The sequence below is a fragment of the Schistocerca piceifrons genome, chromosome 2, assembly GCF_021461385.2.
Source record: "Schistocerca piceifrons isolate TAMUIC-IGC-003096 chromosome 2, iqSchPice1.1, whole genome shotgun sequence".
NCBI classification, from domain to species: domain Eukaryota; kingdom Metazoa; phylum Arthropoda; class Insecta; order Orthoptera; family Acrididae; genus Schistocerca; species Schistocerca piceifrons.
Genome location: NC_060139.1, coordinates 454163534 through 454307712, shown reverse-complemented (window position 1 = coordinate 454307712; position 144179 = coordinate 454163534). Strand labels below are relative to the sequence as shown.

The window sequence follows — 144179 nt, the reverse complement described above, 5'->3', positions numbered from 1 at the left end:
ATATCAGGCACATTGGTGAGACTGCTCCTCACACTAGTGCGACGAGCGTGTCACTCTTTGAGCGGTATGATTAGCCCTGTATGACGCATTCTGTGGGACGTGTTTACGCAGAGCTTGAAAACTCACTCAGGGAAGATGAATGTTGTGACTGATACATCGCCCCTCGATCTATCGCAGCTTACACTACATGGTTTCACCTGGATGTTTCTAATAAGACGCTAGTTGCACTTGCTAATTGCAATTACTAGAAAAACCGTATACTGCCGCACAGAACTAGCTAACGATTTTTTTTTTAAATGCACTCAGTGTCTTACACCAAAACATCAGAAAACGGGAGGGGGGGGGGGGGAGGATAGGGAGTCGTTTACATCTGGTAGAAAGCGTAAATATCACAACAATTTCATGGTCTGAGAGATGGAGTAGCGAGCTATGAATGTGGCCGGAAATACTGCGGCGTTGTGACGATACTGAAACGGATACAACAGAATTTCCTATGTCAATTTGTATGAGCGCAAATGAATGAATGAGCAGTGAGTCATGCAGATTCTATGGGCTGAAATTATAACACGACCAACATGAAGCATTCCGTTGTCTCGCCATCTGGTGTGTTATTTATTCCATGCAATGGTAATTCGGCCGTATCTCCTCGCGCGGTCTCTCTCGCTCACTCTCTTTCTCTCTCAGCATAGCTTTGTCCGTCTGCCGTGCTGTTGTGATTGCGGATGCGGCAGGGGAAGCTGCAGCTGCGGATGGAAGTGACCTGCGGATAGGGCCGCATTTTACAGGCGGCAGCAGGTCGGCGCTTTATTCGAGTACCAGGGACTTCTTCATCACCAGCTCTGTTAGCCTCCGTTTCCACGTTTGGATTCATTGTGATCTGTACTGGTCAGGAGATCAATCAGATTATCTGATTTAAAGTTGTGCTTGTTCATTTTGCGTTATCCAGGTTGCACCAAGATGATGCGAGCTATCTTTATAGGACAGTGCTGCCCCATTTGGCTTAACAGCTCCCATAGTAAGAAAATAGACAACGAACTAAATCACCAAGACGAATAATTTCTGGCACATTTAAGAGTACTTCCCACCTACTGGCTACTAGTCCTGAGGCATATACCTCCACTACAACTGCGAAACCAACAAGCACTTCTTACAGAACTTAGAAATTTTCAAAACAATCAACAACGTCTTTTTCGCTCGTTCTCCGATTACATAAATATTAAACGACTGCACTCTATAAAACCATTATCTGAAGATACTATATGCTTAGCAAATGCCAACGGCCTTGCTGCAGTCGTAACACCGGTTCCCGTCAGATCACCGAAGTTAAAGGCTGTCGGGCATGACTGGCACTTGGGTGGGTGGCCGTCCGCGTCTGCCGAGCGCTGCTGGCAAGTGGGGTGCGCCCAGTACATGTGAGGCCTGCTGAGGAGCTGCTTGCTGGAGAAGTATTGGTTCCGATCACGGAAACTGACAACGGTCAAGAGAGCGTTTCACTGGCGACATGTCCCTCCATATTCGCATCCAGTAACGTCTACCAGCTGAGAATGACGCGATGGTCGGTCGATACTGTTGGGCTTTCCGAGGTACAGATGGTGGTCGTATCGGGTACAAAAGGGCAGTGCATTGGTGGAGCTGTCATGTATAATCAGCTGATTCATGGGAAAAGGTTTCCAGTATGATTATGGCCGCACGACGAGAATTAACGGACTTTGAAGGCGAAATGGCACTTGGATAAAGACACATGAAAATTCCATTTCGGAAATTTTAAGGAATTCGATATTCCGAGATCCACAGCGTCAAGGGTATATCGAGAATACCAAATTTCAGGCATTAACTCATCACGCACAAAGCAGTGGCCGAATGTCTTCATTTAACGACCGAGAGCAGAGGCTTTTACGTTGTGTTGTCAGTGTTAACAGACAAGCAACACTGCGTGAAATAACCGCAGAAACTGTGGGATGTACGACGAACGCATCCGTTAAGACTATGCGGCGAAATGTGGCGTTAATGGGCTGTGGTAGCAGACTATCGACACGAGTACCTTTGCTAAAAGCACGACATCGCCTACAGTGCCCCTCCTGGGCTCGTGAGCATATCGTTTGGACCCTAGACAACTGGAAAACCGTGTCCTGGTCAGATGAGTTTCGATTTCAGTCGATAAGAGTTGACGGTAGGTTTCGAATGTAGTGCAGACCCCACGAAGCCGTGCACCCAAGTTGTCAACAAGGCAATGTGCAAGCTGGTGATGTGGGCTGTGTTGGCATGGAATGCACTGGGTCCTCTGGTCCAACTGAGTCGATGATTGACTGGAAATGGTTAGGTTCGGGTACTTGGAGACCATTTTCAGCCATTCCTGACCTTCATGTTTCCGAACAACGATGTAATTTTTATGTATGACAATGCGCCATGTAATCGGGCCACAGTTGTTCGCGCTTTTTTTGAAGAATTTTCTGGACAATTCGAACGAATGATTTGACCACCCACATCGGCCGACATGAATCCCACAGAACATTCATGGGACATAATCGAGAGGTCAATTCATGAACAAAATCTTGTACCGGCAACACCTTCGCAATTATGGGCGGCTATAGAGGCAGAATGGTTTAGTATTTCTGCAGGGACTTCCAACGTCTTGTTGAGTCCATGCCACGTCAAAATGGTGCACTACCGTGGGATAAAGGACGTTCGCACGACATTAGAAGGTATCCCATGACTTTTGTCACCTCAGTGTAAATCGATGCGAAACACGTAACTCCTCAGTAGATGAGACCAGTGATATTAACAACTGCTCTCTAACTGAACACGAACAATGAACCAAATCCTACTCTAGCGGATCTGCTGCTGACTTGTCTTCTATGTTTTCAAATTATCTGCAAATCTTTCATCGTTTTTATTTCTTTATCAGGTCTACCGAAACTAGAAGCGCCGATCGATGAATATTGGCGCCCCTTTCCTAGCTGGCGCCGGCGTTAATCTGCCCCTGCATACAGATTCTTCTGCGGTCTGTTGTCCGAGTATTGTAGGAGTGTATTTTCCGAGACGCCACACGCCGACCGCACAGTGGCGCCGTTGCCGTCGGAGACCGCCGCTGCAACAGCAATATTACGGTGAGATCGCTCCCGCTGAGGCCTGTGTTAGGAGTAACATTAAATAGTTGGATCAAGTGCACTTGCTGTTTCCACAGAGGTTTCATGATACTTTGTGGTGTAGTGGTTCTTCGTATTTTACGTTCTGTGTCGATGTCAGTCGGTCAGCCAAGTTATAAGAGATCGCGTTTTGGACCGATTTTATCACAGTTCAGTGCCAATGCCAGTTAGGAGGGTAGTTTGTAAATTGTTCATTGTGTTTTATTCAGCATTGATCTGAAGGTTATAATAAAATTATTGTGATGCAGTAGAGCCTTTACTTTCAGTAGTTCATCCAGAATTCAAACTTATGCTTATTTTTTTATTTTTGTGTATGTGTTTGATGTCTTTGAACACACTAAGTGTTCGTGATCGTTCATGTTTGGAAGTAAATATAGGTGTGATTTATCGACAACACTACCACCGCAGATTAATTAGGAGTGACAGGGTCACATTTAAATCTAGCATTATCCATTTTTGCGTACATCTTCACTCCCAATTTCTCTGTAAATTGTTTGTCAGGGGCGAACACACGCAAAATCCAGACAACCAACGGGTGGGGTGTTAAACAACAAGTCTTGCTTTCCGTTGGCCTATAACTTTCAGTAAGTCTTTCTTCTCCTCTATCCTCTCATAAGTTTTGTCAGTTCAGCAAGACTGTATAATTCTCGCCCAGAGCCACATTTTCCCAGTTTCGAGGCAGGCTTTCACCTGTTTTGCTAATGTCCAGGTTTCACGTCCTTATGTCATGACACTCCATACAAGGGACTTCACAAGTCATTTCTTAGTATAGGATCTAACGTACTTGTTCAGTGAAAGGTTCTTCTTATTCCACAAGGAACTCCTCCCCAGTTTTATTCTTATTTTGATTTCCTTGAGCATCTGTTGTTTTCCTCCACAATGCTATTGAGATAGTGAAATTCGGTTACTTCCCCGAGTTGGCCACAGTAGGGGGATAATCTATGCGCTAGCTCACGTTGCATTGTTGCCAAATTTTTCAAGATGGCGGCGATGACGTCATCCAAGATGGCGGCATCTAGACTTGGCAACATTGCATGACGTCATCCAAAGTGGCGGATTTTGGCGGGAAAATAGGTCAATTGAGCTACTTCCACTAACCTAACCTCAAGAAAAAAATGGCAGGAAGTTTGAATTTTGGCGGGAAAATAGACCAATTGTGCTACGTCCACTAACCTAAGCCTCCAGAAGAAAAAATGGCGGGAAGTTTGAATTCCAATAGGATAATGCATGCAAAGACCATACTTGTCTTTATTGTTATTGTTTATCATTTATTAACATTCATTATCATTTATTATTATTTATTATCATTTATTATTATTTATTATCATTTATTATTATTAATTATCATTGACCTGCCTCCACTAGAAAATTCCATCCAAATTCAAATTCCAACACAATAATGGCTGCAAAACCTTACTTTTGTTTATTATTATTCATTATCATTTATTAACATTCATTATCATTCACTGTCATTTATTATCATTCATTATCATTTATTAGCATTCATTATCATTTATTATTATTACTATTATTATTTATTATTATAGGCCTACCTCCACTAGAAAATTGCTCCAAATTCAAGTTCCAACACGATAAAGTCTCGAAAACTGTACTTCTATTTATTATTATCATTTATTATTTATTCTAGATAGCCAATTTTCTCGGCGAGAAAGCGATTTTCCTTACATCCATAACAAAAATCTATCACAAGCTCAAATCCCAACATCATAATTGATCACACGTACGAACTTTCTCCGTCACTTATCTTTTTTCAATGGTAGCCTATCATAATCGCGTCAAATACAAAACTGCCCTAATAGTAACGTAAGTCACATCCTTTGATTTTGCAGGGGGAAGGGACTGAAGACTATATTTCAAGCAGTATGGTCATCACTTGTTCTCAAACACAGTCCGCACACACATCTTTGATATCGCAGTGCAGTCAACACGACGTCCGCGCTCCAACTAAATTAGTTCAAATCCTCGCCGCCCCCTGGCCAGCGCGCGGAGACACTGCCGATGCCTGTCACATGAGGCGGCCGACCGCGCTGGACTGCCGGTACGCTGGGGGGAGGGGGGGGCGAGCCTAGCAATCGCTCCCACGTCGTAAACATGTTTTCGCTGGACACGCTGGAACTTGCCGAGTTTGACGTCACAGCGGCCCCTTGTCCGCTCACGACGTGTATTCGTCGCCTCCGCACGTTTCCCGCCAAAATTGTTTGCCTCGGAGCTGAATCACACAACGGCTGGCTGTTCCCAGCCACATGTTTGGCGCCAAAGTTGTTTTCCTGGGGACGTTCAACCAGTCGATGCCGACCGCTCACCGTCCGCCACGTGTCCCTGTGCGAGCGAGAACGCAGCGCTACACTTTTGGCGGCAAAGTTTGCTCGACAGTGGAATCCGCCATGACTATATAACAGCACGTTTGGACCGCACTAGAATGCTCGCTAATTGACTCTCTCTCACGCGCGCGTAGTAACTGTACAATCGCTGCGCCGCCGCCCCGCTTACGTCACACACCCTCCGTACACGCGACAGACCTAGTCTTCTGTAAATACCTAAGTACTTAATTCCATTTCGTTTTTAATCATATTAAATAATTCAATTTACAATTTCATATACGTATGCAAAGGTGTTCAACTACCTAATTTCAACTACTTTTCGAGGACCAGACAGCCACCTCTTCCTAGGAACCAGCGCCGAGTTTGAATTCTGGCAGTAAAGAAAGGTCACTTCTGCTTTCTCTACCAACTTAACAAAATTGTTGTAAATAAAGGGCACTTGTACTAACCTCAGCAACCCGACCTCCACCTCCTCCTAGGAACCAGCGCCAAGTTTGAAATCTGCCATTAAACAAGGCTCACTCACCCCTCCACCACCAACCTAAGAAAACTGTTGCAAACCAACCTCATCACTGCTGAACTAAGCTACCAGCACTCAACCTATTCATACACGTTTCGGGTAAAAGGACTCACCCTGCACTAGGCCCATGGATGGAGGAAGCAATTTACTTTATTTAGGAATGGAGTATATGTATCACACCGAAATGTTCCACACCATACAGACGTGCAAAACACTCCTACATAACTCATTTATAATGTTCTAGACACACGCTTGCTAATTGTAAACTGTTAAAAATAACTCATAGCACAGCCTACAGACATGCGAACCGCTCGTAAATAATGCAAAACATTTACCTCCAAATAGCGAAACGACTGCTAATCTTCGGAAATAATGTCAGTGCATAGGCTTATGGATGAAGGAACGAGTGTACTTTATTTATTTGCGACATATCTTTTTGAAACTTTTACTTCTCATAGGTTTCGATATGTAAGGCTGACATAAGGCAGTTTCTGAGCTCCAGTAGTGCACTACACTTGCCAACACAACCACACCCATCAAGATATTCATTCCAGTCCAGACCTGTAACTCCTCTACAGATAAATTTGTCCAGTTATTTGTCTACTCACTCACATTCTGACCAGATTGCCGTTATTGCGCATGTCCAAAGAGATATAGAAAACGGAGCAAACACTCTCCGATTGTGGAGGTGACTGGATACGCCTTGGTTTCATTTAGAGACAATTTTTGAACACAGAACGATAACTTATGTCGCGGTCGCATGGATGGATCTGACATAAAATCGAAAGAAATGCGAAAACTGATTAGCGCATAGACATAAACTAACCTAATATACACCGAAATGCGGTGAAAATGAGAATGTACTTGCTTATTTTCTGGTTCACAGGGGGGGGGAATTGTACATGGACTCAAGCATGCAGCAACAAGAGGAATGCAGGAAAACGATGACGTGGAAGCGAGCGGAATCAGGAAGGTAGTCAATTTTTTCTCGTTGAGTTCGTATTATAGTGTATGTCTACTTAGGTAGCAGTGATACAAGCGAGTTGAATACTGTATTTGATGCTTTTCTGGAGGGACAGAGAATCATTCATGTCTAAACTTACTCACATCTGTGTTAAATGATAACATAGGGTGTATGGGATGATCGATTGAGACAGAGCTGCAACTAGGTACGATTCAAACTTTGACTTATTTATTCTAGAGAAGGACAAGTTGCTGAAGGTACATTTTTTTTCCAGTATTCTATTTGGATGCTTTAGTCACGTGATATAGCCAGCGTTCTAGTCGTATGTGGCTACGTGTTCGGTATGTGGGTGAAATCGCTGTCTACTTGCGATCGTTAACGGTGAACCTGTCGGTCATCAGAGGACTTCCATCTCATGTGTGATGAAAGTTGACACATTCCTCTAAACGCACTTTGATTTACGTGATCCCCACCCTGTCGCATGCTTGGTGTAAAATCGAGACTTCAGCGTCATAACTAAGTTATCTGTGGGTATTTGTGAGGGGCTGTAATCATCGTGTACACACTTACCTGACAGATGGGTGTTTACAGAGTTGGTGACAGGATGACTTGTAATTTTCACATGTTGGACGCTGCTGTTATGCGTATCTGTTTGCTTGTAGGATGTACCGGCTGCTAATAACTATCATTTTTTATATACACCTGATGGAATAATAGTATTATTTCTGACTCATGATCTGTTGTGATCATTGGGCACTAGACGTGTCCGCAGGGCTATATTGGGCTCGTATCATAGAAATGAATAGTTTTACGATTGGGGTAGAGCTAGCTCAGCGTAGGATGACCAGGGAGAAGGATGTATGTCTGACAGGACGGAAAAGTAAGCGATCTAAGGTTATTGCCCGTTTTTAAGTGCTGAAGTTCTAGTCTTAGGAGTGTGTGTGTGTTTCTGTTCTCTCTCTCTCTCTCTCTCTCTCTCTCCTACCGGAACCTACGATGCACCGATCATGGACTCTAGAACAATACTTTACACATGATAGATTGGATGATTTGCTTAAAAATCTATCGAACTACGTTGTCTATAAATATCACTCCATTCTTGTTCTTCTTCTGAACTGTATGCTATTAAATTAAGGCACTTTGAGATCTGTTACTATATATCGATATGGTGTGCTAAGCTCCAAGACTTGGTTACATTTCGAGAAATGTTGTGCACTTGGATGGGTTAGGACTAGGAAAGCTCTATTCAGTCAAGAGAGGTGGAGTGTAGCTGTATTCATCTGCTCGGTTGAGGAATAATTGGGTAGCGACGTTGCGAGGTAGGTAGGTCAATGCGGAGGGGAGGATGGTATTTTAACGTAAGAGGACTAGATAGCTCTGTGACTGCCATACGCAGGTCTTAGAAATATGTATAGCGTTGTCTGGTATAATTTGATCGTCTTTATGTGTTTGTGAATTAAGTGAGAATGGACGTGCTGAGCAGTCATCTATGAATGGTCGCAATGATACTTGCAAAGTAGAGGATGTATGGTTTAGCTATGATACTGAAATTAAGAAAACAAGCTGTCACATGATTGGCCAGTTTGGACTTAGTGTAAAATTTTTCGCGATATCAGCTGTGATGGATAATATTACAGTAGATCGGTGGTGTCTTATCCATCGCATCTGTGGATTGGGTACGACATAATGATTGACTGACAATGCTTGCTTGAGATGGGGGACAAATTTTGGTTGATGGACTGCAACTTCCGGGGTTGCTAGCACCGAAAACGTTGATCCCGTACTTGTGTGCAAAAAGGACCAATCACTAGAAATGGAATGCAGAGTTCTAAACTATTCGGCCACTGCGATATATTAGTTTAAATGTAGAGGTGGTCAATCACTTTCGAGGGAAGTCGCTACAACGCCAGCAGGCTCTTCTATTTTCCTTGTGTTGTGGCTGTCGTTTATTTAAAATCATTCAATGTTATGCTATCGACTGTAAGAATATGATTTACAAGGTGCAAGGTATAGTTTCCTGTGAGAGGCCATGCCTGAGTTATTCGGAGGGGGGGGGGGAGTATTGTGAATTCTATTTGTTCATGCTGGAGGTGGATCGCTTTGGTGCCTTCGTGACTTTTTCGCTGTTTGATTGTAGAGGACAAAGATGATAGGGTGTTGAGGATCTGTTGTACTTGTACCTAGTTTGAGGCGTACAACATTGCACGTATTTCCAGCAAACGGTCAAAACAAGGTCCTGTTGTAGTAACTGAGATCGCTCTGTTCATAGACAGGTTGCAGAAGGTAATAGATATGTCTTTCTCTGACTTAAATTGCAGAGATCAGATGGGTGAAGATAAATGCATACTCATCTATTCTTAGAAAGGGAGAATGCTTTTTTATTATTAAGTGAGTTTTGGCAGGAGTGAATATGGTTTTATATATGCAAGTGGAAATTGTGAGCGAAGGGTGAATGATGTCGGGTTTGCTGGCTGGGGGAGATACTGTTTATATGTCCTGTTGGAGATGCAAGGGGGAGATAGAGATCTGCGCTATTCAGGAATCCATTTGTGCACTGTATGTCGTTAGACAATAGCTGGAGAGCAGGTATAGGGAGAGCCCACTTCAGCATTCTGGTCCTGGGGCTGAGTGGACGGCTGTTTAAATGGACAGCTATGTGGCTTTGACATGCCGCCGGCGGCGCTCAGACACTCGCTTTGTAAGGCGCTATGGGATTAGTTTGAGCATTTAGTACTTGTTTCGGTGGTTATTGGATTAACAACTGTAATATTGAAGGTCATGTCGTCAGTGGGACCGCTGTGTAATTTAGTAAATGTGTTTACGTATTTGAAGATATGTTTCGTGAATGGTGATGTTAAGTTGATGGCGCAGGTTAGCTACCACTGTAAAAAAAAAAAGCTGTCTGCTGCTGAAAGAAAGAAAGGGATGACCTTGCCCCCAGACCTGATGAGTTATTAGATAAGAGCAAGTGATAGTTGAATGATGCTATGTGTTCGGATATAGGAGTCTCTAAACGGCAGGACGAGATTTTTTTTATGTGGAAATTGATGCAATCTATAGATAGTGATATTCGACCGCTAGTGACAACAGTTAAGAGCGGAAAAATAGGTACAAATTGAGCGCTGGCAGAATGTTGCGGCAATGGTAATAATATTTAATTGAAGGTGGAGGTGGTAAACATGGACCAGGCTTTGAATATTGGTGAGAATGCCGTATGTGCTTGATGCTCTGTATAAAAGTTTGACTCTTTAATTGCGTTTGGTATTTCTGGGCGTGTGTAAAATTAATTTTACTATTGAAAGTGCGAGAAAGATGAGTTGATTGGTGTTTAGATAGAGGCTACACTTGTAATTCGAAAAGAGGGGATGAGAATGGTAAATTGAATGATGGACATAGTTTGTGGGGTGATATATGATTGTCAAGATAGGGTTGAGAACGTTTTCGTATGTTGATGGTGGGATGGGTGTGAGGTTAGGTGCGGTGGGAGGTGTAAATTAGATCTTATTTTTTTTTAAATATTGTAAAGTAAGAATAATATTGAGAAGGTTTTAGATGGCTGATCACGCGACAAGGTGATAGCAGGGATGTGTAGTTATGTTTAGTTAAAGGGCCGTGTAATTTCGTGTCAGGAGCAATGCGCAGTGTGCTACAGTGTCATAGGAGGTAAAGACATGTGCTGCTATGATGTGTCTAGCGTATGGAGGCCGCACTTTGGAATTATGCTACGATGATATAAAGTTGACCTTCACCCGCATTCGGTGGTCGCGGCTCAGGGCTGTGACGGATCGCGGTCCTGGACGGACGTCTGTGTGTGCTTTGACAGCTGACGAGCGCGTTGACCGCGCCAACTCACGCTTGCGGAAACCGAGCAGGGGCTGTGCGAGGTCTGAAATCAGACGGATGGGTGACTTCACGATCCTGTGGGCAGGGTGCGGAGTGGGGGTACCTGCGCACGTCTGCTGAGTTATTTTGCGAGCGGATCTGCAGGCTCTACTATGCGTTATTATAGTTCACGAGTACTGAGCGTATCTACACATCTGTGTGATGTATTATTTAGTAGCAGTTTGCTATAGTGTGTACTGAAATTATGATTGGGTGCATGTCTGTGGACTGTGCAACATGGCCCTGGGCACATCTGGGATTGGTGTTTTGTGATAGCGTGATAGATATACTGTACGGTTAAATAAGTTGTTCGAAAAAATAGAGTGTTCTCAATGATTACACGCGCCTGCTGCGCAGATCAGAGTGATTGGTTTTCCGTCACCATCTCGGTTGCAAGCGAGTAGTGAATGTTTTCCCGGCCGCGTTAATCGTGTGTGTCAACGAGCTATGAGCTATTCTGACAATAGACGTGAAGGCAGGTCCAGACCTGAGACGCCGGCGGTATACATGAGAAGAACAATGCAGCTTTCACATGAGTCGGCTGTCACGAGTGCTCAGAAGCTGAACTTGGCCGGAGACTCCGGAACCCCCGTCCCCACCGACCGCACGCGCGTGCGGCCTGCCTTGGAGCGTAATCTAAGGCGCATAGGCGATATCAATTTCTCCGGTGATAGGTGCGAATGCGACTGTGTTGAGGTCATGTTTGGGGGGAGGCCGAGCAGCGAGTTTTGGTCGGTTTGGCAACTGGGGGTGTTTGGATGTGTCTGTTGCACTATTTTGCGAGCATGTCTACACTGTGCAGTGCTTTATTTGGAGAGTTTAAGAGGACACAGCTCGTCTGCTGATATTGTGTACTGCATTATTTAAGAACTATTTGCTATTTTGTGGTGAAATTAGGAGTTGTTTACGTGTTTGTGGCCTGTGTCAGATGACCACAGTCGGATCAGTGCGGGAGTTTTGTGACAAATATACTCCATGACTACATAAAAGGGCTTCAAATAAACAGAGTGCAGCACTTCCTTACTTCCCCGAGCAGCACAGCGCAGTCTGAGCTGTTTTTGCACAATAACGGCAATCTGGTCAGAATGTGAGTGAGTAGACAAATAACTGGACAAATTTATCTGTAGAGGAGTTACAGGTCTGGACTGGAATGAATATCTTGATGGGTGTGGTTGTGTTGGCAAGTGTAGTGCACTACTGGAGCTCAGAAACTGCCTTATGTCAGCCTTACATATCGAAACCTATGAGAAGTAAAAGTTTCAAAAAGATATGTCGCAAATAAATAAAGTACACTCGTTCCTTCATCCATAAGCCTATGCACTGACATTATTTCCGAAGATTAGCAGTCGTTTCGCTATTTGGAGGTAAATGTTTTGCATTATTTACGAGCGGTTCGCATGTCTGTAGGCTGTGCTATGAGTTATTTTTAACAGTTTACAATTAGCAAGCGTGTGTCTAGAACATTATAAATGAGTTATGTAGGAGTGTTTTGCACGTCTGTATGGTGTGGAACATTTCGGTGTGATACATATACTCCATTCCTAAATAAAGTAAATTGCTTCCTCCATCCATGGGCCTAGTGCAGGGTGAGTCCTTTTACCCGAAACGTGTATGAATAGGTTGAGTGCTGGTAGCTTAGTTCAGCAGTGATGAGGTTGGTTTGCAACAGTTTTCTTAGGTTGGTGGTGGAGGGGTGAGTGAGCCTTGTTTAATGGCAGATTTCAAACTTGGCGCTGGTTCCTAGGAGGACGTGGAGGTCGGGTTGCTGAGGTTAGTACAAGTGTCCTTTATTTACAACAATTTTGTTAAGTTGGTAGAGAAAGCAGAAGTGACCTTTCTTTACTGCCAGAATTCAAACTCGGCGCTGGTTCCTAGGAAGAGGTGGCTGTCTGGTCCTCGAAAAGTAGTTGAAATTAGGTAGTTGAACACCTTTGCATACGTATATGAAATTGTAAATTGAATTATTTAATATGATTAAAAACGAAATGGAATTAAGTACTTAGGTATTTACAGAAGACTAGGTCTGTCGCGTGTACGGAGGGTGTGTGACGTAAGCGGGGCGGCGGCGCAGCGATTGTACAGTTACTACGCGCGCGTGAGAGAGAGTCAATTAGCGAGCATTCTAGTGCGGTCCAAACGTGCTGTTATATAGTCATGGCGGATTCCACTGTCGAGCAAACTTTGCCGCCAAAAGTGTAGCGCTGCGTTCTCGCTCGCACAGGGACACGTGGCGGACGGTGAGCGGTCGGCATCGACTGGTTGAACGTCCCCAGGAAAACAACTTTGGCGCCAAACATGTGGCTGGGAACAGCCAGCCGTTGTGTGATTCAGCTCCGAGGCAAACAATTTTGGCGGGAAACGTGCGGAGGCGACGAATACACGTCGTGAGCGGACAAGGGGCCGCTGTGACGTCAAACTCGGCAAGTTCCAGCGTGTCCAGCGAAAACATGTTTACGACGTGGGAGCGATTGCTAGGCTCGCCCCCCCCTCCCCCCAGCGTACCGGCAGTCCAGCGCGGTCGGCCGCCTCATGTGACAGGCATCGGCAGTGTCTCCGCGCGCTGGCCAGGGGGCGGCGAGGATTTGAACTAATTTAGTTGGAGCGCGGACGTCGTGTTGACTGCACTGCGATATCAAAGATGTGTGTGCGGACTGTGTTTGAGAACAAGTGATGACCATACTGCTTGAAATATAGTCTTCAGTCCCTTCCCCCTGCAAAATCAAAGGATGTGACTTACGTTACTATTAGGGCAGTTTTGTATTTGACGCGATTATGATAGGCTACCATTGAAAAAAGATAAGTGACGGAGAAAGTTCGTACGTGTGATCAATTATGATGTTGGGATTTGAGCTTGTGATAGATTTTTGTTATGGATGTAAGGAAAATCGCTTTCTCGCCGAGAAAATTGGCTATCTAGAATAAATAATAAATGATAATAATAAATAGAAGTACAGTTTTCGAGACTTTATCGTGTTGGAACTTGAATTTGGAGCAATTTTCTAGTGGAGGTAGGCCTATAATAATAAATAATAATAGTAATAATAATAAATGATAATGAATGCTAATAAATGATAATGAATGATAATAAATGACAGTGAATGATAATGAATGTTAATAAATGATAATGAATAATAATAAACAAAAGTAAGGTTTTGCAGCCATTATTGTGTTGGAATTTGAATTTGGATGGAATTTTCTAGTGGAGGCAGGTCAATGATAATTAATAATAATAAATGATAATAAATAATAATAAATGATAATAAATAATAATAAATGACAATGAATGTTAATAAATGATAATCAATAACAATAAAGACAAGTACAGTCTTTGCATGCATTATCCTGTTGGAATTCAAACTTCCCGCCATTTTTTCTTCTGGAGGCTTAGGTTAGTGGACGTAGCACAATTGGTCTATTTTCCCGCCAAAACTCAAACTTCCTGCCATTTTTTTCTTGGGGTTAGGTTAGTGGAAGTAGCTCAATTGACCTATTTTCCCGCCAAAATCCGCCACTTTGGATGACGGCATGCAATGTTGCCAAGTCTACATGCCGCCATCTTGGATGACGTCATCGCCGCCATCTTGAAAAATTTGGCAACAATGCAACGTGAGCTGGCGCATAGGTTGTCTTCCTACTGGCCAGCAGCTATTTTTATGTCAATCTTGGTTACACGTCCTTTCTTGTCTAGAACCATTAAACATGTCTTCTTCTTATTTATTTTTAGGTTTAGTTTTGCCAGCTCTTGATTTAAGTCCTGAATCATTATATTTATCCTTTCACTGGGTGTGCCACTATTGCAGTGTCGTTGGCAGTGAATAAGAATAACATTAATTTTGATTCTAGTAATCTTTTCTTTCATTGGTGTTACTGATGGAAGGAACAGAAAAAAAGAAAAACGCCGTTTAAAGAAAGAAAAGTGGATGTAGCATTTAGCGCCACAATCAAAATTCCTCTTCCTTAGACTTCCTTTGTTATGCTGACGTGTATGTTGTACTGACGTTGCCTACATTAAATGTACAAGTGATACACCAGTTTGGCCCACAAAGAAATAAAAATTAAACGAAAATAATTGTAATAATCTATGACGAGAAATACGATCAAAGCAGCGCACACTCCGCGATTCTGTTAAAGAATGTCTGGAAGTCTATCTGTAACTTTTGGAATTTTCTAATATTTTGTTAATAAACAAACGCATGTGTTCGAAGGTACAATGGAGTACCCAACAGCAGCACTGGACCCGTGGATGGCTTCAAGTCGTCTTTCCTGCCAAGTCCGTCTCTGTGCACAGCATCAGAGTGGACGTATCCGTGTATCGAGCTTCCGTGGAGAACAGAGTCTACCAGACTACATTTGTCATCGTCGTACAGGACCATGGCATGAGGAAGTATTTAGGCACGTAACACCATCACCGCTGGTATGCTTAGCCAGTAATATGCTTAGCAGAAGCTACATTTGTGATATGTTAAGGTAGGTGCCCGTGGACCATCTTAGAGATCTCCGTAGCGTTATCTTTCAACAAGAAAACACAAGACAGCACATTAATCTTGCTGGTCTGATCTACGTCCGTGCACACGTGAGGATATCAGAAGTTCCAACGGAATGTCGTCTACTACAAGGACCTTGTTTCGAATGAGATCCTTCAGCACTCTGTCAAATTCTTCTTGCAGTATCAAATCTCCCATCTCATCGTCATCTATGCCTTCTTTCTTTCCTGTGACACTGCCTTTGTGAGACGGCGGGTAAGAAATCTAACTATTCTTTACCTTTGTTTGACCATAATTACCAGTCTGCAAGTCGCCATTACGCATTGTGCTCACTGAAAGAAAATATTCCTATTTGCTATTTACTCAGCAAGATCAAGAACAATGACTGTAAATAGAAGTTTTGAGTTTTAACTGATTAGTATATTCAATTAAGGTTCATATGCACAACATATAATAATATTTCTGACGATAATAATAATAATGTCTCGATCTGAAACAGCACTATTAACAGTTCAGAGGCGACCTCTGTGGAAAGTTCCAGGTAAAATGGTCTATAGCTCTGACTTCTAATCACCAAAAGTTAACTGCTTGCCTTGCAAGCAGAAAATAAAGTCGCACCTTACCACATAGTTTTGTCAACATTACGAATGGCACACAAACAGTTACTTCCGTTGAAAGGGTACAGTACTGCCCGACATTGAAAATAGGTACAACGTATTTCATTATTTTTGTCAGAACAACACATTTTTTTTGTAAAATAACTCAATTTCAATTAATACAGCGATGCAGGATACCAGTGTGGGAAAGAATGACAATTTATTTATTTAATTGATCACATGTGCACTCCCACAAAGTAAATCCCTACATCCAGTTTGGTGAGATCTGTGAAATGAATGAATGTATGGTCGTCTGCTAACCGCAGATAGTGAGTGTGAATATATGATCATCTTTGAGACGATCCTTTGTCCACCTTTGCTGGGACCAAAGAGATGAAATTTACCTGAGCTTTGAGCGCCTGAAATGTGGCTGACCAATACGGTAGCAAGGTGCTCCCCCACTTCAGCAAAGGTGTGAGAGGACCTGGAGAACGGCCATATTTCAGCACTCTGCCGCTGGATCTTGTGCTGTTAAGACCTGTTTTAGTCGTGCTCCATAATGACAAAAGAGTGGAGACCTGGTATGCATGTGGGATATTTAAGAGTAGTTTGAAATAATAATTTCTCTATTTCAGGAACTATTGTGGGGAGAATTAAATGTCAGGCAGGTAATATTAATGGGATTGTAGTAATCTTCAGAAGTGACCAACGGTCACAATGAAACCACGTGTAGCAATAAGTTGAAATACTTCTGTGTGCTTAAGTTAAGCTGAATTGCTAGCGTGTGTACAATAAGTTGAAATATTTAAGAAATAGCGTGTTTACCACAAGTTGAAATAATTAAGAAATGGCGTGTGCAGGACTTGAAATTCGAAACGAGTACTTCCACGTGGTGAGTACTGTGTGAGTCTCAATCTGTGTATGAGACAAAGGATAAAGAGAAGTACTCGTCCATGGTATCAGTTGAGGACTCGCGTGTGTGATGAATATGTTCTTAATATTACTTTGCGTGATATGATTCCGTGTGACGCTAGATTCGAACTCTGAGAGAGAAGCAACGTGAGTCGGCCGTCTATCCAGCAACACTACTTGGCTTGCATTGCACGGGAAGACGTGCAAATATCTCCAGAGTTCATAGTAGGAAAGTAGAATTACAAAGTGGGGCAGTGTCGCGTGAAACTGGGATAAATACTAATTGAAGTGGGAAAGCTGAAAGTGATAGTGTTGTGACTATTTAGTGTTTTGTATTTCATATTGTAGTGTGATGTATGTCATGTAATTTGGGTATGTGAGGTTTGCATGGGAGAGTAGCAAGGTAGTTTCAAAAGATTAGTGGGTTATGCTTGTTCCTTCGGTACCGCTCGGTCTGGAGGAAAGTTTCGTGATGATGATTGTGAGTCGAAGTGTGAGGTATAACAAAAGATCCACCATCCTATCCAGAAAGTGCACTGTAGCGTTAAATAATTACGAGACCATAATATAGAGATTCACCAATGTAAAGCCATGCCCACTGGGCGGAATTTCTCATGTGTGTTTAGGTTATAGAATTTGTGTGTTTAGGTTATAGAATTTATCGGAATAAATAAGATAGTGAAAAGAAAAACATTGGTGGACTTTTCCTTCGAATTGTATGTTGTCATGATGTCCCGAATTTATAATGTGTGCGCCATTCATATTCAGTGCGGTGGCTACGTGTTGATAAAAGCCGTTAAATAAAAGACAAAAAGAAAATGTGGTATTGCCAGTGCGTAGTGAACAGTCAGAGTTCTGTAAATCACTGATAGTCAGATGTGCGTTTCCGTTGCGTATTAATCATATAGGAGGATAACTTGTAACTTAAGTGTGAGTACTAGAGTTCATGTTACTCGATAAATAAGAATGAATCCATTCGCTTGGCAGACCACTCATCTTGCAGGCCTGACTGCTTGATGCCACAGTATGAGCAAAGCATGTGGGTGCCTCTCACCGTTAAATCTAATCGATTTAGGATGGTGTAAAGTCCTCGCGAGTTCACTCCCTACTTTTACCGAAAATGCTTTTGGTAGCTGCTGGCTGTGATGTCATCCGTGGCACAGCGCACACAGACGTTTGATTGACGCAGACGGATTGATATCTCGGTGTAAAGTGTTTCTTCTTGTTGCCTCTCTGTCCGTATTTATACATGGGCCCAATGTATCACCGAACGGAACATCTATCAACCGCTCTAGGCACAGGTAGCAGCATCTAAATGGCCCCTCTCTCGAACACGTGTTAATTAATATACCTGTCATCTAATAATTTACAATCTTCTTAATTTTTTAGATAAATGGAGTTAAGTTTGCTTTAGTTACTGAAAAAGCTTTAGGTCGACTGCATTTAAACTTTGCCCTCTACAATTTTTAGCATGGAACTGACGGTAGAACATGGCTTCTGAACTGCCTCTCTAAGATTCCTTGTAATAATTGTTATGTATAATAAAGTATTGAAACAGTATAGCTTTATTCTTTAATGAACGTAGTCACGTGCTGTAATTAGAATTTTCTATCACAGCTACAAATGATGCTTAATCTACTATGAATAAGGATATTTTCGTTCCAAATTTGGTTTTTAGAAAATAATTTAGAAAGTAATAAATGCATCTTATTGGTATCACAGATATAACGTTCTTAGTTCAAACTGAGGCTACATACGAATTTTCAACTTTCTGAGTCTAATACACTACTGGCCATTAAAATTGCTACACCACGAACATGACGTGCTACAGAAGCGAAATTTAACCGACAGAAAGAAGATGCTATGAGATGCAAATGATTAGCTTTTCAGAGCATTCACACAAGGTTGGCGACGGTGGTGACGCCTACAACGTGCTGACATAAGGAAAGTTTCCAACCGATTTCTCATACACAAACAGCAGTTGACCGGCATTCCAATCAAAAAAAGCATATACTTGTGCCCAACCAATAGCAAGGAAATAAAAAACATAGTAAGGACATTAAAAAATGCAAAGTTTTCTGGCTATGATGGACTTTCTATCGACACACTTAAAAAATGCACAGATAACATATCTGATGCAATGGCCGCAGCAGTAAATGATGAAATTACATGAGAATGTTTCCCAGACAGTCTAAAGGTTGCACAGGTAACTCCGATTCACAAGGAAGGTGATGAATCTAAAACTGGAAACTATCGCTCCATCTCAATCTTAACTGCATTTTCTAAGGTAGTTGAGAAAGTTATTTATACTAGGCTAATGACATTTCTGAATCAACACACCTTAATATTTGAAAATCAAAATGGCTTTATGAAAAACAAGTCAACTTCAGTAGATGCAGCACATTTAATAAACGAATTCATAACTGGCATAGAGAACAAGGAGTATGCTACTGGAGTGTTCCTTGATGTAGAAAAATAGCTTTTGATTACGCCAACATCGCCATATTACTTGACAAGCTGTGGAACCTGGTTATTAGAGGAACCAGCTATGAGTCAATAAAATAATTATTGAGCAATAGAAAACAATTTGGCTTGCTTAAGACAAATAGTGGGTCTCTCAAATCCAAAATTACCTATTTCGTATATGGAGTGCCTCAAGGTTGTGTCTTGAGATCTCTTCTTTTCTTGATTTATGTTAGTGATATACAGTATTGTTCTCCTAACTGTAAAAAGAAGTTGTATGCAGACGATACATCAATTGTGTACAAACATGAAGCCTTTGACAGTCTGGAGGTTCTGTGCAACAGTGTAACCGATGAAGTAGTCAAGTATTTCAATGAAATCCATCTAAACGTAAGTGCTCCAAAGACTGCAATGATGGACTTTAGCACAAGGAAACAAATAGGATTTGGCATGAAATTATCCATAGGTAATAGCATTACAGAAAAGGAAAAATGGATAAAATTCTTGGGAATCACAATCGAGTACAATCTCAAATGGGATAAATTCCTTAGCCTGCAAGCTGTCAAAGAATGTATTTGCCATAAATATGATAAGCAAATACTGTAAGATTAGGTGTATACTAAAAAGTGCTTATCATGCACTATTCTCATCAAATTTGAACTATGCTGTAGAAATATGGGGTACAGCAACTCAAGCCAACCTAAGCACATTATTAACACTACAGAAAAAGTTATCAGAATTATCTGTGGTGCCAAACCTAGAGAACTATTTCGGAAACTGTTCCCAAAATTAGGTGCACTTACCGTTAGACATCTATACATATCGAAGTTATGTTGCTTGTGAAAATCATAAATCCATATTTCAACTGTGACCTGTACCAGCATGATTCAAGACAAAAATTCAGATACCATGTGAACAGCCACAGACTGGTTTCATACGAAAAAAATGCACTTCATGCTGGGCTGAAGCTAGTCAATACCCTACCAAAAAGTTTCACAGCCCTTTCTACTAACAAATTAAAAGACCAGCTAAAAAGATTCCAATTGAAAAACCGTTACGTGCGTCAAGTTCATAGTTTTAAATAACTCATAACTGATCAAATATTCTACATCTATATATCTACATATATACTCCGCTAGCCACCAAGCGGTGTGTGACGGAGGGCACTATTCGCGCCAAAGTCATATTCCCCCCCCCTCCCCCTCTGTTCCACTCGCGGATCGCGCGAGGGAAAAACGACTGTCTGAACGCCTCAGTACGAGCTCTTAATTTCCCATATCTTTGAATGGTGATGATTGCGCGATTTGAAAGCTGGTGGTAATAATATATCCTCTACATCCTCGGTGAAGGTCGGAGTGAGCAGCCCCTTCCGTTAAGCGCGTCGTCTATCTGCAAGTGAGTCTCACTTCAAACTTGCTAAGAGATTTGCAACGCTCTCGCGATGGCTAAATGTACCAGTCACGAATCTTGCCGCTCTTCTTTGGACCTTCTCAATCTCTTGAATCGGATCCGACTGGTAAGGGTCCACACAGACGAACAATACTCCAAGACTGGACGAACTAAAGTATTGTAAGCAATTTCCTTTTTTGAAGGACTGCATCGCTTTGGGATTCTACAAATAAACCGCAATCTAGAGTTCGCCTTACCCGTTACTTGTGTAATCTGATCGTTCCATTTGAAATCATTTCGAATAGTCACACCCAGATACTTGACGGATGTTACCCCTTCCAAACACTGGCCATTTATGTTGATAATAATAATGTTGGTGACATTATTATTTGTATGTTACCAAATATAAAATGCATCAATATGTGATCCTCTGCTACCTTCCTTGTTTCATTTCTCAAGCTACCCATTTTTCTCCTAATGTACACTGCTGGGGAAAAAAAGTTAGTACACCTGGGAAGACGACGTCGATTTTGATCCGATGACAGCGTATGCCACCTGGAGGATAGCAGATGACCTCTTAGCAACAAATAATCCTGAACTAATGGCGAACATGAAAACGGACACAGGAATTAGTGAACACAGTGTTGTCGTAGCGAGATTGAATATTGTAACTCCCAAATACTCCAAAAATAAATGAAAAATATACCTATTCAAAAAACGCAGATAAAAATTCACTTGACGCTTTCCTGAGAAACAATTCCACACCTTCCAAATTAAAAATGTAAGTGTGGACCAGATGTGACTTGAATTCAAAGAAATAGTATCGACAGAAATGTAGAAAATTACACTAAATAAACTAACAAACGAAGGAGCTGATCCTCAGTGGTACATAAAACACATCAGAACAGTGTTATAGAAACAACGAAAAAAGCATGTCACATTTAAACTAACGTAAAATCCCCAAGACTGGCGATCCTTTACAGAAGCTTGTTATTTAGCGCATACTTCAATCCGAGATATTTATAACAGTTTCCATAACGAAACTTTGTGTCGAAAGAGTGGAATAATAGAGAATTATAGTGAAGATGGTTCGATGAATCCTTTGCCAGGCACTTAAGTGTGATTTGTAGGGTATCCATGTAGATGTAGATGTAGATCGTCTACATATCTGAAAAAAACACGCAGGTTTCAATGCCACCGACCCCAGGGGACATTCTTCGATATCGTCCACAAACAGACTGCCAGTAACAGATGACAACGGATTCCCATTCGCAAGTCCATCTGTCTCTTCATAGAACTGGCCATTGAATAAACAATAATTGGAAGTCAACACACATCGAAGTAGGTTCATTAATTCAGCGCCAGATCTAACTTGAGTCAGTCCTCGCAAATCAGACAGAGGAATGTGAGTGAAGGAATAGACCACATCAAAAGTTACTAAAATAGAGTTATTAAAAGGCAATCCCTCTAATCGACGTAAGAAATTCGTCAAGTTCTTAATGTGATGCACACTCCGACCTACTAATTGTCTCAACAGAGTAGCAAGGCGTTTTTCACCAATTTTAATGCTCGTATGCTTAAGAGGAACCCATATAGTGTAGTGGTGACAGTCTCTTGTGAAAAGGAATTTTTCTTTAGGAGATTGTTAGTATCTATCTCAATCCTTTATTCTCAGATCAACACTAAGCCTGCGATACACTGAACCAGATGTATAACGATAAGGTGTGCACCTGTCGAAATAACGGCGGAGGTCGAAGACGTCACCCGGCTGCATTCTTGTTAAGTTGTTTAAATATTTTATACGCCGGGAGAAACTCAAGTTTCACATTGTTTATCTCTACGATGGGGTTGTATATCGCTGCTTGCGGAGGTGATAAACTTCGCAGCAACAGAGTGAGACTGCCACGTGCGCTTTCGTTTCTGTTACGGTGTCGAGACCATAATGTTGGTCCAACATTTGCCAGTGTTGTGCTTCATATTAATTCTACTGCCGCTAATCACATCAAGCAACGAGCCGGTTTAGGACTTGTACATGAAAGGATCCACTGTACTCGCCGCCAGATGGGTTTTGTTTCCATGGAATTATTTCGGCTTCATTTAATGATTGCTTCGAAAATTTCGGCCTTTTCTTGGGATTGGGTGGATGGTGCTTTTTGCACGCAGTCTGACTGAGAATTTTATTCTGTAATTGCCCGCCATTTGGTTGCGTTTGAATGTTTCCATGGTTCGGAGTGTAAAACTACATTTCGACGTTATCAGTCTCACGGAGAAAACTTTGGGTGGCACAGCTTTATCTGTGCTAGGGAAAGGCTTAAACTTTGCACTGGCGCTCAAGTGTTTACCAATTGTTGATTTTGTAAGTTCTGTCGTACACGCTGTTTCTAAATTACCTTCTAATGCTGCCGAGCTGATTAAGAGAGAAGTATGATGTGGGTTGACTGGGACACGATCGCTCAAGAGTAATAAAACAGCGACTGAGGGAGCTGTTTTGTGTTCACTCAGGATAGATCCTGATATTGTTTTACCACCCGCGGACTAGGACAGTTCTGCATTTGTGTTGAACGAGCACGATTACGCTCAAAAGAAACAGTGTTTACCATCCGACCAGCTTGTCGCAGGCTCAGTGCTGACACGACGAAAAGGATTGAAAGAAAGTCTAAGAACCTTCCTAAGGAAAGATCCCTTTCACAACATACTATCAAGAGCCTAACTTGTCATTGTAGTGTCGCTCCTAGACTATACGGCCTTCTGAAGATCCACAAGGAGGGGCATATTGTCACTAAGACTGTTCTTCGTCGTATCGTGTAGCAAAACATTTTGCTACTCCGATAATCGCATTATTAGGTCCTGCGTGCATCAAATTAAGAATCGGGGAATTTCTTACGTCGATTAGAGGAATTGCATTTGAATGACTCTCAGGTATTTTAGTAAGTCTTGATGTCTCTCTCTTCACTTGCGTTTATCTGTTTCATTGTGGCTAATGGGGTTAGCTTTGTTGCTAGATCGACGAACCTATTTCGACATGCGTTGACTTCCGCTTACTTTTTCTTCATTGACCAATTCAGTGAACAAGCAGATAGAGTTGCAACAGATAGAGTTTGTCACCTACTATAGCAAATCTGTTTATGAAATGTGCTCTGGAGACGGCAGCGTTGAAACCTGTGCGTTTTTTTCTTTTTAATTCAGATATATATGCCATACTTTTTTGTCTGGCCTCACGGAAGTGAAAATTTGAATGGTTTTTACAACATCTAAATTCAATGAAACTAAATATTTGCTTCACAACGGAGGTGGGAAAAGGATCGTTACTTTCCCTTCACTGATATGTTGGTCAGGAGGATGGCTGATGGTACTTTGGGACGTGCTAGTACATGAAGCCAATTCACACTAATTTGAATCTACAGGTGAAGAGGTACTTCATACTCTGGTTCGTAGGGTCCAAGTTATCCAAGTCGCTAGTAATTTATTAGACGAGTTAGCCCACTTCAAAGATACCTTTCGCCATAATGGTTATAGTGAAAGACAGATCAGACGTACTTCGCGCTTTACGCCAACGGTATAAAGCGTTAGTCTTGAAAATAATGGGGTGGCAGCCTTTCTACCTTACGCAGATAGCATTCCGAACAAGACTGTCCGTACGTTTTTCGAGCACCATCAAACATAAGGGCCCTTTTAGCTTCTGTAAAGGATGATCTTGGTTTGTGTGAGGCAGGTGTCTACTGTACATCTTGCAGTTTTGGCATGTCATATATTGGTCCGACCATAAGGACTAGTGTGCTCAGCGTAAGCATCACACATTCTTACAAAAACCGAGCAAATCTGCTATTGCAGAACATTGCCTTGGCACAGATAATTCTGTGGAGCATAACGACAAGGAGATTTTGGCGGCTAATGGAAGCAATTGATATTAAATTAGTAAGTGACCTTATAAACAGAGATGGGGGTATTTGCCGAAATTCTGCTTGGAATTTTGTTCTCTCCGTGATCAAACGACAGAGATAGAGTTAATGTTATCTCACCTGATGATAATTAATATTCACTGTCGATAGCTTCTAATATTGGTCATCTTCGGTTGTCTGGTAGTGCCAGAGTCTCTGTTTTCTTTCGGAATATGCTCTGCACATCGAGACTTTAAATTTCGTCGCACAATGCTGTCTCGTTGCATCCCAGTAGTTTTTTTCAGGAGGAACTGAAGTTTTTTAATGACTGTAATTTTCTCTTAGTTTCAGCGGTTCGCAATACCTACACGGCAAAGCCTTGTTGGCTAATGTTACAGGCCAGAACAGTCAATCATCCAGACTATCGCCCCTGCATCTACTGATAAGGCTGCTTCAGGAAACGCAGGTTCATCTGAGCACTCCACAGATACCCCTTCGTTGTGGTTGTGCCTATGGTACCGCTAGCTACATCGTTGAGGCCCTCACTCGAACCCATCTTGACAAGGTCCATGATTCTGCAGGGTGTTACAAAAAGGTACGGCCAAACTTTCAGGAAACATTCCTCACATACAAATAAAGAAAAGATGTTATGTGGACATGTGTCCGGAAACGCTTAATTTCCGTGTTAGAGCTCATTTTAGTTTCGTCAGTATGTACTGTACTTCCTCGATTCACCGCCAGTTGGCCCAATTGAGGGAAGGTAATGTTGACTTCGGTGCTTTTGTTAACATGCGACTCATTGCTCTGCAGTACTAGCATCAAGCACATCAGTACGTAGCATCAACAGGTTAGTGTTCATCACGAACGTGGTTTTGCAGTCAGTGCAATGTTTACAAATGCGGAGTTGGCAGATGCCCATTTGATGTATGGATTAGCACGGGGCAATAGTCGTGGCGCGGTACGTTTCTATCGAGACAGATTTCCAGAACGAAGGTGTCCCGACAGGAAGACGTTCGAAGCAATTGATCGGCGTCTTAGGGAGCAAGGAAAATTCCAGCCTATGGCTCGCGACTGGGGAAGACCTAGAACGACCAGGACACCTGCAATGGACGAGGCAATTCTTCGTGCAGTTGACGATAACCCTAATGTCAGCGTCAGAGAAGCTGCTGCTGTACAAGATAACGTTGACCACGTCACTGTATGGAGAGTGCTACGGGAGAACCAGTTGTTTCCGTACCATGTTCAGCGTGTGCAGGCACTAACAGCAGCTGATTGGCCTCCACGGGTACACTTCTGTGAATGGTTCATCCAACAATGTGTCAATCCTCATTTCAGTGCAAATGTTCTCTTTACGGATAAGGCTTCATTCCAACGTGATCAAATTGTAAATTTTCACAATCAAGAGAATCCGCACGCAATTGTGCAATCACATCATCAACACAGATTTTCTGTGAACGTTTGGGCAGGCATTGTTGGTGATGTCTTGATTGGGCCCCATGTTCTTCTACCTACGCTCAATGGAGCACGTTATCATGATTTCATACGGGATACTCTACCTGTGCTGCTAGAACATGTGCCTTTACAAGTACGACACAACATGTGGTTCATGCACGATTGAGCTCCTGCACATTTCAGTCGAAGTGTTCGTACACTTCTCAACAACAGATTCGGTGACCGATGGATTGGTAGAGGCAGACCAATTCCATGGCCTCCACGCTCTCCTGACCTCAACCCTCTTGACTTTCATTTATGGGGGCATTTGAAAGCTCTTGTCTACGCAACCCCGGTACCAAATGTAGAGACTCTTCGTGTTCGTATTGTGGACGGCTGTGATACAATACCCCATTCTCCAGGGCTGCATCAGCGCATCAGGGATTCCATGCGACGGAGGGCGGATGCATGTATCCTCGCTAACGGAGGACATTTTGAACATTTCCTGTAACAAAGTGTTTGACGTCACGCTGGTACGTTCTGTTGCCGTGTGTTTCCATTCCATGTTTAATGTGATTTGAAGAGAATTAATAAAATGAGCTCTAACATGGAAAGTAAGCGTTTCCGGACACATGTCCACATAACATATTTTCTTTCTTTGTGTGTGAGGAATGTTTCCTGAAAGTTTGGCCGTACCTTTTTGTAACTGTATACTGAATATGCATACTAAGTGAAGTTTAGTTCCTCATCCTTCTTTTTGTTCCAGTTTTAATAGTCACCAACGTTTATGCAACCGTCACTTTGTGAGCATCCCTCGTTCTTTAATGGTATACTATTTTTTTTTTAATTTTGATATTTGATCGTGTTGCCTGTACCTGTAGATGACGCATTACGGAATAAATCGTGTATTGTGCATTTGACCATTCACTAATGTTCAACCAGAGCATTATACAATTTGTATCAGTCATTCATCTTTCAACAGTACATAGACTGCAACCAATCACTTTTCACTCTACAAAACATCATATCTAAAAATGTTATCCCTCCAGTGGTCCCACACTAAAAAGAAACGTAAGAGATGACGTGGAGTACATGGGTACGCCATTTTCTCAACTAAAAAAGAGGCCATTGAATTTTTTAAAAAAAAAAGACTGAGTGTTTCATGCGTCTCCCATAGTCATGTTTATTACAAATTATTAAGAGAAAGTAAAAATATTTTCTCATCTTTCAAAACACAACAATATTTTAATAATGAATCACAATATTAACAAAAAAGGCATCATTTGTTTAGACTGAATTTAAAAAAATACATATTCTGATAAGTAATAATCTAGCAATAGTTTTCGTTGTAAGTCATGCAGGCAACCTTGGAATGGTCGGAGCAACCGGCGAAGAGGTGCCACAGCAGCCGCCCGCCGTCACAAATAAGTATGTACACTGAGGAGACAGAAATCATGGGATACCTCCTAATATCGTGTCGGACCTTCTTCCTTCCATCTTAGGGCATTAACTCGACATGGTATGGATTCGACAAGTCGTTGGTAGTCCCCTACACAAATATTGAGCCATGTTGCCTCTACAGACACCCATAATTGCGAAAGTGTTGCTGGTGCAGTATTTTGTGCACGAGTTCTACTATGCCCATAAATGCTCCGTGGGATTCATATCGGGCTACCTGGCTGGCCAAAACATTCCCCCGAATTGTCCAGAATGATCTTCAAACAGATCGCGAACAACTGTGGTCCAGTGACATGGGGCTTTGTCATCCATAAAAATACCTTCGTTGTTGAGAATATAAAGCTCATGAATGGCTGCAAATGGTCCCCAAGTAACCAAACATAACCATTTTCAGTCAATGATCTATGTAAACACAGTCCACAACCGAGCGAGGTGGCGCAGTGGTTAGACACTGGACTCGCATTCGGAAGGACGACGGTTCAATCCCGCGTCCGGCCATCCTGATTTAGGTTTTCCGTGATTTCCCTAAATCACTCCAGGCAAATGCCGGATTGGTTCCTCTGAAAGGGCACGGCCGACTTCCTTCCCCATCCTTCCCTAATCCGATGAGACCGATGACCACGCTGTCTGGTCTCCTTCCCCAAAACCAACCAACCACAGTCCACACCGTTATGGACCCACTAAAAGTTGCACAATCTCTCCTTGACAAGTTGTCAAGTCTCCATCAGCTTTTATCAGCTGAGATTGGAACTTATATGACCATGCCGCCAAATTTCGCAGCGCTGTCCTAACGGATAACTTCGTCGTACGTCCTACATTGATTTCTGCGGTTATTTCACGCAGTGCAGTTTGTCCGTTAGCACTGACAACTCTACGCAAACGCCGCTGCTCTCGGTCTTGAATCGAAGGCCGTCTGTCACTGTGTTCTCCTTCTTGAGAGATAACGCATGAAATTTACTAGCCTATTCTTGGCACACTCTTTACGCTGTGGATCTCGAAATATTGAATTCTCTAACGATTTCCGAAATGGAATGTCCCGACCGTTTAGTTCCAGCTACCATTCCGCGTTCAAAGTCTCTTAACACTCGTCGTGCGGCCATAATCACGTCGGAAACGTTTTCACACGAATCACCTGAGTACAAATGACAGCTCCGCCGATGCACTGCCCTTTTATACCTTGTGATCACGATACCACCGCCATCTGAACATGTGCATATCGCTATCCCATGACTTTTTTTATTTATTTTATTTATTTATTTATTCTTCCGTGGGACCAAATTAAGGAGAAGTCTCCATGGTCATGGAACGAGTCAATACATGAAATTATAACACGATATTAGAAACAGATAAAATGAAATATAAAAAAACATATTCAGGTGACAAGTCGTAAATTTAAATAAAGAAAATGAACAATGTAACACTGGAATTTGCTTAATTTTTTAGCTCTTCCAGGAGCTCCTCGACAGAATAGAAGGAGTGAGCCATGAGGAAACTCTTCAGTTTAGACTTAAAAGTGTTTGGGGTACTGCTAAGATTTTTGAGTTCATGTGGTAGCTTATTGAAAATGGATGCAGCAGAACACTCCACTTCTTTCTGCACAAGAGTCAAGGAAGTGCATTCCACATGCAGATTGGATTTCTGCCTAGTATTAACTGAGTGAAAGCTTCTTCTAATAATTTCCGGGTATGCAGCCGGATCCCGTCGACATTCTGCCACGATATTTCGGCCCAGAGACGTCCGGCCATCATCAGGTGAGTTAGCAGTGAAAGCTGCTAACTCTTGGGAATAGGCTAATATTGCTAACAACAAACGACATTAAAGAAAATATATACTGTGAGGGCAATGTCAGAATTCCCAGACTATTGAATAGGGGTCGACAAGAGGTTCTCGAACTTACACCACATATAGCTCGAACAGCCCGTTTTTGAGCCAAAAATACCCTTTTTGAATCAGAAGAATTACCCCAAAAAATAATACCATACGACATAAGCGTATGGAAATATGCGAAGTAGACTACTTTTCGTGTTGAAGTGTCACTTATTTCAGATACTGTTCTAATGGTAAATAAAGCAGCATTTAGTTTCTGAACAAGATCCTGAACATGGGCTTTCCACAACAGCTTACTATCTATCCGAACTCCTAGGAACTTGAACTGTTCCGTCTCGCTTTCAATATGCCCATTCTGTCTGATCAAAATATCGGTTCTTGTTGAATTGTGTGTTAGAAACTGTAAAAACTGAGTCTTACTGTGATTTAGTATCAAATTATTTTCCACAAGACACAAACTTATTTCATGAACTACGTTATTTGATACTGTTCCAATATTACACACAAGATCCTTCACTATCAAGCTGGTGTCATCAGCAAACAGAAATATTTTTGAATCACCTGTAATACTAGCAGGCATATCATTTATATAAATAAAAAACAGCAGTGGCCCCAGCACCAACCCTTGGGGAACGCCCCACTTAACAGTGCCCCATTGGGACTGAACATCACTACCACTCTCAATCTTGCGGAGAATTACCTTCTGCTTTCTGTTCTTAAAGTAACAGGCGAACCAATTGTAAGCTACTCCCCTCACTCCATAATGGTCCAACTTCTGCAGTAACATTTTGTGGTCAACACAGTCAAAAGCCTTCGTTAAATCAAAGAAAACACCTAGCGTTCGCAACCATTTATTTAATCCGTCCAAAACCTCACAGAGAAAAGAGAATATAGCATTTTCAGTTGTTAAACCATTTCTAAAACCAAACTGAACATTTGACAGCAAATTATGTGAATTTAAATGCTCCAGTAACCCTGCATATACAACCTTCTCGATAACTTTAGCAAACACCGATGGCATAGAAATAGGTCTATAATTGTCAACATTATCCCTGTCTCCCTTTTTATAAAGTGGCTTCACTACCGAGTACTTTGATCGGTGCCGGCCGCGGTGGTCTAGCGGTTCTAGGCGCTCAGTCTGGAGCCGCGCGACTGCTACGGTCGCAGGTTCGAATCCTGCCTCGGGCATGGATGTGTGTGATGTCCTTAGGTTAGTTAGGTTTAAGTAGTTCTAAGTTCTAGGGGACTGATGACCATAGATGTTAAGTCCCATAGTGCTCAGAGCCATTTGAACCATTTTGAACCTTAATCAGTCAGGAAACCGATCACTCCTAAAGGAAAAGTTACATATATGGCTAAGTACTGGGCTAACATACATAGAACAATACTTCAGTATTCTGCTAGATACCCCGTCATATCCATGAGAGTTCTTGGTCTTTAGTGATTTAATTATTAACTCAATCTTCCTCTTGTCAGTATCACGGAGGAGCATTTCAGGTAACAGTCTCGGAACACTTTTTTCTACGAGCGCTATATGATTCCCTGTTGGGACTGGGTTTCTATTTAGTTCAACTGCTATAGTCAGAAAGTGATTATTAAATACTGTACATATATGCGACTTATCAGTAACACAGACATTCCCACTACGCACTGATTCTATATCCTCGACCTGTATCTGTAGACCAGCCACTTTCTTTACGACTGACCATACGGTTTTAATTTTATCCTGTGACTTAGCTATTCTATCTGCATACCACATACTTTTTGCCTTCCTAATAACATTTTTAAGCACCTTACAATACTGTTTGTAATTGGCTGCTGCACTTAGATTTTGACTGTTTCTAACGTTTTGATATAATTGCCACTTTGTTCTACAAGATATTCTTATCCCTCTAGTCAGCCACCCAGGCTGTCTGTTTGTGCTAGTACCCAGTTTTGAACGTTCTAACGGAAGGCAACTTTCAAAGAGCACGAGAAAAGTCTTGAGAAAAGCATTATATTTATCATCTACTGTATCAGCGCTATAAACATCTTGCCACTCTTGTTCCTTAATAAGGTTTACAAACGTCTGTACAGCAACTGGATCAGCTTTCCTAAACAGCTGATGACTATATTTAACACGTGTTGCAGCACAAAAATCTTTTAGAGTTAAAATTTGTGCATCATGATCTGAAAGGCCATTCACCTTTTTGCTAACAGAATGCCCTTCTAATAATGAGGAATGAACAAAAATGTTGTCTATGGTTGTTCTACTGTTCCCTTGCACTCTCGTTAAAAAGAATACGGTGTGCATAAGGTTATATGAATTAAGGAGGTCTACCAGCATCCTCTTCCTTGCACAATCACTTATACAATTAATATTGAAGTCACCACATATAACTAACTTTTTGTATTTCCTATAAAGTGAACCAAGAACCTCCTCTAGCTTTAGCAAAAATGTTGTGAAATCGGAGTCTGGGGATCTATAAATAACAACAGTTAGAAGTTTAGCTCCGTTAAGTTTAACCACACCTGCACAACATTCAAACACCTTTTCAGTGCAGTTCTTTGAAACATCAATTGACTCAAATGGGATGCCGTTTTTCACATACATGGCTACTCCCCCACACCGCAAAGAGCTCCTCGAAAAGCTGCCAGCCAACCTGTATCCTGGTAAAGGAAGCCTCTGAATCATCTCCTTATTTAAGAAGTGTTCAGATATACCAATAATTTCAGAGTCAACATCTATAAGCAGTTCACTAACTTTATCTCTAATACCTTGTATATTTTGATGAAATATACTAATTCCCTCATTACTTGGATACCTAAGCTTTGTCAAAAGTGGTTCCTTTGTTAGAGAGACTTCCCTTAAGCAGGAATACATATCAGCTGACTTCAATCTAAAAAAGGTGCAGCTCTAACAGCCACTACTGTAGGAATTTTCCCATGAGTGATCCCACCAACCCCACCTATGTTGTCACCTATAACCTTTGCCAACCTCCCCTTCCCATACCTGTTGAGGTGCAGGCCATGTCTAGTGAAACCCGTCCTGCTGATAGACTCCACCGACACCACTGAAATGTGACCCATGCTTTCTGTCATCAGCGCACCCCCAAGTCTCATGTTATTACGCCTGACGGCTGTATTAAGATGAGGCCGATCGAGACGCTGAAACAGTTCCACAAAATGCACATTCGTGTTGCCAGCTGAGTGGCTATCTTTTCCAGGTCACCATCTATGTCATACTCCCCATCCCTATCAATACTGTTACCAGCCCCAACCACAATCACTACCTGATTCTCTTTAGTAAAATCCCTACATAACCCCCCTATGTTAACAGTCACCTGAGCCAATCCTGCATTAGGCTTCACAATGCTGGTGACCTGGTACGCACTCCCCAGCACTTCCTGCAACTGCTGGCCTACACCTCTGCCATGAGAGCTACCTAACAGCAGAACCTTCTTCTTCCTCTTCGACTTTGCAACTGTTCTAGCCACCGTAACTACTGAGGTCTGCTGCATACTTCCTACATCTACAGCTACCAGAGATTCCTCGCCACTAGACTCTGACAGTTGGTCATATCTATTGTAAACACCAATAGTAAAACTATCTGAAAATCTTCTTCTCCTAGCAGATCTCTTGCCAACAGCCAGCTCCCATTCCCCAACCCCCTTCTCCCTCCTCATCCTATCTAGCTCCTCCTGCGCGTTTTTCAACTGCACCTGAAGGGCACAGATCTTACGCTCCTGCTCTTCTATCAACTTACTCTTGCTACATAACCTGCAGTTCCAGGAGAGGATCTCACCAGAATGCCCACTGTTGTCCCCACTGCATTCCCCCCAGTGAAAATACTTCGAACAAGTCTCACACCGCAATCCACTACTCACGAACCTTCGGCAAAGCCCACACTTCTCACTCATGGTAAAATTTTACTTTTTCTAAGTTCCGCTACTACAATAAGAAGATGTTAAAAACCTGACTACAGTAAACACAAACTTACTCTACAAGGGAAGTAACTACTATTATTAACAGTATTAATAAACAACAAATGTGAATAAAACAAAAGACTAATACAGAAAGAGAATCAAACGTCTAATGAGACAGTAACGAAGCTGAAAACAGTTCCCAAAAAGTTCTTCTGAAATGATTTCACCAGAAAACACTAAAAACTCCGGTTGAAGACTACTATAGCTCCTAAATAAACCACTATACACAAACAATTAATTAGTACTTAGCTTTCGATGCGCCGCTACAGCTGTAACTCTACAGCTTTTGTCACCTCAGTGCAACTGGTCGCGGGGATTACAGTGGTAGACCGCCGACTTCGCTGAATTCCTGTGACAAACTACATGTGACTGGTACTCGCCACAAAACTAGGATGTCTGCCAACAATCCTTCTTAAAGTACACAGTGGCTCAAAGCGTTGTCACTATCCAAATTTCTGATTTTTTTAATTTCCACAAGCAGATTACATGCGTAAACAACACGAAATTGTAGAGTTAACTACGTAGGTAGAGTCCGTACAGAATATCGTGAACAATATATGCACATGTGGCAGGGCATCCACGGGGAGACCAGTAGTGGTAGGGGTTGTGAGAAGGTGCTGTAGGGGAAATATTGATCGCTGGATGGTGAGTGAATCCTACACTCACATTTTTTAGAAATATTACGTGGGACCCCTTATAACACTGCAACTGGATTTACGTAGCTTATGTAATCAAATACCAAATTTGGCTTATTACGTACTATGCCCCAAAAGAACAAATAGTACTGTCACGGAAAAGCCACGTATAACACTACCGTCTGCTACTACTATACCATAACCTTAAAGCTGAAGGCAGTTAGTATAATGAAATTATTCTTATTCAAGTAATTATGGTATAAAGCAACAGAGCGGTGTTACCCTCTGAGAGGAATTTTGTAATGTTGACCATGTTGTACCTAACGGAGGTGGCATATCGGAAGTGAAAGTCAGAATTACGTAAATATTTAAACAGTAACAAACAATATTTTTCCTATCTACCCTGTTCAAAGAATAAGGAAAACAGTCGCCAGCCCAATTAGGCAAGAGAATGATTGACATTCTTGTTCAAGAAAATAAGTATGAGTAACTTTAACGGACAAACATAACCTATACTTTGCCACACGCGAGTGCAATGAACTCTGACACCTGCATGTGTTCACGGTAATATTGGAGCTGACAGATCAGAACAAAGTATTTGCATATATATAACAGATAACAATACATTCTATTACTTTCAGGGCTTATTCAAAATGAATGGTCTTTATAACATTACTATTAATATTCATTGTAGAATCATAAACTGGACATAGGTTCAGTATTACTTTCCACACATTTTCCTAGCTGACATAAGATTGTAAATGTAGTTCACTGCAAAATTATGGACTGATCATAGGTTAAGTCTCTCTCAACTAAATACTATTCTATTTAGAATGAAAGTTAAATGGAATTCACTAACAGGTTACTTCTCACTGTCTTTTGAATAAAAAAATTATTGTTTTCATAAATAGTGGTCATTCTGTTAATTGTTATTTATCATGAGCATAAAGGATAAACTGTGGATCCTATTACACTATTAATATGCACTTTCAATACACAAAAGAAACCAGTGCTTAGCAAGCATGAGTATATAACTTTCCACAGCTTCAGTTTTCCACTTTTACTACAGTGAGACACAAAATTAACATATTTGTAAGATACTGACTCACCTTTTGCGATTTACAACAGGCAGCAATGTGATCATTTACTAAGCAAAACTTTATAAGCCTCAGTCTTAAGAACTTTTAATTTTGAAGTTGGCAACAACATATTAATAAGCAGTTTTAGTAGGAAAATTTCAGCAAGCATCATTTACTTGAGTTTACTCTCTTGCCACATTAACTTTAACTTTCTTTTTACTATGTTCAAGAGGCATTAATTAGTTAAAAAACACTAGGCTTTAACATTCTTTCAATAAGGACACTCGGTAATCACTTTAGTTCAAACGGAGAGGAATCTGAGAGGTGTTATGATAAGGAAAAAATCGAGGTAGGTACATAAATTCAGTTATAAATTACCTTATATTTTGAGCACACTAGCACATCCAATAAGCTGATCCTTCACTGTACATTACTATCCATTACAGTGATTGCGCAATGTGGTGGCGATTGCATGTTGGTAGGTGGATTTGCAGGTAGAATTGCTGGACTCTGTCATTTCTTGGTGGCGATGATAGATACGAATTTCAAAATAATTCCGGCTCTTTATCCATCCATCCGAGGCATTGGAAAGCGTCCGCAACAGCCTCTCTCGGAACCACCACAATATACAACTTTTACAGTTTGGTAGCTCGTCCCCAACTGACTCTTGGTTCCACCTTTTCTACCTAGGCCAACCACAATCTGCGCGCGCTACACAGTTCCGTTCCCGAGGGGAACCACAACACCTTTTACATACAAATAACTAAGAACCCTAAGTGAATGTCAGCAGTTTACGTAACAGAGAACAAACATTTTAAATAAAACAGAACCTTTGCACATACTGACATTTCTAAAAAAATTATTTAAACAAAATTACAATTATATACAGTAAGTTTGTCTCCCTCCAAATGAGACAAAGAATTTAAATGATAAATACACTACATTGCATAGAATCAAACCATGACATCAAAGTTTTTTACACAGAAAAGAATAAACACTCTCATGATATCGATTCAATCCAACAACATTTACAGATACTCAATGTTATAACATGAAACCAAAACAAAAGGCAAAATAAATCCGTACAGCATTAGAGCTATGGTGTTACACCCTCCACGCCTATGTTTAAATCTAAAAAGAATTCCGCTGAAAATAAAGCGATTTATTTTCGCCTGGCATGTTAACCATTTGTAGTTTTCAGGAAAGCATCATGAGTGGCGAATTTTGAGTAAAGCCTACACAGTTCTCTTGTTTCAATGTTAGAATTTTTTCTTTACACCGTCTCATCTCACTAATATGTTGTGTTGTCCAAATTGCGAGAGAATTCTGAAACAGTGTTTTAGTAAGTTTGTTAAGTGAGGAACTGAAGAACAGTAAGATCAGTAGCTCATGTAAAATACATCCTGGGTACAAAATAAATGTATAATGTCTTCACTTATGTTGTTCCAAAACCCAAAGCATATTTCGTTTCACCTAATCAGGCAGCAGTAGCCGACCACGACAGACGCAGCAACATATAAGTAAACCGCTTTTGCCACATTTACGAGTTCCTAACCAGGAGCGAATTTTATTATATCATCTGTGTGCTTTAATAGTTTAGTTTCTTGAGTTTTTGCGTGTAAATTTAAAATCTAATAGCCACAGTTCTCGCGTTTTCGTTTGCGTCAGAAAGTAAACCGATTTTGTGACATATTAAATGTTCCTTACCAGGGGAAAATTATTTGCTTCCACCTGAGTGCTTCGGTAGTTAGGTTCTAGAATATATGCATATTACTAGATACAGTTCGTGCGTTTTCGTCAGGGTCTACATTAGAGTTGCGCAGCATGTGCCGATAATCCGTTTACCTGCATAGTTTAGTTTTCCACAGTCTTTGGTATGGACAGGGACTGCAATTGTTGTGTGTGGATGCGAGCCGAGTTGGTGACACTTCACTCTCAGCTTCAGGCTGTGATGGCTTCGGTTACACAGCTTGAGGCTGCACAGGATGCGCACCACTGTTGTGGGCCAGCCGTGGGGATCCAACGGACGTCCAGCGCGTCAGAGTCCTCCGATCAGTCCTCACCGGTGGCCTACCCAGTTATTGCTCGCACTGAGGATGACCCCTCACCTTTGGCCGAGTGGGAGGTCGCCCCGGGGCGAAGCAGTAGGCGAAAGACTTACCAAGCGGCCGCACATAAGGCCTCCCCGGTTTGTCTGACAAACAGGTTCCAGGTGCACTGTGTCTGACACTGTCACTGAGCCATATGCTGTTGCCTGCCCTGTTTCAGAGGAAACCACTCAGCCTGCAAGATCCAGATCCGGAAAATCGCAGAGGGTGGGATTATTGGTAGTTTTGAGCTCCAACGTTAGGCACGTTATGAGGCCCCCTAGTGACTTGGCTGACAAAGAGGGTAAGAAAACCAATGGGCACTCCGTGTGCATACTGGGTGGAGTCATTCCAGATGTGGTTAGGGTCCTCCCAGATGCCATGAGGAGCACAGGGTGCAGCCAACTGCAGGTGGTTGCTCATGTCAGTACCAATGATGTGTGTCACTTTGGATCAGAAGAGATTCTCTCTGGTTTTGAACGGCTAACAGTAGTGGTAAAGGCTGCCGATCTTGCTCGCAAGATGAAAGCAGAGCCGAGTGGAGGGTCTGAATCAGAGGCTCAGATGGTTCTGCGACTGTGTAGGCTGCAGATTCCTCGACTTGCGCCAAAGGATGGTTGGGTTTCGAGTTCTGCTGAATAGGTCAGGTGTCCACTATACGCAGGAGGCGACTACACGGGTAGCAGGGGCTGTGTGGCGTGGACTGGGCGGTTTTTTAGGTTAGAGGGTCTCGGGAAAACACCAGATGAGCTTCAGTCACAAAGGGTGCAGGCTGAACACAGGAAGAACATAGATACAGGAACCATTGGTATAACAATTGTAAATTGTCGTAGCTGTTTTGGGAAAGTACCAGAGCTTCAATCGCTAATAGAAAGCACTGATGCTCGAATCGTTATAGGCACTGAAAGCTGGCTAAAGCCGGATATAAGCTCAGCCGAAATTTTTGCGAAGAACCTAACGGTGTTCCGAAAAGATAGGCTAAACACGGTTGGTGGTGGCGAGTTTGTTGCTGTTAGAAGTAGTTTAACTTGTTGCGAAATTGAAGTAGATACTTCATGTGAGTTAGTATGGGCAGAGGTCATTGTTGGCAACCGGAATAAAATAATAATTGGATCCTATTACCGACCTCCCAGTTCATATGATACAGTTGCTGAAAGGCTCAAAGAAAACTTGAGTTTGATTTCAAACACGTACCCGACTCATACGATAATAGTTGGTGGTGACTTTAATTTACCCTCCACATGTGGGCGAAAATACATGTTTCATTCCGGAGGTACGCATAAAATATCATCCGGAATTGTGCTAAATGCATTCTCTGAAAATTATTTCGAGAAGTTAGTTCATGAGCCCACGCGAATAGTAAACACACTTAGCAGCAAATAATCCTGAGTTAATAACGAGCATCAAAACCAATACAGGAATTAGTGAACACAGGGTTGTCGTAGAGAGATTGAATATTGTAATCCCCAAAAGTAAGCGAAAAATATACCTATTCAAAAAAGCAGATAAAAATTCACTTGACGCCTTCCTGAGAGACAATCTCCACTCATTCCAAATTAATAATATAAGTGTAGACCAGATGTGGCTTGGATTCAAAGAAATAGTATCGGCAGCAATTGAGAGATTTATGTCAAATAAACTAACAAACGACGGAGCTGATCCTCCTTGGTACAAAAAACGGGTTAATACACTGTTGCAGAAACAACGAAACAAACATGCCAAATTTAAACAGACGTAAAATCCGCAAGATTGGCGATCCTTTACAGAAGCTCGAAACAGCGCGGAGTTCAATGCGAGACGCCTATAACAGTTTCCACAACGAAACTTTGTCTCGAAACCTGGCAGAAAATCCAAAGAGATTCTGGTCGTATGTGGCAAGAAACAATCAATGCCTTATCTGCGCGATAACAATGGAGATACTATCGAAGACAGTGCTGCCAAAGCAGATTTACTAAACACAACCTTCCGAAATGCCTTCACAAGAGAAGACGAAGTAAATATTCCAGAATTCGAATCGAGAACAGCTGCCAACATGAGTAACGTAGAAGTAAATATCCTCGGAGTAGTGAAGCAACTCAAATCATTTAATAAAAGCAAGTCTTCTGGTCCAGACTGTATACCAGTTAGGTTCCTTTCGGAGTATGCTGATGAATTAGCTCCATACTTAACAATCATTTACAACCGTTCGCTCGACGAAAGATCTGCACCCAAAGACTGGAAAGTTGCACAGGTAACACCAATATTCAAGAATAATCCACTAAATTACAGGCCCATATCGTTAACGTCGATATGCAGCAGGATTTTAGAACATATATTGTGTTCAAACATTATGAATTACCTCGAAGGAAACGGTCTATTGACACACAGTCAACATGGGTTTAGAAAACATCGTTCCTATGAAACACAACTAGCTCTTTATTCACATGATGTGCTGAGTGCTATTGACAAGGGATTTCAGATCGATTCCGTATTCCTGGATTTCCGGAAGGCTTTTGACACTGTACCACACAAGCTGCGTACTTATAGAATATCGCCTCAGTTGTGTGACAGGATTTGCGGTTTCCTGTCAGAGAGGTCACAGTTCGTAGTAATTGACGGAAAGTCATCGAGCAAAACAGAAGTGATTTCTGGCGTTCCCCAAGGTAGTGTTATAGGCCATTTGATGTTCCTTATCAATATATACGATTTGGGAGACAATCTGAGCAGCCGTCTTCGGTTGTTTGCAGATGACGCTGTCGTTTATCGACTAATAAAGTCATCGGAAGATCAAAACAGACTGAAAAACGATTTTGAAAAAATATCTGAATGGTGCGAAAAGTGGCAGTTGGCCCTAAATAACGAAAAGTGTGAGGTCATCCACATGAGTGCTAAAAGGAACTCGTTAAACTTCAGTTACACGATAAATAAGTCTAATCTAAAAGCCGTAAAATCAACTAAACACCTAGTATTACAATTACGAACAAGTTAAGTTGGAAGGAACACATAGAAAATATTATGGGGAAGGCTAACCAAAGACTGCAGTTTGTTGGCAGGACACTTAGAAAATGTAATAGACCTACTAAGGAGACTGCCTACACTACGCTTGTCCGTCCTCTTTTAGGATACTACTGTGCGGTGTGGGATCCTTACCAGGTAGGACTGACGGAGTACATCGAAAAAGTTCAAAGAAAGGTAACACGTTTTGTATTATCGCGAAATATGGGAGAGAGCGTCACAGAAATGATACAGGATTTGCGCTGGAAAACATTAAAAGAAAGGCGTTTTTCGTTGCGACGGAATCTTCTCAGGAAATTCCAATCCCCAACTTTCTCCTCCGAATGCGAAAATATTTTGTTGACACCGACCTACATAGGGAGGAACGATCACCACGATAAAATAAGGGAAATCAGAGCTCGTACGGAAAGATATAGGTGTTCATTCTTTCTGCGCGCTATACGAGACTGGAATAATAGAGAAGAGTATCCATGTGAATATAGATGTAGATGACCCTTGAAAATTACATCTTTCATCGAAAAAGTCTGTAATTAAGGGAGTATCACATTAAATAATAAAGTTTTGCATAATGACCATATGGCAAAACAACCTCGTCTTCGTATGCTACCATTTACCAAAAACTTATTTTGATATCTGAAACCGTTTATAAAATATGAGGAATTGTGTGGATATTTCACTCTACCTTTACTGCTGGCACAGCGCGATAGCAAATGAGTGCTATGTCAGATCAATTTTCTCGATATCAGTGACAGATAAACACCTCCACTCAAGTCTAATGAAAAATTCAATACGTCAGCTAAATTCCGTATGCAATAACGTATTGTGTAATATGCACCAGACGCAAAATAACTGAATTTTTTTTCGAATTTCGCGCAATGTCTCACTCTCACGTAAATATCACAATAACTATGACCATTAACGAAATGATGGGCACATCATAATGAACCTGATATACAAACCTACAAGTAAAGCAAAAATGAATTATTTTTCCAAATAGTTTCTGTAAAATCGTTTGTGAAAGACTGCAGAGCGTGCGCCTCGATTCTGTCATCGCCAACAGGCCGAAAGATGGCAGACGCTGTCGTCCTCCCCTTCCGAACGAACGAATGAACTCTCCCAGCGCTTTGAACCAAAACTGGTCACTGCACATCAGCCACCGTGTCATGCGCGAACTCTAGCAAGGAGAATTGCAAGTAATATACCACAAACTTGAAATACAATTTGTATATTCTGAAAACGGTTCAGTGAAAATAGCCATTTCAATTTACATTTGATAACTGCTAATTGTCCTTATGACCCGCCAGGGTAGCCGACAGCGCTAACGCGCGGCTTCCTGGACTCGGGTAGGGGCGCTGGCCCCAGATCGAATCTGCCTGGCGGATTAACGACGACGGCTGGTATACGGGCCATCCTGGATGTGGTTTTTAGGCAGTTTTCCACATCCTACTAGGTGAACACCGGGCTGGTCCCCACGTCCCACCTCAGTTACACGACTCGCAGACGTTTGACACACATTCACACTATTTCACGATTTACACTCGACGCAGACAGCTGGGGTACACTACTTCCATCCCAGGGGGTATGGGATAACGGCACGAAGGGCATCCGGCCACCCCTTAAAATAAACCATGTCAATTCCGTATTTGACCCTGCGCACCAAGCGGGATAAACGCGGTAGCAAAAGAAAAGATAGTAAGAACCACTAATTTTCCTTATGTGGTCATAACTAATCATTGATTGTTCGTTATTGTACGAGTAAATTCAAAATATTTTTGCGACCTAGCAGTGCAATAAAGTTTAAAGGTGCTGGCGACATACTGTCAGCAAACCCGCTTATATACTGGAACCATAGTTCAGATTAGTAATCTTAATGAAGTCTGTCAGTGATTCAGTCACAAATTTCTTGATGATAATTCATGGTGACGGGTAAATGAAAACTATGATCAACAACACTTTCCAGTTTTTAGCGAATACAATGCACTTTTATAAAAATATTTTCGTCCGATTGTTCACAATGTTCAGACCACACTGCAATAAAGCGTTAGCAGGAACATAACCGCTTCCCGTATAACGTGGTTTACATTACGACGGGCATAGTGCAGTTGATCACGCAGGTGCAGACACACGTCCACCGCTGGTTGCCTGGCGTCTGTGTCGGCGACAGTGACCAGCTGCGGTGATAACTCCTCAAATCAAACAATGTACAAGCACGGGCACTTGTTTAAATTTTCAAATATTGTCTAAGGTGGGATGACACCAAGCTCAGAACTTGAGAACGATTTAAAAGCCGAAACATGTCTTGAGTCTGTAGTGAATATCATTACTGTTGGATTACGCTACTGGCGATAAACATTGCAAACATAATAATCGTAAAATAAGACGGAGTAAGCGCCCAGAGTGATGTAAGGTGGAGTCGTAGAAAAGGCGGCTGCTAGGTTGAGATTCATTAGAACGGTCCAGGGGAAATAAAAAGTGTACACGAAAGGAGTGGTCCACGAAGCACTCGTTGAACCGATTGTTAGGCACCAGTAAACCCCCAATCCTTTAAGGAATCGAAACCTCTTGTATAAAACAGCTTCAAACGTGAGATTACTAGACAAATGAGTTGATTTGTTAAACGTTTGACGTTGAGGATGTAAGTGATAAAAAGTTTGAAATTATGCTTTAAGTTTGTCCGGAGTCGCTAAGTGTTATCAGTATGAAACACTGGATAGCTTGCAATACATTTTAAGAAAAGCTAGTTCTCCACACGTCTCAATGTTAATGAGCTCATATCTCCTGAACTATGTGTCGTACAGTGATATAATTATGTAGGTACGTTCAGTGACATATAGAGTGATTCAGCCACCCCTACCTACGCGTTTTATGCAACCCGCAGCGCCTTTAAAAGCCACGCGTGAGATTTTCATATTCTCGTTGCTCGCTGTATGCATAATATTAGTCCTAAAGAAAAAAATGAATGCGATCTTTCTGTAGAAAATTCAATGTAGCTGAATTTTATACTGGAATAAGTTTTCGCTTGCGGTCAGGGTTTTTCTTGAATAATTCGAAAATTACGGCCTATAGCGAAAGCGTATCCCAGTACAATTCAACTACGTTAAATTTCCTACAAAATGGTTCTGTTCATTTTTTTCTCTAGGAATGACAGTTTGCGTATAGCGAAGTTGAGAATACGAAGTTATTGCTCGTGGTATTTGAAAGTGTTGCGTGTTACATAAAATCCATAGGTCGGGGCAGCTGAGTCACCATGTATGTGATACTGTCTGCAAAGTGATTTGCGAATTCAGTTAATAGTAAAGAAGTAATAAATTAATATGTGATACCTGATGTTGAAGTTTTACTGCACACCATTTTAAGCAGAAGCTAGTTTCCCATGTGTCAAAATGTTTGTGACGTCCTATCTTCAGAATAACGGGTCTGACAGCGATAATATATTGTAGGTACATTCAGTCGTATACGTGGCTACTGCCTGTAATCTGCGCTGCGAATGGAGTAACTAATAAAGAAGTATTAAATTGTAAAGTCATCTCTGATGCTGAAGTTTTACTGCATGGAGAGCAACAATGTAGTTCTGTGATAAACTACTTTCGATTCATCATTTCGTGAATGGGTGTCAGTGCTTTCATTCTTAAATACTGAATGAATAAAGCTCCGGTATTTGTGTGCTATCATGTACGCTGCCCCAAGACAAACAAGCAGTTTCTAACTATAATATTTGTCTTATTACGAGGGCTGCCCAGAAAGTAATGCACCGCAATTTTTTTCTTCAACAATTGTTTACTGAACATAATGAGAATTACACACACAAAAGAATGGTGTTTCATCTATACACCCTATTTTTCCACGTAATCTCCATCCCGTTCTATGGCCTTCCTCCTGCCCGAATCAAGGGAACCTATGCCCTGTCGGAAACAACCCTTGTCTTGGTGGCGGAGTCAGTGCATCATTGTGTGAATCACCTCATCATCCTCGAAATGTCTTCCACGAATGGCATCCTTTAATGGCCCAAACAAGTGGAAGTATGAGTGGACTACGTCAGGGCTGTAGGGTGGATAACACTGACCAACCCTGTTTTGCAATGTGTTCAGGCGTCCTCAGACTTGTTTGGGGCCGAGCGTTATCGTGTTGCAGCAAAACATATCCTGGGTTGCTGTGACGCCGAAGCCGCAGCAAGCGCGTCTTGAGTTTTGTTAATGTGTTGAAATTTGCTTCTGAATTAATGATACCGCCTCTTGACATCACATCAATGACGATTACACCTTCACAGTCCCAGAAAACGGTGGTCATGACCTTACCGGTGGAAGCAGTTGCTTTGAATTTTTTCTTCTGTGGGAAGTGGGAATGGCGCTATTCCATCGACTGTGGTTCGGGCTGAAAATGGTGAACCCATGTTTCATCAACTGTCACAATCCGGGAAAAGAAGGCCTCCTCATCAGCTTCAAAACGTTGCAACAAATGTTTTTTTCTGTGCGATTTGTGATCCACCGTTAGACACCGCGGGACCCATCTTGCAGACCTTTTTGAATATCCAAGACTACGGGTAACTGCATCCACACATCCTCTGCTGATTGATAGATTCAGCGCCAACTGCCGAATTATAATGCGTCTGCCCTCCCAAATGACATCAGCTCGCTGCATCACGTCAGGTGTAACCGCCTCGATGGTCTCCCCGACCGCTGCAAATCGTGGAACTCCGCCGAACCGCCATCTGATGACCTCACTCTCTGTGCACAGCGACTAACTGTACTTCTGTCGACAACAGATGCTCCACAGACTGCGCAAACGTTTGTGAATATTCCCCACAGTTTCTTTCTCTGCAGTGAGAAATTCAAAGACGGCGCGTTCCTTGTAACGTACATCACCTACAGACGCCAGTTTGAAACCGTCCTGAAGGTACGCTATCTGTCGGAATGATGGAAACTTGGTGCGCCCACTCAGGAGACTTCAAACAAAACATACGTAACGTTTCGCACTCGTAGCATTGTTTTCTGCTAAGAAAAAAAATGCGGTGCATTACTTTCTGAGCAACCCTCATATGTTACAAAATGGTTCAAATGGCTCTGAGCACTATGGGACTTAACATCTGTGGTCATCAGTCCCCTAGAACTTAGAACTACTTAAACCTAACCAACCTAAGGCCATCACACACATCCATGCCCGAGGCAGGATTCGAACCTGCGACCGTAGCGGTCACGCGGTTCCAGACTGAAGCGCCTAGACCCGCACGGCCACACCGGCCGGCTTATATGTTACACTTTTAACATAACAGTATACTTCTTAATGAGCAGATGACAGAATTTTTTTTTAAATCGGTCAATAATGGCGCGAAATATTGAAAATCAAAAGTTTGTTGCCCCGAAAACCGTTATATACGCAACCTGCAAGTTAGATAGGGAACCTCCAACCTCGTTCTGAGGTCCGAGGCAGTCGCCTAGTAATATACAGGATGCAACAAAGTTCCCTTTATAGTCCCTGAGGACAGGTTCCTTACAACAAAACAAGAAAAAAATGTCTAGAAAGCATGGGCTCTAAAATTCATACCTTAAGAGCAAAAAGAATCTGTTCAATAGAAGAGATGTGTTTCACATTAGCCAGGATGAGGAAGCGCTCATAGCTCTTAAGGTATGCATTTTGGAGCCCATGTTTACTAGGCATTCTTTTCTTGTTTTGTTGTAAGGAACCTGTCATCTAAGTCTGCTAAGGAAATTTAGTTACACCCTGTAGATTGCTCATCTATCTGCGTCCCTCAGCAGTTTAGGTTGATATAAGAGATCTGCTTCTACGTACAGACTCTCAAAACACTGTGACGTGCATGTAAGAGGGTACTCATCATTGTACGCCACGTTAGAATGGCTTCTATCCTCAAGAGACTGCCAATTCAGATTTTTCAGTATTTCGGCAATGCTCTTCTGTGAGTCGAACAAAACCGTGACCGAAACTTACTGACAGATTAAAACTGTGTGCCAGACCGGGACTCGAACATGGGAGCTTTGCATTTCGCGGGGAAGTGCTCTACCGACTGCGCTGTCCTATCTGCCCTGAGCACAGTTTTACACCTGCCGGTGCCTCCTATGTAGTCCCAGGTTCGAGTCCCGGTCCGGCACACAGTTTTAATCTGTCAGGAAGATTCAAATCACTCCACTGCAGAGTGAAAAGTCGTTCTGAAAAGCCGTGATCATCCGTGCCACCCTTTTTCGTATCTGCTCAGTATCGCCTGTCAGGCATATCTGGTGTGAATCCCACACACATCATCAGTATTGTAAGACTGGACGCACAAGCTATTTGAAAATTGGGCGAAGAGTGGTGTATAATGACAGGTTTCGTTTAGCATGATCGAAAGCATTATGGAGATGCTCATCAAACTCCACTATTATTGAAGACCGGCGGCATGGATGTGTGTGTTTGTCCTTAGGATAATTTAGTTTAAGTAGTGTGTAAGCTTAGGGACTGATGACCTTAGCAGTTAAGTCCCATAAGATTTCACACACATTTTTTTATTATTGAAGAGTCGTTTTTTATTCACAGACTGAGTGCGAACATTCCAAGAAAAATAAGGCAACATACTACGCTCTCCCAAATTCGTCTCGTGAAACGACCTGCAACGAAAAAATCAGGCCATATCGGAGGCTCACCGGTAGTGGTTATTCCGACGAATGGAAGAGGGGAGGGAGGAAACGAAACCTTTTGCCGATGCCTCTTCTTTGAGTCGTCTTCTTGTTTGTTCTTGTTTGTCCCGGCTTTTTGAGATCTCTTGATGAAGAGACACGATATAATAAGATCCGTAGTGATACAATGAAGTTACGCGACAGTTGGTGATTTGACTTTTGAAACTGCCGATTTATTGGCATTTATGGAAAGAAAAACACTCTCATACTCTCATGAAGTTACAACTTTCGTGTAATCTTTGTGTGTGAAATGGGACCTAGTGCGTCGCAAATCGTTCTGATAAATTACTTAAGCTGCATTAAAGTGTTGCTAGGCAACGTAATCAACACGGTGTTACGTGTCTCAATTAGAACTAAACCTCAATATTTTAAATAAACTTTCGGTTCATTTTTGTCAAAATCAGTACTTGTCCCAAAATTAACTTCCAACTCAGTGCATGAAGTCCAAGCGCATTTGTAACTATTGTATGTGATTTACAGGACAGCTCGATTATGCACTGGCGTGTAACGTATTTTAAATCGGGCGCGCAACTTTCAGTTTTCCCTAATGGGCTAAACGACTCTTTTGTAATAACGTGATCTCACGCAAAGTCTAACTGGAACTGGATTTGTGTCCATCCGAGTCAAAATCATAAAAAAAATAAAATTCACCTCACAGGTCAACAAACTGTACACGCGCACTTTTGCACTCTAAGTGATAACTCGTCTCAGAGTAAAACCCGCCCATAAATTCACACTTTTTTGCATAAAAATCAAAACATCTTTATATTAAACAGGTAAATTATGGCGTGTAATTTCTAACTAAACATTTTCGATTCTGAATAAACTTCAAGTACTTGTATTTCATAACCAATAAAATTTATCACCTGAGAGAAACTATTAGGTTGCTAAAACGGATTCAGATTACAGTCAAGTCGTGCCTGGACGATGATGTCACGAATCGACACTTGCTTGGAATGAACGAAATAGCTGTACTGAAAAACACTGTCTGTTGAGTAATTTACTGACTTTTACGACAAATTTGGTACCCTTGCATCGCTACAACCTGCCCTCGAAATATCGGTGGAATTTGCGTGCGACATCACGCCTGACGTGGGTGCAGCACTACAGAATCCCAAAAACACTAGGAGGCACAATATGCTTCTCTGTGTTATTGACGACTTCGTTGAAATCGAAAGGGTGTGATTCGTATTCTCGCGTTTGTTGCAACATCTGTGAAAAAACTTTAATGGATTTTGTGAAACAAATCTGAGCAGATCATTGAAGGACATCAGTTGCATGAAATGTACTGCAGTGTTTATCGTTACTCCACTTATGTTTCATTCACACTGTAGTTCAGACATCAGTGCTAACACTGTGTAATATTTTGATACACGTAAAACAAATACGTCTTTGGCATCTCAGTTTCGACCATGTCCGTACGTTACAGGTGACAAGTCCCTACGTTCGTCATGGAAATCCCTAGGGGAGCAAAAAATTCTAGAGTGACGACAAAAAAATTAATCACGTATTGGGTAGTAACATTTCTACCTTATTAACAATTTTGTACAATGAACGGTCACTGTTTTCAAACAAAATATTCAGAATGTTATTTGGGAAGCTTGCGGCTTGTAGCCTCTGCGCCATGTACATGGTTTTGTGCTTACTACTAAAGGCGCCAACAGACGCAGTGAAATGAAGTTTTTCCTTTGGAAATGACGCCCTATTTCCATTTACTCTGCGGTGGAGATGTCTGAAAAGAAATGACTGACTTTTAGCTTTAATTTTTAATGTTTCATAGAAGCACGTTACAAAGATGTTGATGCACATCTATCGTAAACTGTCTCATAATGCAAGGTAAATAAGAAAGCAACAGCCGCTTTTTGTAGACTATTTATTTTTTCATATTACTTGTTTCGAGTCCTACTGAGCTCCTTACGTACTGCACTGACGTAAATCTCGTGGTGGAAAAGCAAGCACTTGACAACCTTAAGGTACTTCCGCACCACGTATCTTTATTCGTGCGCAGTTGTTATCGCACAGCAACAAAAGGACACGCACAAAAATTAGTACAAAGGACGCACGTAGGCACGCACGGTGTCGTGTCCATACGTCGCCCCATTGTGCAAGCGGTCTGCTATGCATCTTTTACTTTGCTGGGCAATATGTGTTGCGTTTATTAAGTTGAAAAGCAACAGAAAACGTAACCGCAAGACGACTATTGGTAAAATAGTATCCACACAGCAGAGGTACTAGAAATACAAAGTGCCGCTGACGTTTTGTTCGCATATTTCTAGGAAGTTGGTCATAGCGAGATTTAAGACTTTCTGCTTAGGAAAATGTGGCAATAAGGCTTACTTCCGTGCGAAATTTGCACCGTAGGAGACAGCAGGTCATCAGCACGAGGAGCGCTTAAGCACCAAACACACCAGTATTTTTCCCCTGCTACGTACCCTCACCAGGCAGTGACTAAAACATTTCCCTTCCGCGCTTCTTTTCGTCCCTGATCTAGGCTTTGATGGGTCAACGTTCCGAACGCGGTGGTGACAGACTTACATAACGTTTAAAATTCATGCAGTTAGGCAACTTTTTCTTTCTTAATAATTATTTTGTAATTTTTCTTTCTTGAACAAGAAAGCCCCTACGTTTTACAGAGGGATCGGAAATCCTCACTAGATCCCTACATTTTGGAAAAAAGAGCGAAAAGCGTAGGGACACGTCGCTACGGTTGGCAGCTGTGCAAGCAACCCCCTTCTTAGTTTTTCGTTGCCAAACGTGGTGCGTATTTCCAAAGTCAATAGAACTTTTATATGTGGTTTTATTTATAAAAGTCACTGATAATTATTTATATGTAGTCAAAATATCAGGCACATGTTGGTAACTTTAACATCTCCACTTTTGTGTAGCGATCACAGTCTATATAAGTACAATTTAGCATTCCCGTTTTCAATAGTCTTAGTGATTCGATTAGGGTAGTTGTTGTTCACACTCCTAAATTTGTAATGTTTATTATGTGATTAATTTATTTAATGTTGTATTTTTTCTATACACTACGTTTTAGGTTTTGAATATTGTGTTAGTGTTACAAAAAACCAAAACTGAAGTTGGTACCAATATTTCTGTGAATTAAGCGTGTTTCTAAAATTCAGTTTGAGACGCAGGTTACATATTTAACACTTGAATTTTATCAACGCTCAACAGTTGTGACATAATTTAAAATGCAATATGTTTACTGTTTCCTCTAAACTTTTCACTGATGTTAGTGTAACTAACTGAGATTAGTTGTCGCAAGGTGATAGATAACATTTTGTAAATCAGTAAGTTTCGAAGCTAAGTGTCTGACCAGATTACGGTGTGTATCAGATTGTGTTCTTTATTAATTTGGTTAATTTTTCGATTTTTTGTATAGGATAACATCATTGTCGAAGTAAATCAAGCATTAGCCGCAGTTAAATTGCTTCTAGGATGTTATACATGGTGATTCAAAAAGAAAGAGCATATTTCAATTGTTTATTACAAACTATAAAAGATAGCAGCACACTGTGGATGTCACTGAATGGAGGAAGGTTCAAAGTTTTGACACAGCTACGCTGTTCTTTGTTTGTAGCAACGTGGCGACTGCACGACAAGAGAAATCATTTTGCATGTTAGAATTTGCGCTAAGTCAATCCATTGCTCCAGTGTAAGGTGCATTCCGCCGAAGAGTCAACAACAAGCCGCCTCTGTACAAGCACCTTTGTGACTGGCATACAAAATTCTTGGAAGTTGGTTGCATATGCAGAGGGAAGAGCACTGGTCGGCCACGCACGCCTGATGAAAATGTCGAGCGTATCCGAGATGCGTTCAGACGGACCTCTCGGAACTCCTCGAGGCGGGCAGGTCAGTAACTTCAACTTCCACAGACAACGATGTGTTCTCAAACCATGCCTGCATATGAAGCCGTACAAGTTGCAGTTACTGTAGCAATTGCATCCCGGCGAGCATAACAAAATGTGAGAATTTTACATTTCAGTTCTTGTGGGTGGGGCAGACGACACTTTTTCCGAACGACTCATCCTTCCTGACGAATCGACGTTTCATCCGTCGGGTAAAGTAAACCGCCATAATGTAGAAGTTGGAGGTCACAAAATCTTAGCATCTTCGGCGTACTTGAATGAGACTCACCGAAACCGAAGGTATTTTGTACCATTTCTGTTCACAAAGTTTATGGAGCTTTCTTTTCTGCGGAGGAATCTCTGATAGACGTGCCATACTTGGACACGCTTGTTTCCTCAACTTCACACAGATTCCAATGACCGAGCGAGGCGACACAATGTTTTTCACACTGGATTCGCGTTCGGGAGGGCAATGGTTCAAACCCGCTTCCGATCATCCAGATATAGGTTTTCGGTGATTTCCCTAAACCGCTCCGACCTGGATGGTTCATTTGAAAGGGCACGGCCAATTTCCTTCCCCAACCTTGGGGGAGCTTGTGCTCTATCTCTAATGATCTCGATGTTGACGGGACGTTAAACTCAATCTTCCTTCCAAGATTCCAATTATTTCATTTTTATGCATGACTGCCTCACTTTCACCTTGAGGTGCGGCGTTATCTTAACAACACCATCCCACAACGTTGGATTAGAAGAGGTGAAGAGCAAGATCTTGTTCATTGCTTTTGGCCTCCCATGTCACCGAACCTCACAGCTTGCGATTTTTATCTGTGGAGCAAAGGCTTTGTCCCAGCTATGGCAGCTACTCTTCAAAAGCTGAGAAATCGACTTCATGAAGCTCTCACTTCAATAAACAGGGGCGTGTGGAATGAAGTGGACTACCGTTTCGATGTTGCATGGTGCTCATGCTGAGTGTGTGGTACAGGGTCTTTGCGAACACAAAACATTTAACCTTTCTCTATCCAGTAACATGTGCAATGTCTTTCTATCTTTCATCGTTTGTCTGTAATAAACAGCTGAAATCTGTTCTTTCAGTTTGAATCACCCTGTCGGATAGACTGTCAGTGACAGAGCACCTCGTGTTCCTGCTGCTAAGAAGGCGAACAGTACACCATTCGTTTGTTGTACATTTTTATTTATTTACAGATACCTGTGAAGTTACTAGATTATTTTTGTAATTTCTTGCGTGTTCGAGTGCTTACCAGGCACAAGCTTTTATTTTAATAACAGTGTAGCATACCGTACCGACATTGCTATCGACCCTTATATCTACCCTCAGATCGTACAGGCTTTTATTTGTTTTGGTTAGTGTAGCTCAGTGTCGTTTAGACCATTAGTGAGAGAGCAGTTCGAAGTCCTGCTGCTGATAAGCCGAGTACATTGTTTGTGTTTTATACATTTTTACGAGCTTCAAACGGGAGCGACTACAGTAATGGATAGGAACTGTGATTGCTGTGTACAGATGCAAACTGAGTTGGCGACCCATCGCTCACAGCTCCAGGCTGCGTTGGCTTCCGTCACACAGCTTGAGGCTGCTGCCAAGGGGCATCACTGTGGGGGGTCTGATGCGGGGATGCGAGAGACGTCAAGCATGTCCCACGTGTTCCCCGTTTGGTCCGCTGATGTGGCCACCCCAAATACTGACTGAACAGAGGTTGACCCTTCACCCGTGTTCGAGTGGGAGATCATTCCAAAGTCTGGCAGGCAGTGAAAGACTTTCTGAGGGGCCGATCGTAGGGCCCCCCAGGTTCGTTTGACGAACAGATTTCGGGCGTTATCTGTGGCCGACGATGTCTTTGAGAAGGATACAGTCGTCCTCTTTGTTCCAGAGGAAGCTTCTCAGCCTGCAAGGTCTGGGCATTCACAGGGGTGGGTTTGCTGGTAGTTGGGAGCTCCAACGTTAGGTGCGTAATGGGGCCCCTTAGGAACATGGCTGCCAAGGATGGGAAGGAAGCCAGTGTGCACTCCGTGTGCATACCGAGAGGAGTCATTCTGGGTGTGGAAAGGGTGCTTCCAGATGCCGTGAAGAGTAAAGGGTGCAGCTAACTGCAGGTGGTGGCTCATGTCGGTACCAATGACGTATGTCGCTTTGGATCGGAGGAGATTCTCTCTGGTTTCGGGGGGTCTAGCGGAAATGATAAAGACTGCCAGTCTTACTTGCGAGATCAAGGTGGAGCTCACCATCTGCAGCATCGTCGATAGAACCGACTGTGGTCCTTGGGTGCAGAGTCGAGTGGAGGGTCTGAATCAGAGGCTCAGGCGGTTCCGTGACCTTGTAGGCTGCAGATTCCTTAACTTGCGCCATCGGGTGGTGGGTTTCCAGGTTCGCTTAATAGGTCAGGAGTCCACTACATACTACACACAGGAAGCGGCTACACGGGTAGCGTGGGCTGTGTGGAAGAGACTGAGCGGTTTTTTTTAGGTTAGAGAGCCTCAGGGAACCACAGAAAGGGCGTCCGTCTAAAAGAGGGCAAGCAAAACACAGTAAGTTAGTCGCAGAAACGATCGGTATTGTAGTTGTGAACTGACGTAGCTGTGTTGGGAAAGAACCAAAGCTCTAAGCCCTAATAGAAAGCACTGAAGCTCAAGTAGTTACAGGTACAGAAATCTGGCTAAAGCCGGAAATAAGTTCAGCATAAATTTTTTCTAACGATCTAACAGTGTTCAGAAAGGATAGATTAAATACAATTGATGGTGGACTATTTATTGCTGTCACAAGTAGTTTGCCTTGTAGTGAAATTGAAGTAGATAGTTCCTGCTAAATAGTATTGGTAGAGGTTATTCTTGGCAATTGGACTAAACTATTAAACGATTCAGAAGATATAGTTGCTGAACAGTTTAAAGAAAACTTTTATTTCAAATAGGTACCCCACTCATACAATTATAGTCCGTGGTGACTTTAATCTTCTGGAAAAATTATACATTTAAAGCCGGCGGCAGGCATAAAACGTCATCCGAAATTGTACTGAATGCTTTCCCAGAAAATTATTTTGAATAGTTAGTTCATGAGCCCACTCAAAGCGTAAATGGTTGCGAAAGCATACTTGACCTGTTAACAATAAATAATCCGGGACAAATAGTGAGTATCGTGACAATACAGGGATTAGCGACGACAAGGCAGTAGCTGCTAGGCTGAATACCGTAATTCCTACAACCAAAAAAAAAGAAACGCAAAGTATATCTATTTAAAAAAAGCTGACAAAAATGCTCTTAACGCCTTTTTAAGAGACAGTGTGCCTCCTTCCGATCTGATCATGTAGGCGTGAAAAAGTTGTGGAATGATTTCAAAGAGATAGTATCGACAGCAACTGAGAGATATATACCACATAAATTAATAAGTGATGGTACTGATACCCCTTGGTACACAAAACGGGCCAGATCGCTGTTGCAGAAGCAGCGAAAAAAGCATGCCAAATTTAGAAGAACGCAAAATTCCCAAGACTGGCAAAGTTTTGCAGAAGTTCGAAATATAGCACGTACTTCAATGCGAGATGCTTTCAATAATTTCCACCACGAAACTGTCTCGAAATCTGGCAGAAAACCCAAAGAGATTCTGGTCATACATAAAGCACGCCAGTGGCAAGACGCAATCAAAACCTTCACTGCGCGATAACAACGGTGAAGTCACTGATGACAGTGCCTCTAAAGCAGAGTTATTAAACACGATTTCCGACACTCCTTCATCAAAGAAGACGAAGTAAATATTCCTAAATTCCAATCAAGAACAACTGCCAAGATGAGAAACATAGAAACAGATATCCTCGATGTCGCAAAGCAGTTTAAATCACTTAATAAAAGCAAGGCTTCCGGTCCAGATTGTATGCCAGTCAGGTTCCTCTCAGAGTATGCTAATACAATAGCTCCATATTTAGCAATTATATACAACCGCTCGCTCACAGAAATATCGATACCTAAAGACTAAAAAATTGTTCAAGTCACACCAATACCCAAAACGGGAACAGGCTCATATCACTAACGTCGATTTGCCGTAGGGTTTTGGAACATTTACAGTATTCGAACATTATGAAATACCTGTAAGAAAACAATTTATTGACACATAGTCAGCACGGATTCAGAAAATATCGTTCTTGTGAAAGACAACAAGCTCTTTATACTCATGAAGTAATGAGTGCTATCGATTGATTCCATATTTTTAGATTTCCAGAAGGCTTTCGACACCGTTCCTCACAAGCGTCTTCTAACCAAATTGCGTGCCTATGGAATGTCGCCTCAGTTGTGAGACTGGATTCGTGATTTCCCGTCAGAAATGTCACAGTTCGTAGTAATAGACGGAAAGTCATCGAGTAAAACAGAACTAATATCCGGCGTTCCCCAAGGAAGTGTTATAGGCCCTCTATTGTTCCTGATCTATATTAACGACTTAGGAGACAATCTCAGTAGCCGTCATAATTTGTTTGCAGATTATGCTGTCATTTACCGTCTTGTATAGCCATCAGATGATCAAAACGGCTTGCAAAATGATTTGGATAAGCTATCTGTATGGTGCGAAAAGTGGCAATTGACCCTGAATAAAGAAAAGTGTGAAGTTATTCACATGAGTACTAAAAGAAATCAGCTAAATTTCGATTAGGCGATAAGTCACACAAATCTGAGGGCTGTAAATCCAGTTAAATACTTATGGTTTACAATTACAAATAACCTAAATTGGAACGATCACATAGATAATGTTGTGGGCAGAGACAACCAAAGACTGCGATTCATTGGCAGAAAACTTAGCAGGTGCAACAGGTGTACTAAAGAGACTACTTACATCACGTTTGCCCGCCCTATTCTGGGGTATTGCTGTGCGGTGTGGGATCCACATCAGATGAGACTGACGGATCACATCGAAAAAAGTACAAAGAAGGGCAGCTCGTTTTGTATTATCAGGAAGTAGGGGGGGGGGGGGATGTAATGTCACAGACATGATAAGTGAATTGGAGTGGCAATCATTAAAACAAAGGCGTTTTTCGTTGCGACGGGATCTTCTCATGAAATTTCAATCACCAGTTTTCTCCTCCGATTGCTAAAACATTCTGATTTTTCCCGCGCGCCGTTCGAGAGTGGAACGGTGACAGACAGCTTGAAGGTGGTTCATTGAACCCACTGCCAGGCACTTTATTGTGAATAGCAGAGTAATCACGTAGATGTAGATGTAGATTTATATATGTAGGTGGTCTCGAACGTGACTGTAATAAATTATGAAGGGACTTCAAAAGGTAATTTATACATTATTATGTCAGGTCAAGTAACTTTTACTGAATGCTGCACTGCACTTCAGATTGACTCAGATGCATGACACTGTTTTCCAAAATTGTCATCAAGTCTCTGTAAACAAAGGTCGGAACTCCCTAACAGTCGTTCAATTCCTGGACGACATAAAACCACTCCTTGGTCAAAGATGCCATTCGAGCATCGCTGTGTGAGTGTTCTCGTCATCGAAAATCTCTTCCTCCCCACAAGTTCTCTCAGCTTGCCAGAAAGACAGAAGTCGCACAGGGCAAAATGTGGGCTTCCCGATCAGCATCAATTACATTTGTGCGACCCTGGTGAAATTGTTGGCACCACTTCATTACGGATGCAGGCGACATTACATCTGGTCATATACCGCCAGAATTTCACAGTGAATCAGTGTGCAATTTAGACGTTTCGCTCAAGCGGATCGTACTTTTCCACACTCTTCAACTGTGGAGTACGTTTTCACGTGCCGCGCCATTTCAGGTGCACACTATGGTGCACCTGTTATTCCTACGGCACCAGCACTGTGTGTGCAGGAAACGTGAAAAAAGTTTTTGCGACAATGCTTCGCTGTTGTTTCACAATCCTCTTAGCGTTGGACGAATGTGTAACTTACTTTCTGAACTTTCTAGGTACTATGTGACAGAATCATTTCTTTTTTTACCAGTATGCGAGAAGATAAAGCGACTATTTTGTAATTTATGAGCTTAAATATCTGATGCATATCTATTTATCTATTGATTTCATTTACAGACATCTGAGCGTAGAAAACTGTACTGAAGTACAGCCTGTTTCATTAAAAGTGGTATGAGAAATACTCCGTGATATCCGCCGTCATGTGGCTTTCAGAGCATACGTTAGATGAATTTTTAATTTTGGCAGAAATCATGTACCAGGTGATCGAAAAGTCAGAATAAATTTGAAAACTGAATAAATCACAGAATAATGTAGATAGAGAGGTACAAATTGACACACATGCTTGGAATGACATGGGGTTTTATTAGAACCAAAATAAATACAAAAGTTCAAAAAATGTCCGACAAATGGCGCTTCATCTGATCAGAATAGCAATAATTAGCATAACAAAGTAAGACAAAGCAAAGATGATGTTCTTTACAGGAAATGCTCAATATGTCCACCATCATTCCTCAATAATAGCTGTAGTCGAGGAATAATGTGAACAGCACTGTAAAGCATGTCCGGAGTTATGGCGAAGCATTGGCGTCGGATGTTGTCTTTCAGCATCCCTAGAGATGTCGGTCGATCACGATACACTTGCGGCTTCAGGTAACCCCAAAGCCAATAATCGCACGGACTGAGGTCTGGGGACCTGGGAGGCCAAGCATGGTGAAAGTGGCGGCTGAGCACACTATCATCACCAAACGACGCGCGCAAGAGATCTGTCGGACATTTCGTGAACTTTTTTTTTTTTTTTTGTTCCAGTAAAACCCTATGTCATTCCAACCATGTGTGTCAATTTTTACCTCTCTATCTACATTATTCCGTGGTTTATTAAGTTTTCAAATTTATACTGACTTTTTGATCACCCGGTATTTAGTCTCTAAGATATTCTTAGTGGCTATACACTGTCCAGTCACATCAATATGACCTCCTGTCAAAAGCCTGAGTGACCACCTTTTGTAAGATGATCCGCTGCGAGACGTGCAGAAAGAGAGTCAGTCAGTGAGGTACTGGAAGGTACAGGCAGAAATATGGTGCCACGCAGACTCCACTGCCGAGGCCAGCTGCGCTGGGTTTCTCCGTTGAGGATCCGTGGTGCGAACAGCCCGATCGAGCGGATCCCAAAGACTCTCGATTGGGTTTAAATTCAGGGATTTTAGTGGTCAGGGGGATTACAATAGCTGATAGATGTCATTGTGCCGAGGAAAAAGAAACTGCATGTATGGGTGGACATGGTTCCCAAAGGTAGATGAATACTTGTGTTGATCCACTGTGTCTTCCAGAATGACGAGATCACCCAAGGAATGCCACAGAATCATTCCACAGGCTATGACGCTCCCTCCCCCAGCCTGGAACCTTGTCTTCCAGACGTTTCACGCAGTACACGCCAACAACTATCTGTCTGATGGAGCGTGTACAATATGATTCATTCGAAATGGCCACCTGTCGCCACTCTGTGCACGTCCAGATCCGGTACTGGCGTCCAAGTTCCAGCCTTCGTCGCCGATGAACAACAGTCAGCACGGGTGCACAAACCAGGCACCTGCTGCAGAGGCCCACACGCAGCAACGTTCATAGAACAGTTCTCGAGGGGACCCTGTTTATAGCCCGTTGGTTCATCAGGGCAGTCTCGTGCTCAGCAGTTTCAGGTCTATTCCCCCATACACATCTGTGCAGCTGTCGCTCACCCCTGTTATCTACTGCCCCTGGTGCACCCTTTCCGCATCATGACTACGACTGCACTGAAACTTCCTGGCAGATTAAAACTGTGACGACCCGAGACTCGAACTCGGAACCCTTGCCTTTCGCGGGCAAGTGCTCTACCGAGTGCGCTACCCAAGCACGACTCACGACCCGTCCTCAAAGCTTCAGTTCTGCCAGTACCTCGTCTCGCCGGCCGGAGTGGCCGAGCGGTTCTAGGTGCTACAGTCTGGACCCGTGTGACCGCTACGGTCGCAGGTTCGAATCCTGCCTCGGGCATTGATGTGTGTGATATCCTTTGGGTTTTTTTTTTTTTTTTTTTTTTTTTTGTGGCGCACAACTTCAATGGTCATTAGCGCCCTGACTACGTTAAGAATGCACCGCGAGGCACAAGTTAAAACAACAACTAAAAGGGAAAACACGATAAAAGACAGACTGACAGGCATAGGATTAAAAAACAGCATCATCAAATGCCCTTAGAGAGGTTTGTCAAATTGATAAAATGAAGAACACGAGCAGCTGCTCGTGGGTCATCCGCTAAAATGGCATCTAAAGTACATGGCAGGTTAAGATCTAGACGCAGTGTGTTAAAATCCGGACACGACATTAAAATGTGGCGGACCGTCAGCAATTGCCCACATGGGCAGAACGGCGCCGGCGCAGCCGTCAGCAGATGGCGATGGCTGAACCGGCAGTGTCCAATGCGTAACCGGGCCAAAACGACCTCCTCCCGCCGAGAAGGGCGGGAGGAGGACGTCCAAGCCGCGGGAAGAGGTTTCAAGGCCCGAAGCTTGTTGTCTGTAAGTGCAGCCCAATCGGCATGCCACAGCGATAAAATGCGCCGACAAATGACCCTGCTACAGTCTGATGAAGGGACACAACAAGAAGCTGTCTGAGGCTGGAGGACCGCAGCCTTGGCCGCGGCATCTGCAGCTTCGTTCCCAGGGATACCGACATGGCCAGGGACCCACATAAAGCTAACCGGAAACCGACGTCCACCAGCTGCTGAAGAGAGCATTGGATCCTGTGCACGAAAGGGTGAACCGGATACGGATCACTGAGGCTCTGGATGGCGCTCAGGGAATCGGAGCAGACGACATAAGCAGAATGTTGGTGGCGGCAGATGTAAAGAACAGCCTGGTAGAGGGCAAAGAGCTCAGCTGTGAAGACCGAACAATGGCCATGGAGCCGGTATTTGAAACTTTGTGCCCCGACAATAAAAGAACACCCGACCCCGTCATTGGTCTTTGAGCCATCTGTATAAATGAAGGTCATATTGATGAACTTTGAATGAAGTTCAACAAAACGGGAGTGGTAGACCGAACCGGGGGTAACCTGTTTTGGGAGCGAGCTGAGGTCAAGGTGAACGCGGACCTGAGCCTGGAGCCAAGGTGGCGTGTGGCTCTCGCCCACTCGAAAGGTTGCAGGGAGTGAAAAATTAAGGTGTTGAAGGAGGCGACGAAAGCGAACTCCAGGGGGTAGCAGGGCAGAGACATACAACCCGTATTGACAGTCGAGAGAGTCGTCAAAAAAGGAACGATAAGACGGGTGGTCGGGCATTGACAGTAGCCGACACGCATACCGACAAAGCAGTATATCGCGCCGGTAGGTGAGTGGCAATTCGCCAGCGTCAGCATGAAGACTCTCTACGGGACTAGTATAAAACGCTCCAATCGCAAGTCGCAAACCTCGATGTTGTATGGAGTTGAGGCGGCGTAAGATGGATGGCCGTGCAGAGGAGTATACGAAGCTCCCATAATCCAGCTTGGAGCGGACGATCGACCGATATAGACGAAGCAGGACGGTTCGATCCGCTCCCCACGACATACCACTGAGAACACGGAGGACATTTAAAGAACGGGTACAACGGGCAGCCAAATATGACACATGTGGAGACCAGCTAAGTTTCCTGTCAAATGTAAGACCTAAAAATTTTGTTGTCTCCACGATTGGGAGAGCAACGGGACCGAGTCGTAAGGACGGTGGGAGAAACTCTTTGTAGCGCCAGAAGTTAATACAGACCGTCTTCTCGGCAGAAAAACGGAAGCCATTGGCGACACTCCAGGAGTAAAGACGGTCAAGAGAACGCTGAAGACAGCGCTCCAGGACACGTGTACACTGCGCACTGCAATAGATGGTAAAATCGTCCACGAAAAGGGAGCCTGATACATCAGCTGGGAGGCAATCCATTATTGGATTGATCGCGATGGCGAAGAGAGCGACGCTCAAAACTGAGCCTTGTGGCACCCCATTCTCCTGGCGAAAGGTGTCTGACAGGACAGAACCCACGCGTACCCTGAACTGTCGACCCATTAAAAAAGAACGAATAAAAAGAGGGAGGCGACCGCGAAGGCCCCATGTATGCATGGTGCAGAGAATGCCCGCCCTCCAACAGGTGTCGTAAGCCTTCTCCAAATCAAAGAACACAGCCGCGGTCGGTCGCTTCCGCAAGAAGTTATTCATAATGAAGGTCGACAAGGTAACCAGATGGTCAACAGCAGAGCGGCGCCTACGAAATCCACATTGTACATTGATAAGTAGGCGTCGAGACTCGAGCAGCCAAACCAATCGAGAGTTAACCATTCGCTCCATCACTTTACAGACACAGCTGGTAAGCGAGATGGGTCGATAACTGGAAGGCAAGTGCTTGTCCTTCCCCGGCTTAGGAATCGGGACAACAATAGACTCGCGCCAGCATGCGGGAACATGTCCCTCAATCCAGATGCGGTTGTAAGTACGAAGAAGAAAACCTTTACCCGCAGGAGAAAGGTTCTTCAGTATCTGAATATGAATAGAATCAGGCCCTGGAGCGGAGGACCGTGATCGGCCAAGTGCGTTTTCGAGTTGCCGCATGGTGAATGGGGCATTATAACTTTCACGATTCGAGGAGCGGAAGTTAGGTGGCCTAGCCTCCTCTGCCTGTTTGCGGGGGAGGAAGGCAGGGTGGTAATGAGCGGAGCTCGAAACCTCGGCGAAAAAGCGGCCGAAGGCATTGGAGACATCCTCAGGTGCCACAAGGACGTCATTCGCGACCGTCAAGCCAGAAACTGGTGAGTGGACCTTAGTGCCAGATAGCCGGCGCAGGCTACCCCAGACAAGAGAAGAAGGAGTAAAACTGTTGAAGGTGCTTGTGAAAGCAGCCCAGCTGGCTTTCTTGCTTCCTTTAATAATACGACGACACTGAGCACGTAATCGTTTTTAATTGATACAATTCGCCACTGTAGGGTGGCGTTTAAAGGTGCGTAAAGCACGTCGACGAGCACGTAGAGCGTCTCTACATGCTGCAGTCCACCAGGGGACCGGTACACGACGTGGAGAAGAAGTAGGGTGAGGGATGGAATATTCAGCAGCAGCGAGAATGACTTCCGTGAGGTGTGCGACCTGACGATCGCAGCTGGTCAAGGTTTGATCCTGAAAGGTCGCCCTGGAAGAGAAGAGCCCCCAGTCTGCCTTGGAGATGGTCCAACTAGAGGAGCACGGAGAGGGGGTATGCTGCAGGAGATGGATAACACATGGGAAGTGGTCGCTCGAATATGTATCAGAAAGTGCATACCACTCAAACCGGCGTGCAAGTTGGGGAGTACATATAGAGAGGTCTAAATGGGAATAGGTGTGAGATGTGTCCGAAAGAAAAGTAGGGGCGCCAGTATTGAGGCAGACAAGATTGAGCTGGTTGAAAAGGTCTGCTAACAGGGAGCCCCTCGGGCAGGATGCTGGAGAGCCCCAAAGGGGATGGTGGGCATTGAAGTCTCCAGTTAACAGAAATGGTGCGGGTAGCTGAGCAATAAGTTGCATCATGTCTGCCCTGGTAACGGCAGATGACGATGGAGTGTAAACGGTACAAATGGAAAATGTAAAAGTGGGGAGAGTAATGCGGATGGCAACTGCTTGCAGGCCGGTGTGCAACGTGATGGGATCGTAGTAAATATCATCCCGGACCAGCAACATAACCCCTCCATGAGCCAGGATGCCTACCACAGGGGGTAGGTCAAAACGCACAGAGGTGTAGTGTGCCAAGGCAATTTGATCGCGTGGGCGTAGCTTCGTTTGCTGGAGGGCTACGACGAGCGGACGGTGCAAGCGGAGCAGCAACTTCAAGTCCTCTCGGTTGGAGCGAATGCTGCGAATATTCCAGTGAATAAGTGCCATCGTAAGAAGAAAAGGAAGATGAAAGAAGGGGTCACCTCGAAGGCCGCTGAGGGCCTGGCTTCGAGCGAGCACTGCCGCCGCTATCAGTAGGCGGACAGTCATCGTCCATTGGGTCTATAGGTTCATCGGCCATCTTGGGAAGATGGCCGGGAGGGGGAGCTTCCTCCGCCTGTGAACGGCCAGATGTTCGGCTACCAGCGGTGCGGCCAGGCGAAACGGATGACGGCCTGGGGCGGCAACCGCTGGGTGGCGCAGGAGAAGAAATGCACCGTGGCGGAGAAGGAGAACCGTGCTTCCTATGAGCCTTCTTGGAAGGACGTTTGGTGGAAGTACCGGTCGAAGGCTGGGAGGTCGAGGTACGTAGGAAGTCTGCACGGGACGGTTCCTTCTTGAAGGCCCATGCATCTGACTTCTGGGTCTTCGTCTTGGCAGAAGCTGATGAAGGTGCTTGTGTCTGAGGGGTGACGGGAGGAAGAGGAGACGTCGACCGGGAGATCTTAGCACTGGCCGAACGGACGACCGTGGTGCTGAAGGTCAGATCGCATGTCTGGGTTGCCACCCCCCTGGTAGTCCGAGGAGAGGCGAGGACAGTACTGTATTTCCCCGCTGGGAGCAGCGTGGGCTTCCTACTAGCCAATAGCTTGCGAGCAGCCGAGGTGGACACTTTCTCTTTGACCCGAATTTCTTGGATGCAGCGTTCTTCCTTATAGACAGGACAGTCGCGGGAGGATGCGGCATGGTCACCCTGACAGTTCACACAACGAGGAGACGGACGTGGACAGTCACCCTCATGGGCATCCCTGCCACAAGTGACATATTTAGCCGCATTGGAACAAGACTGTCGAGTGTGATTGAAACGCTGACACTGGTAGCAGCGCGTAGGTGTCGGGACACAGGGGCGAACAGAAATAACCTCGTAGCCCGCCTTGATGCGCGATGGCAGCTTAACACTATCAAAGGTCAAGAAAAGTGTCCGGGTCGGTACAAGGTCATTGTTGACCTTTTTCATGACCCTATGGACAGCCGTCACGCCCTGCTCAGCGAGGAATGATTGAATCTCCTCGTCAGTCAATCCGTCGAGGGAGCTAGTATAGACCACACCACGAGACGAATTCAAAGTTCGGTGAGCTTCCACCCGCACAGGGAACGTGTACAGGAGTGTGGTCCGAAGCAGTTTTTGCGCCTGAAAGGCGCTCTCAGTTTCTAGTAATAAGGTACCGTTACGCAACCTGGTACAAGATTTGACAGATCCGGCTATGGCATCTACACCCTTCTGGATAACGAAAGGGTTGACAGAGGAAAAATCCTTTCCGTCCTCAGATCGAGAAACGACGAGGAACTGTGGGGCAGGCGGTAGTACTTTTGTCACTGGTGGCTGGTCACGTTTCCGTTTTTGGGCAGAAGTCGAGACAGATGGAGTGAAATCCATTGCGGAGGAATCCCCCATGATTGCCAGCGTCTCCGATGGCGCGCTCCTTCCTTGTGGGGACCCTCTCAGAGGGCACTCCCGCCTTAGGTGAATGTTTACACCTCAGGTCACACCTCCCGAGAAACAGACGGAGGGACCAATCGGCATGGTCAGAAGGTATCAGCTCAGGCAATCACCCCTCCCCGGGCCTGGCCTTTACCAGGGGGTACGCGCGTGCCTTACATGTCTACGCAGGGCGGGGAATTACGCGTTACCCCGTCACCGGCTACGCGTGCGAACGCGTGGGTCGGCCTTCAGGCACGCACAGGGAGGAAGGAAGAAGAGGAAAAAGAAGAGAGAGAGGGAGAGAGAGGACAGACTGTCTCAAACGCCGAGGCGGAGACCAGAGAAGGCAAGGAGAAGAAGGTAATGAGAAGGCAAGGAGAAGAAGGCAAGGAGAAGAAGGCAATGAGAAGGCAAGGAGAAGAAGGCAATGAGAAGGCAAGGAGAAGGCAAGGAGAAGAAGGCAATGAGAAGGCAAGGAGAAGAAGACAAGGGAAAGAGTAAGGAAGACAGTGAGGTGGAAAAGAGCAAAGAAAGGAACCAACCAAAGGAAGGAAGAAACGAGAAGGGAAAAAGCAAAATGACCGCAAATAGAGGTCGTGGAACCGTCCGTCTCCGGATGCAGGCGCTAACTGCCCCCTTGAGGGGGAGGGACTCCTTTTAGTCGCCTCTTACGACAGGCAGGAATCCTCGGGCCTATTCTAATCCCCGGACCCGCAGGGGGGGTCCTTAGGTTCGTTAGGTCTAGGGGACTGATGACCTTAGAAGTTAAGTACCATAGTGCTCAGAGCCACTTGAACCATTTGAACCTCGTCTCCTTCCTTCCAAGCTTCACATAACCCCCCCCCCCCCCCCGCGAACCTCGCAGAACTATCACTTCTGGAAGAAAGGATATTGCGGAGATATGGCTTAGCCACAGCTCAGGGCATGTTTCCAGTATGAGATACCCTTTCTTCCAGGAACGTTAATTCTGCGAGGTTCGCGGAGGGACTTCTGTGAAGCTTGGAAGGTAGGAGACGAGATACTGGCAAAATGGAAGCTGTGATGACGGGTCGTGACTCGTGCTTGAGTGGCTCAGTTGGCAGAGCACTTGCCTACGAAAGGCAAAGGTCCTTGGTTCGATTCTCGATGCGGCACACAGTTTTAACCTGCCAGGAAGTTTCATATCAGCGCACACTCCGCTGCAAAGTGAAAATTTCATTCTACGACTGCACCGTTTTCCGCGTCCCCTGACAAGCCTTATACAGGGTGTTACAAAAAGGTACGGCCAAACTTTCAGGAAACATTCCACTCACACAAATAAAGAAAAGATGTTATGCGGACATGTGTCCGTAAACGCTTATTTTCCTTGTTAGAGCTCATTTTAGTTTCGTTCTTCCACCTTCGCTCAATGGTGCACGTTATCATGGGTTCGTACGGGATACTCTACCTGTGCTGCTAGAACATGTGCCTTTACAAGTACGACACAACATGTGGTTCATGCACGATGGAGCTCGTGCACCTTTCAGTCGAAGTGTTCGTACGCTTCTCAACAACAGATTCGGTGACCGATGGATTGGTAGAGGCGGACCAATTCCATGGCCTCCACGCTCTCCTGACCTCAACCCTCTTGACTTTCATTTATGGGGGCATTTGAAAGCTCTTGTCTACGCAACCCCGGTACCAAATGTAGAGACTCTTCGTGTTCGTATTGTGGACGGCTGTGATACAATACGCCATTCTCCAGGGCTGCATCAGCGCATCAGGGATTCCATGCGACGGAGGGTGGATGCATGTATCCTCGCTAACGGAGGACATTTTGAACATTTCCTGTAACAAAGTGTTTGACGTCACGCTGGTACGTTCTGTTGCTGTGTGTTTCCATTCCATGATTAATGTGATTTGAAGAGAAGCAATAAAATGAGCTCTAACATGGAAAATAAGCGTTTCCGGACACATGTCCACATAACATATTTTCTTTCTTTGTGTGTGAGGAATGTTTCCTGAATGTTTGGCCGTACCTTTTTGTAACACCCTGTATACCCTCCACTGCTAGTACTGCCACCTGTTGTCACTGATGGTTATTACATGTTGACGTCGAACATAGCCGGTGGTCACATTAATGTGACTGGACTGTGTAGAACCAGTGTACAGAAAATGTTTGAATGACTTACAGATACTTTAATTCTCTAGGACCCAATTGAACCGACTGCTGCAGGTACAGGGCACGCCGGCTCGAGAAGCTCTGCAAACTGCTGTTCCCTCAAAGGTTCCCACCATCGTGCGGATACATTGGTCGCGCGCGGCTAGCCTTGCCTGCAGAATCCCTGTACACGGAAATCTGACGTCAATCAGCGGAGATTGCTTAATTGGAACATATAGTGGCGCGCTGGAGATGGAAGCGATAGCGGGGCTGCGGTTGCGGCACGTGTATGTCGTGCCAGGAGGGGGCGGGGTGGAGTCACGCGACGGTGGGAAGCGCCCCGCAATATCACAGCGGCGCGGGGCGATCCCGGCACAGAGCGGCGGCTCACCATGCGGGCGACGGCAGCGGCAGCGGCGGCGGTGGCGGCGGCGGCGTGTCTGCTGACGGTGGCCCGGGCGAGCGACGAGGTAACGCGCCTGCGAGCAGGGTGCGAGACCCACGCTGTAGATTAACTACAGCAACTCGTCATTTCTGACAAGTCAATACTCACTAATTAATGTTGTTGTTGTTGTAGTCTTCAGTCCTGAGACTGGTTTGATGCAGCTCTCCATGCTACTCTAACCTGTGCAAGCTTCTTCATCTCCCGGTACCTACTGCAACCTACATCCTTTTGAATTTGCTTAGTATATTCATCTCTTGGTCTCCCTCTACGATTTTTACCCTCCACGTTGAGCTCCAATATTAAATTGGTGATCCCTTGATGCCTCAGAACATGTCCTACCAACCGGTCCCTTCTTCTACTCAAGTTGTGCCACAAACTTCTCCCCAATCCTATTCAATACCTCCTCATTAGTTATGTGATCTACCCATCTAATCTTCAGCATTCTTCTGTAGCACCACATTTCGAAACCTTCTATTCTCTTCTTGTCCAAACTGTTTATCGTCCATGTTTCACTTCCATACATGGCTACACTTTATACAAACACCTTCAGAAATGACTTCCTGACACTTAAGTCTATACTCGATGTTAACAAATTTCTCTTCTTCAGAAACGATTTCCTTGCTATTGCCAGTCAACATTTTATATCCTCTCTTCTTCGACCATCATCAGTTACTTTGCTCCCCAAGTAGCAAAACTCCTTTACTACTTTAAGTGTCTCATTTCCTAATCTAATTCCCTCAGCATCACCCGACTTAATTCGACTACATTCCACTATCCTCGTTTTGCTTTTGTTGATGTTCATCTTATATCCTCCTTTCAAGACACTGTCCATTCCGTTCAACTGCTCTTCCAAGTCCTTTGCTGTCTCTGACAGAATTACAATGTCATCGGCGAACCTCAAAGTTGTGGTTCTCCATGGATTTTAATACCTACTCCGAATTTCTCTTTTGTTTCCTTCACTGGTTGCTCAATATACAGATGGAATAACATCGGGGAGAGGCTACAACCCTGTCTGACTCCCTTCCCAACCACTGCTTCCCTTTCATGTCCCTCGGCCCTTATAACTGCCATCTGCTTTCCGTACAAGTTGTAAATAGCTTTTCGCTCCCTGTATTTTGTTGTATCCTAGCCAGTAATGCCAACCGAGCCCGCTGCCAAAAGGTTGGCAGCATCAAAGTACGGACGCCGTCCGCATAAGCATCGCCAGCGAGACAGGAAATCGCCGCAAGTCTGCGCGCGCCACCGCTGGCTTCTGGCTTCTTAAGCGCTGGAGTCGCGAGCGCTAGGACAGTTCTGTATTCGCCGCTCAGTTGTATACTCGCCACCGAATTGTGTACTTGCTAGTCAGTTGTGTGTTCATCGCAGAAGAGTTGTTGTTTGTCGTCAGCCGACGCAGACCTAGCCGCTCCGACTCGAACTAGACAGATTTCTGTAGACACCGAGTTCCCTACTGTGTTTCTGTATCTTATCAATAAAGATAAGTACCGACTTTTATTTAATCAGAGTGTTTGGGGTTTCATCTTTCTGTTTACTGTTCCAGCGGACCGGTCGGCCCGCTATTAAAAGTGTGGCGGTGACTTCGTAAGCCATTTCCACAGCCAAGTGTTTGTCGCTACGAACACCGCCACAAAATATTTTACCCCTGCCACCTCCAGAATTTGAAAGAGAGTATTCCAGTCAACATTGTCAAAAGCTTTCTCTAAGTCTACAAATGCTCGAAACGTAGGTTTTCCTTTCCTTAATCTTCTTCTAAGATAAGTCGTAGGGTCAGTATTGCCTCACGCGTTCCAACATTTCTACGGAATCCAAACTGATCTTCCCCGAGGTCGGCTTCTATTAGTTTTTCCATTCGTCTGTAAAGAATTCGCGTTAGTATTTTTCAGCTGTGGCTTATTAAACTGATTGTTCGGTAATTTTCACATCTGTCAACACCTGCTTTCTTTGGGATTGGAATTATTATATTCTTCTTGAAGTCTGAGGGTATTTCGCCTGTTTCATACATCTTGCTCACCAGATGGTAGAGTTTTGTCAGGACTGGCTCTCCCAAGGCTGTCAGTAGTTCTAATAGAATGTTGTCTAACTCCGAGGCCTTGTTTCAACTCAAGTCTTTCAGTGCTCTGTCACACTCTTCATGCAGTATCATATCTCCCATTTCATCTTCAACTACATCTTTTTCCATTTCCATAATATTGTCCTCAAGTACATCGCCGTTGTATAGACCCTCTATATGCTCCTTCCACCTTTCTGCTTTCCCTTCTTTGCTTAGAACTGGGTTTCCATCTAAGCTCTTGATATTAATTAATAATTGCCTTGAAAGCGACTGGTAAAATGTGTGTGCCGGACCTCGAACCCTGAACTGTGCTTTTCGCAGAAAAGATCTTACTGGATAAGGTATTTCTTAAAAAATTTCCATCCTTCATCGCTTTGCGAAATGGTGGAACTGGGTTACCTTCTGTGTGACTTGGAAACAAGCATCTAGAATCCGTGCAGAATAACGTGGACGGTAGATGCGCAAACTGCAGGGCGCGCACAGGGACAGCGGCAGTGGTGGGGGTTGCTGGCAGGTGCTGTAGGGGAAATGCTGAGCAGTGGAGGGGAAGTGCCTTTTAAACTAAAGCCTACCATCAATTTTTTTGTAAATATTAACTAGAAGTCCCCCACACCCCATTCCTACACTTGCATGGTAACCATTCAAAAAGGTATGTCGCCTCTGGATTTGGATTGGATTGTTTGGGGGAAGAGACCAAACTGCGAGGTCATCAGTCTCATCGGATTAGGTACGGATGGGGAGGGAAATCGGCCGTGCCCTTTCAAAGCAACCATCCCGGCATTTGCCTGGAGCGATTTAGGGAAATCACGGAAAACCCAAATCAGGATGGCCGGACGCGGGATCGAACCGTCGTCCTCCCGAATGCGAGTCCAGTGTGCTAGCCACTACGCCGTCCGCCCCCGGTAGCTGAGTGGTCAACGCGACAGACTGTCAATCCTAAGGGTCCGGGTACCATTCCCGGCTGGGTAGGAGATTTTCTCCGCTCAGGGACTGGCTATTGCGTTGTCCTAATCGTCATCATTTCATCCCCATCAACGCGAAAGTCGCCAAAGTGGCGTCAAATCGAAAGACTTGCACCAGGCGAGCGGTCTACCCAACGGGAGGCCCTCGTCACACGACACGACCAATACACCACCTCGCTCGGTATGTCACGTCTGGTTTGGTTAGTATCTACAATGAATTTTGCTGAAAATGTAGCGATTTATTTTCGCCTGGCTTATTAACCAGTTGTAACATTCAGAGAAGCATCATGAGTGGCGAGTTTTGAGTAAAACCTATACATTGCTCTCGCTGCCATGTTAAAATTTGCTTATTTTGCCAAAACATAGCGGAATTTACACAGTCTTACCTCACTTACATGTTGTGCAGATGCAATTGCAGGAGAATTCTGAAACAGTGCTTCATTAAGTTTATTAAATGAGGAGCTGAGGAAAAACAAGGTCAGTAACTTACGAAAAAGCACATCATCAGTACGAACTAAACGAGTAGCGCCTTCACTTTGGTTGTTTCAAAATCCATAGCATTTCTCGTTTCACCAGCTGTCGATGGCACTTAAAAATTACATTCTTTAATCGAAACAGTCTGTAGTTGGTGGAATAACATGGTAGATAATTAACTTTTGCATAGTAAACAAATGGCAAGGTACTCTCCTCTTTGTGTGCTATCATTTACCGAAATCTCATTTCGATGTCTCAAACCGTTTATGAAATATGAGGATCTTTGTGAACGTTTCACTCTGGCTTTATCGCTGGCGTGGTGCGATCGCAAGTGAATGTGCTACATCAGATTAATTTTCTCGAGATTAGTGACAGAAAGAGACGTCCATCCAATTTTAAAGAAAATTTCAATGTTTTAGCTGAATTTCATATTTAGCAACATGTTATGTAATATGCATCAAACGCAAAATCGTACTGAGCGCTATTTTTCATTACAAACTTTTTCGAATTTCGTGCGGTGTCTTACTTTCACATAAATATCACAGTAACTATTGCCATTAACGATATGACGGTATGGGTTGCCATTGGTTACACGTCTCGGTCACCTCTTGTTCGCATTGACGGCACTTTGAACAGTGGACGTTACATTTCAGATGTGTTGCGACCCGTGGTTCTACCCTTCAGACAATCCCTGCGAAACTCTACATTTCAGCAGGATAATGCACGACCTAATGTTGCAGGTCCTGTACGGGCCTTTCTGGATACTGAAAATGTTCGACTGCTGCCCTGGCCAGCAGATTCTCCAGATTTTTCACCAATTGTAAACGTCTGGTCAATGGTGGCCGAGCAACTGGTTCGTCACAATACGCCAGTCACTACTGTTGATGAACTGTGGTATCGTGTTGAAGGTGCATCGGCAGCTGTACCTGTACACGCCATCCAAGCTCCGTTTCACTCGATGCCCAGGCGTATCAAGGGCGTTATTACAGCCAGAGGTGGTTGTTCTGGGTACTGATTTCTCATAATCTATGCACCCAAATTGCGTCAAAATGTAATCAAATGTCAGTTCTAGTATAATATATTTGTCCAATGAATACCTGTTTATCATCTGCATTTCTTCTTGGTGTAGCAATTTTAATGGCCAGTAGTGTAACTGATGTGTAACAGTTCATTGTGTCACTGCGGTGCCAACTGCTGCTCATATTGCTGCTGCAGATGCAGTACGATGCGCCAGAGCCGTACGCCGAACACGATGGTCTACCTCTTGGTCGTGCCACTTGGCCGCCTTGCAACCGCACATTCGTGTGACCATCACTGCTAGCAGTCACATACAATGGCTACATTCCTGACGACTATTTCTGCAATATCGTAGAAGGAACATCCACGTTCTTGTGAGCCTATTACACTGCCTCGTTCAAAATCAGTGGGGTGTTGCCGACGGGGTCTTCGTCGCCTTTAAAGGCATTCTCCATTAACATCAACTCCCGCATCTCAAAGGTAGCTAACGCTCACGACCGTTGTAATGCGTATTTAAAACAAACCTGATTTACATTCTCATAGTGACGCTGTCTGAAATGAATCACTGTGGGGGTAAGAACCACCCACATGTCAAAGGGTGGGGGCTTGGGCTGTAAAAGTAGTTTAGCCCACGATGCGCGAATACCAACATTGTAGTCATCCAGTATATGAGAAAGAGAGCACTCAGAGAGTCGCAACTAACTTTACACATAATTTCAAATCTTTATCAAAATTTTTCTCGCTGACAACCCTCACAAAATGATGAAAGGAAAAAAGTTTATTGCTTACTACATTTTCGCTGTTCATGCAGTAAAACTGCCATATGAAGCATGACATTTTAATTTATTAATTCTTTACTACTAACTGTACCCATAGTTCAGGAGATATGACATCAAATACTCAGATGCGTGAAAACTGCAACATCATCCATGACGTTTTAATTTTATTACTTGTTTGCTACTAACTCTAGTCACAATACATTTCGCGGCCAGTAGTCGCTTATAACACTGAATGTACCCACAAAACTATATCATTGTGCAGCACATAGGTCAGAAGATACGACGTCGTAAACATTGAGCTGCGTGAAAATGGAACTGCAGGGCGAAATTCGCTAGACACACAGGTGAAATATATATACAAATACGCGTGAAATATGTTATGTTTGTGTGAAATGTATTTGTCACGTGTGTACGTGAGCCAAAACACGGGTAAAAAGCTCAACCTAAACCCCCGGAGCGACTCAAACAAATGTGGTACACATATTAATTACAATTTGGAAAGAAATACTGTAGGAGTAAAAATCACCATCATCCTCTTGGGGTGAGTGTGATGACAGAAGGGAGGACGAGGAGATGGACAGACAGGAAAGGGGAAGGAGGAGAAAGGGACAGACAGGTGGAGGAGTAGGAGATGGACAGTGATAGGGGGGAGGGGGAATGGACAAGAGAGAGGAGAGGAGGAGATGGATAGAGAAAGGCGCAGGAGTAGAAGCACAGAGGGTGCGGAGGGCAGGAGGTAGACAGACAGAGGGGGAAGGTGGAACTGGACTAATAGAATATCAAAATAAGTACATACCCGGGCAATGCCGAGAACTCAGCTAGTGTGTGTGTGTGTGTGTGTGTGTGTGTGTGTGTGTGTGTCCAGTGGGTCGTTAGGCGCATTTTCTCTGGTGTTTCAATTCGGTATTTGCAATGTGAAACAAATCCTGCTCATCACGTCTTTCACACGACGCCTAGCGTCAACGGAAAGCGTCGGTTTGTTTCCCATTACAAACAAAGCGGTTTTTAAAGTGAAATTTTGTGTGCTCATTCGATACAACAGTACCAAATTAGTCTACTGCGTTACTCGTTTCATCGCTACGTATTAACAGGAGCGATAAAACATGAAGAATAGGTAGTATAGCAGCAGTGACTGATTGTGAGCAGTGCTCGTGCAGGGATGTTGCAGTGAGCGCGGTCGAGGCGGTGCTGTCGCTGCTGCAGTACTGACTGTGCTTCGTGTTTCACTGGCCCTGTTAACACACGTCGATAAAAGGAATATCACACTAGACTAAATAGGGACCACTTTGTAGAATGGGCATGGAAAATTCGATTTAAAAAATCCTATTATTTGCAAAGGGAAACAAACCGACGTTACCATCGATACTGGGTGTCGAATGAAAGGCGTCATGACCAGTATTCGTTCGCACTGACTCCAGCTGCAGAGACACATCATAAGGAAAGAAAAGAAATAAAAGAGGTTCCACAGTACTGCAACCTTCTGGTGGGGGGGGGGGGCGTGCTTTTTTAATTTTTTTTAAATTGAGGATAAGCAGGTTTAATCAGCGATTCCTACTGAACATTGTGCAACAGAAATTAACGAAGGACTATTGATGAAAAAACGATTACACCTTCTGTGAAGTTATGAGCTACTCAACGATTCCTTGTTATTGGCGAATCCAGTTACCCGTATATTAGACATGCTTCTCCTATCTGTCACGAAGTGTCCAGAAAACTAAATCTGTTAAAAAAAACATACTTTTAGTACGTTCACATTAATGCAAATCAAATTGCGAAGGGAGTGAAATAGGATGATGTTACACTATATGTACGTTAAACAAGCAGTAAAGGAAACTATGGAGAAATTTGGGAAAGGATTTAACGTTCACTGAGAAGAAATGAAAACTTCGAGGTTTGCCAGTGACACTGTAATTCTATAAGAGATAGCAAAGGAATTGAAAGAGCAGAGGTTATTAGATGGAAGTCAGTTGTAGTAAAACAAGCGTAATGAAATGTAGTCCACTTAAATCAGATGACGGAGAGGAAATTAGTTTAGGAATTGAAGCACTAAAAGTAATACAAGAGTTTTGCTTTTTGGGCTACAAAATAACTGATGATGGCGGAAGTAGAGAGACTGTCTATAGCAAGAACAGCATTTCTAAAAAGAGGAATTTCCTAACAACGAATATAAATTTCAATGTTAGCAACTCTTTTCTGAATATATTTGTATGGAGTGTAGTGTTCTACAGAAGTGAAACGTGGATGATACGCGGTTCAAACTGAATGCGGGTTGCAGTAGTTACTCAGAGATGAAGTGACTTGAGTAGGAAAAGACTATCGCGGCCAGATGGAGCATACCAGTCTTCGAAGCAAAGACCACCACCACAACAACAACGACGACGACGACGACGACAACAACAACAACAACGGTCGTTAAAATGTCATGGATAATTGATTTTGGAATCGCCTTATGTATCCTTAGACTCATTAAACAGTGTTGTCCACTGTCTAAAGTTGATAACAAGCGGAAAGGAGATTTCAGTCCACAGCTACTCCCATCAGTGACCTCACTGTCAGCTTAGGATGTGCATGTACATTCTGTACGATAAGACGGAGCTTTTTCTTAGGGTGAGCATATTTTCTGTTATACTCAGATGACATTCTATGCGAAAAAGTAGATCTTATTTTATCGAAATTATTATCTGGAGTCCACTTATACTTGTTGAAAATGATTAACGAATACATGGAACAGTTTTGTAGCCAGGTCAGAGCCTGGGATGAGACCTACGCCAGAGCACTTCGTGGCTCTCAATAACCAAAATTAGTGGTATCAAATGCATAAAAAGCAACTGATCATGCTCTTAAAAAAGCGAAAAATATCTAGAGAACTGCAGGAAACATTTTTCAACAAGTTTTAAATGAGAGACTTTTCTGAAATACTAGAATACATGTTGAAAGTAATGATAATTGAGTGAGGCTACTAAGTTGTGCAAGTGCAGCCAACCCAGTGGTACGCTATTCGTTTCTTTCCTCGATCGACTCGACTGAATCGAGTTACCGAGCAGTTGTACTTTCCTATGTAGCACGTGCGTCCGTATCATCGTACTTTATACGTTTCTGTCTGACACATAGATAGCTAACACATACCTACGAGAAAAATCGCGGCCATTCTAGTGATCTCGATACGTTATTTTGTCTGACATTTGTTCGAGAAAAGTCGCGAATGTTCTACTGTTTTCTTGTACAGAGAACCTTCGATACGTAGCGTTATAAATACGGACCATTTGCCGAATAGGAAGCTAGTTTACATTCAGAAGCAGAAATATTAAGACTGAAGAATTAATAAGTAACAAGTCCTAGTTGCAGCAAGTGCAAGTGTGAAGGTAAATCAAGAGTAAGAGAGATCAGTTGATAGTGAAGTATCAATAATAGTAATTCATAGTAATTTCCCAGTAAAAATATTGTTACGAGACTCGTAACAATATTTTTACTAATAACGTTGTCGCGTACAAAGACATGGCTGAGGTCGACAATGAAGGATCGACTTAATGGCCTTGCTCTGCTGAACACTCACCCTGACATTGATTGTCCTATTGACGATGTAATTAACCAATTTGCCAGGAAGAATAGGCGCATAGAATTCATCATTTAATCAGTATAAATAAAACTTTCTTAAACTTTGCATGTGACTTGATTTTTTTTTGTTACAGTAAAAGTAAAGGTAACTAAAGATATGCTTAGCGCCCCTTCCTTGGGGTTTTTCTGTATCCGCCACTGAGCCAACCTAACGGTTATGAACACACACTTTCCTCGAAAGGACATTCACAACGTAACTAGGGTATCACCAGATGGAAGAACAAAAAAGCAAATAGACCATGACCTGGTAGATCAAAGACATAAAAACAGTATAACGAATGTGAAAACCATAAGAAGAGATAAGGCAGGCACAGACCATTATCTAGTCGTAGCAGTGGTACGCCAAAGAATAGCCATTTAAAAGCGAAGGTGGGGAGGTGGGGGCGGGGAGGAAATCGGCATAAAAGATTATAACATTGTCGTAGACGATTGAAGGATAACAGCAAAGCACAGGAGTTTGTCATCAAGCTGCAAAACAAATTTGATGTTCTAACAATGGAAGATAACCTTGACATTGAAGACCACTGGGGAATGATAAAAACAAATGTGGAAGAAGCGGCACTAGAAGTGTGAAGAAAAAGAAAAAGAAGGAAGAAAAATCAATGGTTTTCAGAAGAATGTGAGCATAAAATGAAAGGTAGAAGAACAGCGAATGAAAAACACCTTCAACAAGATTCCAACGGAAGCAAAAAAGCGTATGAAAATGTTAATAGAGAAACTAAAAATCTTCTCAGAAGGAAAAAAAGAGAGAACGTATGGATAGTTTAATCAAAGGAGTAGAGGATGATAAAAGTGCAGGGAATGCAAGAGATTTTTACAGATCAGTCAGATTTTTCAGCAAAAGATATATACCACGGATGTACGGCATTAAAGATAAAAGTGGCAATACGGTTCTGGAAAGATCCAAAGGCGTGGAAATTTGGAGGGAATATTTTGAGGAGCTTCTAAATGTTGAAGACAGAAGGGCAGAAATGATTATCAGGGTGTAGATCCCTTCGTGGAACCGCCAACAATGAAAGAGGCAGTAGACTCAATGAAAATACTGAAAAACAAGAAAGCTCCAGGGAGAGATGGCTTAACATTTGGACTGTTTAAGAAGGGAGGAATACGAACCTCTGGAATGAAGAAAGAATTCCAGAGCAGTGGACAGAAGCCATAATAATACCAATTCATAAAAAGGGCGACAAACAACGCAGAAACTGCAGAGGAGGCATCTCATTAATTAGCACCGCCTATAAAGTGTTCTTCGAGATCCACCACAAAAAATTAAAACCATATTTAAAAGAGATAATAAATGAGGAACAAGCTGATTTATGAAGGATCGTTCAACTACTGACTAGATGTCCATACTGAAAGAAGCCATATCCAAATATTGGGAGTATAACAAAACAATGGCAATAAATGTTGTGAAAGTGACACTGAAAGACTCGAAAGGGGTAGTGAAAATGGATGGAGAATATTCCAATGCGTTTAACATAAAAACAGGAGTCACGCAAGGAGAAGGAATATCATCCCTCTTTTTCAACATCGTAATACAGTAAGCGATGGACGCAGCAAGTGAAGCAGAAGAGGGAATTAAAATAGGAACAAAAATACATGTACTGGCCTTTGCAGATGACGTAGTACTAATCGCTGAAAATCTGGAGGATCTTAAAATGCTGGCAAAAAGACTCTTTCAAAAATCAAAGGAAGCTGGATTAGAAGTAAATGATGTGAAAACAAGATTCATGAGGGTAGAAAGAAATTACAGAACAAAAAGACGGGTAACTCTGCGGATCGATAATCACAAGTTTGAAGAGGCAGATGAGTTTAAATATTTGGGGGTAGTAGTAAACAACAAAAACGATTGGAAGCAAGAAACAGAGGCGAGGATCAAAGCTGCATCCAGAGCATCATACTCACTCAACAAACTACTGTCATCTAAAACTTTTTCAAGAGGAACCAAAGTAAGAATATATAAAACCATAATCAGACCGCCGGCCGGAGTGGCCGTGCGGTTCTAGGCGCTACAGTCTGGAGCCGCATAACCGCTACGGTCGCAGATCCGAATCCTGCCTCGGGCATGGATGTGTGTGATGTCCTTAGGTTAGTTAGGTTTAAGTAGTTCTAAGTTCTAGGGGACTGATGACTTCAGAAGTTAAGTCCCATAGTGCTCAGAGCCATTTGAACCACAATCAGACCAGTATTACTATGTGGGGCAGAAATATGGAGACTAGATGAATACAGGGATAGAAAGATAAAAGTTTTTGAAAATAAAACCTTCCAAAAATATTTGGACCAATCTGTGAGGGAGGAAAATGGCGCCAGCCGTTGTGACCGAGCGGTTCTAGGCGCTTCAGTCTGGAACCGCGCGACTGCTACGGTCGCAGGTTCGAATCCTGCCTCGGGCATGGATGTGTGTGATGTCCTTAGGTTAGTTAGGTTTAAGTAGTTCTAAGTTCTAGGGGACTGATGACCTCAGATGTTAATTCCGATAGTGCTCAGAACTATTTGAACCATTTTTGAGGAAAATGGCGAAGAAGAATGAACAGGGAGCTCAGGGAGCTATACAATGAACCAGATGTAGTTGTAGAAGCCAAAACAAGAAGACTAATATGGGCAGGCCACGTCTGTAGAAGAGAGCAGGGATATTTACTGAGAAAAGTCCCAGAGAATGAACCGGAAGGACGAAGACCTCTAGGCAGGCCGAAAATGAGATGGAGAGACCACGTTACCAAGGATTTCCAGGTACTGGGAGCAATGAAAGAATATGCCGAAGACAGAATACTGTGGAAGAGGCTACTTGATGAGGCCAAAAACCGACTGCGGTTTGTGGGGCCGAGAGAGGAAGTAAGAGTATGTACTAGAATATTACAGATTTCGTACAAAATCGACTGTGTCGCGCATACTAAGGAATATATCCTAGATAAAAACGTGTGTGCTGATGTTCCCAAAATCATCTCTTGCTTTTCAGACGAATGAATATTTTCGCAAAGGTTTTGCTGCGACTGAGACAAGCGCACCCATATACTGTATAACACGACGGCATTTTTCTGCGTTCTCCTGTGTATAACCTTACCACAAGTACAATTATCAGCCTCCACGCGCCTGATCTGTACTCAGCACTAGCGGGCATGGGGAGCAATCAGAAAAAGATGGGGACTCTTGCTTCAGCGCAGTTCTACAAAGGTTCATATATGCCTTGAGTTTAGTTCAGCGCAAAACCGCAACTGTGCTGAATGGCGTAATTTTTCATGAACACTTGGACTACCAAATCAACATAAGTTATGCAGCAGTTGCTTGAGCCAAAGTCGCCTAAGATATGTTAAAACTTCCTAAATCTGCGATTTAGCGAAAGCATAAACAATCGTTTCTGTAAGAGAATTTTGGAATGAATAAAAATAGTATTCAGTGACGGAGGGGAGGGAGGGGTGCAAGTTCTTCCTCTAGCATACCCCTCCTGCCCCCCCCCCCCCCCCCCTTACATGCTACGGCATTCATTATCGCTAAGAATAACATACTGGAATTTAGTGCGTGATTCTCTTCTTTGAGTTGCAACTGTCCTCATATGTACTGGAGTAGCAACACATTCAAAGAGTTGTGTCATTCCATGTCTAAGCAAGACCCAGAAGTTCCAATAGCTTCACCAACTTGGCATCGTCAAATGATACAGTCACCCTAGCGCAGAGGTGGCGTGTAAGGTGTTGAGTTTGCTGTTATTGCTGCGAGGCGGCAAACTAAGGTACTTTCTCACAAAAATAATGAGTCCTGTAGAATATAAGGATTCTAGTTACATTTTTACTACGAAAATTTCTTCAGATAAAATAGCAAATTGAACATCAATGAGGCATAACCATCATTATGCCTACAAGAGTCACGCGCAGGGCTACCAGTCATTCTTGTTGGTCAAAATAAAAATTCCTTGTCACTTTCCAACTGACTAATAAGTACTATTAGATCCTAAAATCTCACAAGACAAATTGCACATTCCTAAACTCAACAATAATCTGCGCTTGCCGCAGCTACCCGATCTTAAAGGAAACGTCACTATCTTGACCTCATATTTTAAGACGAAAAAAGCACACATGCATGATACCAGCCGCACCAATCGATCTCGAACGCAAATTTGAGCCATAGTTCCCATAGTACTCAGTTACGACCCTTTGGAACACACATTATTTTAGGCAAAAAATAGCAAGTATGGGGGTAACCAAACGAAAACGAGGCAAATGGAAAAAGCAAGTAAACTGTTTATTATTCCAAAAGTAATCGCCATAACTGTTAGTACATTTATCCCACTGTGAGACAAGATGGTCAATGCCTTCGTGAAAAAATTCTTGCGGTTACCTACCGCACCATGACTGTACTCAGGCGTGCACCTCTTCATCTGAAGCAAATCGACAGCCACGACTATTTTTATCCAGGGCTCCAAAAATGTGGAAGTGAGCACCATGTGTAACTTTTCAGAGCTCCTCACAAGTGATAATCTACATCTGGATAGGGCCTGTTGTAACAGATGAATGTCTCATAGCTGAATACATCCGCTGAATCGACTGGCGAGTGAGGCATTCTGCAGAGAATATCAGTTGTGTAATGGTGACTGGGGACACGGATACGGCCCGCCAGCTGAAACCAACTATTCTTCCAGATCTATACGCAGCTCTAAATCAGAAATAGTGTTAACGGCAGTTATCTTGGTTTGAAGCTTTTGTTACTTTTTACCCAACTTATTTGATAGCGTGTTTTGCATACACGAAGGTGACGAAAGTAATGGTATTCCGATATGCACCTACGCAGATGGCGTGATTCACGTGGAACTACGGCCGCACGACGGGAAGTAACAGCGCGGAACGGTAGTTGGAGCTAGACGCGTGGGACATTCCATTTTGGAAATCGTCAAGGAGTTCAATATTCCGAGATTCGCAGAGTCAAGAGTGTGCCGAGAATACTAAATTCCAGGTATTACCTCTCACCAAGGATAACGCGGTGGTGGCGGCCTTCACTTAACGACTACGAGCAGCGGGATTTGCGTAGAGTTGTCAGGGCTAACAGATAAGCAACAATACACAAAACTGCAGAAATCAGTTAAACTGCTACCGCATTCCTTAGAATAGTGCAGTGAAACTTGGCGTTAATGCGCTACGGCAGCACAAGACCGACGCGAGTGTCTTTGCTAACAGCTCGACATCGCCTGCAGCGCCTCTCCTGGACCCGTTACTATATCGGTTGGACCGTAGAAGACTGGAAAACCGTGGCCTGGTCAGATGAGTCCATATTTCAGTTATTGAGAGTTTTTGGTAGGGTCTGAGTGTGGCGCAGACCACACGAAGCCATGGACCCAAGTTGTCAACGAGGCACTGTTGAACCAAGTGGTGGGTGGCTCCATAATGATGCGGACTGTGTTTACATGGAATGCACAGGGTCTTCTGGTCCCAACTGAACGAATCGTTGCCTGGAAATGATTATTCATGGACGTCATGTTCCCAACAACGAAAGAATTTTTGTGGATGACAATGCGCCCTGTCACTGGGCCACAATTGTTCACAACTGGTTTGAAGAACACTCTGGACAGTTAGAGCGAATGATTCGACCACCCAGATCGCCCGACGGGGATCCCATCGAACATTTATGAGACATAATGGAGAGGTCAGTTCGTGCAAAAAATTCTGCACCGGTAACACTTTCTTCTTTCTTCCACCAAAAGAAAGCGTAGTCGTTTCCCTCCACACTTTCCTATCGCTCTATCTGCGCGAATTGCCTCCCAACGTGACATGCCCTGTACTGCTGAGACTTATTCTTTTCATTTTGGCCATCTGAGGACAACGGTAATTGTTGAAAGTGTGTGAAATCTTATGGGACTTAACTGCTAAGGTCATCAGTCGCTAAGCGTAGACACTACTTAACCTAAATTATCCTAAGGACAAACAAACACACACACACACACACACACACACACACACACACACACACACACACACACACATGTCCGAGGGAGGACTCGAACCTCCGCCGGGACCAGCCGCATAGTGCATGACTGAAGCGCCTAAGACCGCTCGGCTAATCCCGTGCGGCACCACGGTAATTCGTGACAACTTCGTTTCTTCTGGTCTTTCTCTTTGTCCAGTATTCTTTCCTTTTATTACATTACAACCTTCTACACTCTTCTGTCCATACTGATTTTGTTCTGGGTCTATTTCTATCCTCGAAACCTGTAAAAGCCTGAAATTTTATTTGAACATCATCTTATTGTATATCCCTGGTTCCTGTATTCTCATTTCTTCTACACCCTTTCGTACTACTCGGCTCCAGCGAACTTTGGTTCTCTTGTTCACCAGGTGCTGTATTGTTTGCTGTGTTAACCTCCTCTGATCCACTACTTTTCCTGACGATGTCCGAGATTCTCTCTATTTAGGTACACAGTTCTTGGTTCTCTCGTCTTCTAAACCCATTATCTTCTGTTCTTCGAAGTCCCAATGTCCTGGGAATATTTCATTCTACCAGTTCTAGTCTGTTAAGTACTCCTGTTTTTATTAGGCTAAGAGTTTCCACTGCGTATAAGGCTTCAGAGCGGAACACTGTCTGGTAACGTCTCACTTCTGCATTGATCGAAATATTCTTCTTATTGTAGGTGTTCATATTTAATTTGTATGCTAAATTCATTTTGTTTATTCGTGCTCCCATTCCTTCATTTTCTGTGAGCCCAGCTTCTATCAATTCTCCCAGGCATTTAAATCTCTCCGCCTTCAGAATTTTCCCTCCTTGTATTGTCATCCATCTACGAGCTGCCTTGATGTTTATCATATACTGCGTCTTGTCAATAGATATCTTTAGGTTTGCTTCGTTTGTTGAACTGACTTTTCTAATGATGCCACCAGTACCACAATATCGTCTACGAATCCTAGACAATCTTCCAGTATTCGTCTTTTCTTGCACCCGAGTCGTATTCCATCCATTCCTTTCAATTCTCGTTGCCACTCCCTGATCACCTTTTCAAATACTCAGTTAAAGAGCAAAGGGGAGAGTCCGTCTCCCTGTCTCACTCGGTTTTAATCTTGAAGGCCTCTGAAACTTTTGTATTATTTAAAGTCTGTTTAATCAATTCGCTGGATTCTGTGTCCAAACTCATCTCCTCTAAAATTTTGAACAATGTTCGTCTAACTACTGAAGCATAAACTTTCCTGAAGTTTACGAATATGAGCACGAACTTTTTACTTCTGTGTTTTTTGTACGCAATTACCAGCTTCGGGTTCAAAATTTGTTCTGCGCGTGATCGGCCCTTTCTGTAACCTCCTTGGTTCTTTTTCTGTCAGCCCAGCTTCTATCAATTCTCCCAGGCATTTAAATCTCTCCGCCTTCAGAATTTTCCCTCCGTTCAGCAATACTTTTGAGACTACTTTATAGGCCGCTGATATTAACGACATTCCTCTGTAGTTCCCAGGCCCCGACTCATCTCCTTTCCTCTGTACAGGATGTATTAGTGGCGACGTCCGTCATTCTGAAATCTGCTGTTCTCCCCAAATTGTACTTCTAATACGTGTCAGATCGACGATCGTATTCTCATTTACATACTTCAAGAGTTCCCTAATGATCCAGTCTTTCCCAGGAGCTTTGTTATTCCCCAAGGTATTGATTATGCTCCTAAACGCGTTTACAGTTGATGGTTCTGAGTCTGGATTTGGTTCTTTTTCGTTGTAGCTGTATTTCTCAAACGGCGCTTCACTGTTCAGGAGCTCTGCTGAGACTAATCACAATGAATATTTTCTCCTTTCCTTTACCTATGGTTTATTGAATCATGCTGCCCATTGCTTGCCACAAATACAAAACATATGTATACACTACTGGCCATTAAAATTGTTACACCGAGAAGAAATGCAGATGATAAACGGGTATTCATTGGACAAATATATTATACTAGATATGACATGTGATTACATTTTCACGCAATTTGGGTGCATAGATCCTGAGAAATCAGTACCCAGAACAACCACCTCTGGCAGTAATAACGGCTTTGATACGCCTGGGCATTGAGTCAAACAGAGCTTGGATAGCGTGTACAGGTAAACCTGCCGATGCAGCTTCAACACGATACCACAGGTCATCAACAGTAGTGAATGGCGTATTGCGACGAGCCAGTTGCTCGGCCACCATTGACCAGACGTTTACAATTGGTGAGAGATTTGCAGAATGTGCTAGGCAGGGCAGCAGTCGAACATTTTCAGTATCCAGAACGGCCCGTACAGGACCTGAAACATGTAGTCGTGCATTATCCTGCTGAAATGTAGGGTTTCGCAGGGATCGAAAGAAAGGTAGAGCCACATCTGAAATGTAACGTCCACTGTTCAAAGTGGCGTCAGTGAGAACAAGAGGCGACCGAGACGTGCAACCAATGGCACCCCATACCATCACGCCAGGTGATACGCCAGTATGGCGATGACGAATACACGCTTCCAATGTGCGTTCACCGAGATTTCGCGAAACGCTGATGCGACCATCATGATGCTGTAAACACAACCTGGATTCATCCGAAAAAATGACGTTTTGCCATTCGTGCACCCAGGTTCGTCGTCGAGTACACCATCGCAGGCGCTCCTGTCTGTGATGCAGCGTCAAGGGTAACCGCAGCCTCTGTCTCCGAGCTGATAGTCCATGCTGCTGCAAACGTCTTCAAACTGTTCGTGCAGATGGTTGTTGTCTTGCAAACGTCCCCATCTGTTGACTCAGCGATCGAGACGTGGCTGCACGATCCGTTACAGCCATGCAGATAAGATGCCTGTCATCTCGACTGCTAGTGATACGAGGCCGTTGGGATCCAGCACGGCGTTCCGTTTTACCCTCCTGAACCCACCGATTCCATATTCTGCTACAGTCATTGGATCTCGACCAACGCGAGCAGCAATGTCGCGATACGATAAACCGCAATTGCGATAGGCTACAATCCGACCTATATCAAAGTCGGAAACGTGATGCTACGCATTTCTCCTCCTTACACGAGGCATCACAACAACGTTTCAGCAGGCAACGCCGGTTAACTGCTGTTTGTGTATGAGAAATCGGTTGGAAACTTTCCTCGTGTCAGCACGTTGTAGGTGTCACCACCGGCGCCGACCTTGTGTGAATGCTCTGAAAAGCTAATCATTTGCGTATCACAGCGTCTTCTTCCTGTCGGTTAAATTTCGCGTCTGTAGCACGTCATCTTCGTGGTGTAGCAATTTTAATGGCCAGCAGTGTAGAAAAATAACAATACAAAAAGTGTGAACGATTGAAAATTATTTTACACTTTTCACCTAAGTACAACAAGTACAGCTAAGAAAATTTGATGTTTTTAACTAGCGACAAAATATAAAATAGAAAGAACTCAATAGGGACTGGGAAGCATATATCTGGAGATTACACTGCCGTGACAAAAGTCATGGGATATCACGTCACACACAACTCCTTTTGCCCGGCGTAGTGCAGCAGCTCCACGTAGCAAGGACTCAAGTCACTGGAAGTCCCCTGCAGAATAATTTAGCCATTCTGCCCCTGTAGCCGACCACGATTGCGAAAGTGTTTCCGACGCAGGATTTTGTGTACGAACTAACCTCTCGATTATGTCCCACCAATGTTCCACAAGATTCATGTCGGGCGATCTGGTTGGCCGAATGATTCGCTCTTATTGTCTAGAATGTTATTCAAACCAGTCGTGAACAACTGTGGTCCAGTGACAGTGTCACCTATAAAAATTTCATTATTGTTTGGGAACTTGCAGTCCGTGGATGGCTGCAAATAGTCTCCAAGTAGCCGAATATAACAATTTCCTGTCAATCATCGGTTCACTTGGACCCGAGTACCCTGTCCATTCCAAATAAACACGGTACGTATCATTACGGAGCTACCACCAGATTAAAAATTGCCTTATTGACATCTTAGGTCCATGCCGTTCTCGAAGCTTACCATGAGCTCTTACCATCTGAAACAGGGACTCATCTGACTGTTTTCCAATCGTTCTAGTTTCCAACCGAAATGGTATCGAGCCCAGGAGAGACGCTGCAGGCGATGTAATGTTGGCAAAAGCACTCGCGGTAGTCGTCTGCTGTCGTAGCCCACTAACGCCAAATTTGCTGCAACGTGCGACATTGTTCTGTGCGATTATGTCACCCGCAATGTTGCTTGTCTGTTACCACTGACAATTCTACGCAAACGCCGCTGCTCTCGGTCGTTGAGTGAAGACTGTCGGCCACTGCGTTGTCCGTGGTGAGAGGTAACGCCTGAAATTTGGTATTCTCGGCGCACTCTTGACACTGTGGATCTCGGAATATTGAATTCCCTAAGATTTCCGAAATGTAATGTCCCATGTGTCTGGCTCCAACTACTATTTCTCGTTCAAAGTCTGTTGATTTCCTTCGTGCGGCCATAGTCACATCGGAAACCTTTTCACATGAATCACTTGAATGCAAATGATAGCTCCACCAAGGCACTGCCGTTTTGTACCTCGTGTACGTGTACTGCTTCCATCTGTATACGTGCATATCGTTATATAATGACACCAACGGCCTTCCCGCAGATCACCGAAGTAAAGCGGTGTTGCACTTTACTAGCACTTGGATGAGTGACCATCCGGTCTGCCGAGCGCTGTTGGTAATCGGAGTGCACTCAGTCCTTGTAAGGCAAACTGAGGAGCTACTTGATTGAGAGTAGCGGCTCCGGTCTCGTAAACTGACATACGGCCGGGAGAGCGGTGTGCTGACCACATGCCCCTCCATATGCACATCCAGTGACGTCTGTGGTCTGAGGCCTGTTCGGACTGATTTTTTTTTCTACACAATGACTTTTGTCACCTCAGTGTAGACTGTTACTGCAACCACAGATAGAACACCAAATTACGTATACGAATGCTACAATCTCGTAGAATACAGAAAAGGACTTTGTTTATTTGAGGATCTATGGACGTAATAAAACAGGAGTACTTGTTGGTAGGGGAGGTTCAGTATCACAATGTTTTGCAGTAAGTGATAGTGTTGTGCTTCGGAGAAGCTTCAGAAAAACAGCAGGTAGTTAATAACACCTTCTTCTTTCTTCTGACAGTCGCAGAGAAGGCTATTAAACCATAGTTGTTACACATTCGCACAAAGATAGTAGTCACCAGCTTCCTGTTTGCCTGAAATGTTTGAAACGAGAGGGCGCTTCTAATTGCTGGTCGCGTTGCAGCGTAGTACTATCCTTGTAGCAAATTGGAAGACCTCGTCAATGTAAGCCAGTCCTATATGAGCCGGAGCCCGTAGAAAGGAGATTCTCATATCCCTTCTTTTATTTCGATATGATTGTCATATATAAATTTCCATTTCTTCCGCTTCGCGTTTTGATTAGAATGCAATACCAGTTTCCGCGTTTTGAGTCTGACACTATGAGCAAGTTCTGGAACTTTGTATGACGAGCAAATCTGGAAGCCTCTCGAATCGCTATCGCTTCCACTATACAGCCTGAACAATATCAGGTCAGACGAAATAGTCTGGAATATGGAAAAAGTGTGGCCAATAAAAATTAATGCTACCACTGAATACACTCCTGACCATTAAAATTGCTACACCACGAAGATGACGTGCTACAGACGCGAAATTTAACCACCTGGAAGAACATGCTGTGATATCCAAATGATTAGATTTTCAGAGCATTCACACAAGGTTGGCGCCGGAGGCGACACCTACAACGTGCTGACACGAGGAAAGTTTCCAACCGATTTCTCATACACAAACAGCAGTTGACCTGCGTTGCCTGGTGAATCGTTGTTGTGATGCCTCGTGTAAGGAGAAGAAATGCGTACCATCACGTTTCCGAATTTGATAAAGGTCGGATTGTAGCCTATCGCGATTGCGGTTTATCGTATCGCGACATTGCTGCTCGCGTTGGTGGAGATCCAATGACTGTTAGCAGAATATGGAATCGGTGGGTTCAGGAGGGTAAAACGGAACGCCGTGCTGGATCCCAACGGCCTCGTATCACTAGCAGTCGAGATGACAGGCATCTTATCCGCATGGCTGTAACGGATCGTGCAGCCACGTCTCGATCGCTGAGTCAACAGATGGGGACGTTTGCAAGACAACAACCATCTGCACGAACAGTTCGACGACGTTTGCAGCAGCATGGACTATCAGCTCGGAGACCAAGGCTGCGGTTACCCTTGACGCTGCATCACAGACAGGAGCGCCTGCGATGGTGTACTCGACGACGAACCTGGGTGCACGAATGGTAAAACGTCATTTTTTCACATGAATCCAGGTTGTGTTTCCAGCATCATGATGGTCGCATTTGTGTTTCGCGACATCGCAGTGAACGCACATTGGAAGCGTGTATTCGTCATCGCCATACTGGCGTATCACCCAGCGTGATGGTATGGAGTGCCACTGATTACACGTCTCGGTCACCTCTTGTTCTCACTTACGCCACTTTGAACAGTGGACGTTACACTTCAGATGTGTTACGACCCGTAGATCTACCCTTCATTCGATCTCTGCGAAACTCCACATTTCAGCAGGATAATGCACTACCGCATGTTTCAGGTCCTGTACGGGCCTTTCTGGATACAGAAAATGTTCGATTGCTGCCCTGGCCAGAACATTCTCCAGATCTATCACCAACCGAAAACTAAGTTGCTACACCAAGAAGAAATGCAGATGATATCGGGTATTCATTGGACAAATATGTTATACTAGAACTGACATGTGATTACATTTTCACACAGTTTGGGTGCATAGATCCTCAGAAATCAATACCCAGAACAACTACCTCTGGCCGTAATAACGGCCAGGTTCTGGTTAATGGTGGCCAGCAAGTGGCTCTTCACAATACGCCAGTCACTACTCTTGATGAGCTGTGGTATCGTGTTGAAGCTGCATGGGCAGGTGTACCTGTGCACGCCATCCAAGCTCTGTTTGACTCAATGCCAAGGCGTATCAAGGCCGTTATTGCGGCCAGAGGTAGTTGTTCTGGGTACTAATTTCTCAGGATCTATGCACCCAAATCGCGTGAAAATGTAATCACATGTCAGTTCTAGTATAATATATTTGTCCAATGAATACCCGTTTATCATCTGCATTTCTTCTTGGTGTAGCAATTTAGTGGCCAGTAGTGTATGTATATCGAAATTTTCCAACTGATATTTGAATGGAGTTTCAAATGGGATTATGTCGCCACCTGTTTGAATCCACTGATCGATGGTACACACTGATTTTAAAGTTGCCACTAACAGAACACATACCACTACTGGCCTTTGTCTTGTTCAAAAATGTCACTGCCATTGGGAAACATGATCCTGATGAAGGGATGCACGTGGTCTGCTACCAGTGTATGATACTCCTTGGCTGTCATGGCGCCTTGCACGAGTTCCGCTGGACCCATTAATGCCGACGTGAATGTTCTCCAGAGCATAATGGAGCCGCCGCCGTATTGTCTCCGTCCCGCAGTACATGTGACAACGGACTGTGCTCCTGGAACACGACGGAATCGCGCCCTCCCATCAACATTATGAAAAAGGTCTCACGATTCATTACACCATCAACGACCTGCCACTGTGCCAACGTCCAGTGCCAATAGTCATTTGTCCATTTCAGTCGTAGTTGCCGATGTTGTGGTGGTAACATTGGGACATGCATGGGTCTTCGGATGCAGAGGCCTATCGTTAGGAGTGTTCGGTGGCACTGAGTGATGAGACACACTTTTGTTAAGACTAATGATATTTTTAAATCATCGGGAATCCGAGATATCGATATCTTAAAGAATATAATAACCGGCACCCACTGGATCGAGAAAAGGTATCGATATATCGATGGAGAAAATATCTACGTATTGGCCTATAAAAGTATCGGCTTAACGTTGTAAATATTCTGCTGATTTTAGAGCTGCATATTTAAATATTGATTAATTATTAGATATTATATACATCAACAAAGTAGCAGCCTGTCTATCGCCATTAGAGCAAGAATTGAAAGGAAAACTATGCACTTCACGCTTGACGATAACCACTTACCAACAATGATAACTGCATGTAAGTGGCATAGTTAAAGGCGTCCGATGAGTCTCTCGCTCGGCTTCGTCAGACATCGGATTTGTCCGGGAAAGTTCATGTCGACTTCCCTGCTGAGGTCATTGGTCCCAAGACGTACACACTAGTTACACTAACTTATACAAAGAACATCACAAACACCCACGTCCGAGGGAGGACTCGAACCTCCGGCGGTAGTGGCCATTGACACAATTAAAACAAATCGAAAGTAAAACATGTTGACATAAGTCGCTAGTTTCATCCACAGTTATCGAATAGTATCCACACAAATTATACTGAACCGATTTCAACAACACTTGGTATACATATCCCTTACTATCAGGTAACAATCGCTGTGGGGGTAAGAAATACCTAACTATGATATTACACGAGATACAGGGTCGTAAACAATGATATGCGTAAAAACTGCCACATTGCGTATGACGTTTAAATTTATTTCTTCTTTTCTACTAACTTTATTCACAGCACGTTTTCCACACTGTATCCACATATGTCGCTGAATGCATCTACGCAAATATACAAGGGGCGGTCGAAAAGTTTTTAGCCCGAGATAGTTACCGTAATGTCTCGCACAAACACCACCACCTACTTTTATCGAGCTCCTTTGTGGGTATGAAAGTCTAATTTTGCGGCTCCATCATCGTTAGTTCTGTCGCTAGGATGCGTTGTATACAGCAGTGTAAGTAAAATGGCGAATATCGAGAGAATCAAGAGCTGTGCTGCGGTTCAGTATCTTCATTTGAAGAGAATGACGCTAAAGGAAATCCCGGAGGGCATGCGGAATACACGTAAGGACAGTGCTCTGTCTTATACAACAGAGAAAAACTGGGTGTCCGACTTCAAACGTGGAAGAACGAGTGTGGAAGATGCGCCAAGGAGCGGGAGGCCTGTCACCATTGCCATTGATGAAACAGTGACTGCAATTCACTATACGATTTCGCAGGATCGTCGAACAACGTTGCAGTACATTGAGACCACATTTGGAATCTACCATGGGCGTACCCGTGATATTGTAGTTGATATTTTGAGTATGTATAAAGTTTCATCTCGGTGGGTCCCAAAATATTTAAATGCACATCAGAGATGGGAGCCCGAAAAAAGAAACGTCGCTCCGTGGATAGCTGACCATCCTGGAACATTTACATATGACGGGATTATTTTATATTGTCGAGTTTGGAGATAAACGTTTCGTGCAAAAAAAAGTTTCAAATAGACCAGCATGTCAAGACAAGCCTACACATCGCAGGAATGCGGAAGAAAGGACCACGACAACAACTGCTGACAACAGCAAGTCGTAGTAGCAGGCATTTGTCCAAAGGTAACCAAAATAGTCGGTTTAACATGGGTTTATGTGAAGCATAGTTATATGGAGAGCTGCATCAAACCAGTCTCAGGACTGAAGACCACAACAACAACAATGTGAAGCATTCATTGCAAGCAATATTCCTCTTCACATACTTACAAACCCTATCCTCAAAGGCTTCCTGCGCAAATATTGCTTAAATCAAAATATACCAGATGAATCAACATTGCGTAAAAATTTCTCACCGACGATTTACGTTAGTGTTCTGGAAGAAATACGCAATGAACTCAAGGACAGCATTATCTCTATTTCAGATGACGAAACAACAGACGCTGTGGCCGTTACATTGCAATTTTAATTGTTGGTATTTTAAAAGAAGAGCCTTTTTCTTCCTATTTAGCGGCCTGCAAAGAACTTGAAAAAACAGATCATTCTACGATCGCCAGATTTGTGAATGAGGGTCTTAGTAAAATATTTCCAGAGTCTTCTGCAAATGAAAAGGTGTTTGTATGTCAGATGTTGCTCCCTATATGATCAAAGCAGGAAAAGCCCTCCGAGCATTTTATCCCAGTTTGATTCATATTACGTGCTTTGCTCATGGAGTACATCGCCTTGCTGAAGAAGTACGTTGCACGTTTGTGAACGTAAATAAACTGATTTCATCCACAAAGAAAGTATTTCTAAAGGCTCCTGCTCGCATCAAGACCTACAAAGAAAAACGCTACGAAATGTACCTTTACCCCCCGAACCAGTGGCAACTCGTTGGGGTACGTGGGTCGAAACTGTGTAGTTTTACAATGAACATTTCGAGACAATTAGAGGGTTTGTATATGACGTCGATAGTGCAGAGGCTTTGACAGTTTGCCAGTGCAAGGAAGCTTTTAATGATTTCGTTATTAAAAAAGACATTGCAGTAGTGATTAGCACTCATTTTTGCTATACACCCGCAAGTATTAAAAGGCTTGAAATTCAAGGTTTAGCGTTGAATGAATCTATTCAATTAATGAATAAAATTATTCTGGTGAACTACTCATTGCCGGAGGTATTCACAAGAAAACTTAAAGAAAAGTTTGAATACATTTTAAACAAAACCCAGGCTTGAACTCTTGTGCCTAATTGATAGTTTTATTACTGGGACAGGTGAACTTTTACCAGAAACAGTAAGTGCCAACATAGCACACAAATTCAAATACTGCCTAGCTACCCCAGTTGATGCAGAACGGTCCTTTTCTGCTTATAAAAATGTTTTGTGTGATAGAAGGCACAGTCTAACTACCGAACATTTGGAACAGTACTTGGTCGTTTATGTTTACAACAGTAGAAAAATGTAAAATTAATTGTAAATGATGCTTTGGCCTAATAATATTAATTAAAAGTAAATGCTGTTTAAAAAATTCATGATTGTATGCTGTTTTGTAAATAAAATATAACGGAGCTTTTGGGCGAGCCCCTCTGTGTGCGATATATCCCGACGTTGGTCCTGTAAATATCGATTATCTCGCTGTGACTCACTCGCACCGCATCCGCTTGTTACCGACAACAACAGCAAAGAAGGAACAATTCTTGAAACACGGTACCCGTCCCCATTTTGCAAATTTTTAGAAAATAATCCCAGAAAGGCCCCCTTCCTAACCTCTACCAGAAATTATTCAGAAAATGTACCGATTTTTCGCGTGGCCTGCGCTCTTCCTCATAATTTATATGTACAGGTCCGACTTTGATGTACAAATGGATGCAGTAACTACCATGGTTTTTTTTATTATTTGATCTTGCATATTTCGATACTTTTCATGCATTTTAAGCATTTTTCAAGCATATTTAAGGTTTTTATGATGCATATAAACCGGTTTCTAGTGATGGCATTGGTCTTCAGGGATGCAGAAGGGATAATTATGGTGGATTACTTGCAAAAAGGGCATAACTATCGATGCATCACACTATTTCATCCCCCCACTCCCTGCGCCGTTTGAGAGAAGAGATAAAGAAAATAATGTACGGAAAATAGGCGCGCGGAATGTATCGGGGCAACGCACTGGCGCACAAAACCGTCGCAACACTGAAAACTAAACGTGACTACGGGTTCGAATTGTTACGTCATCCGCTATATTCTCCAGATTTGGCTCCATCAGACTTTTTTCTTTTTACAAACCTAAATAATGACCTCAAAGGACGACGATCTGACAATGATGATGCAGTGATTAATTCTGTGAACGCCTGGTTGGACTCGAAATCGAAGACGTTTTATTTGAATGGTTTGCAGAGGTTATCTGAGAATGCCCGCAAGTGTATTAATGTTCACGGCCATTATATCGAAAAATAATTTGGTATTATGAAATTTCTGTCATTCTTTATTTAATAGGCTAGTAACTTTTTGACTCCCGTCCCCCCCTCGTATCGTTTTACGAGACTCAGTTTTAGGGATATGACCTCATAAACACTGATACGTATGAAAAAATGCCGCATCATGCGTTAAGTTTTAATACCGTGCATTTATTCCTTATAACTGCTCCTCTCCCACAATCGAATCAACTTAAGGAAACCCCTGCCACCCGCTAGCGCTTTTGACAGTATTCAACGGAAAAACAAACGGCTGTAAGCCAAACGATAGCCGTCTATAGAGCTATGAAGAGGTGTTTCCATAGATATGTTTACAAAATCGCCCTGTAGACACGCGAAGCAGGTGCTCCCAGCGTACAGAAATTGTCCAGAATCATGTTTCTTAAAGTTTGATATTGCACTTACACGTTTGTACATTATGCACGTTTCTTTATACGACTATTTGATAATTTCAAAGACGTTTTCATGAGTAAGTGGAGATGAAATTCTTTCGATGCAATACAAACACAGTTCATTTTTAGTTTCTAATAGAAAATTGGCATAATGAATAACCGGGCAATACCGGGTTTATCAGATAGTTAGATAGTTGGGCAAATTTTATAAACTTAATCAAAGTGTGTAAGACTTGTATAGTTATCATTAGCGCTTTTTTTAAAAAAAAAAAAAAAGTTTGAGGGTACTCCGACAGCAACCGCAAACGAATAAAGAACAACAAAATAAAGATGGCAATGAATCGCGGAGGATCATGGTAGCCGGACCGTAGAGACGTCTATTGGTAGCTCAGCGTTTGAGCGTACGCATATCCGTTTAGCACCACCATCGCCCACTATTAGCGGGCGAGGGCACTACGTGCTTGTCGAACTGGCTGCCAGCGATTCAGTTGTCGATAACGGTTGCCGCAGCTTTGAAATGCTTGAAACAGTCGATGACATCGCTTTTCCACCAAAAACTGCACTGGTATCGTTCGTATTGCAATTACCAACACGAAAAAATGAAATAAAAAATTTACGTCCGTGAAATAAATCTTTGGCACTCTTCCAAGTTCTCAACATCGTAAAAAAATTACTCTGTCGACGAAAAAGTTTAGGGATACGCATCCCCCAGCGTTATCCCAGAAAAACAGCACTGGTTATAATAGAACGTAGTTCATTTATTATGTCGTGCAAAAGCGATCTGTAATTTGTACGGCGAAGCCAAGAGAACAAATCGGAGTTATTTTCAGCATCTGACTGTAGCAATCCGCTACAGTTAGAATTTTCGTATATGCGACCACGGATTGCTAACCACTGCATCATGAGATAACGTAGCGATGACAACATTCTGAACAGAGCTGCTCTTGCAGACTTCATTCCTCTCTCCTTACCCTTAGACATTAAAAACTGCACGTTCACACATTTTCTCAGTCGCTCTTTTCTTACTACAAGACGGTTGCAATTCAGCTTTTCGTTACAAGTAAACCTTTCTGACGCTTTGTTTCCAGAAGAAAACCGGACTTCAATGATGGCTTTTATCACACCTTCGTCTTGTTGAGTTTTCTTCGCAAAAAAAACCACTAAAGGAACTCATTTCCTTACATACAAAACAAAATGCTTTATCACGTTTTTCGCCGTATAGCATCCACTTTATATTTGCCTTTCCACTATTTTTGAAGAGAATGACTACCAGTAATATGGCCCGCCCGGTTAGCCGTGCTTTCTTAAGGCCTGGCCAGACAGAATCCGGCCTGCTGCTGCGACGTCAGCGGCCAGGGACGCCACGCAGGCACCAGCCTGCCGGTCGCAGCGACTGTTGCTGCGTCAGTTGTTACACTGTGGAAGGGGCCGAACCCCATTATTAAGCTTGCATGCGTAACGCGATTGTCTTGGCGTTAGACGATTTGGAAGGTTCACGCGGGACACGTTATCTTCGTGCGAGTTCATTTTTGGTTTATTAAGTGCAGAAATGAGTAGCTCGGACAAGGAAGAACTCCTCCTCGCATTAGCGATACGAAATGGCACCAAGAAGAGGAGAGGTTGGATGCACGACATTAATAGCAAGACAGAAAGCTTAGGAGAATACCATCGTCTGTGTATTGAACTAGAGACTGACGAAGACAGGTTCTTCAAATATTTTCGTACGTCGCGAAAATGTTTCGAGGAATTGCATCTCTTGGTAAAAGGGAGCACCGAGAAGTGCACAACGAACTGGAGAAAGCCAATTGATACAAGGCAAAGACTAGCCATTTATTTGAGGTAAAAAAATGGCTCTGAGCACTATGCGACTCAACTTCTGAGGTCATCAGTCGCCTAGAACTTAGAACTAATTAAACCTAACTAACCTAAAGACATCACACACATCCATGCCCGAGGCAGGATTCGAACCTGCGGCCGGAGCGGTTGCTCGGTTCCAGATTGCAGCGTCTAGAACCGCACAGCCACCCCGGCCGACTTATTTGAGGTAAGATTTACCATTTGCGGCCTCTTTGTGCTTTATACAGAAGTCATATAAATTATTCAATTTCAGTTTTGCTGTATCACATGATAGGTTCGGCGGAAGAAAGTGCTATCTCTCAATGTAGTTACGAGTGGAGTGGTAAATTTATCTGCAGTTTTTACGAATACAGCGAATGATGGTAACATCTAGTTCCGTATGTCCCGCTATAGAGAACTTTCTACTAAATAGATTGTTTTGTTTCATCGTATTCATAACATTGTCATTGAATTTAAACAAACATACCTTTGATGGTTGACATATCTATTCGTTCTATCTCGGTTAGGACGTTCAACAGTCTCAGAAATTGTGAAAGAAGTGTGCCGGGCAATATGGACTGTTCTACAGCCCAAGTATTTACCTACTCCTACAACAGAGATGTGGAAGAAATCAGAAGAAGTATTTCTAGAACGTGCATGGCACCTCTGGACTCTTAAGCGTAGCCCAAGAGATTAAAAGATAATACGTGTGCTTAATTTAAAGTTATTTGTTCAGTGTCCTGTAATACATGGCACCAGCTAAACTGCAGCCCCTCTGTGAATGCTTTTTCTGAACATAGAATGCGTTGGTTGACGTTCGTAAGCAGTTGTAAATCGCTCTGACTGCTGTCAAACGATTGGCAGCTGCTGCCTGCTGCTGTGTTGGAAGAACTGCTTACAGTCATGTTTCCTGTGGTGCAGGTACCAAATGTACCTCAAGTATTATCTGCTCCTGTGGATTGTGTCTTGTCTGTAGAAAGTACAGGATCTGTCATTAGTTGTCCGCTTGACTGCAAATGGCGGTTTAATGGTAGTGCTAGACAGCCTGTACAGGGTGGATGGGGACCAGGAAGGACTCAGGGTATGGTATCGAGCTCTCTAACCAATAAGCTTGAGGTGCTGTCTTTCATTGAAACTGAAACTGAGCTAGTGGGATTCATTTTATCTGTTTTGGGGAACCTGTTTTGTCGAGTTCCAAGAGGATGCAAACACAAAAAGGTAGGAATCTGTTAATCATCAGCAGTTCAGATGTAGGACAAATGATGGTACCCATTTGGGAAACAGCTGCAATGAACAGGAAAATACATTAGGTGCATGCATTGTGTACGCCTGGGGGCCTCATTCAACATGTTAAAGAGGCTATTCTGGCAGCCATTGAGGAAACAGAGTGCAATTAAATGCACACTGTGACACACATTGGAACAAATGATGCCTGTCATCTGGGCTCTGAGGTCATAAAAGGGTCAATCCAGTGACTGGCAGAGGAAATTGAGAAGACCAGCCTTGCATGTGGTGTTTCAACATAGCTCACAATTTACAGCATTGCCCCAGAACTGTTGTGGGCTTTTGGATCTGAGCCGAGTAGAAGGACTGTACCAGAGACTTCAAAGGTTCTGTGACAAGCTAGGTAGCAGCTTCCTGGATTTGCACCACATGGTTGAGCTCTGTAGGGTCCCACCAAATGGTTCAGGTGTGCACTACACATCAAAAGCTGCTGACAATTCTCAGTACAATCCAGATAATGATAGCTGTAGGAAACCATGAAGTATCAGTGTAAGATCGAAAGAAGTACCTCCTGCAGATGAGAATATGAAGATCCTAATGGTTAACTGCCAAAACATTGGTAACAAAGTGCCAGAGTTTAAAGCGCTTATCAAAAGCAGTGAAGCTCACATAATACTTGGTACAGAAAGCTGGTAGAAACCCGTATTGAAAGCAGTGAGATTTTTGGGGAAATTTTAAGTGTATGTCGAAAAGAAAGGCAAATGAGAAATGGAGGTGGTGTATTATCGCAGTAAACGAGAAATTCAAATCCACCGAGACAGAAATTGAACCTGCATATGAGACTGTCTGGGTAAGAATCAGTATCAAGGGTGGGCATAAAATGATAATTGGATCTGGCAACAAACAGACCTGACCTCTTTGAGGATATCCACATCGAAACTGATATCAGTGGCCGGTCGAAGTGGCCGAGCAGTTCTAGGCGCTACAGTCTGGAACGCGCGACCGCTGCGGTTGCAGGTTCGAATCCTGCCTCGAACAAGCAGCAAGATAAATATACAGAGCTCACTGCTTTGAGAATGTTCATATTGAAACTGGTATCAGTGACTATGATGCAGTTGCGGTAACAATGATCACCAACATACAAAGGACAACTGAAAGAGAGAGTAAGATATATACATGTTCAATAAAGTAGACAAAAAGTTAGTAGTGTCATATCTCAATGAGGAAACAAAGTTTCAGCACAGGGCAGGAGCATGTAGAGGAAATATGGCTCAAGACGTAAAAGAATAATTGACCATGCACTGGATAGATATGTATCCAGTAGCACAGTTTATAATGGGGGGGACCACTCATGTTGTACAATTGCTCTAAGGAAACTTCTAAAGAAACAGAGATTACTGCATAACAAGTGTAAAACAAAGCATGGGGTTTAGATAGGGAGAACCTGAATGAAACACGTTTTGCTTTCTAAAGTGAAGCTTTCAATGACTGCCATAGCAGAATATTGTCAAATGATCTTTCACAAAACTCAAAGAAATTCTTGTCATATGTAAAGGCCATTAGCGGCATCAAAGTTAGTGTCTCGTCCCCAGGGAATGTGACAGGGACTGAACTTGAAGGTAGCGAAGTAAAAGCTAAAATGCTTAACTCCATTTTCATGTGTTCCTTTACAAAGGAAAACCCACGAGAACTGCCCCCATTTAATCCTTATACCACTGAAAAGATGAATGAAATAAGTGTTAGCATCAGTGGTGTTGAAAAACAGCTGAAATTGTTAAAACTGAGCAAAGCTCCAGGGTCCACAGGAATCTCTATCAGATTCTATACTAAATTTGCAGCTGAGTTAGCCACTCTTCTAACTATAATCTGTTGTAGATCCCTTGAACAAAGAAGCGTGCCCAGTTCTTGGAAGAAAGCACTGTTCACAACCATCTACAATAAGGGTAGCAGAAGTGATCCACAAAACTACCACGCAGTATTCTTGACAGTTTGTTGTAGAATCTTAAAACATATGCTGAGCTCAAACATAATGAGGTATCTTGAACAGAATGATCTCCTCCATGCCAACCAGCATAGATGTTGAAAACATCGATCTTTTGAAACCCAACTCACACTTATCTCACATTGCATTCTGAAAGCTTTGTATCAAGGCAGGCAGGTAGATTTCTTGATTTCTGAAAAGTATTTGACTCATTACCACACCTGCACTTATTGTCAAAAGTAAGATCACATGGGGTATCAAGTTAAATTTGTGGCTGGATTGAGCCAGCTCGTACAAATATCTGGATGAAACACTTTGTAGGGATATGAAATGGAATGATCACATAGGCTCAGTTGTGGATTAAGTAAGAAGTAGATTTTGGTTTATTGACAGAATAATGAGGAAGTGCTATCAGTCTACAAAGGAGATCACTTAAAAATCACTCATGCAACCAGTTCTAGAATAAGTGTGTGGAGCACATACTTATATGACTAGCAGGATATGCTGAATGTATACTGTTATAACCTTTAATCACCAATAATTGCGTGGATATTCAAACACACTCACTTAGAAACAATAGCTGGTTACATGATAACAACTCAGTATCTCTTATTCGACTGCCGTGCCGTGACATGCGGCCGGCGCCGTTCGTAGCTAGGTGGCGCTCCCGCGCTCAGCCGAATTGCGGAGTGCCTCTATCGCCGTTTGCGCATACTGTTGTGGCGGCACTGTTAAATGTCGTGGCACTGTCACAACATATACAGAGAAGGGCAACACAAATGGTCACAGATTTGTTTGATCTGTGGGAACATATCACCGGCCGGGGTGGCTGTGCGGTTCTAGATGCTACAGTCTGGAACCGCGTGACCGCTACGGTCGCAGGTTCGAATCCTGTCTCGTGACACTGGACTCGCATTCGGAAGGACGACGGTTTTTTTTTTTTTTTTTTTTTTTTTTTTTTTTTTTTTTTTTTTTTTTTTTTGGGAACATATCACAGGTATACTGAAGAAACTAAACTGGCAGACTCTTGAACATAGACGTAAAGTATACCAAGGAAATCGGCTAACAAAGTTTCAAGAACTGGCTTTAAATGATGATTCTATGAATATACTACAACCCACTATGTATCACTCACATTGGGATCATGAGGATGAGATTAGAATAATTACAGCATGCACACAGACATTCAAACAATCGTTCTTCCCCCACTCTATACATGAATGGAATGCGAAGAAATCCTAATGACTAGTACAATGGGACATACTCTCTGCCATGCACCTCACAGTGGTTTGGAGAGTATAGATACAGATGTAGATGTAGAGTTCCCTGAGTGATGGAATGGGCTGCAGAGAATGTTATATTGTTGATAGAAGAATATAGATACAATCCATGCTTCTACGATCGATGAAACACACATCCACAGCAGAGATTCTGAAGGAAAAGAAATCTGAGTGGTAGAAAACTGCCGAATCACTCAAGCATCCTTCTGAGGTCGTGAGAAAGACAGTAAATTCATTAGATGCTTGCTCCAGGTGGTAACAGAATGAATAAACTCAAACTTCGGAAATCATCTTATGACAGAGGTAAAGCATAATTTGTTTCCATGGAAGTAAACAAGTACAAATACATATCTTTGGGCATTCTGTAGCAGGACTTGTGCAGAATGAAGCATTAACTGGGTATATGCTGTGAATGCTGTGTTGTTGCTATTAAATAAACAACACACACATGAGCTCCTAACCACATGTTAGCCCAAGACCAGACTGCTTAAACAATAAAGATATAACAGACGTCACTATTCTTTGCTCTGAGGTTACATATTGTCTGTATCAATACTGTTTTGTCATTCATCATGTCCTGTTAGAGTGAAGCTCCTATAGAACCTGCTTTCCCAGTACTGCAGAGCACTGGGGAAGGCATAAGAGCTGCTACTACTCCAGGATGAAATGCTAGAGGTTGGAAGATAAATGGAGATAGCAGCTTCAGCATGACTGCAGCGATGTAAACACTGAGTCTGGTAGAGATAGGAGTGTAGGGTGTGCGATCAATCAGCAGTGCTGTTAACCGTGTCGTAGTCCTGGCTGCCGAGCTTGATTCTGTATATTGAAACCATGGTGTGATTGTCATGGAGGATGATATCAAATGTATGGTCACACTCCCGCAGGACCTTGTAAGGACTAGAGTAAGGTGACTGAAGTGATGTCCATATAACGTCATCACATAACATCACATACTCGCACATCACCATGTCTTTGTGCAAAAAAGCCTTCAGAAAACCTGTGATGCTGCAGAAAAGAGGTCCTGATGTTGGGGATACGTTGTCTGACTTGTTGAATCATTGCCAGCAGTTCATCTGTGTCAGGTAATGCCACAGGGTCGAAGAATGCCATTGGGAGGTTCAATGTTTCACCATGTAGAATCTCTGCCAGTGAAGCCTGAAGGTTCTTTTTGAAAGCACTGTGAACACCAAGAAGCACCCTTTAACCATTATCTGCAAGGCACACCAGTGACTCCTTAAGACACAGTGCCACCATTCCACCAGTCCACTGCTCTGTGAATGGAAAGTGATGATGCGAAAATGTTGTACTCCACAGAAGCTGCACAATTCTTTGAACAGTGCCAACTCAAACTGCATACTTTTGTCTGTCATTAGGGCAACAGGACAACCAGACCATGTGATTCATACATGAACAAATGCCTTAGCCATCATCTCAGCCCTAATGACAAGTACAGGGACTGACTCAACCCACCACACGACACGATCTACAGCTGACAAAATAGACCTGTACCCACCAGAATCAGGCAGCAGGCTAACGAATTCCAAGCGCACGTGCTGTCACCTACCCACCAGAATGTCACAGTGGCCAAGCTCTGTGCTAGCAAAACTTCCTGTTTTGTAGCATTGGTAGCAGTGCAGTCACAAGTCCACAACTTGTGGCCACACTTCGCATCCAGCCAAACAAGGTGGTCCTCTACAGGTTTGGTCATAGGGCAGATTCCTGGGTGTGAAAGGTTGTGGAGATTATTAAACATAAAACTTCTCATTTGTAGTGGAACCAATGGTTGAACTTTCTCTCATGATATGTCACACCAGACTTGTCTGTCCAATCCTAGAACCAAAGGCTGGTGAAGGTGTTCCACAAAACTACTTTGATTTTCTCTGTCCATCTCCTGAACTGACACAAAGTCATCTTGGTTCATGCATATTATCAGCTCTTTTAATGTGCTGCATGTCAGTTGTAAACTGACTTACACAGTCCAAATGGCAAAAATTGTGATCTGTGAAATCTGCGAAAGGTCTCCCTCCACTGTTTTAAAATTTTATCAGTAAAATGTTGCAATGTCTGTGTGGATTTTTTTAGGCTATAAGGTATGAAAAGGAACTCATACAAGCCAAATGGAGTAACAACAATTGTTTGGCACATCTTCCTCAGCCATGGGTATCTGGAGATATGCGTTCTCACAGTTGATTAAGCTGAAGACAGATGCCCCTGCTAAGGCATTGAAACCTCCAGAATATTTGGAATGGAGTACCCGTGTGGTAATATTTGTGCATTTAGCAAATGATAGTCACACTTTTTATGAAAGCAGTCCATCTTTGGTACCAAATGTATAGGCCAAGCCCAGGCACTGTCTGGTGGTCTCACAATCTCAGTGTTGAGTAGCTCATCTGTAATACGCTTAGATATATGCAATTTGTCTGAGTCCAGAGGCTGAGCCTCATAATGGATTGGTGACCCCAGCCATAATGATACAGTGCACTGTCTCATCATTCACGCCGCGTCTAGCCAGTTGTACACGTTGCTTGGTAGTATCACTCATCACTCACAGAGGAGTGGAATGTACACTTAAATTATCATGCACTAGACTTACCTTGGCTTCCTGTTTTGCATCAGATAGCCACATCTCATGGTATAGGTGCTGCAGTTGTTGCTGTTGTAGATTGTACTGTTGTCGCTGACACTGTTGTTGCTGTTATTGTAAGAGGGCTATGTGGTCCTGAGCACTGCTCAAGTCCTTTTGTAGTTTCTTTTTCAGTTCTGTATTTGCTGTACACGAATTCAGAAGTTCCTGTCTAGCATCCTGGAATTTCTTTGTCATGCTGCAGAGATCTTGGGCTACAGCTTGCTCAGGTTCCACATCTTCATTGCAAGAGTCCAGCTGCTGACAAAGATGTAATAGAACTGGAGGTGGCCCAAAACAGCCATAAACTTTCTCTCCATTCCATGTTTTGTGGGCTAGTCCAACTGACAGGTGCAGGGATGAAATAACTTTTGAAATTGGCCTCCAATAAAAAATTGCTGTGTGCGGTTTTCGCTATGGCTGATGTCTAAGCTTTGCTCTACAGTTCTATGATATTTAACAGGAGTGTCATTTTCTGCATGCAATAGTGCTTCCAACATGCTGTGCTGTGAAGGGCCTGAAGTATCTGGTAAGGTGCTCACCAAGGAGCCTGAGTCAATAGAGAAATAATGACCTGTATTGCGGCCAAGGACTTATAGTCTCTTATCCTATTCTTGAGGTGGCGTTACACTTGTCTGGCTATTAGCCTGACCAAGGAGGTGACTTCTTGGTTGAGTGTGGCCCTATCATGAGCCACCTCTGAAGTTTGGGTCATTGCATGAAAGTAAGCTGTTGCACATCTTCTCTCTGAAGTGTGCGTGATAGCAGTGCATATGCGAGTATGTCAAAGTCACAGTGTTCAAAGTTCTGAAGTCAGCTTAGGATGGGACAGATGTAGGACAATGGGCAGTGGACCCACATCGTGCATCATCAACAGTGCTCAGGACTGCTCAGTCAGCACAGTCCATACAATATTCATGTTTGTGGGTAGTGTGCACTGAGCCCTGTGGGATGTGACTGCAGCTCCCTAGCATTGCTGCATGTGTAACCTGTCAACCAGACATAACCTGTTCTCTGTACTATAATGTTCTCTCATGATTAATGTTGACTGAATGAGAGGTGGTTTAAACATCCAAACTGCCCACAATGTGCTGTCCACCACAATATATCGTGAGATGGATTCTCTTAGTAGTCTCCAAGAGTGTAGCAGTGTGTAGCTATCAATTGTTCCTTCAAATATGACTTGTCCAGTTGTTGTTCTGGTGTCACAATCAGATGTTGAAGAAATGCCATCTTCATTGCTTAAAATTTCTCAGTAGGTAACACTGATGATGTGAGTGTGACTAGAGAGGTTGCGCACCAAGATTACAAATTCCCATGTACCATAACACTGCAAAGTGAGCTCGACCATCTGAAACCAAGTCTCTGGGGGATCTGCCAAAAAAGTAGGTAGTTCAGAAGTAGAACCCAGATTAAATATCACTTCACCAAAATCCTGTTCATGCAGTGCATGTAAAGTCTGTGGAGGCAGTGCAGCATGGAAGGAAACCTGGGGTACATGACATGGGATTCATCCAGCTGAGCACACCTTTTGTGGCATGAATGGGCTCATCTGGAATGACAGCAGCACAGGAGGACTGAGCAGGACACTTACATGGTCGTTGTATGTATTCAAGTATGTAGTCTTTCCAATGGTCTATAACACCAAGATCAATGAATTGGAATTCACCAGGTGAGGTTTGCTGATACACGTATTGTTCCCATGTGCAACCACCATCAGCAGCTTTGTACACTGCATCATGACACCACTTAAGTGTTTTAGTTCCATCTGATTGTGACCAATACGCATGTAAATGTTCAGTTTAACACTAGTCATCACACTGTTCTGTACAAATTGTTGTAAAAACGGATGTTCACATAGTGTATCCATTGCTGAATGAGCACTTGAGTGTTGCATAAATCCAAAACAAACAAATGAACTGTTGCACAGAAACGGGTCACCACTGTGGTTAATCTGTAGCAGGGCTCATGTGAAATGAAGCTCTACCTGGTTATACATTAAGAATGCTGTTTCTTCACGGGTAACAGAAGTAACAGACACACAACGATCTAACTACATGGCAACCCAAGACTAGATTGCTTAAACACTAAAGATATAACAAACATCACTAATATTTGTTTTGAGATTATATACCATCTATATTGATAGTGTTTCATCATTTAGTCACATCCTGCTAGAATGAAGATCCCACATATCTATTGTGAAGATTAAAATCAAAAATCTGTAAATGATCTGCTCATTCCCACTTCAGCCTCTATAGTTTCATAGAGTTTTGATGTGTGGCAGTGCTTCATAGCCTTCAAAATGGCATCTGTAATGGAGATGTTTTCTGAGCAGAGAACAGTCATTCAGCTTCTTTTGGTGGAAAACCAGAGTGCTTGCAGAATGCCTATGGAGACCTGGCAGTGAACAAAAGCACAGTGAGTTGTTGGGTGAGGCATCTGTCATCATTGCAACAAGACGTGCCAGCTGGCTGCACACAGATGTGACTCCTGCAATGTTGGAATGTGTGCACACACTCATTCAAGGTGATCGATGGACCACAACCAAACACCTCACTGCTCAACTTGACATCTCTGTTGGTAGTGTTGACACACTCATTCACTGATTGGGGTATTCAAAGGTATGTGCCAGCTGGGTTCCAAGCCGCCTAATAGAAGACCATAAAGGGCAATCAAGGACCATCTGTGCAGAATTGTTTAGATGTTACTAGGTTGATTATGACAACTTTTTGTCAACCATCATCACAGGGGATAAAACATAGATTCATCACTTTTAACCGGAAACAAAATGGTAATCCATGGTGTGGGGTCCCACCATCTCTCCTCCAAAGAAAAAGTTCAAAGCTGCATCCTCAGTCAGTAAAGTCATGGTGACAGGCTTCTGGGACTCTAAAGGAGTTATCCTGTTTGATGTCCTTGCTTATGGTGCAACAGTAAACTCAGAAATGTATTGTCCTGCCCTCAGGAAACTGAAGAAACAACTTCAGCATGTTCATCTCCACAAAAATGCAAACAACTTCTCCTTCTCTATAACAATGCAAGGCTTCATGTAATTCTGCACATCCAAGAGGAGATCACAAAACGTTACTGGATCATTCTTTCTCAATCACATTACAGCCTGGATCTTGCACGTTCCTGCTTCCATCTGTTTGGCCCAATGGAGGATGCACTCCACGGAAAGCAGTACGTGGATGATAGTGAGATTATTGATGCAGTAAGACATTGGCTTCAACATCAACCAGCATGTGGTACCATGCAGGCCTACAGGCCATCCCAGTAAGGTGTCATAAGGTCATCATATTGAAAGGAGATTATGTTAAAAAATAGGGTTTTGTGGACAAATGAATGGGGAATGATTGGTATATGGAATCCTGAATAAAACAAACTTGCTTTCATAAAAAATGTGTTGCATTACTTATTAAATGCCCCTCATAAATAAATGGCTGTTGTATCACTATTATGTTAGTGACTTTTGATGAGAAATAAAAACAGTTCACCCAGGATCACACTGTCTGCCCTCTAACAAACTATATAGCAGATTTTATCAAGTAACATATGTGCCAGATTGTACGTATAGTTCACATTTCAGCAATCATATTTTACTGCCCTTATCTTCCATGTGTAATAAAATCCTTGCAGCACCTTGCATATGTCACAGTAGACATTAGAAATTATGACATATACAGAAGCTAGTGAAATGCAAAACAATCACTGATGTGAATGTCTCCAGTTGCTCATAACCAGAATGTTAATATCAGCCTTTCTTCAGGTTATGTTGGTTTTCAGTAATTACTTCTCCATTTTTAAATTTGAGCCTTAGTTGTAATGAGAAGCAAGCAATAAGTGTTAACCTACATATGTGCAGTGCTAAGCTAGAACTGCAGTTCAGTGTCAACATTCATATTCACACATTTCATCACCGAATGCAGTGGCACAGTGTTTAGCTACACAGTCCAAAGACAAAGAACTATTATCAGTGTACAAGACAGTACATCATTTTGAAACAGTAGTGGAGGGAAACCTTTCACAAATTTCACAGGTCACAATTTTTGTACGGGAGGACGATGGGGGAAATCACATCTAGCCATCCAGATTTAGGTTTTCTGCAATTTCCCTACCAGGTAAATGCCAGAATACTCTCTTTGAAAGGGCATGGTCAATTTCCTTCCCCATCGCGGAAACATTTCAAGCTTGCATTCCATATCTAACGACCTTAATGTAGACAAGATGTTAAATCCTAATCTTCCTTCCTTTTTTTTCATGTCGATGTACATTTCCTGACACTTTGGCAGAAAAAATTGGACTAAGAAATGAGGCAAATATGGAGAGGTATTGAATGTGGTGTACCACTGAAACTGCACATTTTCATAACACACAAGTATAAATATGAAAACCACCAAATATGGCGTGTTAGATTTGCACAAGGTTGAATACAAATGTGAATGCTGGTCCTTGTAACAATGCTGAAAAAAATATTAGCATACAACAGAATACAAAGCAGCATCCTTCAGATCCATAACTCAGCATCTCCAACCACACAGCCATACTAATTTCATGCAGTATGTAACATCATTATTATTGATCTTAGTATCTTCTGAACGTTTTACTCGACCTTTAATTATAAGAAACTGTAGCAAGGGTGATGTGTACCATAAACAACATTTACTAATATAAACCTGCATGTGGGGGGAACATTGCTCTTTTTGATTGGCCTTCCAGTTCTGACTTTTCTTTGGTCACTTGGTTAGGGGTCAGGTAGTGTGGCAGGGATATTACTAGATCCAGTGTTATTTTCATTCTTGCTTACATTTTTGAGAGCAGAGATTACTATAATCTTAGATCATTAAATTCAACTCTTGAGATATTACAAATCCATTTTGGAACTGTAAGTTGCAGATATATTTCATTTGTGGAACTCTCTTTATTACCACACACTCTCTATTGGCTATGACTGAGTGATTCACTACAGTATCCTGTAAACCATAATCCAAAATAATGCTTACAATTCTGTTCCTTGAATCTGTGGTTTCTAACTCTGCTCTGGTAAATAACTGCGCCACAACTGATCATGCAGGCCCAGTATTAACCATTTGATATTTCCAGGCTGACGGGATGTGGCCCCACAATTGTTATTACTGGGCTGCAAATATTTTCTATGAATTGATTGCTGCCACCATTTGTCCGAGTGACTGGGGGTTGACCTGAAGGACAGTAGGCTTCCAACATATACTGCGAGGTCAATGAACAGTGTCAAACTACCTGAGACTGGAATCCATTAAGTCTACTAAACTGCCAATTTACTGGTCACCAAATAGAATTTTGGGTCTGTAAGCTGAAGTCTTAGTGCTTTATTTTTGTTAGATACTTCTGGGAGTTGGGTCGACTGGTAACCATTTCCTGTGCATGGATCTGAGAGGGAAGGTCTTTGAGGTATCAGTGGGAGAACAGAAACATCCTTGCTGATGAACAGGCTGTCAAAGAGGAGGGAATGAGATGTAACCCTGTTTGTCAAAAATATCAAACTGAGCTCAAGAACTGAATTTATATCTATAGTTATTGTCAGTCAGAAGACCTCCTGTGATTTGCACTAAGTGTGACTGTGCCATCTTCGAATGTTATATTGTTGAGTATAACAAACTTGTTCTCTTTATGCTTCCTGAGCAAGACAGGGTAGTTCTTATCCACAGTGTAGTGACCTTCCCCATGATGTAAACATTTTAAATTAGTAGAAAAACAGTTAACTGATGGATGTCAGCCATGACATTTACTACAGCAGTTGAGTCTATGCTACTGGCGGCTGATGTGTCTGAACCAGAGGCATTTGTAACTCTGATGGACAAGTGGAAATTTGGATATACTTCACACTCAGTCACATGCAGATAAATTTGCTTGTGAAGCAAATGTGAATCAGACGTTATGTTTGGTCTTTAACAATAGTTGGTTTCCCTTCACCAAGTATTTTCTTGGAGAATCTCTACTTCAACAGCTGATTCAGTTTCATAAAGTATTTCATGTTCATAAAATTCTGAATTTACTCCTTGAATAACACCTTGCTTATGCACTGTGTGAGTAGATATGAAAGAAACTGAGTTGTGCTTTGCAAATAAATTTGACTGGATTTACTGGTTGGCTGTGATTTCATTTGTTACTTCAATTTTGATCCAGAGTTAATATTAATAATTTTACCTTTATTTTCAGGATGATTCACTTGTATTAATTTCCCAACAGATATCTGATTCAATTTGCTAACACTGTCTAATTTACTTTCAGCATAAACAAAGTTACAAAGTTGGTTTATATCTGTTGTTTTTAATTAGAGAATGTGTTTCATTAGCAGTTGTACTAATAGCACCACTGTAATTCTTTCCATCAGCTTGTACAGAATTCTTTTGAATGGAAACACCTTGTGTTGTGCTGCTAGTGAGGCCATTTTCCTCAACAATAAGTTGACTGTCTACCTCACTGGCTTGTTTCCTGTTTTCAATTACTTGCTGGACTTTCACTTTTAGTAAATCCTCATGATGACTTCTGGCAGCAAAGTGCTCTGGCAACTGCTGTGGTAACAGTACCTCGGTCAGTGTCCATATTCCATGACACGGGTGGATTGCCTCCTTCTCTGTATATGCCTTTACTCATGATGTATTGCAGAGAGCAGCTGTGAAATGGTATTTGGCTGACAAAAAGCCAAACGGCAGACAAACATACACAAACACTGTGACAATACTTTTAAAAAATATAGCGAGATTTACTGCACTGCTCTGGATAAATGAGGAAGTGCTCACTACAAGAGCTCACTTCAAACTGCAGTCTGAATATAGTGCAATATTCATATCTTGTTACAAAGGCTGCAGTGTATCACAGCATCAGAAGTCCTGTGCATGAACTCTCACAAGTACTCAGCCAGAATGGTGTCTTGTGAGTTTAAGCATACCTGGATTATACAGTAATGTTCTCCGTTCTTAAAATATTCCTAGATTTATGCAATTGCTAGAAAGGAAGAAAGACAATTAAGATTTAGTATCCATCAAGGATGAGACAGAGTGCAAACACAGTGATGCAGAAGAGACTGGGCTGCGCTGTTCCAGCGGGCACTCTTGTGTTATTAGTGTCATCACCAGTGTAACCAGAGCATGTAATGGGAGACATGCTTCTTGCACCTCACTTGTCATAAAGGACACTGTGCAGGCAGGCTGCAGTCCTTTGTAGTATTTTCTGAACAGGACTCACTGCTCTGTGTGCTGGAACTTTATGTGACAAGTCTCTCTCTTCATGGTTTACAGTACACCCACTTTGTGGTATTATGTTAGCACTGCTCTTGACCTACTTGTGCAGTATCAATGGGCTGACTTCTAGTAGCACTCCAATTTGTCCTGATATGGCGTTTCATAAGTTCTTGGAAAGATGATCTTTTTTTTTCTTTTTTTGCATTGGACAGCAAGAGCATTCCCAGTGAGGGACAGGGGAGGGCAGCTCCCCCTCCTTCCCTGATGGTGGGTGTCACTCCACCCACTCCACCTTGAGCAGTGTAGCATTCTTTGATCTTCCTCGGCGTGCTGTCTGAGAGATGGTCAAGACATTTCTGTCCCAGTCTGTTCCATTCTTCAATGGTGGCCCTCCTGAGGTCATCCAGTGTATGAAGAGGATTCCTCCGGTGATGCACTGTATGTTTTAACTGGCCACAAGTATGGTCAATCAGGTGCACCTCAGCAGATATTGCAGGTCATTCTGTTCAGCTGATTTCTGCTTCATAGAGGACAGCAGTATTCATCAGGTGGGCAAAGTGTGCTTATGGTTTATTATCTTGAAAGCTAAACCCATTGCAGGACTGTAGCCTGTAAGACTACACAGTATACTGTATTCTGTCCTGATACTGTGTAGTCCTCAAATTACCTTCAATAAAGATGTGAAGCATCCAACATCTGTTCACATTAATGGCATGAAACATGATTAACCCACCTACCTGCTGAATCTGTTGGACAACATGCCTAAGAAGTGTAGTGATGTATGGTCACTTCCACATTCTTCTATGACAATCATCAGATAAAGCCTGAACTGATTGGTGAGGAGAAACCAACAATATTGATTGAGATTCCATTCCAAGTGTTCCCTTGCTCACCTTCTTCTCACACAACTGTGTCAGGAGTGCGTGGGGGGGGGGGGGGGGGGGGGGCGCTTGTGCCATTGTTTGTAATGGATGTCTAGTGGATGTCTAGAAATGAAATTGATCATGTGGAGACGATTGATGCCTTATCAACATTGCCTTACCACTTGCTTCCAAACGGGCAGCTTGCTGTTCTGTTGCAGTCTCCTTTGGGGTACCTATTAGGCATAATTTGTAGGCAGTGACTGTCAGCTGGTGTTACTGACTGCAGGCAACATTACAAAGCAGATTTTCAGTGTTCTGTGTATCAGAAGAGAGGATGTATGGTCAAATGAAGTCAACATGATGTATACTAATTCTACAGGCAACATCCCGTGCTGACAACCATTCTTGCCAGAATGCACACACAGTCTCAACCAGAAATGACTCTTCAAAGCTTGTTGTCAGACAACGGTTGAGATCTTTTCATCCTGGGATGTGAGTGATCTACTGCTCCTTTTTGAACTTCCACACCCCATCCTTCTTCCCTCCCCTGGGAAGGAACTAATAGTTCCAAAAGCTAGGACTAGTGTTTTTACTTTTAAATATGTCTATGGCAGCACTGGAATTTTGTCTCCTGAAGGTAGACTAGTTACTCTGTCTGTTTGTAATTTTATGTGCCAAGATTACTGCATAGTAAATGCATGTAATTGTTATTGACCCTAATTTCTTATCATCTGTATAACATTATTCATCAAATTATTGCTTTAGGCATACATAGGAATATGACTGTCAAACTATGTTCTGTATTTAAAAATGTTTAGCTCCATTTACAAACGTGTCATATTCTGTGTGCTAGTGATATATTCACATCATGCATCAATGAAACTCTAAATAAAATTTTGTTTTAAATTTCAAAGTGAATGAACTAAAATTACATGAGAACTTCATAGTGTAATTCTAACTTTTTATGTGTTACACATATTATTCATTTTCAATTGTTTTCACAGTTGAAATATCAGTTGGTGTATGTTCCAGAGAGAATATTTCTTTTACATTGAAGAAATGGACAGCACAACTGCAGGAGATTATGTAAAGATTCCAGAGATGGATGTCGTGAAGTTAAGTAAAGAGTGTTCCTACTTAGATGGATCTCTCATTATACAGAAGGATCTACCAGACAACACAATGGTGAGTGACCAATCAAGTGTACATAGAAGTAGCAACAGGGCACATTGAGGAAAACCTGCCAGTTATTTGTACTTTGTGATGGCCTGGAACACAATCTCAACATCTTCCATTCACAGGCGATGCTCTGCCATATGACCTACTGCACACATATAATCTATACAGAATTGTCATTAGAGCATGCACTTTTTAATTTCTTTACTAAAATAATTCTTCATTCTGATAAAAGGTTGAAATCACTCCTCGGTCAATCTTAGTTGCCGAGACATGCATAAAATAAGAGAAAGGTGACAACTCATTCATAGCAAACTGATGCATGGAGCATAGAAACATGTAACAGAGTATAGTATTCATACTAGTTTTTGAGCTCTTGCTCTTATTCTTGTAAAACTACACACATCCACTCACACAACCATACAGACATCCAAACATATACTCCCATGGAAAGACTGATTAGTGCAAGCAGTTACCTGATGGAGGTGGAGAGGAGGTAGGAAATGATGTATGAGACAAGGAGGGGATATAGGATAGAGAAAGGTAGATCATTTGACAGATGACTCAATGGCTGCACAACAAGACAGAAAGAGTTAAGAGGCCAGAGGATATAAGACATATAGAATGAGGGAGCCGGTGGGCAGGGAGGGGAAGGGAGAGAGGGAAAAAGGAATGGAAGGTGGAGATGAAAAGAATTATAGAGATGGAAGGGTGAAAGTAAAAGGGCTCAAAAATGAGAGTGAGAGGGGAAGGAGGGAGGATTAAATGGAGGGTGGAAGAGAGAGAGAGAATACCCCCCTGAAGGAGGTGGGAGGAAGAGTGATGGGAGGAGGCAGTACATGTTGTGGACAGGAAGAAGTGGTGTATACAGAAGAGGGAAGGGAAAAAATAAGGTGAGGTAGTGGGAAACAGGCTAGTGGAGGTTCAGACCAGTTGATCGCAGGAGCAAAGGATATGCTGGAGAAACAGGTCCCACTTGTGAATCTCAGAGGAACTTGTGCTGGAAAGGAGCGTCCAAATGGCTTGCATACTGATGCATCTTTTGAAGTATTTAGTGTTGTGGGCCACAGCATGTTTGTAACTTAATGGTCAAGTATATCGTTTGCCACAGTTTGGTAGTGGCCGTTCATGTGAGTACAGAAACCACAGCACAGCGGATACAGAATTTGGCTAGTTTCACATGATGCCCTGCTTTTTATAGAGTAGGGGATGAGTGTGACTGGAATGTGGTAGGAGGTGGTGGATGGGTTATTGGTCATGCACCTGGGTCAGCAACATGTGAATGACCCATGTGGTGTATGATTGGGAGAAGAACTGGAATCCAATCCTGCACTCCTTATGTCATTCCCTTATCGTTGACCCAGGTGCAACATCTCACTCATAACCTACTCACCATCTCCTAGCACTTTCCAGTCACAGTCATCTTCTCTATAAAAAGCATCATGTGAAAGTAGCCAAGTTCTCCAAGTTCTGTATCAGCTATGCTATGGTTTCTGTACAGTGTTTTATGTTAGTACGACAGTTAATGAACTGTCTACTCACATGAATGTCCACTGCCAAACTGTGGCAAACCATACACTTGACCATTCAGTTCTGGACATGATCTGCAGCACAACACAAATAACTTCAGCAGCTGCTTCATTATGCAAGCCATGTGGATACTCCCAGCACAAGTTTCACTGAAATACACATGTGGGACTTGTCTCTCCAGTACACCTCTCTCTCTTTCTCTGTTCTTCCCTGTCTCTCCCTGTCACCTCCACCTTCCTCTCCTTTCCTCCCCTCCCTATGCTCTCCCTCTCTCTACCTCTGATATGCTCTGTCCTCTAAACTCCTTTCAGTTTGTTCTGAAGCCACTAAGTCACCTTGAGATGACTGGGTTTTTTTGTTGTCCTCATCATTTCATTATCATTCATGAAAGTGTGGGACTGGACTGAGGAAAAATGGGAATTTGTACGGGTGCTGATAACAGTGCAGTTGAGTGCCTCACAAACCAAACATCATCATCATCATCATCATCACCACCACCACCACCACTAAGTCGCCTGATAAAGAGCTGCCTCACACTATCCCACTACCTGCTCCTCACCTTGTGCATCATTTCTCACGCCGTGCATCATTCATCACCCCCTCCCTACCTCCTTCTGCCCTTGCAGCTGCTATCAAAAATCAACAGTCAGTCTCACCATGGCCATGGGTGTGTGCACTTTGGTGTCTGTGTTGTTGTGTGCATGAATTTGGATACTTCTACTAGAGAAAGGGCAAAAGCTCAAAAACTAGTAAGATACTGTTTATGTTGCATGTTTCCATGTGCCATACATCAGTCAGCTATAGGTGAGTGGTTGTCTCTAATTCAGATCTTTTTCTCTTGTGGTGGCTGGGGACTAAAATAGTAAATTCCTCATAATGCTTAACATCTATGGCAGGAAGCCATCTTCTGGATTCCATCCTATTACAGCTTGTACTGATACCAAATTTTAGATTCTGTGTCCAGGTTCATGGGTCATTGCTTATTTATTAATCACTGAAATGTAAAGGATTCCATCCTATTACAGCATGTACTGATACCAAATTATAGACTCTGTGTCCAAGTTCATGAATCATCGCTTATTTATTGATCATTGAAATGTAAAGTGTATCGTATGAACCAGTTGTCAGATAAGAATTATCAGCTGTTACATAAGATTTCTGTTGTAGGACAGATGGTACAATTATCCATAGAGAATCAATATAAGTCAGTTTTCACTGGCATGAAGCTGTCCAGAAACCATTGGTTCTCAGAGTGACTGCACAACATTGTTTACAGTGGTATAAACAATGTCATCATTTGTCTGAGGAGCTACTTCTGAAGGTCAAATTGTTGGTTTTACTCTTTTGGATATCAAGTAACTGACAGCTGTGACAACAGAAAAGGTTTTGTGCTGTTCTGAGACTATTATTTGCTTGGAGTTTTTGGTTTTAGTTACAGTATATCTCTTATTATGCTTGTGTATATTGCTGTAGGTATGTGTGGATATATTGTACTGAAGGTGCAATTAATCAATAAAAGAAAACAATTGAACTTGAAGTAATTATAGCTTGAAGCTAATAGAGATGCACCAGTGTCTGAATCTGTGTCTACTGCTGTACGCTAAAAAAGTTTGTGTCATGAATAAGCAAAAACTGTCTTGATAATGCTTGCAAGCCTTAATTACTAGAGCACAAATTACTGTTCTTATTGTGCCTCCAGTCCTATATAACATGGGCATATACCATTCAGTCTTCACCAAATTTGTCTAGCAATAAAACTTTAAACTAAAAAGAATATTAAATCTGTAGTGATGAAATCTCATTGATCTTGTAGAGCAGAAGCAACTGCCAATATCCTCCAGTTGCCTAAAAAACGTTTACTGTTCATAAATAGGAACTTGTACTGGATCCTTGGATACTGATTCTGTACAACTCAGTGCACATTTGGTTATATGATGCACAGCCATTCACAGATTTCTATTAATAACAAGAAACACTTCTAAATTCTCTTGACTGTGCTTGCAGATCCACCAGAAAACTTCATCAACCAAATGTCTGAAGTTCCCATAGAAGCTTCATGCAATTTACTTCCTCAAAATTCAGTTCAGAAAATAATTGAGATCAACTGAATTACCTTTTTTAGAATTGCCATATATCCTCACATAGGTTTACAATGATAAAATCTGAGATCTCTCTCTCTCTCTTTTTCTGTATACAACTCTGTACCAGTTTATGTTTTACAAAATGGTGCTCAACAGTTATGTGCATCTGGTATGCATAGGTCCATACATCTACAGTGAGCCCTTTCTTTGATTGCAAAATTTTTACTATAGCCAACTCCATGCCGGTGATCAACTCTATTTTTCAAAGTAAATGCATCTCTCCCACAGGCAAAATGTGCCGACTTGACATTTTTTACCAATTTTAGTTTTAACAATTGAAGGTTCATTGACCTGTCAGCTAACTGGGTTGCCTTTAAAAAGATAAACAAATAAAATATCTCAGACTGGCACAGATTTGGCCAGAATATTATATGACCCCTCGTGGGAGAGAAAATATTGTGCACAACTTTTTACAGACCCACTCTGCACTAGCTACAACTTTTATTTTGAACAGTAATTTAAGGAAAGTTGTAGTAGTAAGATGCTCTCATCAAAAATAGCATGTATCTTACTTAATTTTTAGTAGCAAGTTCTGCCCTACTTCTCCTCTCAGGTTGGAATGTAATTACCAATCATCTTTTACAATTGCCAGTTGGTATGTCCAGGGCACTTTAAGATTTCTGACCATCTGAGCTAAGACTCTGAGGAAAACCATGGAAAACCTGTAATAAGATCATCCAGTGTAAGTTACATTCATCCTTCATTAATGATCAATCATTTTCAGTCATTATTAGATGTTACAATTACATGTAAATTTGATCCTTGAATATTAAATCTCAATGTAGCTCATAATTCTTAATTACAACTGTTACTGTATTTTTGATCTTTTGAACAAAGATGTTATTCTCACAGAGAAGCTAGGTGATGCATGATCTGGTTGATGTTAAAACATGTCTGTTCGCCTCAGCACTGCAACCTGGGTGAGGTTGTCATTGGGTCAGGATTGGGTTGGCTCGTGTGTTGAACCAGGTGATTACGGTCTTGCATCGGGATCAGGAACGGGGTATGGTGGACATGAAAAAAAAATGAAAAGTACAACATTTTGACCTCTTACCCATTACACTCTTGTCTCTGAATGAATGGGGATAGTGGATTGTTGTGCAAACATGTTTCTGCCCCAACATGGTAGATTCGGATTGACTTTCACATTATATCAGCTGGTAGATTTGTGTCACTCATAGAACACTTGTTTTATGTCAGTGTAGGTATCATTTCCAGTCAGTAGTATCCATTGTGTATTAATCCCAACGTGACTTAACTACTAGAAACTTTCTCTTCACTAATTCATATTGCTCGTACCCTATCAACAATCACAAGCTGTCCTCAGGCACTCACAAATACACTTCAGTTCATAATCAACTTTTTGGAAAAGGTAACAACATTCATATGTACTTACTTTGCTTGTCCACTTTGTTATTATTACAATGCCAATTACTTCATTGACTTTTGTCAAATTCCAATAGGTTAAGCAGTCAAGCAGTACTCATTTAATAATCCTTTTGAGCCTGCATCTGAATCTAACATAACCCACATATGCCACCATTAGTTTATCAGATTACATTACATGAAAAGGTTGAGACCACCTATTAAAAGTCAAGCCAACCACAATAATATGACATGCACACCCATGGTCTTTGTTAGGGCCAATACCATAAGAATTACTCCTTGACCTGACTTATATCCACAATGTTGAGCGATTTATTGTCCCAAAATTACTTGGGTACTTGTATTTTCTAGCAATAAAATTAAAAAGCATAACTGCTTATCTTATAATTCTATAAATCTTTGGCTTCATCAGTATTATTGTCTTAAGCATTATACATATATAATATAGCTGAAAATTAATTTCTGAAAAGGAAACATGTAAATTCTACATACATAATTATAACTGAACTAGCAGTGGTTAGGCCACGGTTAACAAGTGAAAAAGAAATCATTACACTATTTAATAGCACTACCAATTTCTACTACTAAAGAAAGTCAAATTAATGAAATTCACTAATCCTACAACTTAAACTTCATTTGAATTAGTCCCCAAGTCTAGAAATTCTTCATATGTTCTGCACTTATCTACCACATCCATTACACATAAACTTCCATCTCCTTGGATGTATCCTGCTACTTCTTCAATCTTTTGTCAGTCTGAATATGCTCGTAGTAACACTCCAATAAATCTCCTAATAAATACCACTGGATTCAATGTCCTTTTGTCAGGGAAAAATATCTGAAATTGCCTGTGTTTCAGCATATCTTACTCTAAGATCAATTTTCCATAATCATTAGATGGTGACATACTTCCAAAAGTATGTTCATTTGAGCTTATGCATGGGTACTGCTCCACACCTGCAAGTCACATACAGATCTGTGGCTAGGGGATTGCGGTCCCCATTCTGGGTTAATTTCATTCCTACCTTCCCTAATCGCCCATTGCATTTCCCTCAAACCATGTGGACATGTTTGTACATTTTATGTAACTTCTCTTTTCCATTTATCAAATTCTGTCCATAATTGGTCAAGCACTTCCTCCAGTTCCTGATCCATTTAACTAGATGTGGGTAAACCTTCATGTACTACATTCTCCATAGCTTCTTTGATTCCTTTATCCATTCAAAGTAAAACTTGATGCTCCTTGTTCGACACCCAGTCTTCTAACAGTTGATTAAATTTATTGTTTTCTGCTTGGAACTTTTATTCCATTAGCCCTTCACATCTTGAAGCTATCTTCTTTGACATTAAGGAAAGTTTCTGCACTTCTGCGTCCATCATCTGTTGTCTTCCCTATATGGTTTCAAATTCCTTTTTTATCCTGTTCATCTCTATCAGAAACTGTTATTAAGTTTGCTCTAAGCTTGTTACCTCCCTCTTCATTTCTGCTTGTTCATCCGTCAGAGTACTAATTTCATGTAATACTTTGGTAAAATCTTCCTTCATAGGCAGCCCATCTACGTTTTCTGACAAATTCTTCACTTTGGTAGACAACTCTGCTTGTTCTGATACTAAATTATCCACTGCGGTTGATAAATTCACCATGCCCATTTGCTCCTTAACTATGTTGTTCACTGTTACTACCATGTTTGCCTGCTCTGTGGCTAAATTTGTCAAGTTGTTGAAATGTTTGCCTGCCCAGTGCCCAAATTTGTCACAGTTGTAAAAATATTTGCCTGTGTAGCTGACATATTTGACTGTTCCATAGCTAATTTTGTCACTGTAGCCATTAAAAGTTTCATCTGCTTCCATAATTCTGCCAAAGGATCACTGCCCTCTCCTTGTCTCATCCCTACTGCTTACTCTAAGTTGGGCTCCTCACCATTTCAGCTTCTCGCTCCCTCTGCATTTTAGAATATGATCTAGTCTTCACCATAACATGTAAAAGTTCCTTTAGTCCTCACCTAAGTACTCTCAGATTGCACAAAACCTGACCTTATTGCAAAAAATATCACTGACACATAGTTTCCTATGTTGTTGTTGTGGTCTTCAGTCCTGAGACTGGTTTGATGCAGCTCTCCATGCTACTCTATCCTGTGCAAGCTTCTTCATCTCTCAGTACCTACTGCAACCTATGTCCTTCTGAATCTGTTTAGTGTATTCATCTCTTGGTCTCCCTCTACGATTTTTACCCCCCACACTTCCCTCCAATACTAAATTGGTGATCCCTTGATGCCTTAAAACATGTCCTACCAACCGATCCCTTCTTCTAGTCAAGTTGTGCCACAAACTCCTCTTCTCCCCAATCCTATTCAATACCTCCTCATTAGTTATATGATCTACCCATCTAATCTTCAGCATTCTTCTGTAGCACCACATTTCAAAAACTTCTATTCTCTTCTTGTCCAAACTAGTTATTGTCCATGTTTCACTTCCATACATGGCTACGCTCCATACAAATACTTTCAGAAATGACTTCCTGACACTTAAATCTATACTCGATGTTAAGAAATTTCTCTTCTTCAGAAAAGCTTTCCTTGCCATTGCCAGTTTACATTTTATATCCTCTCTACTTCAACCATCATCAGTTATTTTGCTCCCCAAACAGCAAAACTCCTTTACTACTTTAAGTGTCTCATTTCCTAATCTAATTCTCACAGCATCACGCGATTTAATTAGACTACATTCCATTGTCCTCGTTTTGCTTTTGTTGATGTTCATCTTATATCCTCCTTTCAAGACACTATCCATTCTGTTCAACTGCTCTTCCAAGTCCTTTGTTGTCTCTGACAGAATTACAACGTCATTGGCGAACCTCAAAGTTTTTATTTCTTCTCCATGGATTTTAATACCTACTCCGAATTTTTCTTTTGTTTCCTTCACTGGTTGCTCAATATACAGATCGAATAACATCTGGGAGAGGCTACAACCCTGTCTGACTCCTTTCCCAACCACTGCTTCCCTTTCATGTCCCTCAACTGTTATAACTGCCATCTGGTTTCTGTACAAATTGTAAATAGCCTTTCGCTCCCTGTATTTTACCCCTGCCACCTTCAGAATTTGGAAAAGAGTATTCCAGTCAACATTGTCAAAAGCTTTCTCTAGGTCTACAAATGCTAGAAATGTAGGTTTGCCTTTCCTTAATCTAGCTTCTAAGATAAGTCGTAGGGTCAGTATTGCCTCACGTGTTCCAATATTTCTATGGAATCCAAACTGATCTTCCCCGAGGCTGGCTTCTGCCAGTTTTTCCATTCGTCTGTAAAGAATTCACATAGTATTTTGCATCCATGACTTATTAAACTGATTTCCTATATGCATCACAATTATCCCTTTTCCAGTCACTAATATCTAAAGACTGTATCTACATATAACACCTTAATAATTAATTATTAAAAGCAGATATTGCAATCTAGTTCAGGTCTCGGAAAAATTCTCTACATAGGACAGATTGGTGTAGGCAATGAACTAGCATGTCATTCTTGTGATTGCCTTAACTACAGACTTGATAAGTGTGAAATTTGTATGTGATGGACCCACATCATTATGGCTGACTGTATGACTCAGATGCAGCTTACACAAAATTAGCAGATGTCCACTTTGAAAGTATCCTACTCTTCAGTTAGTGAAAAACCTCCATCACATATGAAACAGTATAACAGTTGTAAAACAAGGCTGTACATATTAATAGTTATTTTTTGATGTCTTTGGTACAAACAACAATAGATGGCTGGAGACTTTTGATGAGTAATTTCTTCCTTTAACAGATATAGAGGATAATAACATATTTTGTACTCTACTTTTTAAAAGATACTAATAAAAGATTCATTGTTCTAATGTTAAACAATAATTATCTTATAAACATACATATAAGGTAAACGGGTGATTCAAAAGCAGTCCCTTAAGACCATTGTGTAGAAAAACAGTCTGACAGCAGAGTTATGCAGACTGTCAGTAATGTGTTGTAAGTGTGGGGATCGAGATGTTACATACAGTAACATTGAACCCAACATTAAGTATTCACTCATTTATAATGAATTAACTTTATTTTGATCATGTCGGTACAAACACACCTGCTCGAATACAGAGTTTGGAACACACTGCGATCAACAGTTTTCAAAGAAGTTCATTCTTAAAGATGAGGCGGTCGTCTCTTGCAGTCAATAACTGCCACAGAGCCCCCATCGGTAGTGCAGAGCACGGTAAGGATGATGAGAGGCGTGTGTGCACCCGGACGGATGATGACACAGGTGCGCGTGACCGATCGTGTCATGACAGGCGCTAGTGCGAGGTGCGATCGGGCTGTTTCTCGATGTCTTGGTAGGCGTGACCAGTGGAAGGAAGGAGGCATGGAAGGTGTCCACAGGTTGACTGTGCTATACTGCTGATGGCACGATGGAAGCAGAAGGTGGCGGCGTGTCGGTGGGGAGAACATCGTCGTGCCGAGGCCGTGCGGAGCAGCGGGGTTTTGATCCGATCAAAGGCGCGGAGTGCATCGAAGATGCGATGCAATGTATTGCCAAAGTATTTGCTGGTGAGTGCCGCAGTAAGTGCAATGTGTCCGGTAACAGTTTGTTATTGGCTGTATGACATAAAAGAGCAAGCATACTGTGGCTTAACAGGTTGCGTAAGAGATGCCGGATGAGCAACACTCTCGGTAATGACAGAGTTATAGAGGCACTTAATGTCGCAGCAGGGGAGGAAACAGCAAGCTGCACATGACTGACCTTGGCAACAGATGACTTCGGTGTAGATGGAAGCGTCACCTCAGAGTCCGTGGACGGTGAGTGTGTTACAGCGGTAGATGGCAGGATGTTCCTACGGAGTTGACAGTGCCAGTGTTTTGATGTGTGAAACAGCCATGATTGAAGGTTGGGGGACGTGGCCGTGAGCCCTGTGCATGAGGCATGGTCACAGCGAGAGGTGGTGGAAGGCGGACGTGGTCGGCGAAACCATAGTTGGAGCAGGAACATGATGAGACGTAATGTGAACGTGAAGAAGTCAAATCGACAGATGAACAACTGTTCTGCTGCGGAGAGGTGACACAGTTCGATGGAACTGGAGCTTCATGTGTGCTGTCACTGTCAGCGCTGCAGTCGAGTCGTAAGGCTGCAAGCTGCTCACGCAAAACTGCTGCACGGTCGTGTGTCGGAGCGGAAAGATGGTCCCCCGTCGAAGCAGAAATGGCAGATGTGTTGGTCATACATTGTGAAGGAAGTGAAGAGGGCGAAAAGCAAGCGGCACTGGAATGCAGCTGGTTATGCTGTGGCACAGAAATGAAGTGTCTGGAACTACCAAGGAAAGGTGGCAGTGGCGTAAATAAGTTGCTTGTATCACATCAGTAACGTAGAATTTCCACTTGAGGCAGCGTGATGATGACAGTTGTGACTTCTGGGACATAGATCCATGTAGCGTAATCGTCAGGGTATTAGTTGTAGCTGGTAGTAATGGCAAAGGATCGTCAGCAGTCGGAGGCGGAACAATGACGGGTGCATCTCATTGCATGTCGTGCTCGGTCGGTGTCGGCTGCAGCATGTGTAACTGATCTTGTGCCAACAAGTTGTATGTCGCAATTTGCTCACGTAGCTGTCGCAGTTGTTCAGGCAAAAATGTATGTCATGATGTAGTCTGCTGTGTATCACTGAGTAAGATGTGGTCGAAATCAGAATCTGTCTCTATCAACGGGTAACCTGGCGTACAAGACAAGTTCGGCGGCACGGTATTGATGTAACAGTTCAAGTAGAACAGATCGTTTGTGCGATCACGAATGTGAAATTCAGTACTCGGTGGCAGCGCAGTGAGAACATGTTCACTGCTGTATGAAGCATTGATGCAGCTGAAATCATCTTCTAGGGTGGGTGAACAAGTTGCGGGCACGCTCGAGTAGTGAACGGCCAGGCGGTAAGTGTGTATAGTGTCGGCGAGTTGTTGACAAGATGCGGGTGTGGTAGCCGTGGCAGGATTGCATGTCACGCAGCTGTTTGTTTTGACTGGGTCGAGGTCAGTGGGCCTGCAGGCAGCGGCAGTGATGTCGCTGTCGGTAGCAGTCGAGCAGAGTCGGTGTGGCTCGGGTGCTGCGCAGAGGGAGGCATGGCACGTCCAGTGTTGCACTGAGAAACAGTCGGCATTGTCGTCAATGTAATTGGTGCATTGTCATTGATTGGTAGGATGCCCTTGATGAAATTGTACCTGTGATGTTGGTGACAGGCGTTGAATTAAAGCAGCTTTCGCTCTGGTGTACTGGTCACTCAAATTGTCGCAGATAATGTCCGTAGTTACATAATGATAGTCCTTTAGGTGCCTGAAGAGTACGAGGAATTTTTCACTTTCGTCAGTGATGCCATAAGAGGTGAATATATACTCTGCAGCCATGAACCACATTGGAAGTTGGTCCGAGACAAATGTTGGTAGTTGAATGCTGCAAATGAGGGCAAGTGTGGAGAAGCGGCAGAAAAGTTGGCGTGATCATTCGAACTCTGGAAGACGGACTGTGCAGAAACCAGGTTGAATGAATTTGCACATGGCGCAGAAGACACGGTAGCCATGACGAGCGTTTGTGAATTCGACCAGGCATGCGATTTAGCCGTAGTTCGGAGTTCGTACAAACTGGGATTTGCAACATAGTCCCCGTTTGTTGCAGTCCATTGTTTGGCATGATTGTCCGGTAATGAAGCACTGCACAAAGTTAATTCATTACACAAAAGCTAGTCAAAATTGTCCAAATTAATCAGCGAAGGAGCACTGGACTGTCTGGAAGTGAAATTACCAACGCATTGAGCGGGTTTTGACGGATTACATGTGCGCCTTAGTCGCATTTTCGATATGTGAGAAGGTGACGAAAGTTACCAAAAAGCACAATTCACACAAGAGTCGGGAATTTACACACTAATTACACTTCCTGTACACTGGATCCAGATGCGGCGCAATGCGAAATCGATGGACATAGAAATCCGACAAAACGTTGCTGCATTGTTTGTCCACGGCGATGTTTCAGTTCACATTTCTGGCATCATAAGCGGCGTTCGTGAGCATCGGGGTCACCAGTGTGGGGATCAAGATGTTACGTATGGTAATATTGAACCCAACATTAAGTATTCACTTGTTTATAATGAATTAACCTTATTTTGATCATGTCAGTACAAACACATCCACTCGAATACAGAGTTCGGTACACACTGCGATCAACAGTTTTCAAAGAAGTTCATTCTCAAAGATGAGGCGGTCGACTCTTACAGTCGATAACCGCCACATAAGTATAACATGTCAGGGCCAGGTGGGCAAGAAAATGTGGTCACAGATTGGACCATTATGTGAGACACAATTTACTGAAGTGTTTGGGAATATAGTAGCAGAACAGTGTACTGCAACTAATGCTTGTAACTATCAGAGCACAGAAGACAAAAGAAGGAAAAGAATTTAGGAAGTGAGACTGCTCAGTGATTGAGTAAGAAAGCTCCCCAGCAATTCTGCATATCAGATGAAGAGATAAAGCAGGACATGATAAGATGGCTATCAACTATGAATGTGAAACTTCCCTGCAAATTAAAAGTGTTTGCTGAACCAGATCTCCAATTCGGAACCTTTGTCTTTCACAGACAAGTGTCCTACCTCACCTGGCGGAGCTATGAGGATGGGTCTTGAGTCATAAGGTCAGTCATAAGGTCCTGTGTTTGAGTACAAGTCTGGCACACAGTTTTAATCTGCCAGGAAGTTTCATATCAGTGTACAGCCTGCTACAGAGTGTAAATTCATTCCAGAAACAATCCCCAATGCTGTGGCTAAACCGTGTCTCCACAGTATCCTTTCTTCCAGGAGTGCTAGTCTTGCAAATTATGTGGCAGAATATCTCTGAAGTTTGCAAGGTATGAAATGATGCACTAAAACTATGAGGATGGGCCATGAGTCATGCTTGGATACCTAACTTGGTAGAGCACTTTCCTGTGAAAGGCAAAGGTCCCAGGTTCAAGTCCCAGTTTTGCACACAGGTTTAATGTACCAGGGAGTTTCATATCAGTGCACGCTACACTGCAAAGTGAAATTTCATTTTGAAAACTATGAATATATTTACAGCAGATGAGATTTGAAAATTGTTACATGGCCACAAATAACACATACAACACACATTATAATGTAGAATGTATCAGTTAAACAGAAGCTGCACAGATGTCTGCTGTTTGTATGGGTATATTTAGCTGTTTACTGTTTTGTAATAGAATGCTAGGAATTATGGATAACATTAGAAGAGGATGAACATACGAACAGACGAAAAAGATGCTTGATCAGAACAGGGCATGATGGAGAGCCTCCAGTTGAAATCTATCATAAGACAGTTTTGTTAGTGGTCAGTGTATTAAGTTATCTGTGAAATATTTCTAAATGCCTTCTCTGCAAACTACTTGGAATGGATAGTTTGAAACCCCACTCATGAGAAATATATTTGATCTAATGCAACAAACAGACCTAATCTCTTTGGGGATGTTCACGTCAAAACTGGTATCACTGACCATCACACAGTTGTGGCAACAATGATTATCAAACTGCAGAGGACAACTTAGAAAAAAGAAAAGAAAAGAAAAGAAAAAGCAGAAAGATGTATATGTTCAGTAAACTAGATAAAAATATCAGTAGTGCCTTATATAAACAAGAAACTTGAAACTTTCAGCACAGGACTGGAACATGCAGAGGAACTATGGCTCATGTTTAAAAGAATAGTTCACCATGTACTGTATAGATATGTACTCAGTAGAAAAGTTCATAATGAGAGGGACCCTCCATGGTATACAGGCACAGTAAAGAATCGTCTAAAGAAACAGAGACTGTGAGGGACGGGAAAAACCCACCGTGGTACAACAACAAAGTTAGGAAACTACTGCAAAAGCAAAGAGAGCTCCACTCCAAGTTTAAACACAGCCAAAACCTCTCAGACAAACAGAAGCTAAACGATGTCAAAGTTAGCGTAAGGAGGGCTATGCGTGAAGCGTTCATTGAATTCAAAAGTAAAATTCTATGTACCGACTTGACAGAAAATCCTAGGAAGTTCTGGTCTTACGTTAAATCAGTAAGTGGCTCGAAACAGCATAGCCAGACACTACGGGATGATGATGGCATTGAAACAGAGGATGACACGCGTAAAGATGAAATACTAAACACCTTTTTCCAAAGCTGTTTCACAGAGGAAGACCGCACTGCAGTTCCTTCTCTAAATCCTCGCACAAACGAAAAAATGGCTGACATCGAAATAAGTGTCCAAGGAATAGAAAAGCAACTGGAATCACTCAATAGAGGAAAGTCCACTGGACCTGATGGGATACCAATTCGATTCTACACAGAGTACGCGAAAGAACTTGCCCCCCTTCTAACAGCCGTGTACCGCAAGTCTCTAGAGGAACGGAGGGTTCCAAATGATTGGAAAAGAGCACAGGTAGTCCCAGTCTTCAAGAAGGGTCGTCGAGCAGATGCGCAAAACTATAGACCTATATCTCTGACGTCGATCTCTTGTAGAATTTTAGAACATGTTTTTTGCTCGCGTATCATGTCATTTCTGGAAACCCAGAATCTACTATGTAGGAATCAACATGGATTCCGGAAACAGCGATCGTGTGAGACCCAACTCGCTTTATTTGTTCATGAGACCCAGAAAATATTAGATACAGGCTCCCAGGTAGATGCTATTTTTCTTGACTTCCGGAAGGCGTTCGATACAGTTCCGCACTGTCGCCTGATAAACAAAGTAAGAGCCTACGGAATATCAGACCAGCTGTGTGGCTGGATTGAAGAGTTTTTAGCAAACAGAACACAGCATGTTGTTATCAATGGAGAGACGTCTACAGACGTTAAAGTAACATCTGGCGTGCCACAGGGGAGTGTTATGGGACCATTGCTTTTCACAATATATATAAATGACCTAGTAGATAGTGTCGGAAGTTCCATGCGGCTTTTCGCGGATGATGCTGTAGTATACAGAGAAGTTGCAGCATTAGAAAATTGTAGCGAAATGCAGGAAGATCTGCAGCGGATAGGCACTTGGTGCAGGGAGTGGCAACTGACCCTTAACATAGACAAATGTAATGTATTGCGAATACACAGAAAGAAGGATCCTTTATTGTATGATTATATGATAGCGGAACAAACACTGGTAGCAGTTACTTCTGTAAAATATCTGGGAGTATGCGTGCGGAACGATTTGAAGTGGAATGATCATATAAAATTAATTGTTGGTAAGGCGGGTGCCAGGTTGAGATTCATTGGGAGAGTGCTTAGAAAATGTAGTCCATCAACAAAGGAGGTGGCTTACAAAACACTCGTTCGACCTATACTTGAGTATTGCTCATCAGTGTGGGATCCGTACCAGATCGGTCTGACGGAGGAGATAGAGAAGATCCAAAGAAGAGCGGCGCGTTTCGTCACAGGGTTATTTGGTAACCGTGATAGCGTTACGGAGATGTTTAATAAACTCAAGTGGCAGACTCTGCAAGAGAGGCGCTCTGCATCGCGGTGTAGCTTACTCGCCAGGTTTCGAGAGGGTGCGTTTCTGGATGAGGTAACGAATATATTGCTTCCCCCTACTTATACCTTCCGAGGAGATCACGAATGTAAAATTAGAGAGATTAGAGCGCGCACGGAGGCTTTCAGACAGTCGTTCTTCCCGCGAACCATACGCGACTGGAACAGGAAAGGGAGGTAATGACAGTGGCATGTAAAGTGCCCTCCGCCACACACCGTTGGGTGGCTTGCGGAGTATCAATGTAGATGTAGATGTAGAGACTACTGCATGCAGATATAAAACAAAGTGTTGGACCACAGAGAGATACTGAATAAAATGCATTTGGTTATCAACAGAGCAATGCGTGAAGCCTTCAATGACTACAGTAGCAGAATATTGTTAAATGATCTTTCAAAAAACCCAAAGAAATTCTGGTCATGTATAAAGGCTGTTAGTGGCACAAAAATTAATGTCCAGTCCATAGCAGATGAGACAGGAACCGAAATTTAGGATATCAAAGTAAAAGATAAAATGCTTAGCTCCATTTTCAATTTTTCTTGATTTCAGCATCATCCATCAATGGTTTAAAAAATGTTTCAGAGAAAACTTGATTACTTTATTTATGGAGAATCCGAATCTGCAATGAAAAATGTGGGTTTCCATTTAAGATTTAAAAGTTACCCCCGCATCACCCAATGGGGCAGGGGCTGGGGGTCACGAGTAGTATCATTTGTTGTCCTACTTTGAGCTTACGAACTTGTCTTACCCACTATTTTTACCCTATGTATAGTTTTCGAGATAATCTCATCCGAAACTTCAGATGGACCACCCTGTATATACTGAGTGAGGAAGCATAGTTGTTAGCACATCCTGATTTAGATTTTCCGTGACTTCCCTTGCTTAAGGCAAATTCCAGGATGGTTCCTTTGAAAGGGCACAGCCATTTTCCTTCCCCATCCCTCCCTAATCTGAGCTTGTTCTCCATCTCTAATGACCTTGCTACTCACAGGATGTTAAACACTGATCTCCCCCTCCACCACTTCCTCCTCCTCCTCCGCCTCCTCCTCCTCTTCTTCTTGAACATATACAAGGAAGGGCAACACAAATGGTCACAGGTTTGTTTGATCCATGGAAGAGTGTTACAGAGATACTGAGGAAATTGGGCTGGTAGACACTTGAAGATAGACATAAACTATTGCAAGAAAGGCTATTAACAGAGTTTCAAGAATCAGCTACAAATGATGGCTCTAGGGATATACATACACATATACATATCACTCACATAGGGATCATGGGGACAAGGTTAAAATAATTACAGCATGCACAGAGGCATTCTTTCCATGCTCCATGTGTGAATGGAATGGGAAGAAACCCTAATAAATGGTACAGAGTGTAATCTTACCCTCCCACACATCATCAAAAATTCCTCTTAGTCTGTTCATTATTTTCAAAAGCTTCAAGAGGCGTAAGATATCTTCTTTAAAATGTATCCAGAAATAAATTTAATGATTAGCATTAGATTGTACAGTTAATAATATGAATTTTAAATGTGCCAGAAATTTCGTAATTTCAAATATTTTTAAAAGAAGAGTAATTTTAACTGCACATACAGGATACTAAAAAATTAATTTCTTCTTACATATTTAAGCCTGAAACATAACACATCGTATACAAAATCATATGAAGTTCATTCAGTTAGGCAGCTGATGAATGTTCACCTATGCAAGAATTGATAGTATAAATGGTATCAGTTATTTCTATAGAATGAGGTAATGTTAGAGGAGGGTCTCCCATTACAAGTAGGACATATCCTCTGCCATACACTTCACAGTGGTTTACAGAGTATAGATATGTAGATGTAGATATACATTTGATTTACTTTCAAGAATTTTTCTGTTGTACAGAAAGAACACAAATCTTCATTTTAAAAATATTATTGTACCATACATTTTATTTATATTAGAATATCATAATCCACTTAAAGTAAAAGGGCTTTTCATTCATCAAAATCTTGGCAATAAATGATACAAGTGACTTGTTATGATGTCCATTTGTCAACAACAACTAAAGAGCCAAAGATTTTCTGCTTACTAGTTCACACATTAAAAGCTCTTAAGATGTAACAACCTTGATTACACAAATCTTTTGACACTTTCCCACAATGTCTTAGATCATGAAGTAGACACTATGCCAGAGAGTTTCTTCACTGCCTGTAACTTTGCAGGTGGTAATCGCTTAGTAACAATGTCAGTTACCTGCATGCTGACTGATGTATTACTAACCCTAATCTTCTTCTCCTTAATTAGTTGACAAATGTAATAATATCCTATCTCTGTGTGTTAAGATCGCTCATTAAAACCTGATGTGTTAATTAATCTGATGGCACTTTGATTATTCCAAAAACATTATGGGCAAACAGTAATAGTTAAATCTTGATGAAGATCTTTTCTAAGATGAAGAACAGAGAAAATTACAGAGAAATGTTGTACTTTTTGATAATAGTTTAGCTAAGCTCAAATGTAATTTTAAGCAATGCAATAGCTAATCTGTACAGCTGAACAAGATCTTACCAAAATATAAGAAGTCTTTTAAATAAAAAAAGAGCTGCTGCTTTCTCTTCAAGCAACAATTGATATAGAAGAAACAATTGCTCAGTAGCTCTGCTTACCTTAATATCACCTATAAATCACAGAAATTAATGAAATACATTTAAATATCTATGGAATTGGTTCTTGGTACTGTAGGACCAGTGTAAGACAAGGTATGTTGGCTATCGACATGCAGTCTCAGATCATAAGTCGTAGTTTTACGTCACTACTGTATTGAACAGCGTTTTGAACTCTGTGCTATCAAATTAGAACTGAAAACTAAATAACTCATAATAGTAACAGTTTACAGGACACCTGCAGGAAATATTGTAAAGTTTTTACAATAACAGTAAGAGTATAGTACGTGGTAGTTTTAACACTAATTTTCTTTCAAATAATAACAATCATAAACAATTGGAATCATTATTGTTCAGTTTCAGCCTACTCCCCATGATTTCATTCCCAGCAAGAGTATGCAGGCATAGAAAATCCATGAGTGATAATGTTTTCCTGGACCCCACAAGTCACACTGAAGTAAAAGTGCAGATTGTAATAAATTATTTGCATGACCATGATGGTCAAATGACAACCTTAAAACTTGCCAGAAGAAAAATCATAAATGGGCATACTTAATTAAGTCAATACTATGAAATGGATAGATTACTACTCACCATACAACAGAAATATTCAGTCACAGACAGAGGCAACAAAAAGACTATTAACAAGCTAGCTTTTTGCTGAAAGGTCTTCTTCTGAATTAGACAAAACACACACACACACACACACACACACACACACACAACACACACACACACACACATACAACTGCTGTCTGGCTGCCAAAGCCAGACTGCAAGCACAGCTGCACATGATGGGAGAGGCAGTCTGGGCAGTGGGGGTAAGGAGGAGGCTGGGGCAGGTAAGGGGGGACAGCAGTGTGTGGGTGGGGACGGTAAAGTGTTGCTTGCGAGAGCATACAGGGGTGAGATGCAGATAGGGTAGGGCAGCTAGATGCTGTTGGGAGATTTAACGAAGGTTGGCAGCTAGATGCTATCAGGAGGTTGAATGGAGGTTGGGTTGGGAAAGGGGGGGGGGGGGAAGAGTGGAGAAAAATGACTGTTGGTGTGTTGGTGGAACAGAGGGTTGTATGGTACTGAAGTGGGACCAGGGAAGGACAACGACTAATGAATGTTGAGGACAGGAGGGTTATGCAAACATAGGACATATTGCATGGAAAGTTCCCACCTGTGCAATTCAGTAAAGCTGGAGTTGGTAGGAAGGATCCAGAAGGCATAGGCTGTGAAGCATTCATTAAAGTGAATAATGTTGTGTTGGGTAGCATGCTCAGTAACTGGGTGGTCCAGCTGTTTCTTGGCCACAGTTAGCTGGTGGCCATTCATGAGGGTGGATGGCTTGTCAATTGTTATGCCCATGTAGAACACAGCACAGTGATTGCAACTCAACTTGTAGATCATGTGACTGGTTTCACTCAAAGCCCTGCCTTTGATGGAATAGGTGATGCTTGTGACTGGACTAGAGAAGTGTGCCATAGGGTTGAGAACTGTAGAACCCCCCTAAAGGGTCAGGTGTGCACTACACATCAGAGGCTGCTACTCAGGTAGCACATTAATCCAATCCAGATAACGACAGCTGTAAGACACACAGAAGTATCAGTGTAAGTTTGAAAGAAATGCCTTCTGTAGGTGTGAGTATTAAAATTCTAATGGTAAACTGACAAAGCATTCGTAAAAAAGTGCTAGAGTTTGAAGCACTCATGAAAAACAGTGAAGCTGATATAATACTAGGTACAGAAAGCTGGTTGAAACCTGAAATTGATAGCAGTGAGATTTTTGGAGAAAATTTAAGTTTATATTGAAAGGATAGGCAAATGAGAAATGGAGGAAGTGTATTTGTTGCAGTAGACAAGAAACTCAAATCCACTGCGATAGAAATTGGAACTGCATGTGAGACTGTTTGGACAAGACTCAGTATCAGGGGTAGGCATAAAATGATAATCAGGTCCTTCTATCGGTCACCAGACTCATTTCCTGGTGTGACCAAAAACTTTAGAGAAAACCTCAGTTCACTTGTACGTAAGTTCCCCAATCGTACTTTAACCATTGGTGGAGACTTTAATCATCAAACAGTTAACTGGGAAAATTACAGTTTTGATAGTGATGAGCATGATAAGACATCCTGTAAAGTAGTACTAAATGTCTTCTTTGAAAACTAACTAGAACAGATAATTAGTAACCCCACTCTTGATGGAAATATATTGGATCTAATGGCAACAATAGACCTGATCTCTTTCACGGTGTCCACATCAAAACCGGTACCAAAGACCATGCCATGGTTGTGGCAACAATGATTACTAAAGTACAAAGGATAACTAAACAAAGCAGAAAGATATAAATGTTCAGTGAAGTAGATAAAAAATCAGTAGAAGCATATCTCAATGAGGAACTTGAAACTTTCAGCACAGGGCAGGAGCATGTAGAGGAACGGTGGTTCAGGATTAAAAGAATGCACTGGATGGATATGTACCCAGTAGAACAGTCTGTAATGGGAGGGAACCTCCATGGTATACAGTCACTATAAAGAGACTTTTAAGAAAAGTGTGGGGCAATAGGTAGGCAGATGCTGAATGAAATGCTTTTGGCTGTCAAGAGAGCAATATGTGATGCCTGCAATGGCTACCATAGCAGAATATTGTCAAATTATCTTTCACAGAACCCAAAGAAATTCTGGTCATACATAAAGGCTGTTAGTGGACTGAAATTGAGGGTAAACAAAAGCTGAAATGCTGAACTCCGTTTTCAAATGTTCCTTTACAAAGAAAAACCCAGGACAATTGCCCCAATTTAATCCTTGTACTATTGAAAGGATGAATGAAATAAGTATTGGTGTAAGTTGAGAAATACCCGAAATCATTAAAACTGAACAAATCTCCAGGGTCTGAAGGAATCCGTATCAGATTCTATACTGAATTAGCCCCTCTTCTAACTATAATCTATCATAAATCCCTTGCACAAAAAACCATGCCCAGCTCTTGGAAAAAAGCACAGGTAACACCCACCTACAATAAGGGTAGTACAAACGATCCACAAAACTGCCATCGATATCAACTTTTTGTAGAACCTTAGAACATATTCTGAGCTCAAACCTGATGAGGTATCTTGAATAGAATGAGTTCCTCAATGCCAACCAGCATGGATTCCAGAAACATCGATCATGTGAAACCCAACTTGCACTTTTCTAATATGACATACTGAAAGCTTTGGATCAAGGTAATCAGGTACATGCAGTATCTTTTTATTTCCAAAAAGCATTTGACTCAGACCCACATCTACGCTTATTGTCAAAAGTTTGAGCATATGGGGTATCAACTGAAATTTGTGTCTGGACTGAGGACTTTTTGGTAATTATCTCGGATGGAGAGTCATCATCAAATGCAGAAGTAACTTCAGTTGTACCCCAGTGAAGTGTGTTGGGACCCTTGCCGTTCATGATGTATATTGATGACCTTGCAGACAATATTAATAGCAACATCAGGCTTTTTGAACATGATGCAGTTGTCTATAATGAAATACTATCAGAAAGAAGCTGAATAAATATCCAGTCAGATCTTGATAAGATTTCAAAGTGGTGCAAAGATTGCCAACTTGCTTTAAATGTTCACAAGTACCCAGTGCACTTCACAAAATGAAGAAACATAGTATCCTATGACTATAATATCAATGAGTCACTGTTGGAATCGGCCAGCTCATACAAATACCTGTGTGTAACACTCTGTAGTGATAGGAAATGGAACGATCACATAAGCTCAGTTGTGGGTAAAGCAGGTGGTAGACTGCAGTTTATTGGTATAATACTGGGGAAGTGCAATCTGTCTACAAAGGAGATTGCTTACAAATCTCTCATGGGACCCATCCTAGAACATTGTTCAAATGTGTGGGACTCGTACCAAATAGGACTAACAGTGAGTATTGAAAATATACAGAGAAAGATGGTTCAAATGGTCACAGGTTTGTTTAATCTATGGGAGAGTGTCACAGAGACACTGAAGGAACTGAGCTAGAAGACTCTTGAAGATATATGTAAACTATCCCGAGAAAATCTATTAATGAAGTTTCAAGAACTGGCTTTAAATTGTGATCCCCTACATATCATTCACATTGGGATCGTGAGAATAGAGTATGTGAATCAAACAGAAAGAAGCCCTAATAACTGGTACAATGGAACATACCCTCTGCCATGCACCTCACAATGGTTTGCAGCGTATAGACGTAGATGCAGATGTAGATATAGAGTATTAATTTAACACATTAGAATAATAAATGCTGAATTAATTAGTGAGTCACTCCAAAAGAAATGCGCATTGTTTTTATTTACTTATTTATTTGTTCATTTTGTTTTTAAAAAACATCCATTTTATTTTCCATACTTTTGATATGTTGATACATTTTTGAGGGACAAAATATCATTTTTCTACATTAACTCCACTCCTTTCAACTACCTTATGATGCCGTAGAACGAAGGTCTGTATACCTGCACAGGGCCAGCGTATTTGAGCCACTGTGTAGCAACCTTCACAAGGCAGTCGTTTTCAAATCTCGCTCCATGAGGGTGATTCAGTTTACCAAAGAGATGGTAAACTCACAGTGGCAGACCAGGGCTGTAGAGTGGGTGTTTCTTAGTTCCATTCAAGCTTTGTGATCTCGGTGGTGCTTCTCTCACCAACATATGGCCATGCGTTACCATGCAACAGTAGATCATCATGTTTCTGCTGATGTTGCCCAATGCAAAACATTGGAGCATGAAGTTTTTTAAGGGTTGTCACATACACGTCATTGCAGATAATGGTGCTGTGTGGAATTATGCCCACAAGCAACAGTTCTTTTCAATCAGTAAACATAGGATTCATCACTTTTCCTGCAGAAGACACAGTTTTGAATTTCTTCTTCTTTGATGAGTTTGCATGATGCCAATCTGTCTATTGTTTTTTCATCTCCAGTTCAAAGTTATGCAACAAGGTTTCATTTTCCATCACAGTTATTGCAAGGAAGTCGTTCCAGAATTCTCACATTGTTCCAAAAGTCTTTTGTGTTTCTGCGTGACCATACATCAACATTCACAGAATCCACCTTAACACCCACTTCAATTGTCTCAATATTCAGCTCTCACTTCTCCTATTGCCACTCAGAGTGACAGTTTGTTCACTATTATGCAGTTGTTAACCAAAATGAGATAGTGAACACGCTATACACTGTGTAGAGCTATACACTGTGCAGAGCTTAGTCTGTTGCTGCACGTGAGGTTCCAAGTATTGGAATGTCCACTTTCAACAGATAATCTGATAACCGAATGACTAACTGAACTGTGATCAACTGTCTCATTCCCATACACCTTCTTCAACCTCTTGTGAATGTTTGTCTCTATCTTGTTCTCGCAACAGCATGTTGCTTCAATAAACAATAGATGCAGCAGCCATCTTGATGATGGGCTACAACAGTACAGCTTGCAGAAACAGATTTAATTGAATCTGAATACAAACAGGAAAACTGTTTCTATGACATCCATGAATAGGAATGATATAGAGTGTGTCCATGACTTTTCTTTACAACTTAAGACTTTACTACCTTTAAAACCATACCAGGTAGTAACAAATGGTTTTTCAAAATGTGATAAAATAACGCATAAAGTTTTATTTCCTCATTTATATACCCTCTGCCATGCACCTCACAATGGTTTGCAGAGTATAGACGTAGATGCAGATGTAGATATAGAGTATTAATTAAACACATTAGAATAATAAATGCTGAATTAATTAGTGAGTCACTCCGAAAGAAATGCACATTGTTTTTATTTACTTATTTATTTAATCTGCCAGGAAGTTTCATATCAGCGCACACTCTGCTGCAGGGTGAAAACCTCATTCTCGAAACATCCCCCAGGCTGTGGCTAAGCCATGTCTCCGCAATATCCTTTCTTCCAAGAGTGCTAATTCTGCAAGTTTCGCAGGAGAGCTTCTGTGAAGTTTGGAAAGTAGGAGACGAGGTACTGGTGGAAGTAATGCTGTGAGGACGGGGCGTGAGTCGTGCTTGGGTAGCTCAGATGGTAGAGCACTTGCCTGTGAAAGGCAAAGGTCCCGAGTTCGAGTCTCGGTCCAGCACACAGTTTTAATCTGCCAGGAAGTTTCAGGTCCTTTAAACTTTGTAACTATGCTTTAATGGGATACTTTGCCTCTATCTTCAAGCATCCACCAATTAAAGTTTTTCAGTATCTCTGAGATTTTCTGTCATGAGATGAACAAATCTGTGAACATTTCTTGTTTATGTTCAGCATTTACTGTTAATCCTGTTTGTTAAGGCAGCCACCCACTCAACACCAAGAAATCCGTTCCATACAGATTAGCCACCAGTGGTCCTCACATCTGTAATGATGAGCAGACACTCTCCAAATGTGCCAAGGGTCTCACTGAGGCCTTCAGAGATCAAAATTACCATTCCAGCATTGTCCAGAAGCAGGTTTCCCGTGCCTTGTCTCACCCACCCAATCTACACACATCTTTGTGTCGTCTCTACTCCACCACTGCTCACAGCTCATAGCTCATATCCCTGCAACAGACCCAGATGCAACATGTGTCTCACACATCTTTCCACTACCACCTACTCCACTCTGGTTACAGGCATCTCCAATCCCATCAAAGTCAGGAACACCCATGAAAGAAGCCATGTGATCTACCAACTTAGTGGCAATCACCGTGCTGCATTCTGTGTGGGCGTAACAATTAACAGGCTGTCTGTCCACATGAATAGCCACTGCAACATGCTAAACAATGTGCTTTATTTTAATTAATGCTTCACAGCCTGTGCCATCTGGATTCATCCCAACAACACCAGCTTTTTGAACTGCTCAGGTGAGAAATCTCCCTACAACATATCCTCCATTCCAATAACCTGTTCTCAACTTTCATTAGGCTCACTCCTCTGCCTGTCTGTCCCCTTCCTTTCTCTCACCCACTTCAGTACTGCGAATGACTTATATCCCACCACTGCACCTACATTGTCATTCCCTCTTTTCTACTTCTCTCCTTCTCCTTCCCAACCCCCAGCACAGCCTCCCTATGCCGTATTTAGCCATCATACCCTGTCCCCATGAAGTCCCTGCATGCTCCCTCAGGCAGCACTAGTATCTTCCCCAACCCCTACCCTGTTCTCTCACACATCGCTCCCCCTCCCCACAACATGCCTCTTCCGTACTCCCACTACCCATCCCATCTAGATTGGTGCTAATGTCAGACACAGTCACAGTTGGACCTTAGCACTCCAAGACAGTGACCATAGGGGTGTGAGTTGTTGTTATTGTTGGTTGTTGTTGTTGTTGTTGGTGGTGGTGGTGGTGGTGGTGGTGTGGTGATGGTGATGTTGTGTGAATGTTTTCTACTTCAGGGGGAGGACTTTGCTCAAATGCTGAAATATTTCTAGCATCATTTTTCATCACGCCTGTCTGCAACTCAACACCTCCTCTATGTGTTGAACAGTAATCTATCTTTTATATAATGTCATTATTCCATTCTGGACTTTCCATTGTTTGATCATCTATGCAGCTTTTTTCAGACTGTTCTTTGTTATAGATAACTGCATCATTTGTGAAAAGCCTGAAGTTACTATGTCTATAGTTAGCCAGGTCATTTACATACAAAATGAGCAACAGTGCCCCAAGACATTTCCCTGGGGGCTTGCCTGATGTTCCTTCTACGTCTTTTGATGACTCTCCATCCAAGAGTGTCCTCCGTACTAACAAGTCATCAATCTAGTCACAAATTTTGTTTGATATCCTGTATGATTGTACATTTGAAAGAATTATCAGTGTGGTACTGAGACAAATGCTTTTCAAAAGTAAAGAAATTTGCATTTACCTGACTGCATTGATCTATGGCTTTTGGTATGTCATGTGAGAAAAGCTGAAGTTGGGTTTCACTTGACCAATGTTTTCAGAGTCCATGCTGGTTGACATGTGGGAGGCCATTCTGTTCAAGGTACCTCATTATGTTTGAACCCAGAATCTGTTCTAAGAGTCTACAACCAAAGGATGTCAAGGACACTGAACTGTAGTTTCATGGATCACTTCTGCTTCCCTTCTATTAGACAGGTGTCACCTGCGATTTCTTCCAGTTACTGAGCATGTTTGTTTGTTCAAGGAATCTACAGTATATTATAGTTAAAACAGGGGCTAACCCAGCTGCAAATTCAGCGTAGAATCTGATAACAATTTTAGTTGCTTCTCATTGCCACATACACTAATTTCTATGTGATTCCATCTTTGCATGGTCTGAGAAACAAAACGGAGCAATACTCACTCCCTTATAAAGGAATAGTCGAAAATGGAGTTCAGAATTTCTCCTTTTACTTTGTTATCCTCAAAGATAACACAGGTACTGTAACTTTGATGACTGACTGCCTTTATATATGACTAGAATTTGGTTTTGTGAGAGGTCCTTTAGTAAGATTCTGCTACAGCTGTCATTGAAGGTTTTAGCCATTTTGATAGCCAAACACATTTTATTTAGCATTTCTCTATGAAAAGATATATGCTGCGATTTACAACTATTGGCAGTAATCACTGCTTCAGAAGTTTCTTTACAGAGACTGAATACCATGGAGAGTCCTCACATCATAGACTGTTCTGATAGGTAAATATGTATCCAGTGTTTGGTCAACTATTTTATAAACTTAACCTGAGTTCCTCTGCTGTCCAGAGCTAGAAGTTTTAATGTCCCCATTGACATATATCACTCCTGCCTCTTCATCTACTTTGCTGAACATGCAAATCTTTCAACTTGTTGCAGTTGCCCTTTGTTCTTTCGTAATCATTGTTGCTACAACCACATCATGGTTACTGATACCAGTTTCATTGAATTTTCTCATTTTGAGAAAGCTGATTGGTGATCTGTTTAATTGTTCAAAACCATTCAACAGCCAAGATACATAAAGTATTGTTTTTAAATTTAAGACAAATGGTTTCAACAGACTATGATGTAATCTTCAGGTCTTAAAATCGTTTGTTGTAAACCATGTTTATTTTACACTGACATCACACACAAGATGTCAAGTGGATAAAAATAGCACATCATAAAAGGTGCTTTATGTTTTTTTTAAATTTTTTAGCGATGAAAAACTTTTTGTAATGCGCTGTTTTGATCCGCTTGACATATTGTGTGTGATGTCAACATAAAATGAACATGTTACACAACAAAAATATTTTAAGACTTGAAGATGACAGCATAGCCTGTTGAAATTGTGTTTCTCTGTGGAAACAGTTCTTTGCTACCAACCCCTCTACCCAAAGCCAACTTAACCACTTAACCCCAACATTGAACCTTACCTTTCCAGGTTCATACCACCACCCAACCATGACCTTCTGCCCCTCTCCCCCTTTCCCTCCCAACTGGTCAGTTGGTCACATTCCAGGTTTTCCTAAGCTCCAAGTTGGCCTAACCACCCTTTCCCAGGTCCCTTCCTAGAAACATTAACCTCTCAGTAGAAGACAGGAGAGCCATTCACATCAAAACACATCCTGACCTTCCTCCCTGCAGGCGAAGGCTCCACCACTGCAGTGATGAATTGCAGTGATAGTCTGACAGAAGACTTCCATCAACTGACAGACCCTACAGAAACAATCTCTGTCACAGTGATCTCATTCCAGTAAAGTAATTTTGAGCACCACCAATCCCTACTGAAATCATTAGGCCTATCACAGAACTTCTCCCCTGAGTCCATCTCCCTCCTTACACTAATGACACCCTGCACACCCACCTTTTACATGCTCCTCAAAACCCAACAATCATGACTGCCCCATCACTGCTGGTTATTGTGCTGATACTGAGAGAATTTCTGATCTTGTTCACCAACAACTGTAATCCGTTGTCTGCAACCTAGCTTCTCACATCAAAGACACTAACTACAGCCTCCACCGACTCTCCACCATCCCCATTCCTTTACCTCCTGGATATCTACTCTTCACTGTTGATGATACCTCCTCACACACCGAAATCCTTCATATGCATGGCCTTGCTGCTATCGACCACTACCTCCCCCAGTGGCATTCAGACTCCAAACCCACTACCTCATATTGCATATGCCCTATTAACTATATCCTATCATATAACTACTTCTCCTGTGAGGGGAAGGTATATAAACAAATCAACAGAGTGGCCATGGGCACACTTATTGCATTTTCCTACACTAACCTTTCTATGGACTATCTAGAAGAAACCTTCCTAGCTCTCCAAAACCCTTTTCTGATCCAGATTCATTCTGATACCTTCATGCTCTGGGCTCAGGACCAAGGCACCCCATTCTCATTCCTCTGCAACCTCAACATCTTCTCTCCCATCTGCTTCACCTGGTCCTCCTCAACCCAATGTGCAACCTTCCTGAACATTGACCTCCATCTCTCTCATGGCTCCATCTACACCTATGTACATATTAAATCCACTAGCCACTAACAGTATTTGCATTTTGACAGCTGTCATCCCTTCCATACCAAAAAATTGCTCCCACATAGTCTGGCTGCCCATGGATGATGTGTCTGCAGTGATGGGAACTCCATTTCCAGTCTGCTGAAGGTCTCATAAGCGCCTTCAGAAACCGGCACTACCAGCACCCCTCCCCCCTCTCCAAACCAAATCGATAAACAGATTCCCTGTGCCATGTCCTCACATACTGCTGATCCTCCCACCACTCCAAGAAACAGGTACAAATGAGCAACCCCCTCATCACCCATTATCACCTTGGGCCGGAACAAGTGAAGCATATCCATCACCAAGGCTCTGATTATCTCTCATCATGCACAGAAACAAGGGACATCCTACCCAATAACCTTCTCACACTTCATAAAGTGGTATTCTGTCACCCACCCAATCCACGTAAGATTCTGGTCCATCCTCATGTTACTCTCACTCCTAATCGCTTGCCAAAGCAATCATATCTCTGTGGAAGACACAGGTGCAAGACCTGCCCAGTCCACCCACCTAGCACTTCCTACTCCAGTCCTGTCACTGGCTTATCCTACTCCATCAGAGGCAGGCCCACCTATGAAATGAACTGTCTCATACACCAACTCTGAGGCAATCACTACACAGCTTTTTATGTCAGTAAGACAAAATGAATACCATTGCCAAACTGTGGCCAAGAAGAATATGCACCTGAGCACAAAATGCATAATTTCACTGGCTGCTTCACAATTCAGGCCATCAGCTTTTATGAGCTATGCAGGTGGGATTATCCTTGCAACACATCCTTTGCTCTTGTAACCCTCCTAGCTTCAGTCTCTGTTGACCACTGTCCCCCACACCAGCAGTTTCCCAGTTCTCAGTTTCTCCTTCCTCTGTCCTGTCAAGCAACCCCCCCCCCCCCCCTCTTCCCAATCCATTTCTACAAGTCAACTTCACTGTGTATCGCACCCCACCAGATCTGGTTGTGTCTCACATGCTTAGTATGTGCATTTTCCAACCCTCCCGTCCACATTCCTAGCCAGAAAACCTACTGCCAACCTCCAAGCCACTAACTAACCATCTTACACCTCTCTCCCCTTCTACCCACCCCACACCATCCCATCCTAGTCCACTTCTGAAATGCAAGCTCGTGTGTCTAACCAGCACAATGTAGGGCCAGGTGTGTGTGTGTGTGTGTGTGTGTGTGTGTGTGTGTGTGTGTGTGTGTGTGTGTGTGCTGAAAGTCAACAAGTTATATTTCGTGCATTCCTGTTGATGACTCAATGTTTTTGCCATTTGGTGAGCGTTCATATATACTCATGAACACAATGATAAAATACAATTACGGCAGAAAAATTCAGTTTTTATTCGCAGTAATGATACAGTTGAGTAGCTGTGGACAGGTCAAGCAGTCTGACCGTAGACAGGTACATCAGTATTGTGCTTGGAAGTTATGTCTGTCATAGCTGTAGTCATATAAAACGACACAGAAGTATGGAAACCAGTGAACCAGCAGAAAACTGAATGATAGATTAATGAGGGTGCATAAAGCAGTTAACCTAAAAATGCAGCAGTGTGTCATATTAGACACCATGGTTGGCATGTGATGGCACCAGTAGAGTGAAACAAATGCTATAACAACAGAAAAAAATGTTTTCTTTTTAAATTAAACCACTGCTAGAGTGTTTTTCTGAAAAGCTACTCTTGTGTTTCAGATTGAGATCTCTCCAGAGAAGCTCGTAAGCAATTCATGGAATGCATTGGCACCTACTGGTCCTATGAAACTGTGCGAGTATATGGAGCAACAAAAGTCAAAGATGGAAATGATCTGGCGTGCCAGCAATTTTACTAGGGAGTGTCCTGTTCTCAAGGTACATGATGACTTTTCTCAAATTACATTCTCCTTAGTCATCCCTGTTTTTACTGAATTATGGAGTATTCCTGTCCTCTTTTAATGTCTCTTCTTCATTTGCACCACCTCCTTTCATTTTTTGTGGCACTAAATGACACTTTGTTCTCTATCTCCATAGAGCATCACGATAATTTATATGAATTTAATTTAGTCAGTCTGCACATATCTGTTAATCTAACTTACTGATAGCCTAAAAAAGTTTCTTCAAGGAAATTACTGAGTTATAAATCTTTAACATATCTATAAGGTGTCTGGATCAAAATACTCTAATTTCATTGTGCTCTATAATCCAAACTAATTATACAAATATACATGGCACTCACAGAACTCAATGGGGTCTCAACTTTGTTTCCCAACAATAAATGTAATACTTCTATGCGCAATGTGGTTGCGTAAGGATGCCTAGACTATATTCAGCCTGTAGCCTATTTACTCCAACATTTCTCAAGTTGGTCAACAGTCCAATCCCTGGGATCTTGAAGATCATGAACTTCAGAGGCATAAATATGATTCTTGATGTAGCCTCATAAGAGTAAATTAAAAGCATGATGGCCGGTGAAGATGGTAGAAGTATTTTTGGAGTAACTCATCTTCCTACAAAAGTTGACTTGTTTCTTGGCTTTATGTGTATACAGCCTGTGTTTTGAGGACTTCATGCAAATTTGTTTTAAGCATCAGAAGTTTCTGCGTAACCTGATGGACTGGCTTACTTGGGTTGTGCAGGCGCTACTGGTGGAGCTAGAAACATGCTGTCCTTCTTAGTGTATATTACTATTTTTATTTATATGTCATGAATTTAATTATTGTCTTTATTTTCAGAATGATGTTATTCTCAATCAGTTCACTGTAATGGAAACTGTTTTCCCAAAGAAACTTGATGGAGATGAATGGAGAGTAGTTATAGTCCTCACAATTGGCACCGAAGAAATACTAAGTCTTAAAATCCATGTTATTAAGCTTCCAATTGAAAAGAAAAAAAAGTGTGAAGAGTTGGAGGATGAGGATGAAGAGGAGGAGGAGGAAGACGAATAACATTACTATACTGAACAAAGATACACAGTGTACATTGTACTGAAAATTAAACTATAATTATTAACACGTTTTATTATTATCATTTCAATTAAGATTACTAAAATTCTACTAACTGAACTAATTGCTTCTCTTTTGTATTTCATCATTTATGGGTTCATAATGTGGCAAATTCCGTATGAGAAAAGCAAGTGTTTTTGTTCAAAAGTATTCATGGGGCTCAATGGTACTCAATGATGTAACAGTTGTTACCAATGACACTTAAGCAAATGATGCAATTTGTTTTCAGGCAAATGGAAAAATTATACACTTAACTGTATTTAATAAATAAAATTAGTGGTAGCTAAAATTTGTTAATAGTTGAAATAATGAGGGAGCATTTTATTACCTTTAGTATAAACACCCGTTGTACCTCTTTTTGTTTCACAAAACTGATGTGTTGTCTGTTGGAGCTTGTCTCATGACCTTTAGTCGATGATCATTTAGTGCTTTTTCTGACTTTTGCCAGCACAAGTGGCTAGCAATATCAAATACTTACTGTGTATTGCTGGTGGTGAACTGGTCAGCTTCTCTCCCTGAGCCTGGATATAAGCTCTCAGACCAAATTTTGGTGAAAAAGTATTTTATTTGATGTCAAATATAGCTGTTTTAGTGTGCTGTAATGAACCATATCTAGTTCTGCAGTGGTGTCATGAGAGGCAGTCCATATAGCTTGAGTTTCCAATACAAAGAAGAACCGATTGTAGATCTCATCATTTTTACAGTTAAAATTAAGTTTGTTCTTCTGCATGTCTTCGCAGCTGTGGCTCTCAGAAGATGTTATATGGCAGAGTCATGTTTCTCAAATTCAGCCAATCCTGTTTGCCTTGGCACAGGTCCATTTTAGCAGTCTGTTTTCAGGCTTTTTTTAGCGGTAAGTACATTATATTGGGAAGTTGTCACTGATGTGAATATCCCTCATCAGGACTCACAAAGGAGCATAGCAA

At 42.4% G+C, this 144179-nt stretch overlaps 1 protein-coding gene across 1 annotated transcript; it reads left to right on the top strand.

The window, feature by feature from the left end:
• The first annotated feature begins 66366 nt into the window (after positions 1-66366).
• LOC124777560 lies at positions 66367-143265 on the top strand. Its single transcript, XM_047253015.1, has 4 exons — positions 66367-66460; positions 111447-111599; positions 141968-142123; positions 142984-143265. The coding sequence occupies exons 1-4, from the start codon at positions 66383-66385 to the stop codon at positions 143194-143196; spliced, it is 600 nt and encodes a 199-aa protein (XP_047108971.1). The 5' UTR covers positions 66367-66382; the 3' UTR covers positions 143197-143265.
• Positions 143266-144179: the final 914 nt, after the last annotated feature.

Bases quoted from the DNA above. Each gene is read 5' to 3' on its own strand.
- LOC124777560 (XM_047253015.1), top strand. From the start codon at position 66,383: ATGCGGGCGACGGCAGCGGCAGCGGCGGCGGTGGCGGCGGCGGCGTGT. The intron at 111,600-141,967 runs GTGAGTGACCAA...CTTGTGTTTCAG, and splicing joins ATCTACCAGACAACACAATG to ATTGAGATCTCTCCAGAGAA. The intron at 142,124-142,983 runs GTACATGATGAC...CTTTATTTTCAG, and splicing joins GGGAGTGTCCTGTTCTCAAG to AATGATGTTATTCTCAATCA.